A 144,179-nucleotide genomic window follows, 5' to 3' on the forward strand; every position below is an offset into this window, starting at 1 on the left:
AACAGCCTATAAATATCCCACTGCTGGCCTTAGGCCTGATCTTTCTTTGAGGAGAAGGATTGAACCATATTCAATCACGCTACTCCAATGTGGGTTGGTGGAGACTCATGTGGCCTAAACTAATTTCAACGAAGCACATGCTTTCCTCACTATGTTTTCCTTCACCACCTAGCACGAGATGAACTACAGACGTAAATTAAACACATAAAAACTCAGTGGTACTTGCCTGGCTTTGAACCCGTCATCATCGGTAAAGATACAGGCGTTCTAAACACTGGACCATCTCGGCTCAATTATTATAACATACTATTAAGTATACATTAGAACAGAATATAATGGTTCCCATTCTATTCTTTAATTTCGTTATAGATTTAAAACAGTTTTGAAGCCCGGTGCTGGAACTTTTTACCTTGCCAATACAATGTTACATTTGACTCAGGGGACATAAAATTTAACCTCCAACGGTTGGTGCATTCAAGTCATAAGGCAAGAACATAAAACCTAATTAATAATATAAAGTCTAGTTCAAACGACGATTTTATACAAAAGAAATATTATATGTAAAAAAGCTATATAATCAGCTTGCCAATATCTTTTGAAAGAGCGGAAACTTCTCCATGAATTCGCACGATGTAGACACCAGAGAGGCTTTCATACATAATTTATGTCTTAAACTGCGCTCTCATATTAAAAACATTCGGGAAAAATTTTCCGAGGCGTCGTTGAATTCGATTTAAGCTGCACCAAGATATTTATGTTCCTCGAAGAATTAGAAGACGTAACTTATGACGTAATTTTAAAGCCTCATAATCATTATTTATCTAACCTTCACAAGATTATACTAGATGAAATATGCTGACGGAAAATTGGAAATTGAAGCGTCACTTTCTTATAAACAGAAGCTTACATACACATTTCTATGTTTGAATCATCAGAAATGCTGTATCATCTAAATTTTATCAAATCTTATTTAACTACTTAAGAAGATTTAAATTTGATAGGAATCCAGGTTATATCCTGATATAGAACTCAATTTTGTGCGACGATAAGGAAAAGAGTTACTAAATGATCGACGCGCGAGATGGAATTTATGTCCAAGCTTGATGATGAGATCGATTGTTATAAGAATATACTTTAATTATGCGGTCAAACTGCTAATCTACCGCTTATTAGGGAAGAAATATATTTGGTAAATAGAACTGGCTTCGAAAATAATGCAACGTGTACTAAGATTTAAATCTTTGTATTGAAACGCTTTGTATGTTCCACAAAATTGCTTAAAGTAAGTGCCCCTCAATGAAATGTCAAGCCACATTGACACAATAGGTAATAGGATTTAACGTGATATCGTTTGTTCTCCGATCATTATTATTATTATAATTCTGTAATGCGCGATAAAGAATCGGTCTTATGCCAAATTATATCTTGTGAATATATTCGCAAAGTCTAAATTCTTTTCAGTTTCCAAAAAAATATACTTGACTTGACTTACTATTGTCCAGTGTCTGAAACGCAATGTAAAATTAAATAATATTATACAATTTCATCGGGTACCGAGTGTTAAGTAATTAGTCAGCTTGTTGAATCTGACTTTGACAAGAGTTTGAGAACCCTACGTGAGATTACGATTAATCATTAAAATAACAATTATTTTATGGAATTTTTTGGAAACGTTTTATGGAGCTAAATTTTATTAAAAAGAAAATATTGAGTATAGGCAATAATATAGGCAGTATGTTAGTATTGTATATATCAAATGATCGGTTAATATTTTTAAATAATATACATACGTCAAAACTACTACAATTTTTATATAAACAGTCATATATGTATATTACGTATTGATCAATTTTTTTACAGAATAAACATAATTTTCGAAACGATTATTAGAATTAAGACGTTAACTAAATAAAGACGTTACTAAATATGTATAATTTAGGATAAAAATATAGTTACTATACAGATAATGACCGCATAAAATGGTGGCAAGAATGCTATCTACATTTCCTAGTTGAATCGCAATTCTTATTTGTACATATACTAAAACAACTTTTTTCAATTTTGTTGTCTGTTTATTTGGTTCCTCTAATCTCTGGAACGGATCGACCAATTTTGACTTGGATTTCACTGGTAGATAGCTGATGTAATGAGGAGCTACACCAATATTTCTTTTATTGAATTCAAACGTAACCATTAAGGAGAGATCGTGGGCATTTCAAATGAATCGTTGAATCTTCTATTTGTTGTAAATGTGTGATATGATAATAATCATTATATTTTTCATCTCGCATCTCGATATGAAACTGAAACGTAATATTTTCAAGGTGTTCTCAAATGGTACAATTACGGTCGGTTGAAGGTAATATTTCATTCTCTCAACCGACGCGGTGAGTAAAGATATTAACTTTTTTTTATCAATGAAATCAGGGCACAGCGGTCATTAACACTCGAATAGAGCTATTTCTATTGAGATTTTATACATTTGTTATTTACTCATGTATTTTTTATGTTTATTTTTCTTGTATTTTATATTGCTGCTTATACAGAATACTGAGTTGTAATAAATACATCACTAGCGGCCTGTTCCGGTTCCGTATAGGTGAACATAAGTTTTTTTTTTTTAATTAATATTAATATTAATATAATTTAAATTTTAAGTTTCGTCTAAAAATGACTTGTATATGTCATATAATTTTTACAAAAAGTTGACACATAATAAAATAAGGATCCAAAATAATTGCAAGAATAAAATATGTACACTTAATATTTTAATATTAATTTAAAATGTGAAGAATTTACTAACATAGAGAAGACATGATTACATATCATGATATCGTTGACTTCCGAAATAAAATTATTAATCTAGAATTAAATCATGAAATTATTTGACACAAAAAAAGACAAGTGTCATGATAAGTCGTGTTCCTTATTCAACCCTCACCACTGCTCTTATATTGTCTTACTGCTGCATTACATTCCAAACAAAAGTCCAATAAATCGCAAATACGTTATTAGTAACACATGTAAACAATGTTTGTAACAACGCGCTGTATCGTATTAAGCAGCTTAAGAGATTGTTACATCCAGCGCAAATAAATTCGTATATCGCTTTAAGCGCTCAAGTTATAAAAGGTAATTCGAACAGGATCATGTTCTCGAATGATGCTCGGAATACTCAATTATTTTCAATCAACGCGATATTTTGATAGATTAAAGCTATATCAAATTTAATTGGTATTATTAAATTGAAACATTTTTGGTTGTTAACGATTATTTATCAACGAAAATATATTACAGTGAGTTTAAAGTGAAATTTTAAACACTGTTGCAAAATTAATAATTGCTCCGTGAAATTTATCAGTACGTAATACAAATTCCTCATCGATTTGCCATTCGGTTATTTCAATACACATATTCATAATTACTAAACGGATATTAATTGTATTTGTTGATGAAAATGTGCATTAGAATATTATGAAATACTAAAAACATGCCATAATACATTTTTTTCATTGGCATAAGTAAATGAACCACCTGATATGTATAAATGCATTTTTATAAATATATATTAAATTACCTAACTTATTTATGTACATAAATAATTTAAAATAAACAAACCGGCTTCAAAATTAATAAAAAAATTAGTGACCTAAAACAAAAAAATATATTTATGAAACTACCAGACCGATTTTAATGATGATCCTTACACTTTTCCCTAGATTGACTTACTCAGATTAAAAATGATCGTCTCAATACGACCTTTAAGTTTTTGAGAAATTCGTAGACAAACATACAGTTACGAAATTAAGCACACGTGCTTGGAAGCCATCATACTCAAATATGAGTAAATTCTAACAATGTTACATACGTATGTAACATTGTTAGAATTGTTACATGTCACTGTTAACCTCTTTTTTTGAAAGTCGGGTAAAAATACGTATAATCTTCGTCATAATACAAATTGAAATTGTTGTACAATATTTCAAGTAAATAATGAAGATATGAAGAAATACGAGAGCTAAGAAGGCCCAGTGGTCAGAACGCGTGCATCTTAACTGATGATTTAGGGGTCAAACCCAGACAAGCACCACTGTAATATATGTGCTTAATTTGTGTTTCTAATTCATTTCGTTCTCAGTGAAGGAAAACATTGTGAGGAAACTTGCATGTGTCTAATTTCACCGAAATTCTGCCACATGTACATGAATTCGATCAAGCCACTTTGGAACATCGTAGTGGAATATGTTTCAAATCCTCTCCTTAATGGGAGAGGAGGCCTTAGCCCAGCAGTGGGAAATTTACAGGCTGTTACTGTGTGAAGAAATATATGAAGTTATTTGTGTAACATATATTGGAACACTAAGTTGAAGAGGTGTGAAACGGTATCAATTAAAGAATAAGAAATAAGAGGTAGGCGGTACGATGAATGATTAATTATAACGTAATTACCCTTTTGGAACTTTGGTTTGAATATTTAGATATTCTCTAGGCAACATTATTTTTAACTTTTTTTGATATGAAACTTTTAGTGTAACTTTTTAAAATAAAAATGAAATGAGTTATTGTTCTTTTTTTATTTTAAGAATATTTGATGAGCTTAACAATAATTTAATGACGTTTTTAAGCAAACGCAAGTGCTGAGTTGTTTATACTTTTACTCCAAGAATTCAGTAATGTTTAAAATATCATAGTATAATGAGCCTGTTATATTTAAAGTCGGGTATTATGTGGTAGTAAAAATATTTTATAAGCGTAAATGGTTATTTCGTAGAATATCATAGAATATAAAACTCTTAGAAATGACATCGAATACGAAAATTCACTGTACCAATATTCTGATTTAAATTATATGATTCATTCCATCTATACATTTATAATGATGATGATGTGATGATAGATTTTATAAGATGTACAATTTTTATCTATCTGATTTGCAATTTTTTTATACCATCACATTGAAACCTCTAATTTAATCGAGTCGAGATGGCCCAGTGGTTAGAACGTATGCATCTTAACCCATGTGACATTGAATGACATTCAAGCACCGCTGATTCACGTGCTTAATTTGTCTTTATAATTCGTCTCGTGCTCAACGGTGAAGGAAAACATCGTGAGGAAACCTGCATGTGACAAATTTCATAGAAATTCTGCCACATGGGTATTCCACCAACCCGCAATGGAACAGCAGTGGAATATGTTCCAAATCTTCTCCTCAAAAGGAGTCCAGTTTAGCCCAGCAGTGGAAATTTACAGGCTGTTGTTGTTGTTTTTGTTGAAACCTCTAAAATTATCAGCGTTATACTAAAATATATTGCATTTCTTATCACAGCAACACAGCAATAACCGTTGCGTAATTTTAAAGATCTAAGCATCCATAACAATAGACAGATAGCGGAAAAACAACTTGATTTTATTCTATGTGGTGATAGTGATACGCCTTTCCATAAAATCTTCTATTCTGTGAAACGTGTTATCATGCAAAACTATGCACTATTACATAGTCATAAAGATCATAACTATATGAACTTGCCTCGACCGTAACGCCCGAAGCTGGCATTTTATGTAAAAATCCTTGAATATTATAACTACTCGTGTTTGTTTAAAGAAACGTTCGTGGGGATTACGCAGTGCGTATGAATTTTAAACCAAGTTAATTTCAATAACAAAACATGATGCCGCGAGTAGTCTGCGCTATGAATATTAAGCTTTTCACTTTTACCTCGCAGCTTGAATTCTCGTGGAAATAATAAGCTATTTGCCGTACACGATGTAAATGGACGGTTTGTATGCATTTCATTTAAAAACGTACAAAATATTTGTTCCTTTAAAACGGTTCAGTGAAAAAATTTAAATCAAGAATCATCTCTTAGCTCGGTAGTTGTAGTACATATTTTACAAGATAAATATTCATGTTCACATTTTATAAATATTTCGTATTGGGGGTATTCGTAGATAATGTATGAACTTAATAGGGCCTTTCTTCTCGTGCACTAAGGAATCAATCAAAATTTTTTTGTACAATGTCGAGTAGTAATGTGTTTTAATTATTTCTTCGTGATTTCGAAGATACGATTATGATTTAATCAAACGGAATTTCCGTAGTCTTTCCATTGCGACGGTGTGACAGCCACTGAGTAACGAACAGTCACGAAATCGAAAAAATGTAGTATGTGTCAAATATTATTCGGAATGAACTTAAGCCAAAGAGGTTTACAAAAATTTGCTAATTTCAGCAATAGACTATTTGTACATACTATATATATTTGTCCAACTTTTTGTAATGTACAACACTTAAAAAATAAATAAAATACTTCATGTATTTTATACAGAGAAATTTACTTGTGGTTAAAGTGTTTGAATCGATTCAACCCTGAAATTGTTCTTTTACAATACAAATAATCGTCGCGTGTGGCTTTGTTCGCGTTTCAGGGATCCTCAGTTGTTAAATAGATTGTATTCTTCCTTGGGATTAAACTTGCTTTATGCCAAATTTCATCAAATTGGTTTCAGTGGTTTGGCCTTGACAGTGTAACACTATCTACCTGAAATCTAATATTTCTTAACATCTGAGATTTGATAGAAATCAGTTTCATAATAATCATCCGTTTAAATTATTCTAAGCACCTGTAATTCGCTGAAGAAGAGCATAAATTGCTGAACGCAAGGAAATTTATGCAAAACCTCCGCGAGGCTGTCAGTTTTAATCAATGTATTGCAAGGAAGGGACGCTGAAATTAAGGTTATAATTTTACGCGAAATGAAAATAATAAATTTGATCAAAACAAATCCTCGAAAAAAAGGTCAAATTAGTGTAATGAGAAGTTATTAGATAGGACGTTGAAATCATATTTTAAATAAAAATAGGTCGAACGGGGGATCGGTGGATATATGTATATTACTGGTTCAAGCCGAAATATTGCGCAAGGTTTCTCCCGCCTGATTTTTCAAGTAAGGGTTACTTTTTATGGTATAAGTTGGCGGACGAGCATATAGGCCACCTCATAGTAAGTGGTCACCATCACCCATAGACAATGAAGCTGTAAGAAATATTAACTATTCTTTACGTCGTCCATGTGCCACCAACCTTGGGAACTAAGATGTTATGTCCCTTGTGCCTGTAGTTACACTGGTTAACTAACCCTTCAAACCAGAACACAACAATACTGAGTACTGTTATTTGGCGGTAGAATAACTAATGAGCGAGGTGGCACCTACCCAGACGGGCTTGCACAAAGCCCTACCATCAAGTAGTAAAAGTACTTTAATTTATTTCTCATTTGGTAGCTTCTACTTCTATTATCACAGAGTAAAAGGTTATTAAAAACATAGATTGGAAAAGTAATTTATGATATTTCTATAATAGTAAAAGATCTGAGACAAAACTCTTAACACAGAAGAGTGACTTTATTAAGAATATAATTTGATATACATGAAATTATAACTCTGTTAACATAAATAATAAATAAATAAATAAATATGGGACAACATCACATAAATTAATCTGATCCCAATGTAAGTAGCTAAAGCACTTGTGTTATGGAAATCAGAAGTAAAGACGGTACCACAAACACCCAGACCCAAGACAACATAGAACAAACTAATGGTTATCTACATCGACTCGGCCGGGAATCGAACCCAGGATCTCAGAGTGGCGTACCCATGAAAATCGGTGTACATACCACTCAACCACGGAGGTCGTCAAACAAGAAATTATTCTCAAGTTCTAATTTCGGTATTTAATAAACAAGAAAGCTTCAACCAGTATTTTTAATAGTATGATGTTAAACACACTTCGAACCGTTTATTCAACTATTTTGTTCAATCAGCAATATTTTGGTCGTTTACACTATTATACATAGATTTAAGTTTTGTTGGTTTGTATGTAAGGTAATCGGGAAAGAATGATACAATTCCAATATTTTTACAATTCTGGATATTATCCTTCAATTCCAGAATGCTATAATTATAATATACTTTTCATCATTATTGTATAATACCATTGTATATTAATGTAACTCTTAAAACTGTTTGCATTATATGCCAATAGTATTATAGATAAAATATTATATCTCGATATAAAATCGTATTCCCTATAACTACTAATGTTATTAGAAATGGAAGTTTTCGAGCTAATGTCTTTAATATCTACGTCTATAATGCAATGAGCTTAGTCATTAGCCTTGCTTATCGTATGTCGTTATAATAATCGTAACAAATATGTGGAAACATACGGATTTATATTTTTTCAAAATTATTTATATAAGTTCCATTTGCTGTCGAAACGCTTGGCCCTTGGAGTAGTGATGCAAAAAGCTTCATCAAAAGTATAACACCTCGCCTAATTGCCTCCTCTATTATAATTGCGGGTTCAATTTATATTTATAATTCATATCGAGCTGAAAATTATTCCGGTGAAAGAAATTATCACGCATGTGTCTAGTTTCAACGAAACTCTGCTACATATCTATGTCTACGAATCTACGTAATATCCATAGCCCAGCAGTGAAAATGTTTACAGGTTGTTACTTTTCTATATTTATAACATTGCCTATGTCTATAGATGGTTACCACTTACCAAGTTATCCATTTTCCCGTCGATGTACCTACTATATTAAAAAAATCCGAATACAACAACTACAATATTAATTAACTAGCTGAAGTGGTGTGTTCGTGCGCGTTTGAATTTATCATAAAAGTTGTTGTTGTAGTCTAAATTCCTTATATTCTAATTACACCAGCTTTCTGTTAATAAAAATCCCGTCAAAATCGGTCCAGCCGTTCTAGATATTAACGGGAACAAACAGACATAAAGACGCACCAAAAATTAAAAAAATGTTATTTTGCTACATGTAATGTGTAAAAATACATGTGCATTTAGTAAAAAGTGATTGTTTTAATATAAAAATGGTGGCTCAAATTTTATCACAGGTGTTAATTGAATGCAAAAATATAAAAATTAAAATAGCAATACTATTCTAAAAGAACTGAATTCTTATTTAACTCGTGAATGATGAAAACCGACTTACGATAATTATACAATATTTTATGTACGGATTCATTAAATGATTTAATTATTATAACAGTCAATATATTACCTTGCATTCTCATATTTCGTAACCGTATTCTGATTTGAGTATGTTCTTTGTTGTATATGTTGTATCATGTCACCAATGACCCATCAACCTTGGCAACTAAAAAATGATATCCGTTGAGTATGAAATACACCAGCCCACTCGTTTAAAAAACAATAACAACACGACCTCCATGGTCGAGTGGTGTGTACACCGGTTTTCATGGGTACGCCACTCTGAGGTCCCGGGTTCGATTCCCGGCCGAGTCGATGTAGATTATAATTAGTTTTCTATGTTGTCTTGGGTCTGGGTGTTTTTGGTACCGTCGTTACTTCTGATTTCCATAACACAAGTGCTTCAGCTACTTACATTGGGATCAGAGTAATGTATGTGATGTTGTCTCATATTTATTTATTTATTTATAACAGCCTCTAAATTTCCCACTGCCGAGATATGACCCAACTCCTCCTCCTCCTCGAAGGTTTGAAACATATTCCTCCACACTGTTCCAATGCGGGTTGGAACAGGTTAAAAAACCGCAATACGATACTACTAAGCATTTCTGTTTGGCGGTAGAACCTTAGGTGAGAGATGTATATCAACAAGGCATGCCAAAAGCTATACTACCCAGATTAGAGTTTTTGTGTCAAATACGTCGGCTGATAGAAAAACGGGCTTGACTTCCACCTTGTCTCCCTCTCAAGCTCTCTCTGTCGCTTTTTCCCGACCAAACCGCTGAACCAAATTTTATGCAATTTTGTATGAAGCAAAAGTGAATTCTATGAAAGGACATAGGCCACGTTTTTCCCAGGGAGTATAACCGTGGGTGACTTTAAGTAGTATATTTACAAATTAAATATGTGAAACATCTAAGCGCACTTTGTCAATCATGGAATAAAATATCTGAAAAGATCTTTCCTTTAATTTATTATAAGGCATGCGTTTGCACGACATTTCCCTTACGTGTGTTTGTTATTGTGAACTAAGACTGGCTCGGAATGCAGCAGCCTGAGATAAGACGATGCGGTACAAACAGATGCAAATGGTACCTTTGTTGATTACTCAGATTAGAATTTTATATCACAATAATCAAACGAAATTTAAGTTTTATTTTTTAGCATCTTTTGACTTTACCTGTTAGTATAATTTATAAATAATATTTTATAATATACAGTAATTTATAATATTTTATTAATACTGCAATTTTCTTGGTTAAATGAATGAATATCAAGAGTTTGAATACAGAGTGGTTGTGCGAGGCAGAAAATGTCTTAGAAATCGCGCTGTTTATTTTATATTATATTATATATATGTTTCTAAATGAGTTAAAATTATTAAGTTTCAAAGCAATGTAGCTTAAGTTCGTCTTGAAATACAGAATTAAAAAATTGATATTAGGGTATGAGTCGGGTGAGAATTTTTTGTGTAAACTTACTATATGGTGTTATAATATACTAACAGACAAAACTAATCATTTATAATATTAGGAAGACGATATATTTAGTTTCAATTGTCCCTTTAAATCTAAGGAAATAAAGGAAAACCATATGTCATTGTTATTTCTAAAAACGTATAGACTGTTAAAAATACTCAGCTTTAAGATTTTCTTTGTTAATACAATAGCGGTTACATTCAATAGCACAGAAGACATTATTAGCTAGTAAATAGTACATAAAGTACTGTTCTGTGGCCGAATTAATCCCCGTTCCACTACTTAGTCCTCAGTTGCTCCGAGCTTGTCTCAAGACGTAGAGATACCATACTTTCCATATTCAAAAACAGATATGCAATAATTAGTAAATTATTATTAAGAATTAAATACCGAATCACGGTATGGTTGGTATACATCTTGTATATATAAATAAAAGATACATATTATAAAATTGGAGTGTCTGTCTTATATTAAAATACCCGCTTTTTACGAAATGTATAAGTATATTTACACGGTACGTATATAATAATAAATATTTTTTGCTAACTTGCCTGTCTGTCTCTTTGTTCTAGCTAATCTCTGGAACAAATGGACCGATTTCGACGGAACTTTCACTGGCAGATAGAAGATTACATGTTTATAAGGGCACTTTGTAATAACTAGGAAATCAATATTGTTTCCAGACGTAGACTTCGACGTAATTTTGAAAACAATTTTAAAGGTAAAAGGATACTGAAGTTATTTATCTCTTTATTTTTTCATTGTATCGTTCAAAATTGACTTTCTTTGAATTATCTGGTCTATATTAATATATGTATAGATATTAATATACACTGTTATTTTAACTACTCGTTTACTTTAGGCAACAGTAGGTTGAACGAATAAGAGCACCTTTACTTCGCTGTGATCATAATTATTATAGCTATATGTGTATATACCTTACGCCCGTTTAAGATTAGTAATTATCTTATCTTACTTATTGCTGTTGAATAATTTTGTTCAGATCAAATCAGAAAATCAGAGGACTTTAAGAAAGTGAATTTTTCCTGTGTTCTGGTAATAATTATTAATTTAGTTGGCTTTTGATAATATATTTTTTGGCATTTATTTTTTATGAAAGAAAATAAATGACTAATTAACATCAATTAACGAAAACATTTAACTATAAACTTTGTTATTGTTTACTTAAAGCGCTATAAAACTTGTTTTCCGATTTTCTAGCCCTTTATAAATATTATTCTGATAGAACTATTTGGCAATCACTGATCAAACAATAACTCACATAGCAATACAAACCTTATCCGTATAATTTAAGGTCGAACCGAGTTGGTTCACTAAAAACTTAACCGGGTTCTGAAAAATAACTCATCTCTAGCTCAGTATAATTACGTGAGAATGTTTATTTATGAATAACCTACATTTAAAATTGAAAGGGGAAAGGAACCCATTAAATATCCTAGCCTAGGGAGGTATATTGGGCTACCTTGCTATTTATGTTTTTTTTCCTCTCAAATATGACCATATATTATCCCCGAAAACTAAAATCCATGGTCACTCTACGACAACAAAGCATCAATAAGATTAAACTAAATTGTACTTAGTAGTTTTTAGAGCGTCGTAGAGTATTACAAAGTATCTTTGCCAAGTTTGTTTAATGTGAAGCGATGGTCGAAGTTTTAACCGCAGCAGCCGTAATTAGCAACCGGACAGAGAAGCCGGTCTCGAGATAAATTAGACTTTTTAAAAGGATCGTGGATTATGGGCTTGTTGAAATAGTAATATAAAGTTTCTCTTTAACACTGGCTTTGTGGAGCTAACATATGAAGTACGTGTTGCTTTACTTTGTTGTGGGGCTTTGTGCAAGCCTGGGTAGGTACCAGCCTCTGATTAACTATTCTACCGCTAAAAAGTAATTATTTTTATTCATGACGTGTTCTAGTTTATAAGTTGAATAAACCGGCATGCAGGCTACAAAGGATATTATTAACAGCTCAGATCCCATGTTGTGTGTGTTTTGAAACTAATAAAATTTCTTATTCCGTTATTGTCTATGGTGGTAATAACCGTTGATTGATAGGTTCATTTATTACGCTTCAAAAATACATCATTTTTTGCAAGCATTTCATACATAGAATTAAAAAAATTCTACTGAAATTTCCTTGAAACTATTATCAAAATAAAAGTCACTTCTGAAAATCATATCCGAAGTTTGTAAAGAAATGAAAATATCATATAAAAAAATGCAGAAGTGGATGACTACTATACATATACTACCATGAGGTAACCAGATGTTATGTCGTTAACCGTGGACGCATTTTAACGAGCTACCTCTCTTTATATAAATTATTAATTTATGCGAGTATTATATAATAATTATTGTTAGAGCGGAAAATAGTACCCAAGAACCTAATATTATTGAAAAGTCAGTTAAATATCGTTGACAAAAATAGAACATTGATGAATAAACAAAATACTATTTAAAACAAAATTCTTTCTCGTCCATAAATAAAACGTACAACACAGGACATTTGAAATGGAGCGTTCAATAAACATTAAACATTTTTACGCGTATTGTTGGACTTTTATTTATGAAACAACAACGCGTTGTAGTGTGAAATATTAAAACAAATTGTATGGCCTTGATAGCAATTTTCGAAACGACCTACGTACAATAGCGGTGACGCGTTGAACGCACTCCATCACGGGTTGCAATCGTAAACGCGATGCAAACCGTTGCGATACCGTGACAAAAATGCCACATTCGAATTCCTTTAAACGTTTGTTTTGAAATGAATAATTTTGAGTATTTGTTTGTGGAACGCGGTCTTAGACTGTGTATGTGCGGTCAGAGACTCTTCAGACTTAATTAAACGTAGACGTAGCACGTAAATAATTGTGTAAACTACACGACGAATTTGCACAATAATATTCACAGTATTTTATTTTGCAATGTTCATTTTATTATTAAATTATCAATTACACTTATCACAAAAATATTTTTTATTAAGGTTTTTCAAATTATTACTACATTATTGTTTTTTATATTAACTGCATACAATTGAAAATATATCAATACACGAACCTTTCCTTCGTGCTTTGTCATATTTATCATCATGTTATTGATTATTTGTAGCGTACGAACAAATCATTTTTCTGGCCCATTGCTCAACAAGACTGAGTAAATATCTATTTACCTTCCCATAATCCCATTTATCGTCCTTAACAGGAAGACAGCTTCACAGTATATGTGATACAAAAGTTAGACAATTGTTAATAATACTTGATTAGTATATTCGTTTTTTTTTTCTAGTTCCTTAAATAACACTAAAGATATTTCTTGTTCTTTTGCAAGAATGAATCGTCTGGTGTATTCCAAATTTTAAGAAGGTCGTAAGTAAAACTTTTTGTCTCAAAGTAATAATGCTTACAGGAATAATTTATTGATATTTAAGATAAATATTATTTTGATAAGATCAACGACAGTCATTACTTAAACACGGGAGGTAAATGTTAACTTACAAACCAAGTTTCGAACTTCGCAAACTCGATACGTCCTTCCTGGGACAAGGTAGTTCCTATAACAAGATTCCTCAGGTATGTTTATCTTTTTCCATTAAACAATATCAATACATGTAATACGATACGATATAAAGAGTTTATATATGTATGACTTCCAGGCAGGATATATTAATTTAAATAATTTTATTAACTAACAAGACTGTATTTTTTTAAATTTTGAAAGAGAGTAACTACTGAGTTTCTTGCCGGTTCTTCCCGGTAGAATCTACTTTCCGAACCGGTGGTAGCTTCACTTAATTGTTAAATGTCGATTCAAAAGTGCTTGTAAAAGCCCACTTGAATAAAGTTTATTTTGATTTTGACTTTTTGATTTTATGTAACAATTAATGAATAAATTAATATAATACAAAGAGTTTGTATCGTTTCTATTACAATGTTTTTTTTTTCAAGATTGATTGTAAATCTTTCATGAGTTCAATAAATTAAGAGGAAACGACGACTGACACTACATTCTTTATAAAATGTGAGGTGCACTAATATTTTGTATGAATTGAGGTCATAGTTGTTATATTATTAAAAAGAAAATATATATATGGCAAACATAAATATCTTTTTTAAAAAATATATATAAACTCCTAAAAAAAATGATGTTTATGTCTATGGAAAATATATGAGACCAATTGAAGCCATATTTTAATAAAATAAAGTTTCTGCCGATTCCATACAACCGTTTTCGATTACTTTGTGGAAGTATAACTTCGTTATCCATTTAAGGATTTTACCATCGTAACATTTAAAATCAATACCAACAAATAAGTCCAACCTTTTCAGTCAGATATAAAATTAAAATAGCTAGAAAACCTGTGCAAATCCTTTACTTCTTTTGAGGATAAAGTTGGGATATAATTTGGGCATTAGTGTTCACTATTTCACTCCAAAGCAGGTTGGTGGATTGCAATGTCATGGACGAGATCAATATTATTATAAACACAAAAAACACATTCATAATCAGTTGTTAATCTCCGATTAAAATCCAAATAGAGCCGAGATGGCCGAGTGGTTAGAACGCGTGCATCTTAACCGATGATTACGAGTTCAAACCCAGACAAGCACCACTGAATATTCATGTGCTTTGTGTAATTGTAAATGTGCTTGTGTTTAATTTGTGTTTAAAATTCATCTCGTGCTTGGCGGTGAAGGAAAACATCGTGAGGAAAACTGCATGTGTCTAATTTCATAGAAATTCTGCCACATGTGTATTCCACCGCATTGGAAGAACGTGGTAGAATATGTTCCAAACCTTCTCCTAAAAGGAGAGGAGGCCTTAGCCCAGCAGTGGGAAATTTACAGGCTGTTGTTGTTGATTAATTTCACTCCATCCATCTTCAACCATCTAGGCTTAATATACACGTAGGGATAATATACATGTACTCATAGTTTGTAAATTACAACAGCGAGCAAAAAAGTGCTAAATCTTGATTATCCGTAATTCAATACGCTAAACGACCTAAATCGGGTATTCAGCATACATAATACACAAGTAAGTGTACCGCGATGTGATTTACTCGCCCCTTCCTCCAGATTTATGGTAATTGTTAGAAAAGTTATGATTTAAACGGCACGCACCTCACACGAAAACATCTTTAACGATGTTTTTCGCGACCGCAATTTCTCTGAATTCTTGAAGCTGTACTTGAAAGTTCGCGTATTGTGGAAATAGTATCTAAACTATTTGGTTAGGTTGCTTTTTATAAAACAATTTGTATCCTTCATTGGTCACGGGAATTTTGTTCAGAAATCTGGTTTATTACGAACTAGTAGTCGCCCGCGGCTTCGCTCAGGGGTGCTAGTTGTCATAAGTTAGGCAAAAAGTAGCCTTAAAAAAGTATGTCCTTTCTGGGAGTTCAAGTTTGCTTAAAAACAAATTTCATCAAATTTGGTTCAGCAGTTTGGTTGTAAAAGATCGACAGACAGACAGACGGACAAAGTTATTTTCACATTTATAATATTAATAAAATGAACAGCTGGATCGTATCCAGCGGTTAATATCTATGGCTCATAAACATCACCGTGTTCAAAAATTAAATTAAATTTGACAAAATCGACGAGAATTTCTAGTTCCAATCTTTAAATAGAACATATTGAGTCTGTCGGCGAATTTGTCGGCAACTTTGCCATCATTATTCAAGATCTTTTAGTCTGTGGATTCGAATATTGGCACCTATTAATGATCTCTGGAGAAGAGCACAAAGTTTTGTAATAAGATTACGTGCGTTAACACGAAACAGGAAACTTGACACCGAAAGAGGTGAACAGGGTAATCAATTTTCCCATTTCTAAGTAAATATATGAAAAAGGTCCAATATCCAATAAATGAATTACTTATTAAATTGACTTACATTATTAAAAGTGAAAGAAGTCTGTTTTTGACGTTTTGTTTTTTATGGAAGAAGTAGGCGACCAAGAATTTTGGCCACCTGATGGTAAGCGGTCACCATTACACATAGACAATGACGCTGTAAGGAATATTAACTATTCCTTACATTCGTCAATACGCCACCAACCTTGGGAACTAAGGTGCTATGACTCTTGTGCCTGTAGTTACACTGGCTCACTCACCCTTCAAACCGGAATACAACAATACTGCGTACTGTTGTTTAGCGGTAGAATATCTGATGAGTGGGTAGTACCTACCCAGGCGGGCTTGCACAAAGCCTACTTGGTAGTAGCCAAGTAAATTTGAAACATTTGCACCTAATAAAGAGATTTAACTGATTAATTATCAATAAACTTTGCATAGACGGTTTTATAGGTACAGAAATAGACTAGATCTCTTGGTCTCTGAGGTCTTAACAATACTACGGGCAAAAATAGTTTCATACAAAGTATTTCCTTTCTTTGCTAATATTGAATCTAATAACGGTTTATACTTTTCCTAAATGTGCTTTAACCTTAGACCATGTGTGGAATAGTGAACTCGTCAGACCACCGAACAATACTCTGAAACAATCTAGATTAAATCGTTACATAGAAAATGTTCTTATCATCTACGTTGCACTTGTGGTACTATAGCAAAGCATTTAAAGAGTAAATTTTACAGCATATTGTTCTCATTTTTTCCATTGAATAACTAACCAGTAAGGCATGTTAGAATAAAATATGTAGTAAGTGGTTACCACCTCCAAAAAACGCCATACCCTACGCCACTACCATCACTACATAGTGATAAATAAAGTTGCATTCTCTGTCCCTATGCGATATAGGATATTTGTATGCTTAAATCTTAAAAACTACCCTATGGATTTTGATGCGGTTTTTTTAAATGGATAGTGTGATTCGAGAGGAAGGTTTTTGTTTATAATACATGGACAATATAGTAAAGAAACGCTGATCATTTTAGAAGTTTCAAATATGACGTCGTAAATAAACAAATGCTGTATTATATTTTGTATCAATATTACACCCGTGCGAAGCCGGAGCGGGTTGCTAGTTTTGAAATAAAATGTAATGTCCCTAGCGCCTGTTGTTACATTTGCTTACTCACCTTAAAACTGGATATGTAATGTCATATCGCTCTTGGCGGTACGATATTACCATGCCGCTAGAGTTATATTAGCATATTCCGGATTCCGTAATTTTTTTGTGTAGATATATTTCTTTATTATACAAGTTGGTATGGAAAGGGAAGGGCGAGCATATGGGACACCCGAGTAAGTGGTCACCACCGCTCACAGACAATGGCGCTGTAAATATAAATCTTTTTTCACAATTCTGGTGCACCACCAACCTTGAAAACTAAAAACACCCTTGATCCCGTACTTTAACTGACTCACTCCAACTGGAATAAAACAATGGATACTATTGTTTGGCGGTAGAATCTGACGAGTGGGTGGTACCTACCAACCTACCCAGACGGGCTGACATAAATCCATACCTTGAAGTTTCAGCAATTGGACGCTAAGATTTATATATATTTGAGTTTTTTTATCTTATTATGATGGTCTTCATTTTAAAAATGATTGAATTATCTCAGTAAAGCAAAAACGGAGTTTTCAGCTTTATAATTCTTTTTCATGTAAACATGAAATAAATACATGTAATTGAATATAGTTTAAAAACACTTTATTCGGTAGTAAACATCATTAATGCAAGGATGAAAGAGTTTGTATTTTCATTACATTTTATTAACGGTCACCACGAGAAATCAACATGATAATAATTATTATTTAACGAAAACGTTAATGTTCTTTTTAATTTGATAAACATATAATTTACAGAAAAATTTAAATATGTTTTTTTATTTTCCTACAACTCATCAACTATAATACAAGGTGTCTCAAAAGAAATTTTATATTTAGTGGATCGATTAAAAAAAAGTAAGCTGTATATAGAAAAAATGTTTATTAATTATTGAAATACACTTTTTGGGGATTTATTTCTTAAAAATGATATCGTCTAAATGTAGACCCTCGCGTTCTCGGCACTCATTTAATCGAACGGTAAAATTACTTATGACGGCTCGGCAGGTGGATTTAGGGATGGCTGCCATTTCGTGACAGATATTTTCTTTCAAATGGGCCAGTGAAGTCGGTTTATTGGCGTAAACTTTAGATTTAAGATAACCCCATAAGAAAAAGTCCATAGGGGTTAAATCTGCGTGGAGGCCAATTTATGTCACCTCTCCGGGAGATCAATTTGCCTGAGAAAAATTCACGCACACGATGCAGAGACATATTGGACGTGTGTGAAGTTGCTCCATCCTGTTGGAACCATGTTCTTTGGTTATAGCCAGGAAAGTTTTGCAGTTCAGGTACCACGAAGTTGTCTAACATCTCCACATAACGCTCTGAATTCACTGTAACTGCACGCCCCCTTTCAAAAAAGTAAGGGCCGATAATTCCTCCCGCCGACATCGCAGCCCATACGGTCACTTTAGGCGAATGTAGGGGTTTCTGATGTTTGCGTTTTGGATTCGTTGCACTCCATTAGCGGCAGTTCTGATTATTTACGTGGCCATTAAGATGAAAATGAGCTTCATCCGAAAACAAAATGTTGGTAAACGTTGAAAATCGCTCAATCATCTGATTTACGAAATGAAGCCTCTGACTGGCATCTTCGGGCTTTAATTCTTGCACCAATTGAATTTTGTAGGGGTGCAGCTTTAGGTCTTTGTGCATGATGCGATGTAATGATGATCTATGCACATTTAAAGCACTTGCGCGCTTCCGAATTGAAAGGTTCGGGTCGTCACGAACAGACTGATTAACATTCTCCACGTTTTCTACCGTTCTTGATGACTTAGGTCGCCCGAATTTTGATTTATCTAGCGTTGTACCGGTCTCTTCAAACTTTTTAACACAATGTCGAATGAGAGGAATACTTGGCGCATCATTTAAGTGGCGAAAACCTCGAATACTGCAGAATTTTCTACGCGCTACAGTCGCCGAATCACCGTTTTTGTAAAACTCTCGCACGCACAACGCGCGGTCTGCTCCCGAGAAACGCTCCATAGCGATTGAATTCCCAAGAGCCAGGCTACCGATTGACATAGCCCCCGCGCCCCACGGATACGTTGCGCTCACGCAGTAAGCTAAATAAATATAAAATTTCTTTTGAGACACCTTGTACATGTTATACGATATGTTTCTCTCTTTAATCAATTTGATCTATACTCATGATCGCGGTCCATTTGGTGCAGGCTCATAATTTGACGTTATCGAATCTGTCAGTAGTAATAATTGTGAAGTTGCAGAATACTCTTGATTTACAGCTACTGAGCTGGTATAGCCATCCCGTTAACGCTCTTTTTACTTTTTAAATAAATTAAATAAGAAGGAATTTATCAATTCGTCTGTATTTTTTTATGTTTGTTACCTCATAACTTTCGACTGGATTAACCGATTTTGACATTTTTTTTATTTTAAATACAACAATAATTGTAACTACAAGATAGAATCGTAAATCAAATTTCAAGTAAGCTAAAATTTTTCACTTCATTTTACTTAGGAGAACTTTAAAAATTTTGGAATACGTAATAAAAAAAAAACTTTTTAATGCATATTAATTTGTTCTGAAATAGTGTTATGTTTGAAGTTGGTTTTCCTTTTTGTTAAAATATTTATTTATTTAATTGTGAATTACCAGAATAAAGTTTTATATTTTATTTCCTTCATTTAGTTTTAAGCTCATATTGATACACACTGTAAAGCCATCGATATCCACTACTGCCTATCAGCATCTACTATTATTTCGCCAAAAAAAAATTTAAATATATAAAAAATACAATAGATGTCTATCCAGAAAAGCATAAACATTTTCTTTGATGGATTTGTGTTAACAATCATAACAATTTAATTGGATATACACTTTTAAATAAAAACAAAACAGACGGGTATCAAAAACAAAACAAGTAAATTATAATTAACTAAAAAGAGAGTTATTGTATTTTTAATAACACAGTGTGACGTCACAAACAGAATAGTCACTCCGCTTATCTGGGCCACCTTATAAAAGCCTCGTTGGGCTATAGTTGCCATCCTGTAGTACTTAACGTCTGCGAAAAACAAAAGGAGTTCACAGTAAAGGAAAAAAAAATCAATACATACAATGACTATGTATGTAATGTGGTCACAGTTGAGAACTATATGTTCTGTTTATCTTGCCTTGAAAATTACCGAATACATGTAATAAGGACAGGTACAAATGTTAACGTTATGCCTTACTAGTAGACGCCCGCGACTTCGTTCGCTTTTTGGGTTGTTGGTTGTCATGTGTTAGGCAAAAAGAGTAGCCTATGTACTTTCTGTAGTTCATGTTTGCTTCATACCAACAACAACAACAACAGCCTGTAAATTCCCACTGCTGGGCTAAAGGCCTCTTCTCTCTTTGAGGAGAAGGTTTGGAATATTTTCCACCACGTTGTTGCAATGCGGGTTGGTGAAATACACATGTGGCAGAATTTCTATGAAATTTGTCACATGCAGGCTTCCTCACGATGTTTTCCTTCACCGCTGAGCATGAGATGAATTATAAAGGCAAATTAAGCACATGAATAAGCGGTGCTTGTCTGGGTTTGAACCCGCAATCATCGGTTAAGATGCACGCGTTCTAACCACTGGGCCATCTCGACTCGCTTCATATCAAATTTCATGAAAATTCGGTTCAGCGGTTTGGTCGTGAAAGAGCGAAAGAAAGACTGACTATCACATTTATAATATTAGCATAGATATTCTTACTAAAAATCTCATGATATAACAATTAAAAAAACTTATCGAACATACCTACATAAGTTTATTAATTTCATTACATGTTTAGGAGGCTTCGTTATTGTTAGTTCACCGTTATTGGTTCCCGCGACCGCTCAATCAATTCGTCGACCTTCGCAAATAAAGGTAATAGCTATTAGACCTGGATTGGGAATTATGTTCGTATTTGTCCGACCCGCCTGTTTATTTTCTATTAAATTTTGCCCCAATCGTTCGTGCAATTTAAATTTAACCGAGATTTCATTTAAATATACAGTTCTGCGTTGTTCTATTATTGAATTGTTAATAGTAAGTTTACTCATTACGTTATTGAATTTAAACTGTTTCTGTAATTATTTATTAAATGAATGTAGTTTTGCATTTGACTAAAATGGAGTGTGATGGTTTCATCTTGATCTTTTTCGGCTAAGGCAGCCAATATCGAGGCAGACCTGTCAAATAGTTTAGAAAAGTCCTTAACTAGCAGTTAAGGACTTTAAAAGTGTACAAGTATGTACGCAAAGACAGGTATATTCTCTAGTTCCTTAATCTCACAATCTAGAGTTCATATACAAAATAGACTTTCAGTACTTCCCAATGCACGAGTGCACTAACTTCACAACAGGAAAACCTAAAAACATTTTATCAATCCGACCTTAGATCTGAACCTGTCCTGGGTTTTTCTCGGAATTTTTAGTTTTACTCTAGGAACTAGATGAGTTAGAATACTATGTATATAGAAGTAATTCAATTATTTGTTGTTTTCAAACAAAAAGTTTTAAGTCTAGAGTAGAGTAATTAGTTCTTACAAAGTGATTAATGTTATTTACGTTAATCGGCATACAATGCGATATTATATGAAAAAAAAAACTATAAAACATTTCGATATTTTTTTTTAGGTTAGGTGGACGAGAAAATTATTTACTTGATGGTTAGTGGTCATCATAGTCATCATTAGTCTACCCATAGGTAACAGTGCTGTAAGAAATATTAACCATCCCTTACATTGCCAATGAATGCAATGTATCCATACGCAAAAGAACATCATAATGAAAAAAAAAATTGATTAAAAAAAACAGCGTTATCCTTAATGAAATAATATCTTATACATCTTTATGAAAGTTAATATTGTAATGAAGTCGACAGATTGAAGATTTATTGCAGGTCCCGAATTTGAAATTAGAACCGAGCTGGCACTAATAGTTTGAACACAGAAATGTTAATCGCAGATTTCAGGTAAGATTTCGTCTGTTCAATATGACTGTGGAAGTTCAGCATATTATGGAAATGAAATGATGCCATAAATTACCTACATCAAATTTGTTTTATTCGAGTAAACTTTACAATAAAGAACAAAAAAAATGTTGAATCGTCAATATTTAAACACTACAAATTTTTCGGAAAATTTACGAGACAAAATTCTAAGAAACTCGTTTAGTTGGTTCTAAAAATAAATAAATTTACAATTCAAATTTTTCAAATTATTTTTCAATCAGTCCTGTTATAGAACATGACCCAAAATTCAAGTGTTATTTCCGAATAGTTTCATTTCAATGAATGAATGAAATTGTTTATTGAACAAACTCTACCATAGTAAGTGGAATGTATGGGTTACAAATTTATTTTTATTTCTTGCATTAATATTGTAAATAGTCAGAATATGTCTCTTCTGCATACCATGCAATTTCCAGGCCTGATCATCATCATTATCCATTAAACCTTTTCAAAAAGAAAAAGCAGCTATTACGGTTGTAAGTACCTAAAGATTAGTGAGACGTTTATATCTCATGCGAAAAGACCAACAGACCACCTCCAAAAGCTAACCAAACACCAGTGATGGAAATCAGGCGACGAGGCTGTCGCATTTGAACATGAAATTGCGAGATGAACAAACCACAAATAGCAAACGCAAGCAGCCTAATGGACAGCCGCTATCATTACCACGTTTCAGATTAGAAGCGTTGGAATTTGCCAATTTTCTGTCTTCATTTATCTTAGCCACATATCTCATACGAATTTTGAATTGGAATTCATTTGGGTAGTTTTTTTTTTAATCTGAAATTGTTTGGCGGTCAACAACTATATTATTAAATATAATATGATAAATAAACTCCAACTGAATCACTGGTTTATTGGCTAGATTTAAGACAGAACTCGTTCCTAAGTTCAAACCTATGGTCAGTCCGATAAAGGTATTGGGTTTTTCTTTCGCAAGAATAAGAGCTCGGAGTCTGAGAGTGGGAACCGTGTACGCTCCAGTACCTCGGAAAACGCATGAAGCCGTCGTCGTTTTCACCGAAAACTGATTGGAGTCTAGAAATGGAAAGCGTGTAACTCATGCCTCGGAAAGCCGTTAGACCTGCGTCTGAACTCTTTCCTGTTGCGTTGAATTTTCGCATCTGAGCGTAATCGTTGAGGGTTAGATAGTGTAACTGAGTTGGCGGGCACATTTAAGCATTATATTATGTCCTGCGCAGTTGGCTGATCTTCCTTGAGATAGGCCGCCACCGACTAATATGTATGATACCACCGATTAATATGAAATGTAAGAAATATTAACCGTCACTTTCCTTTGCGCCACCAACCTAGGGAACTATAATGTTTTGAGTTATCTTACAACAATGACATCAAGAATTATTGATGTTTGGTCGTAGAATGCATGATGTGTCGTTAGAATAAGTTTACCACAGGCTAGTTAGATACACATCTAGGTAACCAAACAATTACTAAGTAAAAATTTTACAATAGTAGCTGTCTTTTAATAAAATACATATGTCATTTTTGATGCTCATAAAATAAAAAACTCAACCCGATTTCCTTCGGTCATTCCCTAACTTAGGAACTACTTTAGCGATTACCTACGTCGTTTTCTTAAGTTTTCTAATACTTTGTAGTTTGTTGTTCCTACGAAAAGAAAAATTAAGAAAAATGTTGGGAATATTGGTAATTTTCAGAAAAGTTATGAGCGTTTATGCCGTATTAGCATTTTATACGGGTTTTCTAATTCTGACTCTAAGCACATAAAAAGATATAAAATTGTACCTATGCGAAGGCCGGTCAGCTGTTTGGTAGCTGGTTTACTAGTACTAATATCGTTGAATGTAAGAAGACAGACAGACAAGAAAAAAAAGAAAAAAAGATCATTTAGTGTATGATATCTTGCCTTATTGCCTATAATGGTGACAGGAGGGCTGATTCATTTCTTTCCCAGAGGATCGGAATTACGATTTAACGAGACATGCTGCTAGCATTCTTGCCACAATTCCACAAGGTTAATGTACGACACGTAAATTTTTTAATTTAAATTTTAATTCAGGCTGCCTATAAAAGATTTTTAGTTATCCTTTTTTTTTAATTTAAATAAAAGTTATTTTTAATATGAAAAAATAAGACACATTTATTGAATAATCGAATAGGAATATTAAATCAGGACTTCATAAAATTTACCCTTAAGCAAACATGTGTGGCATAGTTTGACGACATAATTTTCTTCAGCCAAAGTACTTGAGAGTTGGCACAAGTACTTAACAGTACGTACAAATAATCTAATTTACAATGTAGTGTGTAATATGCATCACTTTGTTTTAGTATGTAATAAAAATAATAGATAGCGCTGTTTTGTTAATAAAATAAATGAACAAAAGCTTACAACTAAGACATGATTATTTATTACACAATCTGTAGTTTAAAACTACGATTACATTGTATAACGGCTATCAAATATCAAATTTGATTTAGGGTTAAGCTTGCGATACAATTTTTGTAAAATATTTTAAATTAATCTTCTTTATAATGTACGTGTCATACACACATCGAAACACAGAAGAAAAATAGTCGAGATGACCCAGTGCTTCAGTCAAGCACAACTGAATATTCATGTGTTTAATTTGTGTTTATAATTCATCTCGTGCTCGGCGATGAAGGATAACATCGTGGGAAAAAATTGTCTAATTTCATCGAAATTCTGCTACATGTATATGCCATCAACCCGCATTTGAACAGCGTGGTGGAATATATTTCAAACCCATCCCGTAATGGGAAAAGAGGCCTTATACCAGCAGTGGGAATTTTACAGGCTGTTACTGTTACGCTTTTTACACCAATTGTATAGGATCGACCCTTTCCAGCTCCATAATCTCCTACCAGATCATGAAAGTCTCAAAGTAAGAAGCTACGGCCATCTACGCCAATCCGCGGAGCAAGGTACGTAGCGCTCTCGGGATAAGATTTTGTGCAATCTCGCAGGCCGAAATCTGCTTTTTAACGATCCACACAGAGAATCTCTCTGACGGATTCTCCTGTAGCTAGCCACAAAACCAAGGAAGTAGTCACCGTCTTCCAATGCCACTAGATAATGGCAGGCATATTCATACATCTCCAAAGCCTAAAATGGTTTCGAAAGGATGTAAGTACTTTCATTACGAAACGAAGGAGCCGGGTCACAAATCTTCATTCAATCAAAGTCACTAATTTACTAGATATATATATAATATCTCACAAATTCAAAAGGGACATTCTCAATGACAAATGCAGGATTGAAATTGACTTCACGTTTAATATCTCGAGGAATTTAATGCTTAAACAATGCAATACTGGGAATACAAATACATAACATAAAAGGACGTGCATATATGCTTGGAACACAAATGCATTACACAATATTATTCAATAAACAGATTTTTTAAATAATTAAAAACAATTACCGAAAAATGATACTCAAAATTACATAAATTGAAGTACATTATTCGCTTATTGCTAAAACAATAATAAAATATTTATATTTGATTAAATGAAAAATAATATGCTCTCAAAGAATGTTGTATTATTTAAAATAAATTAATTTTAAAATAAATGAAAACCTTTGTCTCTTCATGAAACTAAAAGTATGCCTAATCTTTACATATTATAAAACAAAGTCACTTTTTCTGTCCCTATGTCCCTTTGTACGATTTAATCTTTTAAACTACGCAACGGATTTTAAGGTGTTTTTTTTTTAATAGATAGAGTGCTTCAAGAGGAAGGTTTTTATATATAATACATAGACAATATAGTTAAGTAACACTGATAATTCAAAAGTTTCTCATGTAATGTCGTAATTTTTATAATTTTTTTGCGTTTTCATTGTAAACGCTGGCTAAACCCTACTAGATAGATCAAAATAATGTACCACCACAAAAATGTCTACAAAAAAGTCCGCGATGGTATATGTCTATCTCTTAAAGATAACCCATAATAAAAAAAAATTTATCTTTTATTTTTACGTGGAAAAATGGCTTATTTTCGAAGTGATTTTGAGCAATATAGCATTAATCCTTATCCAATTAGGTACCTTAAATAAATTGTGCATTCAATATAGATCAATACTGCCCTTTACAGCATGTAATTTAAATGAATATTTTCGAAGATATTACAGTTTTAAAACGCACGGACATAGCGGTTTGTATTTCCTAATGAGTGAAAAATGTGTACATATTACCTATTTGTTATCACTACATCGTATAAAACAAAATTGATTCTCGCTGACTGTCTTTTCCTGTCTATGCTTAAATCTTTAAAACTATGCAACGGATTTTGATGCGGTTTTTTTAATAGATAGAGTGATTCGAGAGGAAGGTTTTTATATATAATACATAGACAATATATTTAAGTAACACTGATAATTCAAAAGTTTCTCATGTAATGTCGTAAATTTTTTAATTTTTTTTGCGCTTTCATTGTAAACGCTGGCTAAACCCTACTAGATAGATCAAAATAATGTACTACAGAATTGTACACCTCAAAAATGTCTACAAAAAAGTCTGCGATGGTATGTGTCTATCTCTTAAAGATAACCCACAATAAACATTTTTTTATCTTTTATTTTTAAGAGAATAAAATGGCTTATTTTCGAAGCGATTTTAAGCAATATAGCATTAATCCTTATCCAATTAGGTACATTAAATAAATTGTGTATTCAATAAAGACCAATGCGGCCCTTTACAGCATGTAATTTAAATGAATATTTTCGAAGATATTACAGTTTTAAAACGCACGGACAAAGTGGTTTGTATTTCCTATGGAGTGACAACTGTATATATTGTACCTATTCGTTATCACTGCATAGCATGAGTGAGTGAGTGATTTAAAGAGAATGCCTTTGTAGTGGTTTCTAATGTGATGTCGTAAAAAGACACATTTTTTGCGCATATATTGCAAACGCTGGCTAAATACTACGAGATATATCAAAATAATGTTCTACAGAACTGTACACCTCGAAAATGTCTACAAAATACTCCGCGATGGTATGTGTCTATCTGTTAGTTATGACCCACAATAAAAAAAAAATTGGCATTTATTTTTTACCATATTGGCTAATTTTCATAGCACTTTGAATTTAGTGGCAATCGGACGCGGTTATTATCGGAGCTCTCTAGCGAGGGAAATAACAATAGTTAATAAATAAATAAAAATTTTATCAAAAAGAAAAAGAGACTTCAAAGAAAAATATGCACTAAAATGTAATAAAAATTTTTAGAGTCCTGCTAAGTAAAATAAAATGAAAAATATTAGACTACTTAAAAGTCGATCTACGATTATATACTGTACTTATAATTATTGCTATATTTGGAGCCGGTGTTAGCCACGGACATGAGGGCACGAGCCCCTTGATTGAGCCCCTATATATAATCCTATAAAAGTTAGTCTGTAAGAAACATATATCTTAAAGTACATCGTATTGTTTTTGATAGACATACTATTGGGTTTTCTTGGCTGAAGTTTTTTCTGCGTTTTTTTATAGATAGTGTGATTCAAGGGGAAGGTTTGGGTATATTATACATGAACAATATAGTAAAGTTTGCAATGTGATGTCGCAAATAAACAAATTCTGTAGTATATTTAGTATCAGTATTGCACCCGTGCGAAGCCGGGGCGGGTCGCTAGTTTAAAATAAAATAATAAATATAATATGTTTATTGATTACTCGTATAATTAATTTTAAGGATATTATTATTTAAAGATCCCTATATTAGTACCCGTTTTTTGGGTTTTACAAAATACATACACCCCAACAATAATATAGAAATACAGCTGTAATGTAACCTTAATATTAAAAAAGTTGATTCTTACTTTTATATCATACGACATACTAAAAACAGTGGCAAGTCATTCATTACTCTGATTAAAGTACGAAATCCCGACATTTAGTTCACTATTTCGTAGTTTTTAATGTTCAAATATGAAATACTTTGAACTATTTGAATGAATATATAGAAATAAAAATTAAAAATCCTTACCGTTCGTTTGTTCATCTCATCTTTCATAACTCTATTTTAATGATTACGAAATTCTGAGTAACAATAAATTACAATTTAACAGTTCCATAAATATTTACATTTATGCTTCAACTGAAGAATAATAATGCTACTAACTTGTTCTATCTCATAGTTATTAATAAAATATATTTTTAGATATAATATCTAGTAGTAAGTGCCGTTGTCTGGTCTCGTGCAGATATTTTCTAAGGGCCATAAAATGTTTTTTTTTGGTCTAACTAATTGTTTTTATGTCATTCCCTTTTTGTTTTATAATCACTTAAGAGTGCATATAAAACTATTTAAATCAATCTTTAATCAATGATGCAAATCTAGGAAAAATCATGAAAGATTTGAGCGGAAGGGAATAACAATATGGTTGTCAAACGTAGTCAGATAATGCCAATTAGAGACCGATAGCTTTATTAATAAATCTCATTGTGATACATAATTAAAAACAAAAGATAGTCAAGAATTCTTGTTAAAATAAAAATTTAGTAGTAATTTAATATTAATATTAATATTCTTGACTACATTATAATATATTTAGCACTGTTAATTTTGAGAAATCTGATCTAGCTCGTCTACTAAAAGCCGTGCTCGCCATTTACGATACTTAAAGACTGAAAGATATTCTCTTACAACCTAACACCAATATTATAGCGAAATAAATGAAATATTTATATATCAACTTTCATACCAATTTGATCCTTATGTCTTTGTAATTATAATTATATTTGATTGAGATTCGATTCACGGAAAGGTTTGGCCCAAGCTATGTACACACATTAACTATGTCAGCGCGAACAGTAAGCTAAATATCATCAATCACCAACATCGTTGTACACTCGTCGGCTCTGAATTTTGTAATTTTAATAGTTATAGCCCTTATTGCTTTTGGAATAAGATTCATTAATGTTTGCTTATTTTGCAGGGTGTATGCAAACAGTTGCATCTCATCGCTTTTGATGCTGTTTAGAACGTGTTGCAAGTTGGAAGTCGTTAACGTTACTTAATCAATGAATTCACGCTAAGTTTCTGATTTATCCGTTTGGATTAATATACATAACGTCTAGACAATTGTAATCGAATACGTCACATACATTCAATTGAAACAGCTGTATATTAGTAACAACTTATTTAAATACTAGTGGCCCGGCCCGCCATCGCACGGGTGGATATAAATTTAATTTATTTGCTTTTATTTATTTATTTTTTGTTTTTTTTTTCGACTTTGATTATTAATATATTGATTTATTAGTAATTATCGATTTTTTTTTGTTCCAACACATGCTATATCAGCTTTATCACGCTATGTATTACTAAATAAAAATGAAAATAATAATGATTTTTTGAAATATTTCAAGTATCTGTACAATTTAGTCATAAAATTAACAACTTGAAATCAAAATAATTCTGTAAATTTGTTTTTATGTCTTACATTTAAAAATGCTATAAAGAGACGACTGCACCTTTCTTGAAGGCCGGCAACGCATCTGTAAGGACCCCGATAATGCCATGTTCATGGGAGGTGATAGTTTACTTGATGGTAGGGCTTTGTGCAAGCCCGTCTGGGTAGGTACCAACCACTCATCAGTTATTCTACCGCCAAATAACAGTACTCAGTATTGCTGTGTTCCGGTTTGAAGGGTGAGTGAGCCAGTGTAACTGCATACATAGTACATATGTATGCAGTTACACTGGCTCACTCACATACATACATGGACATAGACATAGTTCCCAAGGTTGATTTCACATTGGCGATGTAAGGAATAGTTAATATTTCTTACAGCGTCATTGTCTATGGGTAATGGTAACCACTTACCATCAGGTGGCCCATATGTTCGTCTGTCAACCTATACCATAAAAAAGTCACTCTTCATCGAGTGAGCTTCCTGCTCGTTTGCCACCTATTCTATAAACAGTAGAGTGAAAGAAGAAAAAGGGATGGATAATTAGCTATATAATAACGGTTTTTACTTAGTTAAACTGAGGTTAAATTGATATTTCTGATTGGGTAAGTCAGTTCAATGTACGTTTTATGACAAGGGTCATAAGATCTAAATTTGAAAATTCCAAAGCTGTTATCGCAATGGCAATGTTTGTATACTTTTGAATATTTCTTACAGGGCCATTGTATATGTATATACATATAATATTTCTTATAGGGCCAAATTATTTACTTTTCAGTGGTGACCATTTACAATGAAGCAAATTTGTCAATCAATATATTTATATAAATAACAGTAACAAAAAAGCTGCTGCTTAATTTAGTCGCTGGCTTTTACGACTACTAGATTCTGAACCCCAGAGTCTAAATCCCGGCTGTAGTCAATAAAACGTAAATGGGTTTTTCTTTCTGGTTTCTTTAGTAGCAACTCAGAATCGCCGCTTTGTTCGAAATTAATTCACGAGATGATATTTATTATATTTTTACTAGTAATATTATGGAATTTCGTTTGAAAGTAAAGTAACAGCCTGTAAATTTCTCAGTTGGGATAAGGCATCCTCTTCCATTAAGGACGGGGCTTGGAACATATTCCACCAAGCTGTTCTAATGCGGGTTGGTGGAATGCACATGTAGCAGAATTTCGATGAAATTAGTCACATGAAGGTTTCCTCACGATGTTTTCCTTTAAAGCCGAGCACGAGATGAATTATTAACACAAGGAAGTAACGTGGTGAAGGAAAACATCGTTAGGAAACCTGCATGTGTCTAATTTTATAGAAATTCGGCCACATGTGTATTGCACCAACCCGCATTGGAACAGCGTGGTGGAATATGTTCCAAACCTACTCAAAGGGAGAGGAGGCCTAAGCCCAGCAGTGGGAAATTTCGTTGGCTGTTCATGTATTAGTATGTGCTATCACTGATGGACTAGCTTTGTTCAACCCTACCCTACTTACCTACCCTACTTTGGTGCTACCCTAGACCGCGGTTTGGCAACTTAAGGTTCTATAGATTATAGATATAGATTTAGCTATACAAACGGTAATTTTGGCGTAAGTTTAGCAAGAAAGGTCTAGTCATTATCTTGGATAGTATTAATGATTAATTAATGCAAAAATATACTACGTTAACCTTAAGCTTATGTAAAGCAATGTAATGTATTTGATACTTAGTTAAACAAATATAAAGAGATATTATGATGTTCTTTTAACGTGCGTGCTTATCTTATCATTAAATTTACTGACGCATTTCGGGCGGTTAGACAGCCTGGTACGAAACTGATTCCATAATGTAATTTTGCTTATCTCAATATTACAAAAAAAAAAGTGTAATTTATTATTTCACCCGTACAAAATCATGAAATTTTGACTTGTAATGACAATATTAATTAGTCATCCCGGTTGATATTCAATGTGATCTATATTAATATTATATTTGACATTAGTTCTGTTTGTCTGTCAATCGCTCTTTCACGATTAGATCGCTAAGCCGAATTTGATGAAATTTAATATGAAGCAAACTTGAACTCCAAAACAAGGACTTTTTTGCATAACACAAGACAGCCAACACCGGGTGACTACTAGTATTCAATATGCTAATAAAACATTCGATAACAATTATTTATGAACTTAAAATTATATTATTTTTTAAGGAACTTTTACCATAAATACTGCTATTTCATTTCTTGATTATACATGAACAGTAATAGTATTATATATAAAATTGTCTATCGTATAAAAATGTTAGAGCAACTTTCATACTCAGAGAACATACTACTTGTATTTCAAATGGGAAACAGCGTTAGAGATATCAGAAGGAAATCGCGTACAAGTTTGTTGATAAACGGCGCATGCGCGGAGGATTTGCTCCTAAAAGCCAAAGTTCCCTCGAACAGTTGCAAATAGGACGTTGGCGAGATATATTACCGTCATCTTGAATGCGATCGCTTCCTATCGCGGGATTCGTAACTAATTCAAAATATAATCAAACATTTGTACAAATGTAATATGGTTTTTTTAGTGACTTTATAGATGTGAAACGTGGTTTGTGATGATGTGGCCATCTTTTCATAAAGTTATAATACTTTTGGGAATTACAGTGTTGTTTCGTTGTACGGACTCTGTCGGTAAGAATTATTTATTTATTATTAATAAATTACTGTTTTAAGTTATCAATGATATATAAAAATAAATTTATTGAGTGTTATTTTATTGTGAAGATATTTAATTATGATTAAATAAAAATGGGTAATATAGTTTTTAAGCTTTAGAAGTTAAACTTTTAACGGTTAGGTATTATAAGAGAAGATTTTTCTTTTTTAATTTTGTTTTAAATCTTTTTTTAATTAAGTTTTATATGTACAGAATACATATTTTAGTCAAAGTTTAATATATTTATGGTAAGTATATTCCCTACAGATAATTGTTTTTGTTAAGTTTCTACACAACATTTTTTTTATTTCTTGGTACTGTTACTATTTAAAGCACCTGTGATGAGAACATCCGTGACGTTATGGAGCATAGAGATCGTGGGATTAAGATTAAAATTGGAATTTATCTCAGACGCAATAAAAATATTAAAAAAAAAAAATTTAAAACTCGAAACGTGTGAACATCGCAATGGTTAGTATTCAACGAATATTTGAAAGATAGTTCATTATAATACTTTAAAACAATTAAATAATAAATTATGAAATACACATACCATATTTAGATTTGTGTAAGTAAATTTGATTATTAGAAATAATTGTTTAGTAATAAATACGGATTAAGTTTAACAAATGTCTTACTATGCTACAATTTAGACGAATAAATAGGAGATAGCTGTACACATATCACTATTCTTTATAGCTTAATCGTCTTGCAGCTTTATTTGTCTGTACATTTATTTCGTTAGCCGATAATTAAATTTAGTTTTAATATATTATGTTCAAAAAGTTTAACGACACTGTTTTATTCTTTATACAATAAAGAATGTTATGAAAAAAGTTATTTTTACTACCGGTAATTATATGTAAGTTCAATAAAAAACAGTTTTCTAATATTTTTTTTAGATTATTTACTTACTAATGATTCACATGACTCACTTGGGCATTGAAACGAAGTACGTGTAAACACATAAACATAAAAAATGTTTGCGCCGGTCCACTTCAGCTTTCAAAGTCGCAAGTAATTGCGTAACTCCATGTAGGCGGTCCTTTTTTGTGGTATAAATTTTTATGTACAGTAAAGACGTTTATGCAATATGCAAAATTTAAGTCGAGAAAATTCAGCTTAACACAAAATGTGCAGCGGATTTGCAAAAGCCTTAAACTTTCATAAAGGCCTTTGTGGAAGGGCGATATAAGAAAGCAGAATTAAAAATTGGCTAGACACGGCACAAAAGAATGAATTAAGTGTATAGTTATAAGTAAATCTTGAGATATAGATTATAGAAACTATCACAACTTTTAATTAATTATTATTCTTCTTTAAAATATTTTGATTCGAATTTAAATTTGAGTTTGCTTAGTTACCTACTGAAAAATTGTAACATATTTTGTAAACGGTAATTGCTAGATATTATGGTCTGGTATGATGCAGCTACCGTCTTTGCTTCTATGTCGTATATTCTTAAATATATGACGGTACATTATTTTGTTCTTGTACGTACGAACGTTGGTATCTTTTTTTATTATTTTTTTTAAATGTATGTACCTAAAGCACTTGTGCTATGGAAAATCAGAAGTATCGACGGTACCAAAAACACCAAAACTAACGAACTTTTCCAGTACGACTCAGCCAGGAATCGAACCAATGACCTAGACCAGTACAAGAAAATAATCTAAATGTAATAGCAATATGATATTATATATATATTTATATATACTATATGACTTGACCAATGGAACTTTATTTTTATTTGTACGCATGTAGGTACATACGAACGTTGGTATTTTTTTATTACTATTTTTTTAAATATAAGTGCCTAAAGCACTTGTGTTATGGAAAGTCAGAAGTAACGACTGTACCATAAACATGACCACATACCAATAACATGACCTAGACCATTACTAGAAAATAATCTAAATGTAATAGAAATTTGATATTTTTTCTATATCTATATATTATTTATATATATGTATATACAGATATACTTGACCAATGAAACTTAAGTCAAATATAACTTAGAAATTATTTAGACTAACGTGTGAACATGATTACTAAACTAAATATACTAAAAATATATTTCATATTATTAATAGTTAACAATATGATTTCATTTAATAAGTTCACTTGATAGTGTTAATAAAAGAATAGAAATTAAAGTGAGCATAAATATAAGACTTGTTAAAGAGCTCTCTAAAGAACCACATAACTTTTCTCTTAAGTCTAAACCAATAAACCGTGAGGGCTGTTTGAAGATCATGTCAAAAATTTCCATTTTATAAGGCTATATACTAAATATCGAACAAATTTTATAAAGGACATAAGACTGCACTTATTTTACATAAAGTACGTCGCTCTTATGAGGCTCTTATTTTATATACGTGTTTTATACTTACAGCAAAATTCTTAGCTCAGAATCTAAGGAAAATTATAGTTATCATTGCTTACACGAATTTATTCCTGATTGATCCCAATTATTATAAAATAAATCGATACAATTCGATAAATAAAATATTATCAATTTCATATTCTACCAATTACTTGAGCCCTCTTTATGGGGTAAGACTAAAATAATATTGATATTTTTTGATAATAATAATGAGATACATACCAATATCAAACGGATGGAACTATCTTTAATGTTCTACTTCAATACACAAAATCATAATAAAGGTTTCTTAAAATAAATATGATATGTCAAATAAATTATGCTGAAAAATGTTTTATTCTTTATATTTCTACATAAAAGTAGTTTTCGTATCTTTATAGTTATATAAGCTAGATGGCGATGTACATCATTTATCATAACTAAGTCAGATTTTTTTAAATTTTATGTTTAAATTTTAAAAGGTAATTTTTTTTAAAAATAGTTTAGGTTTCATTAGTTTTTTTTTTTGTAAAAATAAATAAAATAAGTTGATAAACAGCATTATTTTCTGTAAATCAACTGTATCGATAATCTACATTCTGGCTACGTTACTTTTTTTTGTAAATAAATATACTCCACTACCCATATTAGATTAGTAATCAAAAAAATAAAAAATAATAATGAAACTTTCATTATTTATATACTTCTATATAATATTTATAGCATTTTAATCTGAACTAATGCACAATTATATTTATTACTTATATACAAAAATATTAAATAAAAAGAGCATTATGTACTGTATGTTTTTACTGTTCATAGCTTTCGATTACTATTGACTAAAATTTAAACCATTTCAGTTGAAATAATTAAAATTGTAAATTAATTTGAAAATCAATTTTTGTCTACTACATATTGAGTATACGATTAGTAGCATTTAATTTTAAACTTTGAGATTAAATTTTTTTTTTTTTTTTTTTTTTTTTTTTTATTTATTTATTTATTTATTTATTAGGGAAACATACAGCATATCGTATATTACAACTTAATATAATAATCATATTTTAACACTTATGCCAGTTAAGTTTCCACTACTGTTTTAACAGGGAAGTGGACTAATTTTGATGTTACATAAAATATAACTATTTATGACAAAGAAAAATTTTAACGTGATGAAATATGGTTATGGTTAATTACTAATAAGTATTTTTCACAAGATTATATAATTCACTTAAACTATTTTTAAACAGATCAATGTGGTTGTATTTTCTATTATGACTATTACAAGATCTTAGGATAAAGGAAAAGAATTTTTGAAATAATTAGTTTTACAAATAGGTATTGAAAAAGTATCCTGAGAGCGAGCGTTAAAACGAGGACATTTAAATAAAATCTTACTGAGCAGATATGAAGAATCAATTAAATTATTTAATATTTTGTAAAGAAACATTTGGTCTCTTTGTTCTCTACGTTCTTCAAGTGGCAAAAAGACAGAGTCAGGAAAAGTAAATTTGTATCGCAACCTCCTGATAAATTTGTTTTGTGTATTTTCAATTAAGTTGACGTATTTTGCATATTGTGGATTCCAAACAGTTGACGCATACTCTAAATGTGATCTAACGAAAGCATTGTACAAAATTACAAAGGTTTGAATATTTTTAAAATCTGCCCCTTGCCGAAAGATAAATCCGAGCATTTTATACGACTTCATCACTATTTTCTCAATATGCTTATCGAATATGAGTTTGTTGTCTAGTTGTACCCCAAGGTCTCTCACCTCGGTTACCCTTTTTAATTTAGTATTAAATATGGAGTAGTCAAAAATTATTTGTTCTTTTTTTCTCGAAAATGTAATTACACAACACTTATCAACATTAAGCTGCAAATTATTAGCAATGCAATATTGTCCTAATTTATTTAAATCCTCTTGTAAATGAAAACAGTCTTGATTATTTTTTATTATTTTAAAAATTTTAGTGTCATCAGCGTATAATAAAACTTGAGAATTTTTGAAACAATTAGTTACGTCATTAATACAAATGTTAAAAAGTAAAGGGCCAAGGTGAGAACCTTGCGGTACACCCGATGTTACAGGAATAAAACTAGACGTATATCCTTTAATAGCAACGGCTTGAGATCTTTCGCGGAGATAAGATGTAAGCCAACGTAGAAGGTCACCATGTATACCGATGTTGTTAAGTTTTTGTAATAACAAGTTGTGCGATATCTTATCAAATGCTTTCGAGTAATCAGTGTATACGACATCTACCTGGAAACCAGCTTCCATAGCACTCAATACTGTATGCAAGAACTCACACAGATTGGACTCAGTGGATCGCTTATTAATAAAACCATGTTGGTTACAGGTAAGTAGGGGCCTTAATAATGGAAATATCGTATCATAGACAATCTTTTCAAAAAGTTTTGGAATAACTGACAATTTAGAAATACCGCGATAGTTTTTTATATCGTTTTTATTTCCAGACTTATAAATCGGCTTAATTAAAGATTTTTTCCAAATAGTTGGTAATAATCCAGTGTCCAAAGATTTTTTGAAAAGCATGGTTAAAGGCACACATAACACTTTACTGCAGTTTTTTAAGAAAATGGGATGTATTCCATCTGGACCATAACCCTTGGATGTGTCTATGTTCGATAAATATCGTTCTACTTTTTTGTCAACAATCTCGATGGAGCTGATAATAGTCTGATTTGCGCTAGTAGTATAGTGATCCATTGCTTGATTTCCACTATTATCTTCAAAAACTGAATGAAAATAAGAATTAAACATATTTGCTATATCGTGTCCATTGAATCCAACTTGACAGTAAAAATACATTACATTAGGTACAGATGTATGATCTTTTTTAGTCTTTATATAGGACCAAAACTGTTTTGAGCTAAAACGAATATTATTCTCTGCTCGTTCCAAAAACTCATTATAACACGTTCCTTCTAAGTTTTTTGATTGTAGTCTCAATTCAGAGAACTTGTTATAATCGCTTTGTTGGCCATAAATTTTCCATTTTTTGTGGAATTTTAATTTTTTATTAATTAATTTTATCAAGGGTCGCGTAAACCAGCGTGGATATTTATTGCTCTCATTTATACACTTAGACGGGACAAATGTCTCTATAATGTGATTTACGATGAGATAGAACGTATCAACTGCCTGATTAACATCTTTGTTTTTAAATTCGTGTTGCCAGTTAACTTTTGCTAATTCAGAATTAATTTTATCATAATCAGCGCTGTGAAAGCGACGTACAACTCGAATAGCTGGATTTAAATTTCGCTCAATGGTATTCATATCAACTTCAATACAAAGGGAAGGATGATGTTCATCTTCAGGTTCTGATAAAGGGTCCACACGAGATATGTTACAATTCAGATTGGAAAGTACTAAGTCTAAGAGCCTGTTATTTAAGTTAAGAATATAATTTAATTGTTTTAATCCAGTAAAATTCATAAAAACAAATATGTTATGTACAAGGAGACATTCCGAGGGATTTAAAATATAAATTGAATTATTATTATTTAATGACCAAACAGCATCTCGTATATTAAAATCGCCTGTAATAATTATATCATCTTGTGAATTTTCTATAGTCAAATCAGATATAAATTCAAAAAAATTAAGCTGTGAATCCATTTGAGAAATATTCTGTGGAAAGTAACAACAAAAAAGATGCAAAATTTTCCTAATAATACCGTGTTTAGTTATAATTTTTATATAAGTGACTTCAGCACTAGAAAAATTAGGCAACTGAACATTTCTCACATCAACATCAATTTCGCGACGGACCGCTATCAGAGTACCACCTCCCTTTGTCATTTCTAACTGCTCGTAATCTCGGTCGTTACGATAAACATTATATCGAGCATCAAATAATTCACTGTCAAAGATTCCAGGTAAAAGCCAAGTTTCTGTTAGGCATATAATGTCATAATCGCAATTAAGCACATTTTTATAAAATTGATTAGTTTTAGTCCGTAAACCTCGGACGTTTTGATAAAAAATATTTAAGAACATGTTGAATACTTAAAACACAAATAATAATTGTATATATTACATATCTGTAATAAAAATTCCTTCATAGTTTCTATTTCTAATAAGTCATAAATAAATGATTCCCGCAATGAACGCTGCTCAGATAAAACGAATAAAATCATAAAAGAAAATACAACACTAACAATAAAATAATAACTAAAAAAGTCATGAAAATGGACATTAACTAAAAAAGTAAAGTTATGAAAAAATACTAACAAAATAAAATTAGACACTTGAAACTTATGTTTTAAATAAAACAATTTCGCACTTATACGATTTTTTTTAAACAATCTTGAGAAGTGATGTGTAGGACAGGCGAGCTTTCTGTGCGTCTAACCATAATCGTGCAGTTACGTACCCAACAAAACAAATAACCCTTCTCCCTCGACTTTCGCTTTGCCTCATTGAATAAACTTTTATTGCGAGTAGAAAGGTGATCATTAACGTAAATTTGATTTTGCATTCCTGAGAATCCTATATCGAAAGCTCTTATAGTTTTTAATTTTCGAAGCGATGACAAAAAATCGTCTTTTTTGTAACGAGCTTGCATTTTTAAAATAATTGGTTTAGGCCTGATGTCATTGGATACTCTCGTGATAAAGTCAATGTCAGTAAGCGGGTCCAAAGGGAAATTGCACTTATCAGCGAGCACCTTTATTAACTGTATAAGGTTTTCGCCTTTCTTTTGGGGAACTCCACTAATTTGGATATTTGAACGTCGAACCCATTGTTCATTCTTGTAATGGCTATCTTTTAAATCTTTCATAGAATTCTTTAGCTCATTTAACTCCAATTCGATGTTATGTATTTTTGTAACTTCCTTGTCAAAATTATTAACTTGATCCATGACCATATCAATTGATGATTCAACGAGCTTAATTTTTTTTGTCCATTCGTTTACAGTTTCGGTAACTTTTTTAAACTCATTGGTTATGAAACTTTTAAATGATTCAATAGATGAATTTAAATGAGTGAAACGTTCATCAAAGTGGTCTATTATAGATTTAGTATTCAAGTTCAAATAGGGCTGTGCAAGATCTAAATTGGTTTCGTTGGCGACATTAGGTGTAATGGGACTTATATTATTATTTTTTTTGGTCTGTTTACAACTTGGACATTTCCATTTAGCTTTATTCATTGGTAGAATCTTTTTAAAGTCCGCAAGCGAAATTCCCACGCAGCCATGATGATATATATTTAAGCAAGCAGTACATTTAATAGATTCTTCAACTTTCAATAAGCATGAGCAATGTTTACACTCCATTCTATTCAATTTTAAATAAATGTAGGTAAGCTTTAATAAGTTAACACAGCGTATTCAATTTACCTTGTTCTTCGATAAAAGCTCGCGCCCAAAAAGTCGTAAGCGCCGCGTATATCGCGTACTTACGCGTTCTCTTCAAATAGTATGCACTTCAATGTAATTACTGTGATTGTTTTAGTATTTTAAATATTTTTTATTATACTGTGTCTTTGTATATTATTAAAAACAAGCACAATTATACTCTAATACTTATTAAACAACATGAAATAAAAAAGTCACTTCCAATAACACTTTTATAAGGAATTAGGGATTATTTTATATAGCACAAACGATATAGCACCGTACGTGGATTGTGCGTCTAATTTGTGTCTATAGACATTATAGACATTAAACAAGTTTCGCAAATCAGACTAAAAATGTTCTCAATTATAAGTGATAAATTATTGATAAATGTGTATTATCATTACATAAAATAAAATGAAGTCGCTTACCGCCGTCTGTCGCTATGTATGATTAGATCTTTCAAATAACGCATCTGATTTTAATGCGGTGTTTCTAATAGATAGAGTGATCGAGAGAAAGGTTTTTGTAATTATTAAATGTATACAATATAGTAAAGAAAGAAGAAAAATCTGTAGTATACTAAGTATGCTGATACTAAGTCTTAGTATCAGAATTTCACTCGTGCAAAGCTCGAGTCGCTAGTTTAAAAATAATCTATTTTTTTTCTCTGTCTATTCTTTGCACGGGGAACTCACGATAACGATTCGAATTTATAAAATCCTATGTATTTACATAATAACTGCAGAGGATATATTTTTTATCTGTACCTTTTTTAAAATGATATAGATTTTTGTTGGTATTTTTGTAATACTATAAGACTAGCGTCGTAATTTAAAAAAAAAAATACGCACTCATTATTTCATTTATTTTTCGATGGTTGTTCCTGTAAAGTATTCTCCGTGTCTTTTTATCCTTTCTATGATTTGGACATACATTATATTAAAATTCCTGTCTTATATTATAAGATTTTTTTTTTATATTGACGATAATACTCATATTCAAATGCATCTTGTTGCATGCTATGACGTTGATTTATTCATTGAGTGAGAATATTGTGGCCGGCACACAAAAAGTTGATTATCATCAAGTTGTTTTTTTTTTCTATTTTTTTACAAATATATAAGCCAAATATACAAGCCAGCCAGCCTATTGAATCAGTTATATAGTCAATGTGCAGTTTTATAATAGCTGAATTTTGTAATTAAGAACTACGGGAACAAAGCTACGGGAACAAATCCCAATCTATCCGCATACTACAGACTAATATTATAAATGTGAAAGTAGCTCTGTCTGTCTATCACTCTCTCACTGCCAAACTAATGAACCGAATTTAATGAAATTTGTTATGAAGGAAACTTGAACTCCAAGAAAGGCTACTTTTCTTGCCTAACTCGTGACCAATCCCGAAAACGCGAGCAAAGTCGCAGGCAACAACTAGTGTAGATATATACTACACACACACACACACACACACACACACACACATATAAATAAATATTTTTTGCAACATACTCGTAAATATGATGGTAAAGTGAATCGAACAAATTAATTGTTGAGTTAAAGAAAAAAAAAACTTATGAAAAGCTTAGCCAAGGTTGTGAGAAGTCGCTAATATTTCTCGTGTATATGTCTATTATATAATGTCGACCACATACCACCAGGAGGCACAATTTCCCGTCCGTCTACTTATTTTTTTTATTGTAACAAAAATAACTTTGATAAGTAATTTTGATATTTTTGCCATCCATTTTAGATTCCATTTTTAAACATATCTTTGAAGTTTTAAAAATTAAAAGATTTACTTTAATAATTAGGTCATTATTTCCGCTTCAATCAACCTAGTTGATTAGTTACTTAGTTCAAAGTCATTACATAAAAGGAAATAATTTAAATTTTTATTCATCTATCAAAAGTAAAAATACGTTTAATATTGACATAATTAAACAAACAAATATTACGTTCAAATGATTTTAAATCGTTACTTAAATATAAAGATGATGATGATGATTAAATATGTCTAAAAATATTTATACATTTTTTTATTACAAAAAAATAAGTAATTAAATAAAATCTGCTGCTACCGCTGGGCTAAGATCTCCTTTTACGTTTTAAAGGGAAGGTTTGAAAGAAGGTTCATTAATGCGGGCGGGTAGATAAGTTTGTGGTAAATTTTCATTCGACAACTTTCAAGGAATATTTTCCTTAATCGCTTAGAACGAGACAAATAATAATTATTTAATTAATTATTAATTTTGATCAACAAGCACTAATTGTCACTATAGATTGGGTAAATTGAAAAAAAAAAATAACATGTATTACATGGTTCTGGCACTCTATTAATTATTCATAAAATTACGAATAAATCTTTTTATTCTGTGCAAATTAAAATAAGCTATTATTTTACTATTTAGAAATAAAAGTTTTCATTGAATTAATCCACAAAGCCTTATTATATATAGATGAATAAAAAATAAGTTTCAATAAAAATCGAAGCACAATTTACTAATTTACTGATCAAATTATTAGTTTCCAATTCTAGTAATTTCTTTAGAAAAAAATATTAAAGAATTATTTGAATAAAGTAAAATTAAAAAGGCTAATTAGTATTAAACACAACTCAGTACAATGCTTGAAGTTAAGTTTATTATAGCTGTTCTCAAACTACAGCAAACTTAGAATAAGAACCGAACAGTCCACGATAGGACCTCTTAAAGATAGACCGCTCTCAACCAAAGCCATTGTCCTTTATGCTTCCAATTAAACTAATAAATTTGAACTTGGGACCAGTTCATATTGTTTGGTCACTAGATTAGAATGTTATAATGGAGTTTGCACTGAACAGTCATAATTTGATAGGTATGGGTATCCAGATGAGTCCAAACTTAACCAGACTACGAATTTGACTTTATGAGATGCAGGGCTATGAATTTTGCAATTCAAGTTCAAAAACAAACATTTTGTTTGAATAAATTCAAAATGAAACATTTTCGGTAACGAGAATTTATTTGTGGTTCGCATGAGCGAAAATAAACGCCTGTTCGCGTTGAACACTAAACTAACTCACATTGAAAGTAACTGAAACATAAACACACGTATTCGACGCTTCACTCACCCTGAAAAATTATAATAAAAATACTATAAATGTACTAGTGGTTTCGAACGCAGCACCTACTAAGAAAGCCGTCTATAAAAAAAATTCATACGCATTTTTCATTTAAGTTAACGCCTAATTGAACTTGGAAAATACAATATTACACATATTTTGAGGACCGCCTAAGCGAGTCCTATGTACCTGGGTGCACTCGACGTCCAAGGCACCAATGAGTCCCACATACCTCCCACTTTCACGTGAGGAAATATGTAACGCGATTTATATACCACCCACTTTTCTAGTATTCTGCCGCCAAATAGCGTTGCATTGTTGTGTTTCCATTTGAAAGGTGAGTTAGCTAGTGTAACTACAGAATTGAGGAAAATAACATCTGAGATCTCAAGGTTGGTGGATTATTGGCGATGTAAACCTGCCTATTGCGTAAAAAAGACTGACGTGAAAGGACCTGCTTACCAATTTATCGCTAGAAATTGAATCTTATACCAAATATAGCCATACAATATTAGTAGGTACAGAAAACCGTGCCGTTTCGTCCGTTCTAGAAATTATCAGATATTTGTATTCCTAGACCTAGTCCCGAAGACGTAAGATATAAAAACTGAAATCAGATCGAATATGCCTTACAGTATTAGTTGCTTTACAGAACACTGACTGTTTGTTAACCCATTTATCCATTTATCAATGGACTAAGTGTTATTGACAATGATGGCATTATCAACCATAATTAAAAAAGAAAATTATCTGACATTCAATGTTGAGACGATAAATTTCGAACGGAAAAGCACTTTTAACAAAGAAAAGACTACTTGATCAAGTAAGGGATCAGATGAGAGAACGGGCAATTAGGTAATAATTAGTTTAACGAACCGCCGGAGTGAACAATTGATGTGGTTAGCCGTAGGCGGAGGATATTGGATACGCTTTTTGGGAGATATATTTCTTTACTGGATCGATATGTGTTTAGCCGAATTCCGTTTCATTTCTTCGTTCCTGCTCGTTTTATTTAAGGTCTTGTATTGGAATATTCTGTTATTCGATTTTTAAATAGCAACTGTTTTTGTTGTATTGTAAAAATATGGTAAATTTCACGTGAGAATAACGTAAGAAATGTATGTATGTATTTTGGTATGTATATGCCTCAAATTTCATCTTAGTTCGTAGTCTACTTTTTAAATATTAATATTAACAAATAGATCAAAATTAGCGATTGGTTTAGACTAGTTAAATCGATATAAAGTATTATTTTTTTAACATTTTATTTGATAAATACTGCATTATACATTTTCTAATTTGTATCAGATTGTGTTGCTATGTAAGGAGATATTAAAATAAATAATAACGCGTTAAACATACATCAGTTGTTTTGTGTTTAAGCACAGCAATAAAAATATTAGAAAATCAAAACGAATGGAGTCATATAATCTACTACAAATTCATCATACTAGTATCATATGTATAAAAATTTAAATTTAGATCAACTTAAAATTATAATAACAATTAATTGTTTTTGAAATCTTTGATCGTAAGGCATATGAATCACTTCTGTGTAAATTTTGGTGCCAATTTAACAAAACACAATCACATACTTTTATGAAAAAGAATCTAGATTATAACAAAAACTTCCATTGAAAATGATTTACATTCTTTTGACTCTTTGTAAATACGGATCTGTTTTAATAAATTCCAAGCCATAAAAAAGACCTAGAATATATTTCAATATTTTAAGACATTGTATTTCCAGCTTTCATCGATAATCTATATGCGTAAAATTATTCCTTAAGCTGTGTCCAGAGACCCTATTTATTTTTCTATAAGAAACGTTTATACAAATAAGATTTTGGAATGTCCCCTATGGGTCAAAGGGAGAGTATAATTTGGTCCATTGTCCACGTATTCAATAACGCCGGTCACGCGACTGTGCGATTACATCACGGACCCTTCATCCTGAGCCCTTATTGCTCCCATTTCTTTTATTTGTAAGCGCTTATGATTATTATAATGCATAAATGTTTTATTATTTCATACACATGCGGCCTCGTCTTAAGTTAAATATTTTTTCATTGTATGGAATTGTTTAACTGCCACCTAAGGTGTTTTTCATACGAGCGAACATGCTTTGTGTTTATTCGTTCTGGTGTGAATTCTGAGATAGTATTACTATAATATAATACCAATGCTACTGTGTTCTGTATTTTTTTCTTATATTTAGGATTTAATATTAGTTTTATTATTGAAACTGGACATTCTATATTTTTGAGGTGAACATGTATTATTATAATATTCTTTTAGTGGTATTAATTCCCCTTGAAATAATTTAGTTTGTTTTTAATTTTGTTGTAATGAAATATCACACAACTTGCCTTTAAAGAAATTGCCCTTGAAAAAAATATTGAGATGCCAAATTAATATATAGTATAATACTTTAAATGTTAAAGATATAAATAACAAAGTGAAATCGAATCTTGTCTTCAAATATCGGTAATCCTCAATTTCCTGAAAAATATTTACGTATTCATTACATCAGAATAAAAATAATATCAAATCAAAGCAATGAGTATTCAATGCTTTGACAATTGTGTCGAAAATTTTGGCCAAAGTCTGATACATAAAAGATTATTTTAAATTGAAATTCAAAGGATGGCCACGATCTTTCATCGAAAAACTAGAAATGGTTCTTTACAGCCAAATAAAGGTTTCCTTTAAGAAATATTCGAAATACTAACAAATACTCGGAAGAAAAGATGGCCCAAAAAAAATTACTTACAAAACATTCAGAGAGGCGTATTTAACGGCAATTTTATACGAAAAAGATCACGGCCTTTCAATATTTTCATAACAAAAATGGTCATACGAAATGACGAAATCTATTCATGAATATTAATGGTCATTTCAAATACCCCCAAGAAAATATCCATTCAAAATTGCTTCTGTGATTTATTATAAAATGACGTTTAATTAAGCTACAGGATATCTACCATTTCTTGTCTGATTTATGAAGTTATAATGTTAACTTTAATTTTATTGAAGCCTCCCTGAGTTGAACAAGCGAGTTGTTTTAATCAATCTTTTTCTGTTCTTAATAAAGTTTGCCAGCGTAAAAATGTTCTCATTCATTTTTCTTTTGAACTATGAATAATAAGGAAGCTGTTACGAAGTGAATAATTTTAGCCTTCTCGTTAAGGTCGAGAAGATATAAATTAATAAGCGTTCGGAAAAAGAAATATTATAGAGACTCGTTGAATATGTTTGTATGTATAATGTAACGGGATTAACTGAGCATTTCATTTGGGTTTTGAGCAAGCATATCTGGGTACATACTACCTCTTCATCATATATTCTACCGCATAGCAGCAATACTTTGATTTTTTTGTGTTTCGGTTTGAAGAGTTAGAAAAACCAGATTAACTTCAGGCACAAGGGAAAAAAACATCGCTCCCAAAGTTTATTAAAATGAATAAATTTTCTTAAAGTACCTATGTCTATAGGTGGTGGTGACTACATACGATTAAGTGACCCATTTGCCAGTTCATCTGTTTATTTTGTAAATAATAAAAAAAAAAACATATGTTCAGTGGTAAAACTGTTACTAATACTATTTTCTGATTAAATTTCGTGCAAGTTTTTGATTTAGTACCTTTGCTGCTTGGTTTATATAATACTAGCGGTCGCCCGCGGCTTCGCCCGCGTTCATAACGGTTCATAATCAGTTTTCTAATATCCCTACTGCTGAGGCACGGTCACATTTGAAGAATTACTGCAACCGGCGCTTGGATCTATTGTGATAAACCTCAAATTCATGATCACAACACCTCAGCCAGACCAACATCAGCCACGAATCTGATGAGGTTCTTGGGGTTGGAGGCCATTATGCCCTCTAAGGACCGAAGTGGCCGTTCTAGGTGTTTGGAGTGGCCGTTCTAGGTGTTTGGAGTGGCCGTTCTAGGTGTTTGGAGTGCCTCTTAAACACAACAGGGCAATCGAGCATGTGGATGTTATAGTTATTATACTATTTTTCAGCTAGCATGGGTTCGGTGACAGCTGTCAACCACGTATTCTTTTTCATTATCTCTCTTCACTCATGTTGATTTAATGTTATTCCATCCTGCTGTCACCGAATCCATACTTGCTGAAAAAGAGTGTAATGATGACAATATTTAAATGTAATTAAGTACTAAGTTTTTACTTCTTCCGGTAGTCTCGGAGTGCAACCCGTTGTTTAAGAATAGATTAAAAGCGATAATTGTAGAGCTTCTCTATAAACAACGTTTGACGTTAAATTATTTTCAGGTAACAAAATATTTTGATGGTCTGGAGCCCCGACCCGTAATAGGGCAACATAAAGTTGCCCGTGCGTAAAACATTCTTTTCGTAAATCGATCCCTACTAATTTAAACGTTTGACCCTGTGAATTGTTTATAGTTAACGCAAAAGAAATTTTCACTGGGAATTGTAGCCTTTTGAATGATATTGGCAAATCAGTGGGGATCATTGGTATTCTTGGTATATGAGCTAATTCAACAGCTGCAGGACCGGTGATAATCTTCGCTACTATTAAATTATCTTTTAGCTCCTTTATAAGAAGTCTCGTGCCATTACACATGTTGGGGGAACTTAAATTTCTGAGAAGCATTATCGGCGTGCCAACTTTTAACGACAGTTCATAGGGTGGTAGCCCAGCGGGGTTCAGAGAATTTAAAAATTCCTGCGGGTAGTGACAGCGCACTACTAGATGTTAGTGACGGTGTCTATGGATTTATAGCACTTAACTTCACCCGGTACTTTCTGCATAATTAAATTGTTTATTTCGTAGACTGTTTCATTCCTGGGAGAAACTATTGCTCTACAACACAGCCAACTAAAATTATATTGATGTAAGTTTTCGATGTCAGGATATATATCATCTATCAGACTATCTAAATTATGGACCATTAGGCCTAAAGACTCATCCAAAGTAACCGCATAATCGATACCCAAATTTAAAGATGGAAAATTTCCTTCTCCAAGGTTCAATAGCTGTTGTGGAAAATTGCTATGCGTATGTCCATGTAGATGAGCTCGCATGTTGGTGCGCTACTTCAAATGTTGAACAGATGTCCATAGGTGAGACGATTTTAAACATGCCTTCATAATATCTGCTCGCGTACCTCTGTTGACGACTGGAAGAGTTTGTCGGAAATCTCCAGCAAATACAAAAGTGATACCACCCATGACATCACCAGAGCTTCGATGGTCTTTTAAAGTACGGTCTACGGCCGCCACAGGAGCTCTATGACTCATGGTGCATTCATCCCATATTACCAACGACGCGTCTTGCACTAACTTTCCAAGAGGCCCATTTTTCCGAATAGAACACGTAGACTGTTCTAAAGATACGGAGAGCGGGAGTTTAAACGTAAAGTGAGCAGTTTTTCCATCGTTCAAGAGAGTTGCAGCAATTCCTGACGAAGCAACTGCAATCGCTATCTTCCCTGATTGCCGTGTCTTAGCAAGTATCAAATTTGCGAGAAAAGTTTTTCCGGTGCCTCCTGGTGCGTCCAAAAAAAATAATCTCCCTTTGTTATTGTTCACGCTGTCCACAATAGTCTCATAAACATGTCTTTGATCTGGTAATAATTTCGGCTCATTATCATCAACAAACGCTATTAGATTATGTTTGTTATACTGTTGTTCCAATGTGTCAATAGTATGGTCACGAACAGGAGAAGGTAATCCAAAATCACTTAAATTTTTGTCGTTTAATCTCAGAAGTTTGTTTTCTATTACAATTAATCCTTCATTGTAAATGCCTTCAGTAAAGGGTAAACTGTTATCTTGATTTTGTTGTCTGATACGGTGTCTAATATCTTCACAGAAGTGATCTTTGAAAGTATCCCATAACTTCAATGGTTCCGATGGTTGACAAAATAAAAGTATGATTACGAACAACTCCTCTAGTTTTTGTGGACAATGTGATTCTCTTTCGCGCAAATGAGAGGTCTCTTTGCAACGGGACGTCCGTGCAGCAGAATAATATTTTAAATTCACCATAACTTAAAAACCAAACGTCCAATTTTAATCATTCAAAGACCAAATATTGTCTACATAAACTTTTCTTAGTGATGAAATAATTTATTTTGATAAGGATTAGTAGCATGAGTAAAATAAACGCGTTTTAATGAAGCCCAAAAATAATTCAATTTTTTTAAATAAAAAAATGGTTGTTGTGCTTCACCCGACATAGATAGGTATAGTGTGTCACGGACTTTTTTGTAGATATTAATGTGATCTACACTTAATTAGAACATTTTATAGTTCTATCTTTTATAGTTTAGGCATCATATGCAAAAAATCAACTTTTCTGGTAGTTTTTTTTCCTTTTTTGTCCGAAAAACCCAAAATATCTTACGGAACCCTATTTTTTTTTCAAAATAAAATTTAGCCTATGTCCAGTAGTTTTTGAGCCTATTCATTACAACCAAACAAACAAAGTTTTCCTCTTTATAATATTAGTGTAGATTGCCGATATCAAAGTCTCTAAATTTAATGATCGAAATCTCCAGGAAATCTCTATTTTTAAATCTGTTTGTTAAATAGTTATTTTATGAAAGCAGTATCATCATCCATTTCTGTTGAAAGGAAGGACTGAGCTTAATCCATTATAAGGATTGGTGGCTATGGTAACGTTTTTATTCCTCGCAGGACGACGAAAAATATTTTAAAAAGGAAAATATAAATACATTGAAAAATAACAGGTGACGTTTTTAAACACCAAAAATTCTTTATAAAAACATTCTCTGTATGTATATTACGGAGAGAGTAAACGAAAGTTATCAAATTATTTTCTTCCGATGTGAATTACACAGAATTTTAATCAATTCAATTATTAAAATAGAGGGTCTATTCAAGATTCACTAAGCTTTCCTAGGTCAATATTACAATGGAATGGCTTTTTACCCAATCTATTGTCGTCGGTTTCATAATGATAATTTTATCCAATGAGTTAATTAACATTTTACTTGGAACTTTGAGCAAGTCGGCTTGGGTAGTTACCGACCACTCATCAGATATTCTATCGTCAATCAGGATTTCTTGGTATTTTTGTGTTCTCGTTTATAGGGTAAGTGAAACAATGACATGCCCGAAGGACATAATATGTTTGTTGCCAAGGTTGGTTCCAAAGGTGGCACATTGGCAATGTAAGGTGTGAATGGTATTTTCTGAAACACCAATGTGTATGGGGTTTGGTGACCACTCACTATTAGTTAGCGCATTTGTACATTACTTTTAATAATAATAATGGCCAAATATAATTATCTGTTTCATCTAAACTTAATAACATAGATTTCTCTTTCGTCCTTAGTTAAAAAAAAATTCTATACATAATAAAAAATATAGCATATTATATGCTGAATTGATCAAAAGTCTGAATAGTTCAATTTAAGAATACATTTATATCAGCAGGATGAGATTTTGTCGAAAATGGCACAAAGAAATAAAATATTAATTTTTTTATCATCAATCGCTTATTTATACACCGGCTATTTCCAGGTCCATGATGAAATATATAAGATATAAGATGACATTTTAATCCTGTGAGAAAAAATACTACTTGGAGAAGAAGTAAAATAATTCATTTTTTATTATACACTTACATCTATAGCAGAATTGACGTTAAATTAAAATGCATGCTGATAGTACGGATGTGTTTCGAAATTTTCGACCTGACACATTTCAGCAAATCGCCATTAATCGTGCTAGAACTGAATCTCGCTCCACAATAGCTATTAATTTGGGAGACACGCTTTACGTATCTGATACACGACGGCTTATATTTAACTTATCATTGGGCGCTGGAAACGGTTCAAAGTTAGAACTGGTGCAAGTGTTGAAAGGTTTAAACGAAGGAATATCGTATAAAACAAAGTTGATTAGCCGGAACAAACAGATAGACAGAGCGAAAAAAATCCTAAAAAATAATATTTTGGTATATGTACCGTGTATTATAAAATATGGGCTATAAAAAAGGGTTATTTTAATATTACAAACAGACAATACAATGTTATTATATGTATGTATAGATAATGGGGAAATAAATAAAATTGTGATAAATGCTAAGTGAAAGCCACTTTGTTTAAGAAATATTTTATCACTTTTGAGCTTCTTACGCCCTCAGAAGTGACAGAATTACACACGTCACTAAGATGTTCTTCACCGCTGAGCTTGAGATTAATAATTTAAACGTAAATTGAGAATAAAGAGTCAGCCACAGTTGGTTTAAAGGTATCATTAAAATTCCTGTAATTTAAGTAAAAGCAACCATTTACCAGACAGAAAGATTGTATGTTTATTTAATTAAACTCGAATATTTTTAAAATTAAAGAACTGAATTCCATTTTCCAAAGTCTAAATTTTCATAGTTAAGTATTTTTCTAATGGTGTTTAAATTTGATGATTCTGTCTAAATATTTCAGGTATGTTAGGTATGGTAGACCATCACATACAAATCAGAAAATATTCTGATCGTTTTATTCATAAAATCCGGTTTTCCAAAGTATAATTTTCGTAATCAGATATTTCTCTAATATCTTTGACATTTGTTAAATCTGTTAAAATATATTCAGTGTGCCAATCGCAGGCCATCACATACAAATTGGAAAATATTTTGTTCGTTTTATTCATAAAAAAGATATATATGTAAAACTGGCTTAAAATATATATTTTCTCATAAACGAAATTAACATTTGGACCAGCGGTCGAGACTGATTGCCTGTCGTAGTAACCGGCTAACGGTCCGTTCGTTCTGGCGGAATTGATTGCTGCCATTTTGAAATTGATGCCTACTCAGCTTACCACTGCTTTATAATGCTACTCATTCGGAATTAATTTACTCCGAAGGGATACGATTTAAAAAAAGGCAAGGGTTAATCAAGATATCCATAAAAAATACCATTAACTTAGATTCGGATAAACTTCATTTATTACTAAAGCTGATATGAAATATAGACGTGTATAGTTAAACCCTTATCCAACCAAAATTGTTATCCCCGCCAAACTATTCCACATTTCTCTATAATTCAGCAGATGTCTTGGCGTAGCAGACAATTTTTCGCACAAATACACCCATTCGTCATCCGTCAGTCTCAGAGGATGAAGTCAGTGGCCAAATAAACACTCGCAATATTTATCAAAAGAACCCGCTCATTGTTGTTGTACAAGGACCATTCATATGGAGTCGGGAGACACGAAATCGCATACAAAGACATGGTTTTAGATACATTGTGAGTACTTTCACATTTATTCGCGTTGAAATTGACTAAAGTTTTATTAGCTTCATACATTTCTTAAGATTATCTATTCTACAATTTATAGTCACTAATAAAAATTCTACTAATATTATAAGTGCGAAAGTTTGTGAGGATGTATGTTTGTTACTCTTTTACAAAAAAAATAATGAATGGATTCGGATGTTTTTTTTTTAACGGCCACCTGATAGTAAGTGGTCACCATCACCCATAGACAATGACGCTGTAAGAAATATTAATTCGTCAATGTGCCACCAACCTTGGGAACTAAGATGTTAGGTCCCTTGTGTCCGTAGTTACACTGGCTCACCCACCCTTCAAACCGGAACACAACAATACTCAGTACTGTTATTTGGCGGTAGAATAACTGATGAGTGGGTGGTACCTACCCCGTCGGGCTTGCACAAAGCCCTACCACCAAGTAAATAAATTTTACACTAATATAATTTATACATCAGAATAATAGGCTACAATTTATAGTGATTTTATGTAATTTGGTCATAATATACCAATACATATGAAGTACTCGTGCGAAGCCGGGTTGGTCGCTAGTACCTTTATAGTTTAACAAGAAAAAACTTGGAACATCAAACTTTCCGCCTATGTGTGCGATGTGGCTGTGTACGGTTATTTATTGAATATTTTATTAGCTGTACTCGTTGCTAGTTATATCATCGTTGTTGCTGGAAAAATTGATGGTTACGCCGACAAAACTGTATCACACCAACGAAAAATTTGTATGAGAATATCGTAGTATCTCAAATACTTTTAAGGTAAATTATTTTATAGTAACCACGTAAATTTATCTTTCACCATAAGTCATAACTCATTTTCAAGATTATAAAATTGTTTATTATGTCTAAAGTCTTTTGTCTCTGAATACAAACTTTACGCATGTTATAAATTCGATCAAAGTACACTTATATTTTAATCAATATTTAAGAGATTAAATTTAAATTAGATATTTTGTTCCTTTGGAAATATGAAATGGAGATATGTCAGGTAATTCAGAACAATAGCAAGCTAATAAATATTTTAATCTGATATTGATATTGATGAATGAATCGTAATAATTTTATCAAACAAATGAATCGAAACCTACGATCTTCTAATGAAATATAATAACACATAACACATTTCGTGTTCTACCTTATTGTCGTACAATTTTAGGCATTAAATGCTATGATTTACGAAATGATTCTAGGTAATACATGTAATTTTTTTTTCGCTCAAGTCGACCCTTTCCCTGTTCTCTAAATAACCAGACATTTCGCGGTTTATGGAAAAATTTTCGCCGTCTTCCGAATGCTGAACAGTGTTTGGGACGTGACAATTTGAATCGAACTATTACGATTGCAAAGACCGGCCGCCGTTTGAATTGGAATTCCTGTAGGGATTTTCGCAATTTTCACGTTGACGACATTGTAGCTTATGTTTGAACATTTTATTGCTTGTATTTACACTGTTTTATTTGTTTTCATTATTTCACTGATACAATAGGTTTATTTACATATATGATATGATGAAACAACTTTCAAAAATTGTTTTCTTAGTAAAATATTTTACGGAATAAAATTCATATTTGTATTTACATTATTGTGTAATATACAATGTCACTTGGAATTTGTAAGATCGTATTTATGCATGATAGGTTAAGTTACTTTCTAAATTCGAGGTTTTTGATAACTCATTCGATATTTAAAAAATCGCAATGGGGCATATTTTGGTTCTATTCGACTGTTATAAATCCCAATAAAACATCACATCGTCATTTCTATAGAGTGATCCAGTAATTGGTGTGTTTTACATTTTTAATCTATACATTACATGTATAGATAATGATAAATATTAAAATAGCCCTTTTTTACTCAATGCATATGTATACACGATACATATACCAAAACAACATTTTTTTTACAATTTTGGTCTGTCTGTCTATTTATTCCGGCTAATCTCTGGAACTGCTGGACCGATTTTGACGTGACTTTCACTGGCAGATAACTGATATAATAAGAAGTAACTGAGTCTACAATTTTTTTTTTGTTAATTTCAAACGCGTACAAATTCGCGGGCACAGCTAGTAAAACAGTAATAAGAACTTATACGTAAAAAGCAGTTTACCTACAGCGAATAAATGTCAACAGTGTGCGTGAAATTATGCCGCATACCTTATAAACTCAAAGATTTGTAAGAGTTGCGCCACCGCTCGCCGCTGGTGACACGGTATCACGATTCGTCGCGTGCATGAAAGACCGTGTACAAATTCAAAAGCCTTTATAAAAGCGGCTGTTTACACACGGCGCCACTTCTTTTGCATTAGGCCGTACTGAATAAGGCTTCTTAGACACCGCACCGTGTATAAATAGCCTAATTCAGTCGTTCTAAAATATTACATTTACAGAACATTACGAATTCTATTATGAAGTTCAAAAGTAAATTTCTGTTTTGTGACGCGATGGTTCGGAATAAAACGCGAAGGCTGGTGTTACGAGTCTTGACACGGTCGCTTATCGCTAATGTTTCTACACGAACGCCTACAGGTTGGAAGTTGCGTAGGCACTATTCACAAAAATAATCATTTATTTTTATAAAATGTAGTTACTTTAGATAATATGTCTGAAAGTAAGCTACGACACTCTTTCTAAATTTAAATATTTTCTTTTAAGATTTAGTTGATATTTTATATAAATAGCAGTGGAATTTTACGAATGATGTTAGTTTTGACGTAACATATCCGTTTATCAGATGTAAGTGGTACTGAAAGGAGGCAGCCTGCCACCTCCATATCACCCCGCCCTTCTTAGTCATATTTATTCAGGTGGAAAAGTTCTCAACTACAACAGTCAAGGCGTGGTTAATTGATGTACACACTTTGCGAAAAATATCTTAGTCTTCTTTTACCAAGCGAGCGTAAACGTACGTGCCGATATCCATACCCTGAATTATACTATAGAGCTACACATATAGCAACGTTATACAAAATACGAACGTATTACAGCGTCACGTATCACGAACATTGCAACAACTCAGCTTTAGGGGCTCAGGAGGGGAACATAAATACGAGAAAATGCAGCTCTACTTGCAAGCCGTTGAACAATTTCTAGCACTTCCAAAGCGTTCCGCTTTACACTTGAATTGCATTGCAATCTTTAGATCTAACCTAGTCTCTTTGATTAAACTGTTTCAAGAAAAGTTGGATTTTTATTCAAACTATATATAATATATTATAATATTTCATAACTGATCTTTTCATATTATATAAATATCGTGAAAAATATTTCAGTATAATAATCATATTTATAATAGAAGCTTGTTCGCTTTATATATTATTCTTTACTGTTATCGTTCCTACTTATTTGTACTTCACCTTATCGTATGTTGTTGCTTCAGTAGGAATAAAATATCACTTGATTTAAAAATAAAGTATCTTTGTACTAAAATTATAAATACCGAAAAAACTCTTTCTCCGTCTGTCGGTCTCTTGAACTGAATTTGGTGAAATTTCGTATAAAATAAATGGGACTTTTTTACGCCGACATGCAGACCATCCTCTAGAAAACAAGCAAAGCCATGGGCGATAACCACTGGACTAAAAATGCATACACACATGCATATGCGTTAGATTCAAAAATGAAAAAACGAAAATATTTCGATTGCTAGCTAAAAATTCGCGATAAACTAAGAAACTTAAAAAAATGGTTAAATTGAAAAACAAACCTTGGAATAATTTACATTTGGCATTTTTAACTATGAGTAAAATGTGATCTTTCAATTTATAAAGAAAACTGTCATGGATAGCTTCCAATTGTACATAACTGTAGAGTAGTATTTTATTAATAAAATTATTCCATTTTATAACGAAATATCAACTTATTTTGATTTAATTCGTAAAATTTAAAATCTATGACAATTTAGAAGCTGTATTCTTGTACTTTATTCGATGGTTACGATTCCTTACATGAATTCCTTACACAAAACATGAATTCCTTACACTCTGGGTTTAGTGGGTTTAGTTCTCAACTTTATCAATCGATTTGATTTCACCATAGCCGTTTTGTCTTTGTTTGCAATAAAGATTTTCGCACAAAAATGATAAAATAATATATTAATTCAATATAAATTGATACACAATTGCTACAGCTATATATGTTACCAATTCAGATTATGTTGTAAAGCCTCGTCTTCCTTTTCGGAGAAGTTTTGGAACATATTCCACGCTATACCAATGCGGGTTGGTCACGGGTTTCCTCACGATGTTTTCCTTCACCGCCTAACGAGATGAATTATAAACACAAATTAAGCACATTAAATTCCGTTGTACTGATCTGGGTTTGAACCTGCAATCTGGTTAAGATGCACCCGTTCTAAAGACGCAGCCGTTCTACCGACTTGATCATAAAAACGAATATAGAAAATAAACATACACACACACATAATAAGTTCCATAACAATTCCTTGAAACAAACAAAACTTACCTCTTTAAATTACACGTATATTAATATTCTACGATTTTATAAGAATAAATAAGTTAATATTATGCTATATTTTACCTCGTCTAGATTTAAATAGTTACCTTAAAGCGCTTCAAAATCTGAAGATAGATTGCAATCTTGCTTGGGTAAAGTTATTCCAGAAACTAATAACCTAAGAGTCCATTATTATACATAGCAAGGTATTAAGAGCGCCGGTATTTTCTTTGGTATTTGATCTTTGATAGTGAAATAATTATTAGTGCACATTTTAGTTTTTATTATAAACCTAAAAACATACGTAAACACTTACATAGCTGATGTAAAGGACACTGAGATTCTTAATTTCAAATTTTCTACTTCGTGTTAGCCTAGTTAGCGTGGTTGATCTGTGAAAGTATGATATCAGAGGCGCGTGAGAAGAGTGTCCACAAAATTGGCTCCGATAAAAAAGACCGGGGAGAAGGCGCTAGGCGTACTTTCTCGCCCCAATGTAAGCGTCGCCGGAAGTAGAGGGTTCTCTGTACCCAGGGAACTCCTGTCGCTTAAAGGCCGTTGGGGCGTCACGGTAGCATGCGTACCGCGACACCCAACCTTAAAGATGGCGCTGTCAGTGGCGGCGAGCTCGAAACACTATTCACGTGAGGGAAACGCGTAAGAAAGATATCCAGAATGAAAAAAAAGTTAGCGTGATTATGGTGCAAAATGTATCATAATGTGATAGTTTTTGTACGACAATATTACAAATGAAAAAAAAAAAAGAATGAGCATTACGTCGTCGATTATATATGTAATATGTGACTTTTCATTTAGTAATGAACAATATTATAGTACTTTTCGGAAAATGGGTTGGTTTGGCGACGCAATAATATTATGAAGGTAACGCCATCTTAACCATTCCAGGGTCTTTAATGATTGGGTATTTTTATAAAAACAATTTAAATATGTATTATACGTATAAAGTCACTTTAAATACGATATTGATATTATTTTCGTTTTTTACAAAAATATTTTATTAAATATGCAGTTGTAATGTTAACTGAAGTCAACATATCCAATACGAGATTTTAAAATCTAGCCCCGCGCTCTCATTGGTTAATTCAATAAGCGCGCGAGTTACAAACTTCCGTTTCTACGCCAATTATCACTCCAACCTATACGGTAAAACAAACGAAAGGATTACAGCATCGTGTACGTTATAAAAGTGACATTTCATACATAAACATCTTATATTTCTCACCTCATTTCTGTTAACGTCAAATCTTTCTTCTTTATTAATGTAATGACATGTAATTAAATTTTTATTTGTCATTTATAAAGCTTTCGACATCAGCCAATCGTCTTCTACTACTGGATAGGTCTCTCCCGATGGTAAATAAAAGCTGTTGCATTAAGTCAGTTCTTACCTTCTTCTTCTCTCTTTATTTGAGAAGTTTTAAAAATAAAAAGGAGTAAAAATTGAATATTATAGGTCAGACTCGCAAGTACCATTTAATCTTCTTGTGCTTAACTTATTCTCATAATTTACCTTTTATATATTATGTGTAACGACAAAACCGCCTTGAATGATGGTGGAGTGTCCTCCAAACCTTCTATTAAATGAGAGAGATGATTCTCTCACCACAGGAACATTTAAAAGCTGTGATTTTAGTTTATATATAATGTCTATATGTATGTCTGTAATATAAGTATATATAAACTATTTATTCATTTGACCTTTTCGCAAAACTGTTTTAGTTAGGAACTCTTCTTTGTCTAAAATTTTAAACGAACACAGTTCTCATTGTATCATTTCGGAGTATAACTAGTTATTCGAATTTCAGGAGAAAATTTTATCAAAACTACTTTCATGCTTAATAATAGTTTTATTTTACTGTTCATTCTGAGCTTAATTTTTGTTTTTTCTGATGCAACAAAAATAATTTATATCACAATTAAAAGGAGCATCTAATAATATTAATGAAATTAAACATACAACAATTTTTAGTGCAGGCTCTTAAGAAGTGAACGAAAACAGATACACAACAAAAATACATTTTATCTGGTCTCAAAATCATATCTTTTAAGGATTCACAATCAAAGTTATTTGTTCAATAAAGAAGAAATATAGGATCTTTATTCACACTTCCGACCTGAGAAGAACCAATGAAATTAACTCAACAGAATTTCTTTTTTAATGTCATATCTTATAATTATTTTCTTATTCAATTATTTTAAATTTTACAACTGAATATTTTTCTGATATAAATTGTGATGTGTTTAGTTAAACAGTTTTACCGTCTGATAGAAGAGATTTAATACCAGGAACTTACCATTAGTTGGATCCATAGTGTCACGTTATAGATTACATCATTATACATATTATACATCAACAATCATAAATAAACCAACTATAATGAGCTAATACATATTAAATACATATTAATTGAGATACTATTTATTATTAAGAATAATATAATGAGAACACAAGATTACTTTTATGTATATTTATTATTCATTGGTAAAATAAATGAAGTAAAGTAATAGCCCGTTGATATACTTGGGGAAAAACGATATCTGTTCCGTTAAAGAGACGCTTAGTATAACTGTAATGTATATCGTAACATATACATTGGTTTTCTATTTTCCTGGTTATAATCCAAAGAAACTAGTTATATCATTTTCTGTTTGCTTTTATGCATAATAGATACCTTGCTACGATAAGCCACTGGATGCGAATAGCGCAAGACTGGCTTTTAAAGAGTCATTTAAGACCTTTGACCAGCATTGGACATCGTTGGCTGAAATGATGATAAAGCACGACTATGTCTGCGACGTATAATATGGTTTAAGATATTTTCCTTCAAGGTCAAGTATGCGATCTATGATTATTGTACTTTATAAGTATAATTAGTGTTTTTTTTTGTTTCACCTTTCAGTTAAGATAAATGTTGACAAATAATGTATGAATTTTTGTGTATGAAAATTAACCGCATTTTTTAAATTATGTTTTAAAATTTATTTTACTTGAATAACCAACAATTTTTTTAATATAAAAATTAAAATAGCCTTTGGATTTAAATGTACATATTCATTAATTATACATTTTATATTATAGGTAGATAATATAGAGAGACTTTAATTAAAAATAATTTATTAATTTCAATCTTTTTTAACCAAAAATAATAAATTTTATATAGATAGCCATGTCGCCTAAACCATTCAGGGAGTTAGTCAAGTAAAAACAAAATAACATAGGTCTAACAGCTTAGGTGGAGTAAGGAAATTATACGACACAACTTATATGTATTACATTAGTAACACATTCGAATGAAGTGCGTCGCCAAAATCAACAATATTTATTATTTAAGGTATAAAAGGTTATATGACATATGTAATGACATATAAACAAATACAATCGCCAAATCGACTATTGATTTTTTTTGTCGTTGCTACATTTTAATTGTGTCGTACTACATACATAATATTTCTATAAATAAACATAATATTATTAGAATCATCCTTTAGATAAGTCTCAATTAGTTTAGAATTTTGGGTTAAAAATTAAATAATTGTTACAAATGCTTGGTTTAAATATAATAAACTGTAGTCAACCAATAAGAATGTATATTTAAAAAAACAAAACGCAGAATAACCAATCAGAATCCGTATCGCCAAACCTGAAGTAAATAGAAAATAGGACTAAAAAGCAAACTCGTACAAACGTTTGGTCACGTACGTCAGCTTTCGTTACATTCGTGAAATTCTAACTTTAACTGAATTGAAATAACTACCAGTTGGGAGAATGTGAATACGCGAAAATGGTTTAAAAGAGCAATTTTGATATTCGATTTTTTTTGCGGTTTCGACTGAAATTAATAAAAACACACAATCAAAATAACAACTATAACAAACGTTAAATCAGAACTCGACCATTTTCGAATAGAGTTGTTAATTAAAAATTAGAGTTCCATTTTTAAATTACAAAAATCTGTTTAAATATTTTTAGTCAATTTTATTTTTGTTATTTTTACCGTTCACACTGAATCCACTCAAATTAGGTACAAAAACTATAAAAAAAGTTAATCTTCAAAATTCCCATAGAATAGTCGGCGATAGCAGCTCTGATAGCCTAAATAGTGAGTTCAATTACTAGAAATACAATTATCTGGTATGTAGCGGGTGATAGAATGAATAGTCATAGTTCTTATAGATCAACTTTAAGGACTGGCAACTGGAAAAATAAAATAGCAATTTCATATTATACGTGATTCCTGGTAACATTAGTATATGTTAGTTGAAACAGATTACAATACTAATTTACGTTATAACATATTTTGTTAATATGCATTTAAATCTTGATTAAAAATAATTTATCAAGGAGGATTAATTGTATATTTTTATTCATTACTTTGTTCTATATTTAAACAAAATGAAATCGTATACCTAAATGTTGAAGGTGCATTTAAGCATAATCCCATTGATAGAATGATTTATCATTTATGATCATAGTGTATTAAAAAAACGCTATGAAAACTTTACCAAAATCACATTAAAACATAAAAGGTATAAAGCTTGGATTTTATAAATATTTAATCAATCAACCTTGACGCACGGAAAAATGATAAAAAAAAACGTTTTTAAAATTCATTTCATATGCGCAGATTTTACCGTCGACTCTGGCTAACAAGCTGTGAAATCGGGTTTGAATGCACGGCCACTTGACCGGCTTACTTCATATTGGTAGTAATTAAATTTGGTTTTATGAATTTGAATAAAATAGAAAATGAATTTGAATTTCATTCGAATAAGCTTGTCAATTTGTATTCAAGTAATTCAATTTGGTAAATTCGATTGAAAGGGCTTCGAGTTCTATTGAACCTTCTGAACTTTAAACCTTACAACCTTAAAAATCGTATTTCATTTTGCAAATTAAATCAATTATAGACAATACAAATATATATTTTATGTGTATCCAGAGATTGCTTGATATTAAAATGTATAAAACGTTATTGCTTTCGTTATTTCTTAATGTTTTCATTAAATTGACTCAAGATTTATGTTTCATATTATATTTATTTTACAATGTTAATATTTTTAGAAAAGCCGGAGTTTTATTATTCCTAGAATCTTAACTTTAGATCGTGTGCTCAAAGTTCGATTAAACAATTGTTTACTATATATAAATGCATGTATAATATAAATAAAATTTTAACAAAAAGAAAAACCGACTTCAAACAAAACACTGTTTTAAAACAAATGAATATGCACGAAAAAGTAATAAAAATAATTGCGTATTCAACATATTTTCTAGAGTCTTCCTAAGTTAAATGAAATGAAAAATATTAGACTACTTAAAAGTCGATTAACGATTATATCATGTAGTTATAGTTATTGGTATATTTGGAGCCGGTGTCAGCCACGCTGCCCTTGCCCCAACAATCAAGAGAAAGAAGCGGTACGAGCCCCTTGATTGATCCAGTATATTATTGTGTAAAAGGTGATTTGTAAAAAACATATTTGTTAAAGTATTCTCGTATTGTTTTTTGATAGATATACTGTAGGGTTTTATTGGCTGACACCGACTCCAAATATAACAATAATTATAACTACATGATATAATCGTTAATCGACTTTTAAGTAGTCCAATATTTTTCATTTCATTTAACTTAGGAAGACTCTAGAAAATATGTTGAATACGCAATTATTTTTATTACTTTTTCGTGCATATTCATTTGTTTTAAAACAGTGATTTGTTTGAAGTCGGTTTTTCTTTTTGTTAAAATTTTATTTATTTTTTGATTTTGAGTGAAGCTGATGTTGACTAACTATTTTTTTTAATATAGATAGATTAAGCGTTCCGTTTATATGAGTCAGAAACTACTTCGAGGACAATTTCAAAGGAAACTTGCGAATAAAGCAAAAATAGACTTTCGAAAATGCGGATTTAATACGTCACGTGGCGTAAACTACAAGGATCCCTCGAAAGAGCTGTAATCGAACTCAGCAAAAAAACTTTGAAAAAGACCAACTATATTTCGTACATCATATGACATCACATCACATACACAAAATTTGATAAAAGATAGTAAGAAATTCTGCCCCATATCGCACCCTAACTGCGAGCCGTATAGGAGTTCCATCACTACATAGTATAAAACAAAGTCGCTTTCTCTGTACCTATATCTTTAAATCTACGCAACGGATTTTGATGCGGTTTTTTTTAAAAGATAGTGTGATTCAAGGGGAAGGTTTGTGTATATAATACATGAACAATATAGTAAAGAAACACTGATAAGTTTGCGATGTGATGTCGTATATAAACAAATTCTGTAGTATATTTAGTATCAGTATTGCACCCGTGCGAAGCCGGGGTGGGTAGCTAGTTGATTATAATATTCGACTATGATAATTACATAAACATAACCACATTACGGAAGGCGACTCAAATATCCAAATAACCTATAAATAAAAGATTCGACCGAGTATCGCTAACGTGCTCCTCAGAATTGTTCCGTTCCCTTCCGTTCCGTTATTTTTCATGGATCCTGTGCTCAGAACCTTACCAAACTTTCACCAAATTACCCTAGAAGTATATATTTTATAATAAAAAAAGAATTATCAAAATTGATTAACGCGATTTTCAGTTATTCACCTATTTGTCGCGCATATACATAAGGCAAATTTAAGACTTATGTCGTTTTCACATGGATACCATCATCGGGAAAAAAAATAAAAAAAATGAGACCCCACGGGAAGCACTACCTTTCAAACAAAAAAAAAAATTATCAAAATCGGTCCACCCAGTGAAAAGTTATGAGGTAACAAAAATAAAAAAATAAAAAAAAAAAAAAATACAGACGAATTGATAACCTCCTCCTTTTGGAAGTCGGTTGAAAATTGGAATGTCTTGACTCTATGACTGTACTTTAAACGTTGAAAGAGAGTAGCTACTGACAGTAGTTTCTTGCTGGTCCCTCTCGCTTGAATCTACTTTCCGAACCGGTGGTGGCTTCACTTAATTGTTAAATGACGATTTAAAAATGCTTGTAAAAGTCTACTTGAAAAAAGTTTATTTTGATTTTGAATATTGAAATAACTGCTTTTTAGTAAATACATCCATATATGTATGTACTAATCTCTGGAATGGCTGGACTGATGCTACCGGAAGTTTTACTGGCTGACGTAACAAAAAGTAACTTAGGCTACAACAATAACATTTTTGTTAAGATCAAACGTGCATGTAGTCGCGGGTATAGCTAGTAAATTATGAAAACTGTATCAGATACATGTTTTAATTTCCAATCAACGCCGTAATAATAATGTACTAAATAATGACAATTTAGGCTTCGCGATCCCACAGTGCCTTAAGACGAAAGTCTTCCACCAGTGCGTCCTACCCGTCATGACATACGGAGCCGAAACGTGGACACTCACGGCAAGGCTGGTCCACCAGTTTCAAGTCGCTCAGCGTGCTATGGAAAGGGCTATGCTCGGCGTTTCTCTGCGAGATCGCATCAGAAATGAGGCGATCCGCCAGAGAACCAAAGTCATCGACATAGCCCACCGGATTAGTAAGCTGAAGTGGCAGTGGGCTGGCCATATCTGCCGCAGAACCGATAACCGCTGGGGGAAACGTCTTCTGGAGTGGAGACCGCGTCTCGGCAAACGTAGTGTAGGACGTCCTCGGGCACGGTGGAGTGACGACTTACGCAAGACGGCTGGCAGGAGCTGGATGCAAGTAGCCCAAGAACGATCTCAGTGGCGTGCAATTGGAGAGGCCTATGTCCAGCAGTGGACGGAAATGGGCTGATGGACGGACGGACGGACGGAAGGCTTCGTGAATATATTTGCCTAAAGTAGTATATAATATAACACAAGGTAAGGCTTTGTGCAAGTAACTCTTTAGATATTCTACCGCCAAACGGCAATATATAGCATTATTGTGTTCCGATTTGACGATTGGGCGAGACAGCTAGCCAACTCAAAAGTTGAATATTATATGTATGTAAATTAGGAAGAGGGTGAATATTGCTTATAGAACCAATATCTATGGGCACTAGTAACCACTTACCATAAGGATCGTTTGCTCATCCGCCTATCTTTGTTATAAAAGGGTAACAAATAATAAATAAAGAAGCATTACACTGCGATTATTAAGATGATCGTTTTCAATTTGAACTCAACAAAGTTACGCGTTGCTCGCAACTTGTGAAATATTGAATGCGCTATTTTTATGCAAAATCAAAATATACTTTATTCAGGTAGCCTTTTACAAGCACTTTTGAATCTTCACTTAACAACTATATGTATTTAATGAAGCTACCACCGATTCGGAAAGTAGAGTCTACCAAAAATAACTAGCAAGAAACTCAGTAGTTCCTTTTTTTCAACATTTAAAAATATGTTAGTTTAGTACAATTGTATATTTATGAAATATATCCTGGCTGTAAGTCAACAAGTATTAATTTAATTCAATTAATCCAAAAATTATGTTATGTATTCTATTAACATTGATATTATTACTTTAATAAAAACAAATTATTATAATTAATGAAGTATAAGCACTTGACCATATATGTTCCACTAAAATATCTATATATTAACAAGTAGGTAATCATCATGTTAATTTAATAAACTAATCCTAACATAAGATCAGAAGGAATGACCTAAATTTACAGCAGCTAACTACTTAGAAACTATGCTCAAATTAAGTGTTAAGCTCTTAGTAGCGCTAAGCTAATCGATGAATTTCGATCCACTTACAAGTGATACTTCACATATGCAAAATTTTCAAGCAATAGCTTTCAAATTAGAATGAATATTAATTAAGTACTTGTTCCATTTGGTGTCGATCAACGGTATTACATCACAGAACTCCGGAGATAACTTACTAGAGATTTTTATGCAAAACTTTATGTCTCTGAATACGAGTACAATGAAATACATCTTTATAATTCCTTTGCGCAATTCGAGCACTGAAAGACAAAAAAATTTAATAAAAGAACTGTAGAGGTCGTTGAACCTTTAGGTTTGCTATTATTCTCAAATGACCCATTTTCATCAAAGTCATCATTTCTATCACTTTGGCTTCGTTTAAATGTTAAAATTAGATCAATTAAACATGTTAGCAAGGTAAGAATTTTTTGCAAGTACAGCCAGCAGAAAACTTGCGTATCTAATCTTAATGTTTTGGTTTTAGAGAATATGCTCATTTAATATACTCGTTTTCATTTATATATTGTCTTTGAAATTAGATAAATCATTGTCTCATCTACAATATACATAGATAGTAGAATACCGCTTATAATAGATAAAAAATTGTATTGTAATGCTGGTAAAAATATTCGATAAGATTTTTATGTTGCAAGAGAACATAACGGAAGTGTCTACTTTAATTGTACAGTTGGGGTAAGAATGCTCAGTATTAGCGAAAATCTGCTTTACCGATTGAGAATGACATATTGCGTCGCAATGCTTTGATGTTCAGATTCCAGAGGTAATAATAGTTTAAGACTTGACAAAGGAATTAATTTGAAAACTGACGAATGTTTTCTCACTGTACAAAGTTTAACTGAATCGAACGCCCACAGAACACTATTATACATTAATTTTATTTGTACATATATTATATACTACTAAGCTGCATACACATAAAGCCTAGTCGACGAATCAATCAAACTTTTAAAATGTATCTAAAAACGTTTGAATATAAAACAATTTGTAACGAAAAAAGCGTCGAAATAGGTTTTAAATCCCTATTCATTAACGCTTATAAACGAGTTCGTTTTTGCAACACGTCCGCTTGTAATTGGTTAAATTTGGTGAACCAGACAAACCGAAGCCTTCGCTCAAACTGTCAAAGGACTTGATGAATGCGTGTAGGGGTTTAATTAATCAAGCGACCATTTAAATACAGATTTTTGTGTGTGTTCACAAAATGATCGTTTCCGTGTCTTAAACACTGCACGTGTTTTGTATGTACCTAGTTATTTACCTGAGATAAAAACTGTTTAAGTTGTTTTGTTGCTTGCTATTTGCAAAGATTTTAACATATAATAATTTTTTTTTTATCTATAGCCTAATAGTGATCCGAGATGGCTTAGATATTAAAACCAACTTGCAATATTAACAGATGATCGAGTCTCCAAACTTTCTTTCCGGTCCTTACCAGTAGAACCTATTTTCCAAATCGGTTGTAGCTTCAATTAATATAGTTCGATAATGTCGATTCAAAATTTCTTGCTATATCTTACTTGAAAAAAGTATATTCTAATTTTGATACTTTTGATTTTAACACACAGACAAACTGTGCTCAATTTCCATATGCTATATAAAAGCAGTTGAAGAAAAAACATCACAAAAAATCTGCATCAAAATTATATAAACTTCATTTTTATGTATTTTTCATTGTCATGAAAGCTATTCAAATAAAAGTGATAATTATACGAAATATATCATTGCGCGAACTTAATATTTTGCATTACCCAGTAATACCCGGAAGAAGTTTCACTTATGATGTCATTAGTTGGCTGGCTGGATTCTTTTTAACTCACTTAAAAATTTAAACGTATATTTTATCTGTAAAAATATATTCATTACTTACTGTTATTTTAATCTAAACATTATCTTTTTTATTTTCATAAAAATTATAAAATACTTATATGTTTAATTAAAAAGATAATAATAAAAATGATCTAAGCAGACATAAAATAAAAATTAAGGTAAATAATATATACGATGATAAAGATTGTCTAGTGGCGTTATAACCAGGTCATTGACACTATCGCCACTCTGGACTGTTTAGTTAGTGACATCTTATAGTTCATAAGACGACAACAAAGATTCAAATTTTAATTTGAATGAAATACACGTTTGTAACTTGCAAATTAAATAAAATCAACAACAACAACAACAGCCTGTAAATTCCCACTGCTGGGCTAAAAGCCTCCTGTCTCTTTGAGGAGGAGGTTTGGAACAGATACCATAAAATCATTTCGAAAAAATTGTTTTAAAAGTGACCTAATAAATTCTATAAAATAATATGAATCTAACCTCAAAATATGCTGCATTTCATTTATTTTTCTAGTTTAAACATTTTAATATGAACACCTTTTAAAATTCACATATATTTTTAGGCATTTTCATTTTATATGACGTTATTTGTTTTTGTTATATTCGATATAATGAAAAAAGACTGTGACGATTGAAATAGTTATGAAAGTTCTCGTTACATTTTAAACTATATTATAACACTAAAAAGAATATGTTATTATATTGTTGCATTTAAAATATTACTGAAGAACATATTTATTAAATATGTCTTAAAGAAATGCCTTTATGTATAAATACGAATATTTTGTAATCATATATCTTGCAGATTTAATAATTTATTTTACTTATTGCAATTAAATATTTATTTGCTGACAGTTAAAAGTATTTACCTTCAATATTACATATAAAAATGTGTATTTGTCAATGTTGTGGTAAATAATAATATCGTTTTATTTTATGAATTAGCATGTCAATAATAAATTTAAAGCATATTAATAACGAATTCCTAGTAGACGGACGTCAAATGAGTCACCTCATAGTATATATGTGATATTCCGCCCATAAATATTAGCCTAGTTACAAATACTAACCATTCCCTATATAGCCATAGCAAAACCAACCTTAAGAGCTATGTTATAGCCCTACTGCCTTTAGTTACACTGATCCTCGAAACCGGAATACAACAATATTAAGTATTGCTGTTTGATAGTCGAATATCTGATCAGTGGGTACCGACTCAGACGGACTTACACAAAGCGTTACTTGTGAATTCAATTTCATGTTATAGATATTAAAACATTTATTATAATTTTTAATTATATATAACGCAATATGTAGTAAAGAAAAGAGAATATTTAATAAAGAGAATTTATAGCGACGTGTTTGATATATACGAAAATGTCAAAAGTCGAATAAAAAACTACGAAACGGAGACAATTTTGCAGGAAAAGGATGCCAAGAATTTTCAGCAATGTATTCTTCAATAAAAAATGACGTCACAAAGTGTTGAATGTTTCTAAAAAACCAAATAGGTATGAAGTGTTTCATAATGTCTCTTTTATGTGAAACGATGATTGCGCGTCTTGGAGTAAAAGCGACTCGTATGCCGTGACCGCAACCGGGATGACACCGTTTCATACCGCTTGTGCCCTCTTCGCCACACCATTTATATATGACAACAATAACAATATTTGTTGTATTTACAAAATTTTTAGTCACTATTTATTTCACCCCCATATATTGATTAGTTTTCTTTAATTGATAATGAATGATAATAATAATATGTTCATTTGTATTATGACATTGACAGCACAATTTTACAGTTGTTTTGTGAACTTAGTCAATAGCAAATGTGGATCAGATCAGATCTTTTGTTGTTAATATCCAATATAAAAAGAAATACCGTTCATTTCTTTAATACACATCTTATGTCCTAGTATCAAGTTACGCCAGATATATGTCCGTATATCACCTTAAATTATTTTTAAAGCGAATTATAAGGGAAATTAAATACGAAATTTAATAAAAAAATATTAGTCTTCAAACTCTGACCGTAACTTTGAATTTGATAAATTCTCCAATAAGATGTCAAAAGGAAATATAATTGTGCCCAAAGTTGAAGTATCATTTTGCATATTTGAAGTATCATTTTATGGACAATGGCAAAATTTTAGTAGGTATATATAAACCCTTCCCTTCCCAGTAAAGCTTTGTGTCATGTCTTGGTGGGTACTATAGAATATTTTGTTTAAAATAATACATATTGTTCGCAAAATATTCTTCTTCTATTCATAAATTTTACTATCATACAAATAAAGCGATTACTCTTATTTTATTTACATTATATATAATGCAACAAACAACTCAGAATATAATATATATTCTATTCAGGAGCGTACTAGGGTATGAGATTATTTAATAGTTATATATAAAAAAAGAAACACTACTAGTATGCTATCAAATTTTTTTATGAAATAGGTAGGCAGACGTACGAATGGTTTGATGATATGTGGTCACCAATGCCCATGGGCGCCATTCGTTGGCACTATAAGGAATATTAATCATTCTGCACCACCAACCTTCAGAATTGATATATTATGTCCCTTGTGACTGGTTATACTGGCTCTCTTTCCTTAAAACAAACCGAAACATAAAAATACAAATTATTAATGCTTAGTTATAGAATATATGATGAATAGTTGTTAGCTATCGAGGCAGGTATGCACAAAGTCCTATAACCAAATAAACCTTTTTTTAATGCCAATGTATACACATTGGTAGAAGTGCCTATTTAAGATACTAGCTGAACCCCACCTTGGACAACGAGCCTTTTTCTTCCTTACCTACACTATAAAAAATCAACAGTGTCAAGCAACAAAAAATACCTGCAAACACAAATATCACACAATTTGGACAGGAAAAATATAGCCAACATAAGCCGTGCAAAATTTCACTAACACAACTCTGTTTATAAAATATTACCGAAAATTTATTTTAGCGTTGACTCGACCGTGATGCGTGGGCTCATTCCAGATGATGTTTTGTATCTAATTATTACGTGGAACAAAATGTGTAAAGACAATAAAAATGTAGGTTCCACGTGTTTAACGAAGGTTGCGTGTTTTATCTGAAATATTTCCACGTATGACCGCATTTGACCCTCGGCACTGTTTACTGTTATTATTCTAATTTTGAATACATTCGTTAGTGATGATGATGATATGTCGTCCTTTGGTCACGGCATTTAATCTCTAGGGAAACGTGTAATGTTTGCGTAAACAGAGGTGTACTCACTATTATCATTCTTTCATAAGCTGATGGAACATAGATACGACCGGAAAGGGTTCAGGTGCTGGGCCAACATTTTTAAGTATTTTCTGAGGCACGGGAAGTATACATAATTGTGATTTACAGACTTCGGGCTATTGCTGAGAATTTCTCGACAAAAACCATATAAGTTTATTTGTCTGATCTAGGTTTCGAGCTCAGTTCCTTGTTATCTGTGGCTTTATATCTAGACATTAGACCAACAAGGCAATTAACAGTTAGTGGTGCCAATTCATCATGCTTGCCCTTATCCCAATTTTATTTGGGGTCGGCATGTCTTCTCTTTCTATTCTTCTCTATCGGACGTCATCTCACCAGTAACATTCTTTCTAACCATATCTTCTTTCACATAATCTATCCATCGTTTCTTTGGTCGTCCTCTTAGCAGCATGGATAGTAGTGCCAATATCTAGTTAAATTATGTAAATATTTTAATTTACTATCTGTATATCTAGAATTATAAACATAAAGACGGACGTAACAAAGAAAGGATCGAGGACACTTTAAGCCAGAATGTGACAGTGTTTATAGACTGTTGTTACTCAAACAGAATAAAGAACAAAGCATTAAAATGTTGAAGAAAGTTTGGAGATTTTTACAATCTTCACCATAATAGCTGGTAATTTGTCAGTTTTCTATTCAATATAAGAGGTTTCTACGATGCTAAACCGCGGAGCACGAAATGAATAACTATAGACATATATTAATCACATGCTAATTGTTTGTGGCCTGGGCTTAAACCCATGATCTCCGGTTAAAGTTTCTAATTACTGGACTATCTTTACTCTGCTCGTCTCGGTGGTTTTATCACAAATGGATAACATTAAAATTATAATTTCGTTTTGCTGTGACATCATAATAATTAATATAACTCGCTGAACCAGCAAAGTATTCAGTGTGACGTAAATTCTCCTAAATCTGCTATCGTGCAAATTTTAAATTTATTTGTAGTTGTTTTGGATAATTTGTTTGATATATTCCAAAAAAATCGCACTGTACCATTATGCATAATTTTGCGTACCGTTAGATATTTGGATAAACAAAACATAACCGATAATTACTTCGAACATATTGTTAAATTTTCCAATATAAAATTTTGTTATAACGTTTAGACTTTATATTACATTATATGTGTGAAGACTTTTATCTCTCTTATATAAGAGAGATTAATAACAAAAATATAAAAGTGTATCAGTTATTTTTGTACTATTCGAGAAATAGTATTGCATTATATTTCACTAATTGGCGTCTCAATCAGGAAATTCCTCAATAAATCCAGCTGTGCAATAACAATCAAATATCGCGACAAAGGTTAAATTCTGACTAACAAATTCGTTATTTATTTGAAAACACTGAAATATGAAATGATATTTGCAGCAAATAAATTATTATACATATCACTAAAGAGACTTGTTTTATTGTTGTGCTTAATACTTTGCAGACTTTACTTTGGAAATTTATTCAATTTGGACGATGATACTTTCGGGCATGTTTTTATATTGTTCTACGTAGTGGAAGAGAATTTTGAAAATCCGTTTTTGTAGATAACGCATACTCATCATTTATTTTTGAGTATTACTGAGGATTGTTATGTTCTGTTTTAAAGGATCATGGAGCTAGAGTAACATCTTAAGGGACAATATCTTGGCGCCCAAAATTTGTGGCGTATTATAGGTACAGTAGGTGCTTAAAACGGGGCTTACTTGGAAAGTCTTCCGGTAGTTTTGAAAATTATTGATATATAGCACGTGTAACTGACACTACTAGTTAAGTAGTGTCAGTTACACGTGCTTTTTGTTTTATTACAATTAGGTCTAAGTACAAAATTTTGGCCATTCTCCTTCGCTTCGCCATTCTTGATTCAAAATCTGGTCCGTTTTGAAAGTTTATCGTCATCGTTACTAAGCTGAATGTGACTAATAGAATTTTCTTGAATATCATCTGCGATGGAATCGTCAGCTCATCGTCAGCATTGTTTCTATCCTTTTCTTCCTCATTTTTATCAAACGCTTACCCATGCAGACTCTTTTTCTTACTATTTGTATACCAGGTGGAAAAGTAAGCAAATATTTCAAGAATTCGAGAAAACCATTTATAAAATTATTAATTTCCAAAACTTTTCATTTAAAATGACCAAATTACTCGATTATTGGCGTGATTTAAAGAATCATTGCTTACATCGCCAGCCACTATGGGTAATGATAACATTCATCATCACAATGGGTAACGATTCATCCTTATCAGGTGATCCATTTGCCAATCCACCTATTACATAAAACTGTGTATATATTTATAGCGATACTAATATACTACTACTTCTTTGATTGATTTTTCAAATTTTTGACGCTCATAATTTTTATCTACCACAATTGGATTGAAAGGTTTTTAGCCTTTGGTAGCCAATTTTTGGGTCAAGGTATTGGCTATCTACCATAACACATCTACGAAACAGCTAATCACAAACATTACTCTTATGACGTCCTATTATAATCGAATCAAAGTGATTGTATTTAAAATATAAAGCGGGCGATAATTTAAATTGATAACTATTCTCTAATATATATATATTATTTAAAAACGTTTGAATATAAAACAATTTGTAACGAAAAAAGCGTCGAAATAGGTTTTAAATCCCTATTCATTAACGCTTATAAACGAGTTCGTTTTTGCAACACGTCCGCTTGTAATTGGTTAAATTTGGTGAACCAGACAAACCGAAGCCTTCGCTCAAACTGTCAAAGGACTTGATGAATGCGTGTAGGGGTTTAATTAATCAAGCGACCATTTAAATACAGATTTTTGTGTGTGTTCACAAAATGATCGTTTCCGTGTCTTAAACACTGCACGTGTTTTGTATGTACCTAGTTATTTACCTGAGATAAAAACTGTTTAAGTTGTTTTGTTGCTTGCTATTTGCAAAGATTTTAACATATAATAATTTTTTTTTTATCTATAGCCTAATAGTGATCCGAGATGGCTTAGATATTAAAACCAACTTGCAATATTAACAGATGATCGAGTCTCCAAACTTTCTTTCCGGTCCTTACCAGTAGAACCTATTTTCCAAATCGGTTGTAGCTTCAATTAATATAGTTCGATAATGTCGATTCAAAATTTCTTGCTATATCTTACTTGAAAAAAGTATATTCTAATTTTGATACTTTTGATTTTAACACCCAGACAAACTGTGCTCAATTTCCATATGCTATATAAAAGCAGTTGAAGAAAAAACATCACAAAAAATCTGCATCAAAATTATATAAACTTCATTTTTATGTATTTTTCATTGTCATGAAAGCTATTCAAATAAAAGTGATAATTATACGAAATATATCATTGCGCGAACTTAATATTTTGCATTACCCAGTAATACCCGGAAGAAGTTTCACTTATGATGTCATTAGTTGGCTGGCTGGATTCTTTTTAACTCACTTAAAAATTTAAACGTATATTTTATCTGTAAAAATATATTCATTACTTACTGTTATTTTAATCTAAACATTATCTTTTTTATTTTCATAAAAATTATAAAATACTTATATGTTTAATTAAAAAGATAATAATAAAAATGATCTAAGCAGACATAAAATAAAAATTAAGGTAAATAATATATACGATGATAAAGATTGTCTAGTGGCGTTATAACCAGGTCATTGACACTATCGCCACTCTGGACTGTTTAGTTAGTGACATCTTATAGTTCATAAGACGACAACAAAGATTCAAATTTTAATTTGAATGAAATACACGTTTGTAACTTGCAAATTAAATAAAATCAACAACAACAACAACAGCCTGTAAATTCCCACTGCTGGGCTAAAAGCCTCCTGTCTCTTTGAGGAGGAGGTTTGGAACAGATACCATAAAATCATTTCGAAAAAATTGTTTTAAAAGTGACCTAATAAATTCTATAAAATAATATGAATCTAACCTCAAAATATGCTGCATTTCATTTATTTTTCTAGTTTAAACATTTTAATATGAACACCTTTTAAAATTCACATATATTTTTAGGCATTTTCATTTTATATGACGTTATTTGTTTTTGTTATATTCGATATAATGAAAAAAGACTGTGACGATTGAAATAGTTATGAAAGTTCTCGTTACATTTTAAACTATATTATAACACTAAAAAGAATATGTTATTATATTGTTGCATTTAAAATATTACTGAAGAACATATTTATTAAATATGTCTTAAAGAAATGCCTTTATGTATAAATACGAATATTTTGTAATCATATATCTTGCAGATTTAATAATTTATTTTACTTATTGCAATTAAATATTTATTTGCTGACAGTTAAAAGTATTTACCTTCAATATTACATATAAAAATGTGTATTTGTCAATGTTGTGGTAAATAATAATATCGTTTTATTTTATGAATTAGCATGTCAATAATAAATTTAAAGCATATTAATAACGAATTCCTAGTAGACGGACGTCAAATGAGTCACCTCATAGTATATATGTGATATTCCGCCCATAAATATTAGCCTAGTTACAAATACTAACCATTCCCTATATAGCCATAGCAAAACCAACCTTAAGAGCTATGTTATAGCCCTACTGCCTTTAGTTACACTGATCCTCGAAACCGGAATACAACAATATTAAGTATTGCTGTTTGATAGTCGAATATCTGATCAGTGGGTACCGACTCAGACGGACTTACACAAAGCGTTACTTGTGAATTCAATTTCATGTTATAGATATTAAAACATTTATTATAATTTTTAATTATATATAACGCAATATGTAGTAAAGAAAAGAGAATATTTAATAAAGAGAATTTATAGCGACGTGTTTGATATATACGAAAATGTCAAAAGTCGAATAAAAAACTACGAAACGGAGACAATTTTGCAGGAAAAGGATGCCAAGAATTTTCAGCAATGTATTCTTCAATAAAAAATGACGTCACAAAGTGTTGAATGTTTCTAAAAAACCAAATAGGTATGAAGTGTTTCATAATGTCTCTTTTATGTGAAACGATGATTGCGCGTCTTGGAGTAAAAGCGACTCGTATGCCGTGACCGCAACCGGGATGACACCGTTTCATACCGCTTGTGCCCTCTTCGCCACACCATTTATATATGACAACAATAACAATATTTGTTGTATTTACAAAATTTTTAGTCACTATTTATTTCACCCCCATATATTGATTAGTTTTCTTTAATTGATAATGAATGATAATAATAATATGTTCATTTGTATTATGACATTGACAGCACAATTTTACAGTTGTTTTGTGAACTTAGTCAATAGCAAATGTGGATCAGATCAGATCTTTTGTTGTTAATATCCAATATAAAAAGAAATACCGTTCATTTCTTTAATACACATCTTATGTCCTAGTATCAAGTTACGCCAGATATATGTCCGTATATCACCTTAAATTATTTTTAAAGCGAATTATAAGGGAAATTAAATACGAAATTTAATAAAAAAATATTAGTCTTCAAACTCTGACCGTAACTTTGAATTTGATAAATTCTCCAATAAGATGTCAAAAGGAAATATAATTGTGCCCAAAGTTGAAGTATCATTTTGCATATTTGAAGTATCATTTTATGGACAATGGCAAAATTTTAGTAGGTATATATAAACCCTTCCCTTCCCAGTAAAGCTTTGTGTCATGTCTTGGTGGGTACTATAGAATATTTTGTTTAAAATAATACATATTGTTCGCAAAATATTCTTCTTCTATTCATAAATTTTACTATCATACAAATAAAGCGATTACTCTTATTTTATTTACATTATATATAATGCAACAAACAACTCAGAATATAATATATATTCTATTCAGGAGCGTACTAGGGTATGAGATTATTTAATAGTTATATATAAAAAAAGAAACACTACTAGTATGCTATCAAATTTTTTTATGAAATAGGTAGGCAGACGTACGAATGGTTTGATGATATGTGGTCACCAATGCCCATGGGCGCCATTCGTTGGCACTATAAGGAATATTAATCATTCTGCACCACCAACCTTCAGAATTGATATATTATGTCCCTTGTGACTGGTTATACTGGCTCTCTTTCCTTAAAACAAACCGAAACATAAAAATACAAATTATTAATGCTTAGTTATAGAATATATGATGAATAGTTGTTAGCTATCGAGGCAGGTATGCACAAAGTCCTATAACCAAATAAACCTTTTTTTAATGCCAATGTATACACATTGGTAGAAGTGCCTATTTAAGATACTAGCTGAACCCCACCTTGGACAACGAGCCTTTTTCTTCCTTACCTACACTATAAAAAATCAACAGTGTCAAGCAACAAAAAATACCTGCAAACACAAATATCACACAATTTGGACAGGAAAAATATAGCCAACATAAGCCGTGCAAAATTTCACTAACACAACTCTGTTTATAAAATATTACCGAAAATTTATTTTAGCGTTGACTCGACCGTGATGCGTGGGCTCATTCCAGATGATGTTTTGTATCTAATTATTACGTGGAACAAAATGTGTAAAGACAATAAAAATGTAGGTTCCACGTGTTTAACGAAGGTTGCGTGTTTTATCTGAAATATTTCCACGTATGACCGCATTTGACCCTCGGCACTGTTTACTGTTATTATTCTAATTTTGAATACATTCGTTAGTGATGATGATGATATGTCGTCCTTTGGTCACGGCATTTAATCTCTAGGGAAACGTGTAATGTTTGCGTAAACAGAGGTGTACTCACTATTATCATTCTTTCATAAGCTGATGGAACATAGATACGACCGGAAAGGGTTCAGGTGCTGGGCCAACATTTTTAAGTATTTTCTGAGGCACGGGAAGTATACATAATTGTGATTTACAGACTTCGGGCTATTGCTGAGAATTTCTCGACAAAAACCATATAAGTTTATTTGTCTGATCTAGGTTTCGAGCTCAGTTCCTTGTTATCTGTGGCTTTATATCTAGACATTAGACCAACAAGGCAATTAACAGTTAGTGGTGCCAATTCATCATGCTTGCCCTTATCCCAATTTTATTTGGGGTCGGCATGTCTTCTCTTTCTATTCTTCTCTATCGGACGTCATCTCACCAGTAACATTCTTTCTAACCATATCTTCTTTCACATAATCTATCCATCGTTTCTTTGGTCGTCCTCTTAGCCTATACTAACTATTAAATAATCTCATACCCTAGTACGCTCCTGAATAGAATATATATTATATTCTGAGTTGTTTGTTGCATTATATATAATGTAAATAAAATAAGAGTAATCGCTTTATTTGTATGATAGTAAAATTTATGAATAGAAGAAGAATATTTTGCGAACAATATGTATTATTTTAAACAAAATATTCTATAGTACCCACCAAGACATGACACAAAGCTTTACTGGGAAGGGAAGGGTTTATATATACCTACTAAAATTTTGCCATTGTCCATAAAATGATACTTCAAATATGCAAAATGATACTTCAACTTTGGGCACAATTATATTTCCTTTTGACATCTTATTGGAGAATTTATCAAATTCAAAGTTACGGTCAGAGTTTGAAGACTAATATTTTTTTATTAAATTTCGTATTTAATTTCCCTTATAATTCGCTTTAAAAATAATTTAAGGTGATATACGGACATATATCTGGCGTAACTTGATACTAGGACATAAGATGTGTATTAAAGAAATGAACGGTATTTCTTTTTATATTGGATATTAACAACAAAAGATCTGATCTGATCCACATTTGCTATTGACTAAGTTCACAAAACAACTGTAAAATTGCGCTGTCAATGTCATAATACAAATGAACATATTATTATTATCATTCATTATCAATTAAAGAAAACTAATCAATATATGGGGGTGAAATAAATAGTGACTAAAAATTTTGTAAATACAACAAATATTGTTATTGTTGTCATATATAAATGGTGTGGCGAAGAGGGCACAAGCGGTATGAAACGGTGTCATCCCGGTTGCGGTCACGGCATACGAGTCGCTTTTACTCCAAGACGCGCAATCATCGTTTCACATAAAAGAGACATTATGAAACACTTCATACCTATTTGGTTTTTTAGAAACATTCAACACTTTGTGACGTCATTTTTTATTGAAGAATACATTGCTGAAAATTCTTGGCATCCTTTTCCTGCAAAATTGTCTCCGTTTCGTAGTTTTTTATTCGACTTTTGACATTTTCGTATATATCAAACACGTCGCTATAAATTCTCTTTATTAAATATTCTCTTTTCTTTACTACATATTGCGTTATATATAATTAAAAATTATAATAAATGTTTTAATATCTATAACATGAAATTGAATTCACAAGTAACGCTTTGTGTAAGTCCGTCTGAGTCGGTACCCACTGATCAGATATTCGACTATCAAACAGCAATACTTAATATTGTTGTATTCCGGTTTCGAGGATCAGTGTAACTAAAGGCAGTAGGGCTATAACATAGCTCTTAAGGTTGGTTTTGCTATGGCTATATAGGGAATGGTTAGTATTTGTAACTAGGCTAATATTTATGGGCGGAATATCACATATATACTATGAGGTGACTCATTTGACGTCCGTCTACTAGGAATTCGTTATTAATATGCTTTAAATTTATTATTGACATGCTAATTCATAAAATAAAACGATATTATTATTTACCACAACATTGACAAATACACATTTTTATATGTAATATTGAAGGTAAATACTTTTAACTGTCAGCAAATAAATATTTAATTGCAATAAGTAAAATAAATTATTAAATCTGCAAGATATATGATTACAAAATATTCGTATTTATACATAAAGGCATTTCTTTAAGACATATTTAATAAATATGTTCTTCAGTAATATTTTAAATGCAACAATATAATAACATATTCTTTTTAGTGTTATAATATAGTTTAAAATGTAACGAGAACTTTCATAACTATTTCAATCGTCACAGTCTTTTTTCATTATATCGAATATAACAAAAACAAATAACGTCATATAAAATGAAAATGCCTAAAAATATATGTGAATTTTAAAAGGTGTTCATATTAAAATGTTTAAACTAGAAAAATAAATGAAATGCAGCATATTTTGAGGTTAGATTCATATTATTTTATAGAATTTATTAGGTCACTTTTAAAACAATTTTTTCGAAATGATTTTATGGTATCTGTTCCAAACCTCCTCCTCAAAGAGACAGGAGGCTTTTAGCCCAGCAGTGGGAATTTACAGGCTGTTGTTGTTGTTGTTGATTTTATTTAATTTGCAAGTTACAAACGTGTATTTCATTCAAATTAAAATTTGAATCTTTGTTGTCGTCTTATGAACTATAAGATGTCACTAACTAAACAGTCCAGAGTGGCGATAGTGTCAATGACCTGGTTATAACGCCACTAGACAATCTTTATCATCGTATATATTATTTACCTTAATTTTTATTTTATGTCTGCTTAGATCATTTTTATTATTATCTTTTTAATTAAACATATAAGTATTTTATAATTTTTATGAAAATAAAAAAGATAATGTTTAGATTAAAATAACAGTAAGTAATGAATATATTTTTACAGATAAAATATACGTTTAAATTTTTAAGTGAGTTAAAAAGAATCCAGCCAGCCAACTAATGACATCATAAGTGAAACTTCTTCCGGGTATTACTGGGTAATGCAAAATATTAAGTTCGCGCAATGATATATTTCGTATAATTATCACTTTTATTTGAATAGCTTTCATGACAATGAAAAATACATAAAAATGAAGTTTATATAATTTTGATGCAGATTTTTTGTGATGTTTTTTCTTCAACTGCTTTTATATAGCATATGGAAATTGAGCACAGTTTGTCTGGGTGTTAAAATCAAAAGTATCAAAATTAGAATATACTTTTTTCAAGTAAGATATAGCAAGAAATTTTGAATCGACATTATCGAACTATATTAATTGAAGCTACAACCGATTTGGAAAATAGGTTCTACTGGTAAGGACCGGAAAGAAAGTTTGGAGACTCGATCATCTGTTAATATTGCAAGTTGGTTTTAATATCTAAGCCATCTCGGATCACTATTAGGCTATAGATAAAAAAAAAATTATTATATGTTAAAATCTTTGCAAATAGCAAGCAACAAAACAACTTAAACAGTTTTTATCTCAGGTAAATAACTAGGTACATACAAAACACGTGCAGTGTTTAAGACACGGAAACGATCATAATTCTCCAGGTTTGACTGGAACGTTTCAGATCCCGCAATGGGTTGGAGCAGCTTTGGTCGGAGCGTGGACTTCATCAGACGGACGCGCTCGGCCCTAAAATCGATATTCAGAGAGCCTCGGACAAGTCGGTGATCACTACCGGTATTGAACCTGTTGATCACAGAGACGTCTCTGAATATGTGCCTCTTGTCTGTCATGATGAAGTCTATCTCATTTTTGGTCATAGTGTCGGGGCTTTGCCACGTCCACTTCCTTTGGGGCTGTTTCTTGAAGAAGGAGTTCATCAAGAAGAGCCCCTCCCATTCGAGGAAGTTGACAAGCATTTGCCCCCTATGATTCCTACTTCCAAATCCATGGGGTCCTACTACCGATTCGCTGCAATTCTGTACTCCCACTTTAGCGTTAAAGTCCCCCATGACAACGTTGTAGTGGGTTTTCGTGGTGAAGTGGAGGGCCCTCGATATATCATCGAACAATTCTTCCACTTCATCGTCCGAGTGTGTCGAGGTCGGTGCGTACGCTTGCACTACCTTGAGGCTGTACCTCTCGGTGAGCTTTATTATGAGGTACGCAACCCTGTTCGACACACTGGAGATTTCCACAACGTTGTCAGCTAGGGACTTATTTACCAGAAACCCAACGCCACCTTGGGATTGTTGGTCTCCCTCTCGGAAGTACATTAGGTGGCCCGAATCGAGGGTTACGGTGTCCTCTCCCTCTCTCCGGACTTCACATAGCCCTAATATGTGCCACCTAATTTTCCCAAGTTCTACCTCAAGTTGCGCTAGATGCGAGTCAAGCCGTAGCGTGCGTCCGTTGTACGTCGCAAGGGTCAGTCGGTTGTGGTGGCGTCCCGTAGCCCGGTGATTCTTAGCACCTCCCGTCCCGCCGTTACCATCATCGCCACCATGACGAGGAATAGCGGGGCTGCCGGGAACTGGGGGCCGTGGCTTGTGTGAGTGCTGCATTTAGAGGATATTGCCCATAATCGCCACGCTGGGCAGGCGTGTTGGCGATCGCAGAACGTAGCTACTCGCACCGGTGACGCTGCTGCCCGTCATCGGCCTGTGGTATTTAGCTACGTTTATTTTGATGGTTATACCGCCATCATTCGGTCGTCAGAGCCTCGTTTGCTAGTTGGCAGGATGCACCACGGGCAGGTGAGGTTGGCTTGGGGCGCTAAGATGTAATTTGCGCCCCCTTACATCCCTTAATTAAACAAATAAATCAAATCAAATCAAATCAAATCAATTTTATTCAAGTAAACTTCATAATGAAGCGTTTTTGAATCGTCAATAATCAAATACTACCACCGTTTCGGAAAGCAGCTTCTAGCGAGAAGAAACGGCAAGAAACTCGCATAGTTGCTCTTTTCAAATAAACACATTTACAATGCTGTTATTGACAGTAATTAGCGTCCTATGATGGAACCCGAGCCTAACTCCAGGCGTTTCTTTCTAAAAAGTACTCTTTTAATGAATAGTATGATTTATTTATTAATTTAGTCTTAATAATATTTTTAAATTTTGAAAATGGTAAATTGATTATATTTTCCGGTATCTTATTATATATGCGTATACCATTGCCCAAAAACGTTCTATTTACCGTATGCAAACGGAAACTGGGGGTTACAAGTTTATTCTTATTTCTTGTATTAATAGTATGTACATCAGCATTGATAGAATAATTTTTAATATTCTTTTGTATAAAGATTATATTATCATAAATATATTGTGAAACAGCCGTTAATACACCTATTTCTTTAAATTTTTCGCGTAATGATGTCCTGGAGCTAATATTGTAAATAGATCGGATAGCTCTTTTCTGTAGAATAAAAACAACTTCAATCTCTGCTGCATTACCCCATAACAACCTTCCATATGACATAATACTGTGAAAATTACTAAAATAAACTAGTCTAGCAGTACTTATGTCCGTAAGTTTTCTAATTATTTTTATTGCATAAATGGCACTACTTAGTTTTCTTGCCAGGGCATACAAATGGGTGCCCCACTGCAGTTTGGAGTCAAGGGTTATCCCTAAAAAGACCGTCGACTCAACAAACTCAAGCCTTTCATTTTTCAAAGTTATTGCAGAAGGATTTGATTTGACATTTGGCAAGGAAAACAAAACACATTGTCTTTTTAGCATTTAGTACTAAATTATTTATGTCAAACCAACCAAGAACCCGCGACAGGGCACTGCTTACAACGTCATAGTTGTTTATTTTTCTATCAAGTTTAAAAATTAGGGATGTATCATCTGCAAACAGTACAATATCGCAAGTATTTTTTACGAAATAAGGTAAATCATTTATATATATTAAGAACAAGAGAGGTCCCAAAATTGAACCCTGTGGTACACCCATTTGCGCCACAGCGCCATTTGATTTTGCACCATTAACCACAACCTTCAAAACTCTTTCACTAAGGTAGGAGGAAATTAATTTCAATGCAGGGCCCCTGATACCATAATATTTAAGCTTTTCTAGGAGAATATCATGCCTAACGCAATCGAAAGCTTTTGATAAATCACAAAAAACTCCAATAGCGTTTTGCGACTTTTCCCATGCATCATAAATGTGCTTAACAAATGCTACACCCGCATCAGCAGTCGAGCGACCCTTAGTAAAACCAAACTGTTGAGAATGCAATAGCTTATTCGAGTTAAAGTATAATAGCAATTGATTAAGCATGACTTTCTCAAAAATTTTACTTAATACTGGCAAAATAGAGATCGGTCTGTAATTGTTTGGATCATTTTTATCACCGGACTTAAATAATGGGATTACTTTACTTAATTTCAACATATCAGGAAAAATACAGGATTGTACGCATTTATTAAAGATTATAGCTAAATAAGGAGCCAAGTCAACAATTACATTGTTAATAATTGTGACTGATAAATCCCATAATAAAATTAAAAATATAGTCTTGGGTGTCTCCGTAGATATTTCGGTTTCACTAATTGCAGCTAAATCGATATTATTGCGAGATAATCGTCTTGCTATGAGCATTTTTTCTCACTCTTGGCACAAGTTTCGGCCATTGTGCAAAGGAATCGTAGATTTATGTTGTAGGACTTAATGATTGGTTTTTATGTATAGCGTTATATTATTTTAAGTAAATGTTTCATGTTCAAGCGATCACAGCATGTATTGCCTCAAATGTCCATTTTTTACATATTCATCATCCTTTTTAAATCAGATACTAGTCTTGTTTTTGTTCTGGTTATATAGAATCTTACTCATTTGAACTGTCTTTATTGAAAATAAATTATAAATATTAATTTTAATTATTATAATATGCTATAATTAATTTGATTTGATTGTGTTATATTTCGTTTCGTAATTAATCAAATATTAATTAAATTATATATTCATTATTTGTAAATGATCACAAATTGACAATTAAAAAAACGGTTCTTCTCTGTGTACAATATCACAATCAATATGTAAAATGATTCTATACTTAATAAATGAATTTTATTTGTATATTTTATGTACCAAAGAGTCCAATTTTTTATAATTTTTGAGAACAGTAGACTACATTCCTCTTTGTTTAAAGCTTCATTTTGGTCCCACCAATTACTTCGGGAGTTAACAATTGCACTGCATCGACTAATTACTCGAACCAGATTTCATAATTATGAAATTTGTTTCATCAGTATGATAAGAAAATATCATTGTATAACCGCTAATTAAGTTAAACCGATTATTTTCATAATAAGTCCATAATCAATGAATATATATGCAACTTTATTTAAATTCTTCCATTGTATATCTCTAGGGTATAATCGTTCATTTGCCCTGACGTAAAGAGGTAACGTATTGCACTCCAGCGGCCGAAAAATGATTATATCGTTTATTTGACTGACGATTCACAACTAATTAGTGAACGGACGCGTTCATAAGAGTGACAATTCAATGTGTCGCTTGTTATTGATGGTAGGTTTTATAGATATTGTATTTATATTTCTTGTTTTTATATATATATATATAATATTATGTATCTCGACAGGCTATCTTTCATTAGGGCGTATTGTTAAAATTTATGAGACTCATCACACAGGTCAAAATACAGAGAAACAGACTCTTACAGGATAAAATCTACGTTTAGTGAGGAGCAGTGTTTTTATGTACTAGTCATAATAGAATAAAGTAGATATAATATATGTATGTAATAGTAGTGAAAATGAATACAATAAAATTATATGATAAGGAATGTATTTTTAAAGAGTACTCTTAATAAGAAAATATTGAGTAGGTATATATTATTTTATAATGTTTTATTTGTAGAACGGTTTTATTTATGTGTGCGAAAATTGTTTTTTTTTTTTGGATTCAACGATTAACTAACAAAATATATGATATATACAAAACTTTTTCGTTAATCGCTCTTTATTATTTGTTTAGAAGAAATAATCGGAGACACAAACACAGGCAAATAGCAATTTCGCTTAAATCTATTTATAGATAACTGCTATTAATATATAGAGTGGGATAGGATTAATGTTTTACTTATAATTTAAATTGATCGACTCATATCTGTTCTTACTTTATATTTAAACCTTTAATGTATTTTAAGAAGACTTACGAGAAAATATGAAAGAGCTTATGACTAATATATTTTTCCTTTGTTATATAAAGGCTTATGGAACTGTTAGATACGTACTGATGATGACGATGATGATGTCGCCCTGAAGGATTTTAGCCACGGCGAATGATCACAAGGAAGACCAATTACATACGTAGAAGATATTATATTGCCAAAATTGTTTCCGCTAATAAAAGTTAGCTCTCTATTTTCTTATTATCCGATGTATTCGAAATGATCAAAATTATTCAGACACAAAACCGATGGTTTATGTGCTGTACGAGGCACGAGAGTGATCACACGGTTGTTTTTTTCGAACGAAAATCTAATAAATTTTTGGATCGACCTTGGGTTTGAATTCAGTACGAGATCTTCGGCCTTATATCTTGTCTAGTCACTCAACCAAAGACCGACAAGCGCTATCAATACCATGCCAACCATAAGCTTTAAGACGTCAGAACCCCTTGCATCTGTAATTACACCACATTGTCCATTCGTGTATGAACGCAGAATAACTAATGAATGACTGACGTATGCACAAAGCCTTACCAAAGATATTGAGAGCTCAAAAGCCAAACAATAACCAGAGCGTCCAGAGATTAAAGTAACAGATTTGATTTCAACTAGTGAAAGGAAATCATGCGAAAATAGTTTCTCAATTCGAATTAATGCGGCAAATATCAAAGGCTAACTGCCAAGGATGTATAACGTACAAGTGTAGGCGCAGAAATGTACAGACTTTATTTTATCTTCTATCTCGCTCTTCCCGACATCTGCTGGGACGTAAATAGAGGGAAGAGTTCAGTCACAACTTTGGCTATCGTACTTTCCAGAGTACGAGGTTTAAAACTGCCAATTTTTCAAACACCTAGGTGCGACTGAGAAATTTGTTACCGAAAATATTATTTGACTTGGCTAAGGAAATCAATCTCGGACCTATGAAAGCCTTATCTAATATCCACTTAACCATGAGGGTTCGATACAAATGTGAAACTCAATGATACAGAAATAGTACGAACGGGAAATTGATTACAATTCAATTCATTTTATAATTAATTATAGTCGGACAAAAATATACACTTTAGTTTGAGGTTAAACGGACTATTCAGTATTTTTAACGTTGAAGATTATTTTTTTAATATGTATTTATAAAAAACAAACTTTAATTTTTATTTCAATTTTACTGACTTTAGTTTAAATTCTTTCGTTACTGAACTTAACTTATCTGGGGTCGGATTTAAGGATAAAGCTACGGCGAAACAATGTTCGATGCTCGGATTTATGTTATAAATATATTTTTAAAGTTTGGATTGAATTTTATAGACAAAAGTTAGAACCTTATCGCAGCAAGGAATATCTTACAAAATATTCATATTGTATAACTATTCCAATCGTATTTCAAGTATTAATGAAGTGAGCTATTAACTGGGATTTGTTTTTATTTTAAACTTCTTTATATTAATCTCACTCATCAAATATTCTTCCGTTATGGCAATATTAATTGTTAGTATTATTGTTTTCCGGTTATAAGTTTGAGGTGACTAGTGTAACCAGCCATGAGGGACATAAAATCTTAGTTCCCATCGTTGGTGGATTATGAAAGGACAAATCTAAAATTGCCAAAAATTACTTATTTCATCAGTGTCTACGAGCCGTCTTGACCTCTTACCTTCAGTACGCCCATTTGCCCATCCATATACAGATGTTATAATACACTTATTATTACTCACACTTGTTATTTTGGTGTAAAAATTAGTTTTAAATTTTCCTTCAGATCGATGCTATAATTATGGACATATTCAAGAATATTTTTATATATATCTAATTATCCTACCGAATTCGTATGAGAAATTAAATATTTTATCCTATATATATTTGCCAAACAGTGACATATGTAAGCATTCGCTTGCCGACCCATTCACCCGTGAGGCGCTAATGCATCACCGCAAACAACACGGATCGCGTATTTTCGACGCGTATAAATATCTCGTAATACTAAAACTATCGATTCGAATTGTAAAGGCACTAATTATGTATCTTCAGAAAATGATTTTAATGAATATGCTAATAAATACTTATACTATAAATGCGACAGTTACGTTGCTTGTTAACTCGTTCGACTCAAACCGAATTTAATGCTTCGAAGGACATAAGCTACTTTTTTAATAATTCATCCCTCGAGGTAGTAAAATGGAGGGTAACGGTAAGCTAACTGTAGGCAGAGTTTTATAAATTCAAGCTGCGGTTTGACCGAAATCTTTAAAAAAATATAATACATCCTAAATTTTCTTAAGCTTAACTTCTTTATCTATTACAGACAGATATTCAATGTTACTGATTTCCCTGTACATATTTTTTTAATCTCTTATATTATCAATTAATATTAAATATTAGAAAACATCATATACATTACTCTGATCCCAATGCAAGTAGCTAAAGCACTTAATGTGTAAGTAATTGAAAATCAGAATTATCAGAATATCACTTGGTAGTAGGGCTTTGTGCTAGCCCGTCTGGATAGGTACCACCCACTCATCAGTTATTCTTCCGCCACATAACAATATTGTTGTTTTCCGGTTTGAGCCAGTGTACAAGGGACATGACATCTCAGTTCCCAAAGTTGGTGGCACATTGACGATGTAAAGAATAGTTAATATTTCTTTTAGCGTCATTGTCTATGGGTGATGGTGACCACTTACCATCAGGTGGCCCATATGCTCGTCCGCCAACCTATACCATAAAAAAACGACGCTACTATAAACACCCAAACCCAAGACAATATACAAAATTAATGAACTTTTTCTACATCGACTCGACCGAGAATCGAACCCGGGACGTCGGAGTGGCGTACCCATGAAAACTGGTGTAATCACTACTGGACCATGTAGGTCGTCAATCTCTTATATAATGTTATACCTCTTGTAATTTAGGCAGCGTATACTTTAGCTTTTATTATTATTATTTATTTTTTTACTTTTATAATGCTCTCCTTTTGTCCAGGTTTCATTTTCTGTTTTTGCGGGATTTTGTCCAAACAAAAACGGTTTGGATTACTTTGGACTAATCATTAGATAATAAACCTGAGTTTTTCAACGTTGGCCATACTTGTAATTAAAAAAAAAACAACATATTAACTTATCATACAACCTTTGTCTGACCTGAAACTATAAATTATATGAAAGTTCCATTTTACCTTTTCAAAATATAAGTGCGATATTTATTTCTGTCGAAGCTGAATTGATACAAACGTAAGCGATGTTATTCTAAAAATATTTGAACCGGAATCTTCATAATTCCAAATACAAGTTACTGAGGGCTAGTAAAAACCACTGAATTTGAAAAATGCTTTCGATTCCACACCAACGTATCCTTTAAAACGAACCTTATGCCGTATGATATAAGAGTGATAATGGAAACATCTCCGGTCATGTTTTCTCGCGTTAGCCGTCTGGGGAGCGATTGTCGTTTCGCGCTCCTCGCGAAGTGTCCGTTTCTTGGAAATATTGTTGGTTTCCTCTCGGGAGTTTTGGGTACATTTGAAAAATGGTATATCATTGTAAGGGTTCCTGAGGTCAATTTGCGTAGGTAAGTGAGAGACCGTGTAATTTTACCTTTACCGTCATTTGGTTAACTGCTATTTTTTTTTCATTTAACATTCAAAGGCTCGGTGATTAGGGTTTTCTTGTAACATTTTACCTGAAATATTCAGGAGAGTTTATACATTAATGCTTGAACATATTTTACCTTTAAGGATTTGACAGTATACTTTAACTGATGAGTTGACCTTATCCTAGCAAGCTTAGCGATTGACTTATATTATTTTAGTGGTATATAATACGTCCAAATTCGTATCTTGTGTTAATTTATTTTATATTTCCTCATTAGCACATATTATATCAAAGTATATTCAAAACTCAAGATCAAAATAAAAATAAACTTTATTCAAGTGGGCTTTTGAATCGTCATTTAACAATTAAGTGAAACTACCATCTCGGAAAGTAGATTATACCGAGAATAACCGGCAAGAAACTCACTAGTTACTCTTTTTAAACATTTAAAAATATTCTATACAAATTAGAAGTGTAGCTAACTTATAACATTATCTCTAGATTGTAAGAAATATTAACCATCCCTGACACAGCTACTCCGACACTGTTCGTTTATATCGTAAGATGTTACATTACATTGTAATGATACAGCCTTAGTTTTAGATCTATAAAAGAGGATCATACGAATACAATATGGCACCTAAATGACTTAAACCGATATGAGAATTTTCCTAGTTTTATATAATATATTTAATTATTTTTACATTATGAAACCAGTAAAATAAAAATTATAATTGAATCATATATAAAAATCAAACAATCTTTATAACATAAGTATTAATCAAATAATAAATTAATATTAAAAATACCAGTTTTTAACGTTTGCTTGAAATATACAGACGAATGTTTTCCATAATAAAATATGCAGTATATTTATAATCTTTCGTGTTAATCGATCAAATGGAAATAAACCTTAGTAGAATCAAAAATATATACACCAATTACTATACATAATATACATACAAGATAATCGTCCGGTTTTCAATGAATGAATGCTCACGAATCGTATAAATATAAAACTTTTGTATTGTCCTTTTTAACTTTACCATTGAGAAATTTACGACGCCTTTCAGTGACGTAGGAACCAGTGGAATAAATTATGACTTTAAAAATTTTAGATATAAATTATAACTGAAAATTTTTAGCAGAGCTCGGTCGCGGAGAGAAAGTTTTCCAATATTTTACACCCAGGTATAGTACGCCAAAGCTTAGATATAGCATCGGCAAATGAAATAAAACCGATTACTGCCGATTTATACAACCGATAGAAATAGCTTCCTTTTCGTTGCAGGCAAGCATGTAAATCGAAGTGACGAATATATTAGGTCATATGATAATACAAGTTACTACGTTTGTGTAAAGATCATATATAAGAAGAAAATAAAATATTGATAATTCGGCATAGCGTACTTAATTCGGATGTGATCGGTTTTACGAATTTTACCGATGCTACATCTAAGTTGTGTCGTACTATACGATTGTGTTTATTCACGCCCTGTACAAAGTTCGAATTATTCAATTATCGTCAGTATTAGTCAAGTAAATATTTGTATCTAAATTCTATAGCGCTTGTTTCATATGAATTCGACATCGTTGTTTTGTACCATCAATTCAAATCCGTGATATTTGGAATTCATGAACCGGGAAAAGCAAAGAATTTATGCGTTTAAATTGAAAGTGTTTTATTTTTAATCTAGATTTGAATTGGATTGATTCATCACAGATCAAAAACTAAAATGAGTATTTGTATGTGTTCAGAACAATTCATATTTGCGAGTCACTTTTTATTACAATATGTTTTTAATTTGTACGAAGGAAGGTTGAACATTGAAAACGGACGCACAGTCAGAGTAAGAAAACCTTCGTCAGTTTTCAAATTAATTCCTGTATAAAGTTTTTAACTCTTAGTATTTTTTGAATCTAAATATTAATGCATTGCGACGCTATGTAATTCTTACCGATAACGCAGAGTATCGCTCACACTGAGCACACGAAAATAGATCTTAAGGTGACGAACCTTTTCTTACCCCGACTGTACAAAGTCTAAATTATATCAACGTTTGAGTAACATTTTATTTATTCCTACAATTTCGTGAAGCATTATCGTTTTAAAATGTAAACGAACGAGGTGAAACCGTACTATCAGTTAGTGTTTACAATATGTTACGATGATATTTTTAATTTAACTGTTATATGAAGATATTAAACATTTTTATTTTGTTACAGATTTGCCACGATTTGTGGGCCCAGGATCAAATGTGACGGTGGCAGTAGGCCGAGACGCGGCTCTTACTTGTACAGTTGACAATTTACAAACGTTTAAGGTAAGTTTCAATATACGGAAGATCAAGTAGCAGACAGTAAATGTGTGGCATAGAAAAAGGTTTAGAACTTGTTTTACCACTCTACTCTAAAGTGGATTGGTACACTGATGATACACCATTTTCCCGTCATAGCTAAGCATGATATTATTTTTAATTATATATAAAACATAAATTTTCAGTATCAAGTAGCATACATTAAATAAATTAGAATTAGAGTTAATAATTTACTTTCATTTTAATTTATGACGTTATTGGATTTGATACATTGTGCTCATTAAAAATAATATTTATATATGTGTGGGTACATTGATGTAAAAAAACAACATTGTAGAATATGACGTCACGATCATCCGTCAATCCACACATGATCTGTATAAATTCTGTAAGATAATGGATCAGGGATTTGAAACTCACCGGAGAACACGATCGTGAAATGTCAGAATGTGATAAGCGACACTGACTATAATTCGAAAGAGTTCTCTTCGCGATAATTCACTTTATAACTATTTGTGAAATATTGACAACTGACTTACGGTGATACGTCATTTTGATACGTGTAGTATCTAGCTTATAAAGCTAATAATCACTTTAATCAATTCTGTAAATTTCAGATTGTGAATCTGACATTTCACGATCGTGTTCTGCTATGACTTTCGAGTTTCTTGTTACAGAATAATACTACATTAGTTCTAGTCTGTAAGTTTCCCCTCACGAATTGTCGAGAACCGATTTCGAATACGCTATTTATGCTTTAAATTTATGACAGTCAATGAATGAAATTTAACGATGACATTCTGCGGTGTTTCACGTTTATTCTTACAAAAGAGTTCTGCAGCACGTATTAAGCTACATATCAATCTTCTTGACGGAATAAGGAAAACGTCCCTCCTTTAAACATTTACGGTCTGTTGTTTATTTATTTCATTAATCTGTCTTAAAAACAACTACAAGACTTTATAGTAAACTCTTCGCAAGTAAAAAATCAATCTCAAAATATCGGGTACTATGTTATGATATTTTTTTTTATTATTCGTGTATTTTTCTTACGTACTCGATAACAAATTTGATTTATTGGAAACTATTTGGAAACACATATATTTAATGAAATTTATTTGTACTTAAATTATTGTAAATTTAATAAATAATTCAATTTATAGCAAGGCTTTGAGAGTTGAAAAAATAACTTATTATTATGAATAAAAATAAAACATAGCTATTAAAAATGTGAAAATTTTGCGTTTGCAAAAATAACGCATTATGTTCACGCATAACGCGATAAGCGTTATATTCATAAAAGACAAAAACAAAGTGAATTATGATATACTCACATTGTTATGTTTAGCGCTACGTTGTGTTATTGTATAATATAGCACATTTAAAGAATATTCGCATAACATACGTATTATAACAACCTAGTCAAAAACAAAGTCTGCCTGCCAGCTTCTTTCCTCGTCATTAAACAGACTGACAAAATGGGTAGAAATATATTTATAATATGCGTATGGTAGAAAAAGGACGATACTTTCAAATTTCCTAGCTGAGAAAGCACGAGATTTTTTCTTTTTATATTGGTTTTTCAATATCGAAGTTGTATATAGAACCTTTTTGTACCCGTGTAAAGCCGGGACGGGCAGGGAGTGTATATAATAAATCATAATGCCGACTAGAAAGTGGTGACTCAGCATATATCATGAAAGAAATGAAAGCAGATATGGAATAGGATAGGAGATATGGTATCTTGTTAGTTCTGCAACGGCCCAAAATATATTTTTTTGGCAATAGAAATTATAGAGTCTATAGCGGTAATTTCAAATAAATAAATATTACTACTGTTCCACAACAGAATCATAGAATCAAACTATTACACTAGTGTTTGACTTGGAAATTTACACATACTTACGTTTTTTTTTAATTTAAATTTAATTTACTATATGACTTTTAAAACACGGTACACTTTAAAAGTTATTGTTATTATGATTTGATGAACTTAATAAATTATTATTATTGACGACCTCCATGGTCGAGTGGTGTGTACACCGGTTTTCATGGGTACGCCTTTCCGAGGTCCGATTTTGAGGGTTCGATTCCCGGCCGAGTCGATGTAGATTACCATTTTAGTTTTCTATGTTGTCTTCGGTCTGGGTGTTTGTGGTACCTTCGTTACTTCTGATTTCCATAACACAAGTGCTTCAGCTACATCAGAGTAATGTATGTGATGTTGTCTCATATTATTATTATTTTGTAAAGTATTGTCATAAGTATTTTTATAAACATTTGAATAATAATAATTTATGCATTAGGTCGCGTGGCTACGCGTGGACACGCAAACCATCCTCACAATAGCGGGTCACGTGATCACGAAAAATCATCGAATCAGCGTCCAGCATGGAGACGGGGCATGGACGCTTGGCCTACGTGACGTCAGCGCGACAGACGGCGGGAGATACATGTGTCAAGTGAACACGGAGCCGATGATGAGTCAGACACATCTATTGCAAGTTGTTGGTGAGTATTTATATAAATCAATTAATATTTGAAAAAGGTTTACCGACACATAACCTATCGGCTAAACCAATAGATCTAAGGGAGTGAAAAATTGCATAAGAATTATTTATGAATAGGTGAACAGAGGGTTCTTTATAAATTAGTTTTCAGCTAGGGTTAAATGGAGGAATAAAATTCGTATAGTATTTATACATTAGGCTTACGTTTATGAGTCAAAGATAGTTTAAACTTTCTTGAAAATGTTGAGTGAGGTAACTAGGATCAAAGTTAAATAAATATGAAAATAGTAGAAATCAGCGTTTAGACTTCTTTTTATGATAAAAAGATTATCTGAATGGTATTTTTTGGAGTTTGTCCTTAACGGGATGTTATATTCATCGACTTAAGTCCTATGCAGCGACGTAAATTCTTCTTATAGGGGAAGGACCATGATAACAGACTAAAAAAAAAGCAACTCTGTCAATTTGTATATACTTCATCACCGAACCAGAGAGCTAATAAAAATACAATTTGATATAGGCTACTTGCCTTAAATCGGGATAAGCACATCGATCAAGCTTATCGGGTTTTACGGACAAAATTCGCTTGTTTTTATTTCCTATCATACTTTAAGATCAGGTATGGGTCATCTCCAAATTAGAGAGGAAAACCTTGTAAACGTCTCAACAACAACAACAACAGTCTGTAAATTCCAACTGCTGGGCTAAAAGCCTCCTCTCCCTTTGAGGAGAAGGTTTGGAACATATTCCACCACGCTGTTCCAATGCGGGTTGGTAGAACGTCTCACTGTTGAGCAATTGCCTTCTTTTCGTCCAAGGTAAAAAATTTGGAGCTAATTCAACTATATGAGATAATAATATAACTAAATGAGACACATGCAGGTATCTTCACGATGTCCTTCAATAGTAAATCATCAGTTAAGATCGCTCACTAGGCAACCTCCTCCTCCTACCTCCAAGAACCTATTTTATCAATATTTAGAAGAAACAACAAAACCTACAACTTCGATACTGAACTTATGATGTCGATGATAAACATTCTGAGAACTATTCCCTCGGAAGATATTACGAAGGATGGGGAAATGGGACGTCTAAAACAAACTTACGGAAACTCTTTCCAACTACTCGTAGCTTACTTTATCAGGAACCAAATGTCTTTTACGCTTCTTGACTGGGAAAACGTCGGTTCTCGGTTAGGGTTCAAATTGTAGAACTCTCTACAAATTTGATATTTTAATTTATAATTGGTGTTCACTTGGTGTTAGGTTCATATAAGTCCATCTGGGTTGGTACCCATCAGTGTAGAATATCGCAGCGTAGTATTGTTGTGTTCGTTTTACTGATTCAGTGTGATTAAGTTCCCAAGGTTCGTGGCGCATTATCGGTCTAAGGATTGATTATTTTTCTTGCATCTCCAATGTCTATAGTCCATACTGACCAATTAACCTAATCAGCCACTAAATTTACAAACTTTTTACAATTATATTATAAGCAGTTGTATTATTAAAGATATATAAATAGTCAGTTAGTAGAGCTCCTTAAAAATGCTCACAGTCTACACTTATATTATAAATGCGAAAGTAAGCTTATTATCTCTTCACGCTAAAACCGCTGTGCCGATTTAAATGAAATTAAGCGAGTAGATGGTTTGTGTACCAATGTGGATACCCCTTTTGGATGTTTTAAAGTTTTATATTTTTCATGCGGACGCCACAGGTTCGTCTAGCTTATTCAAAATCAAAGCTGTGTAACTTTAAATCGTAATCGTAAATGTAGGTGATGAACTATTTAGATATTCTAATTATGTTTTATACGACTGTGTAAGGTAGCAGATAGATAACGTATAAAAGGCTATAATGTAGATTTTGTATAGTCCTCGTAAATAAAAGATTTCTCATAATACGTCAAAGTTCTTTCTGATTTGATTTAATCGGAAGAGCGTAAAAGTCAAATGAAGATTTATATTTACTAGTATTATTTAACGAGACTTAAGACTTGGACTGTGTGAAAGACGATATAGTTAGAAAGAATATTACTTGTGAGATGACGTCTGACAAAGAAGTATGGCAGGAGAAGACATGCTGCGCCGATCCCAAATAAAATTAGGAAAAGGGGGATGATGATGACTTAAGACTACAAAGGTTCCATTATATATACATATATTACTTATGGTTTATATAGATATATATGGTTTTTATAGATACATACAGTTAGGATAATTATCTATAAGTACATAAAAGTATAATTTTATTCTTTCCGTAACTTATTTGTACTAAATATCTGAACATATCCGGATATCGGAACCAAAATTTATAGGAATACCTTAATTCGAATGGATTTTCGAAGCTATTTTGTGTCACCATTACATACATATTAATTTAATAGAATCGATAGGATAGGATCTTTTATTTCCGCTTGATAGATAAATATTGTGCCCTCTGTGAAAAGACGATATCCAACACAATAAATAGTAAAAAAATAAACAAATAGAATTCGACGCAATACAGATAGTGCTGCGGTTTTCTAGTGTCTAAAGGCGGAAGAAAATGCTCGATACGATACGATCGTTGGAATATTAATTTCAATGCATTTGCTTATTTCATTGTGAAAAATTAAATCTAAAAGCATTGTCCAAGAAATAAAAAAAAAATATCTGAATAACCTTATTAAAACGTCGTATATAGTACAAACAAATATTTAAAAAAAAGAACAAAATTAAACTGACTATGTGTTAATATTACGTTTTTTTTTTATGGAATGCGTTAGCCGACGAGTAAGAAATATTAACTATTCCTTACGTCGTCAATGCTCCATCAACCTTGGGAACTAAGATGTTATGTCCCTTGTGCCTGTAGTTACACTGGCTCACTTACCCTTCAAACCGTAACACAACAATACTGAGCACTACTGTTTGGCGGTAGAATAACTGCTAAGTGGGTGGTACCTACCCAGACGGGCTTGCACAAAGCCCTACCACCAATGAAAATATACTATATCCAATATAAAAAAAATTGGCAGAAGCAAATCATCATAACATCCAAGATATCATTGCCTCGAATAAGAATTTATGTCAAATATATGCATAAAAGAATAAAGATAAGAGTGTGTATTATCGTTAAGTATATTTAAAGATAAAAGTATCGTAAAGTGTTATGGAACGAAATTAACAGCTATGCTTATATAAAAGCATTTTCTGGGTCAAGTGCTGTAGAAGTATCAAAGATTACACCGATGGCATATTGTGATTTCTCCCAAGCAAACGATTCCTGTACATATTTAACTGATAAGATATTTATCCAATTCATGTATTATTTGTAATTCATTGCTATATCAGGTGCGAAACTGTCAAAAATTATATTAAATATAACTGTCGTGTTTGAAAATTGAGGTTTACGTTACGACTCATGGGAACATATCCATATCGATTTGAATCTTATTACATATCGATTAAAATTTTATTAAAAAATAATATTCATTTTAGAATAGACAAATCACCACAGAAATATATTAGTACGCACTACCAACAAATTACATTAATAATTTTATTTTTGATACATTTTTGGAATAGGAATTTTTTGGGTATCTTTGTAACATATTACTTGAAAGCGATATTTTCATCAAATATCAGATCAGTTTAAAACAAAGTTCCAAAATGCAAATAAACAGTGTCCTCGTATTTCCCAACGACTTTCAATATTAGAAAATGGATCACATCTGTCAAATTTGCAGTCTGAAGATTTTATAAGGTTTCAAAACAAGAATTTTGCAACAATATGACAAAATATTTTCCAGTAGATCTTAACACTTACCTGTTCAATCAAATAAACAAACTCTCCTGCCTTATAATATTAGTATGGATATGATATTAACCTTCCCGCAAAGTATCAATGTTATTTTTTTGCAGTTCCCCCTGATATAGACGACGAAGCGAGTAGCGGTGAAGTGCTAGTTAAGGAAGGGGAAAGTGCGGCCTTGAGATGTGTCGCCTCAGGCGTCCCGCCACCCAACGTTATGTGGAGGAGAGAAGATTCGAGGCACTTTAAGATTGACAATCAAACGCTTGGTGAGCTATAAACTATTTTTCGAATTCCTTATTATTGTTTACGTAAGAATTTATTATATAGAATACTTCTTTACATAGAATCATTATAAATAAAGTTAGGAAATCATGCCGACGTAACTATTACATAGTTGGAAATATGTTTAATTCTAATATTTAATTATGTAAGTATATAAGAGACAGCGAAAATAATCGTAACCGATCGTTATAAAACCACCCACAACCAACAACTACTGTATCTCCAAACCGAAATTTAGCTATTCAAAGTAAACAGTTAGCAAGTTGTACTACGAGTAAAACCTGTTTACTTCTTGTACTCGATTTGAGTTAATTCTAATCAATATCTAACAGAGTTTTAAGGATAAATTGTTACTAACATTAGTATAATATACGAAAAAAAATGTTTTTATATTCACTTTTGTTGTCCGAAATAAAATGATTATTATTACACATATTACATAATCTTCTATTGTATATTTAATTGTGGGTACATTAAGTATTTCTTCTTGTTCTACTTATTCGAGTAAATCACTGACTAATGACTTAGACTATGATTAATGTGTATCCAATACAAAAAAAGGGTTTATTATTATTTATCTAGAGCTAAATATAAAGGAAGCAAGATAACAAAAACGTTGCCCTTTAAAAAAATACAAATACATACAATTAATATAACATTTCTATGATTGAAAATACTCATACTATATTCAATGCCGTCGATGTAAATAATTCTATACAAAAAAAAATCCATTTAGTTGAAAAGAAAATCTTTTGTACATCCGCCGAAGTGGATTGAAAGGTAATCCGACAAGCGCTCCATTACAATTCAGCATTAAGATTATCGCATGATACGTACTCACGAAAAAGAAACTGTTTGTTTCGATACATTTTCCCTTTTTTAAAGAAATGTTAAGTAAAATTGCTTTTTAATAAAATGGTATACGAATTTATGTTAAAATAATTTGAACAGCTGACTTTTCTCTGTAGACTTATTTTTACTTTAATCAGAACGCTTATTGGTTGTCTGTGATATCATCGGCTGCCAATGATTATTGACTAAGTAAAAGACTTGTAGCTAAGCCAAGATCGTATCTTTTTAAGACTATTAAAATGCGGCCAGTTTTTACGTGACGCATACATTGCATGGTTTTTTCACGATGTTTTCTTTTGACGCTGAACATAAAATGAATTGTAAACAAAACAATCATTTGCTGTCATATATAAATACGTAGTTGTTTTTAAATTGAGATATGACTGTTGAATTAAATCCTCAATCCTCGCGGTTCGAATATATAATATAAACATATAATAATCCAACCGTAAAGTAAGATCGGCTGGATAAAAATTTAGTGGTAGCTGCAACAAATTCGTAGAGGTAAATTCATACAGAAGTTTACCTTGCAGTTTAAATTTTATTAAAGCATTAAGTCACATCGCAAAAGGAGTAACTAAGTTAAAATTTTAAGTCTTATAGTTTCTAAGATTTCGAAATAAGTGACATTTCTCTACCTTATTTTAAAGACCTTTAAAGTGTCAAAAAAGTTAAAAAATAGAAGAATTGAAACTAAGTCTATTACTCCACAACTTAGATGTAGCATCGGCAAATTCAATAAAACCGATTACTGCCGATGTATACAACCAATAGAAATATCTCCCTATCGCGCCATTCGACGCTATTCGTCGCTATAGATTCTCGCCTCAGTTCAACCCGAGAAAGCAAGTGCATGTAAATCGACGTCAAAATGACGAAAGTATTAGGACATATGATATTACCAGTTATAACTTTCGTGTAAAGATCATATTCGTATAAAAAATAAATTTACGTCATTCTCAAGTTATGGCGTTACCATGACGACGAGCACCATTTTTACATCTACAGATAGATGTCATCGGATTAAAACTTGTCATCATTATTTACAATCTACGCTCCTTAAACACCGTCGCCCTCACGCAGTCATGTCTTGACACACTTTGTCCGCTCACTAATGAGATATTCGATGTTACAAAAAAAAATAGCACTAACACAAACTAAAACTTCAATTTGTCACGTGATAAAAAATATACATTCGAGTTTCATTCGAGCGCTGGATAAATTCATAGTAAAAACACTACATAAAATTAAGTTGTTTTAATGAAACATATTCCACAATGTGGTCTAAAAGTAGATACATACTATAGTTTTATCCATAAACTTTAGTTGGAAATCCTAGTTATCTGTTTGTATGCAATAGAATCGTCGTCTCTTCGTGGGATAGCAGTCTCTATAGAATTGTAATAAGGTAGTTATTTGTGTGGTTATTTGGGATGGTGATAAATATAATGTGATACTGTACAAAAACATTCGCATTGTATAGGTAGAAACAGAACAAGCAGCGGTTAGTGTAGCTAAACAAAGGAAACTTTGCCGCCTGCGGCTGCAAATTGAATGTAAACTAGACTAATTTGCATTCCAGCTCAAATATACTTTACGGATTGTCACTTTCAGAAGTTTTCTACGTTTGCAATGTATAAAATTTTGAACTTTAGTTTCTACGAACTCGTTGTATTGCGTTTTTTTTTTGTATATTTTAAAAATAAAGTCAAAGTTAATTCTTTATTTTTTAAGTTAATTTTCCTATTGACCGCCAAAGGTTTTTGCAGTGTTCAGATATAATAAGTTTGACGATGATGAAATATGTAATTTTATAAAACGCTGTAATTTTGCCAATGTCCTAATTGAAACCAAATAATAAGAAATGTGCAGAACTCAATTATAACTTTCAAAAATACATAGTCCATAATTTATCTATCGAGAGAACAATTTAATTTATAATGATTTCATTTGCAAAGACAATGTTTCTACTTATATTTTAAGGTATATACTTTGTACAATCGCATATAAATCATAAGTATTATTTTACGGATCACCCAATTCAAAACAGTATCTGAATCAATATTAAGAATATATTTCCTTCAATAGAAGTGTATGGATATAGAGATACACCCAATGTCTTACTCAAAGTAGACCTCAAGTACTCACGCATCATCGGATAAAAAAGTCAAGATTAATCATTTTGGTAGAAAATATATTTGTTTCACATACTATATGAAAACAATTGTACATTAAGCCATACCTACATATCGTAACCAGATATTATTATGACGATTTAGCAATAAATAAAACTTCAATTAATGCACGATTCCTTCAACGGTACATACTTGTAAGAAGAAACAAATGGTTCTTAGGATTTGGTACATACAGTATGGTATATTAGATGCTATTAGTATAATATATTACATCCATATTATATGTTATTGCGTGGAATATCCGTTAATTTAAAGCTATCCTTGTGCTATTGGAGAGGCCTATATCCAGTAGTGGACAAGTAGCAAGGCAAGATTGTGCGTTAAACAAAAACCTTATAGACAATTTTAAATGTAAAAAATTACTTACATTACTAGGTTACCAGTACTAATTATATTACGGAAACCATTTCAACAATCATAATTTTCTCAATCGCTGCCAAAGTTTCAACAACAAACTCCGAATAAGTTTTCCGTTGAACAGTTTACCCTCAATCAAGATTCGTCTTGAACTTGATCTGAAACAATCGCTTCTTCGATCAGAATATTCCTGCTATTTTTCGATCAATTGCAGTCGATAAAATAAATATCTAACAATCATTTTATAATTGAAAATAAATAAATTGGAATCAGTTTTATTCCAATGAATTCAAACACGATACGTCTACTGTAAGATGGTCAGAAAATACAATAAGAAAGATAGGATACCTCCTAATTTTAGATGTTGTTGAAACATCAGGTCAGACCTAGCCATAGACAACTTAATAAATACATAAATCATAGACCACAGACATTGGCGCTGTAAAATCCCCCGTATTTCCGTAGTAACACTCGCTCACTCACCAAATTAAATGTATTTTGTTATACTCATTTTTCAATCAAATTACAGTGATTAATAAAAGTTAAAAAAGCGAGTGGAACCCATTATGATTTTTTTTAAACATTTGGTTAACATTTGAGCGACGTTAAAACGTTGACAGCAGACTATTGAGGAAAACGTCTCTCTCTTGATGGTTTCAGATACATGAGACCTTTTTTTACCAATTTTTTTTCGTTTCGACTTTCCCTTCGAGTTATCGCTCTTCAGAAAGTAATTTTTGATGAAGTATATCTATTTTATGTAAGAAATTTTATTTCTTATACACTTGACGTTCATAGAGTATCATCAAGATACGATTATAACCGGTTAAGCCTATACTTACATTATATTATGTCAGTATTAATTCGATTTCAAATAAAAAAATTCAGATGTAGTCGTTTCACTATTACATATAACGTCTTGTAATGAAATTAAAATAGATTTATATATTTTTTCATTTATTTGCCAACTTTCAAAGATAGTGGTATTCTGAGTTACACATTTTGATTTATACACATTAATATATTACTACTAACAACATATTAATGTCCTAATATTAGGCTAAGCCCATTTACTTTTGTGCAGAAAATCGGAAGTTTATTCCACTACTCTGATCCAATGTTGTCTTATTGGGCACATATGCCAGATTTGTGATTGATCCGAAATACACATCACACTATCATGAAATATATATGAATATGAGATATGTGTTTTGATTGTGAATTATCAAAATTCCACTACTGGTTTGAACTGGTTTTCAACATGTTCTACATGTGTACCTATATTTGCTCGTACTGACTGTTCTCTAGTAAATTTATCGAATAATCTCAAACATATCTCGTATTCATAATTTTTTGTATACATAATAATTTTGCAATATTTAATTTTAAACGAAATCATTTCACGATATGGTATTTCAACACTGACAGTCCGTCTGTCTTCAATAGATTTCGTTAAGACTAATGAAGGTATTTTTTCAGTGTCAAAATACAGCGGAGAATGGCTGAATCTTACGGAGGTTGAACGAGTTACATCAGGCGCTTACCTCTGTATAGCAACTAACGGGGTCCCACCCTCCGTGAGCAAGAGGATACAAATAAACGTCATGTGTGAGTCCAATCAATAGCCACATCGCAAAATTAAATTGTGTGGCTTAACTTCATCCAATATTGGAGGGAATGTTCGAAATGAAATTGCGACTGACAAGTTGAAAATGACGCGCGCTCTATTGGCTTAGACGCGTTGGATGGATAGACCAACGTACTGACGAGACTAGAATACGAGGGAACGTTTGAGATGTTTGGACAGAGTACTGGCTCTTTGTGATGCATTTATGAATGAGACCAATATCCATCTTTTATTCACGAAATGTTTTTAAATTTCAAATTTACTTGACTTGAATTTATTTGCATTACATTAACATCGTTGAACTTCATTTGTTATTCTCTTCCGATTTTTATTAACACGACAATTTGCATACTATATTTATTAAATACTACAAAAAGCACAAGATTTTTGTAAATGTAATATCTTTTGGAACAGTTACGCCATCAGTTTGGGCTGGACGAGTTGCGATCCGAGCACTTGCAGGCACCGCTGTCACTCTGACGTGTACAGCTGAAGCATATCCTACACCACAAGTTTACTGGATATTAAACAGCGAACAGAGACTCGTTAATGGTAAGCACATTTCATTATTTCAGTCGAAGCCTTTTCTATATCTCTGAACTCGAATATTAGAGAATCATAACTATTAATGTCGCATCATTTGTCTCGGACAAGTGTCGTTGTTAAAAGAAAACGTTTAAGTATTTCCTTGACAAAATATCCGGAATATTTTAAAATGTCTCTCGCTGGATAATCACCCCACTCATTTATCATTTCACTCGTTGTCATGTCTAAGTCTTGGCCACTCGCCAAAATGTCCAGGAGTGCTTCGTGTAACTGATGATTGATTTCGCTGCTAAGAGCCAACTCGTTATTTACAAATTTCTGTATCAAAACTTCATTTGTATATCATTCACTGAATACAAATTATTCAAGATATATGTCTATGGGAAGCGATTTATATGCTTTGTTACATTGTGTTTATAATAATGACAAGGACATATTAGATGAAACACAATCCCCGTGAAATCAGACCACTTATGTTTTCGTGTAATTGGGGAACACTAGCCGTGTGTACTTCGGAATGTACACTGGCTACAACAATAGCTAGTTAAGTGTTCGTTCGGTAAACAAAGGACTTACAAATAAAACACTTGCAATCGTGTGTTGTTCATTGTGTTTTGTTTAATGCTCCATTAAGTGTTCACAACGATGAGTGAATTAACTAATGTTATTTAAAAGCTAAAGAAATTTATAAAATTTAGTCATTTCATGGATATTTTTTTTCTTTACCAGTTTCTTCCGCTTACGCCTAAGACTATCAATCATTTTTACAATTTATCACAAGTTTATGTCATCGCTTTTATTCGCTGAGACTATTAATATAGAATAAATTTATCATTCATATATCATTGGGATTTAGTTAGGTATTAAATATTATTTTACAGTTTGTTGAAAGAAATCTGTAGTATAGTAGTATGTGTATAAGTTATCTTATTGCTATCAGTATTTGTGTAGATTATTAAATTATGTTTCGCTTAGATATTATTTATATAAATAAGCCTTTTTAAATAATTCAGGTAAAAAATCTTTTAAACAATATATTGGCAATAATTTATGTATATCCAAGAATTAAAAATATATTTTTCTTTCATAGGTTCCAAGTATAGAATAAATAAGCTGTCCAGAGGTTATCGGCACACACTGACGCTGCAAGTGGCTGAAATGTCAAGAGACGATGCTGGGGCGTATCGATGCCATGTTGAAAATAACTTAGGGAAGGCACAGGCGGAAGTTTTCTTACATAGTAAGATTATCAATTGAATTTTATATGACGTAGGCATGTTCACGTTAAGTAATTCTAATGTGGATATTTCAAAATTCTACCACTATATTGGAAATTAAAAAGAAAACATGATACATTTTTGTTTTTTAAAAAAATTTAAGCATTTGTATCAATTTTTTTAATGATTGCCCACGGTTAATAAAACAAAAATAATTACTGAACTGTTTTATCTTCACTTATTTTTATTTAAATACCCAAGTGCATTTTTTTTTAAATAAGTGCAAACTCGCAATGTATACATTTTAAAACCTACCCAATAAGAGGAAGAATGGATTTAGGTATTAAAACATTGTTTTCCAAAAATAATCTATGAAATGTTTTAGTGTTAACAACAACAACTACGACAACAACAACTACAACAACGACAACAACGACGACTACAACAACACCTCCCCCTACAACTACATTGCCACCGGGTGAGTATAATACAATTATTACTTTATCAAATCTCTTCCCGATTTAAGTCTGCAGATGGCAACTAAGATTTAATATGTTCAAAATATATGTATACATAATATATAAAGATATATTTATCTACTATAAAAAATAATATTAATTCCTGGTACAAAGTAAAATATGAATTATTTTAGTGTCCATTGTATTTCATTTTGCAATTTTTAGCCAGAGAGAAGTTAATAGTATTATAAGCTATCATCTTATCTCTATAATTATAATTAATAAATATATAAGTGTATAAGTGTGTCTATCAAAACAAATTGTGTCAGGCTATATAGCCTGATACATTATATATCATATGATATTTATCACAGTAAACAATTTAATAGGCAATATCAACTATAAGATATGTAGGTATTATATAGTTATTTCAACCATAGATAAAAAATATACTTTTCTCTTTTTTTATGTTCTGTTGAAAACCACAGTCAAAGTGTACATTTAAAAATATCGTAGGTTGAATAAAATGAAAAGTTTTCCATCATATCTCGAATAAGTTCCGCAATCAGCACGTATATCTCTGAATGAATTCATTAACTAACCTTCAGTATTTCATTTTCGTTTAAACAGAAAACATAAATTGTGACCCGTTGGGACGAGGAAAACATGTTTATCGTCCCTCGGGTAGAAGATCTTTTTGTAATAGACAGTATTAGATGTATACGTCTCGACTTATTTATTTTATATTCATTCCTTTCATAAAAAAATATTTTGAAAAGAATAATACACAATAAAATAAAAAATAAACGTAATGAATCTTAAATATCCAACTGTGAAATATTAAAAGCTTTTTTTTGGATGTATATGTATAATATATATGTATATAATATGTAGTAGGTTGACTTTGGATTTCGTCATGGCCGCATTATCCCTTCACTCTCACGATTAGATGTGACAGCTAATCCAATAAGACCGGTAAAAGTTTAGATGCAGGGCCAACGCTTTACATTATTAAGGGTAGAGTAAACACAGCCATTGTTGACCGAAAAACATGATTTTTTTTTTGTGTTTTAATCCCGAGTTTGAACTCATAATCTCAAGATCTTATACGCCTTATACATTTGATCAACGCAGTAAAATATATTCTGTAATACATTTGGCAAGCGTCTAATCACCAATTTGCTGCCAACTATGGTTACCAATATTCAACGTATACTATCCGTAATTAAGATAGCAGCCTTAACTAAGTCTCTCAGTATAATACAAGTTTCAATATGTTTCCTTGGGTTTGATGTTGTGCCAAGTGCATATTTTTTTTTAATGATGAAATTGGTAGACAGACGCTTAAATAGACGATCTGATAAATGCTCAACAATGAACTCAATAGAAATTTAGCTATTTCTTATATCAATAAGCCACGATTTTTGAGATGTGCTCAACTTGTGTCTGTTACACTGGCTCACTCACCCTTCAAACTGCAACAAAACTACCTATAGAATGTATTGTTGTTATTAGTATCATATATTTATATGATATGTAAAAACTGGATGGGTATAACAAAGACAAGAACTGCATTTAAAATTTTACCATGGCTTCTAATACAATGTTATAGATATTTATTCACATTCACATCACGTTCGATAAATCGCTACTTAATAGCTCTTAAGCATTATATAACCTCTTTAAAACACGTTATATGAACTTATCACTGCTATCTTACCACGCTAGCAACATAAAAAGTGTAATAGAAGGAAAATTAGATCATGCTACTATAAATAGAACAAAAAGAGAAAAAATACACATATAAATTTAAAGTGATTTCTCTCTCTTACAAACTCATAATATGGTGACGTTAATTTTGACATTTTATGTACCTAAAATTAATTAAAAATTTGAGAGAAAAACTATCAAAAGACAAAACTTAATATTTATCTTAAATGCAATACACTCAACTATCCAATATTTAATTTAACATATGCCTGAATTAAAAAACGCTCTTAAATATAAAAACAACTGCGTTAAAACTATAACATCAAAAACTAGTCGTGTATTTTTAAAACTTTTAAAACGTTTATACCGCACGTATGAATGTATATTATATACTTACACGAAGTGATGCATTACGCGCTGACCTACTTGCTCGAGAGTAAACCGCTGGCAAGGAACGTCAGTTTAACGTCGAAAGAGTCAAAATGACATGTAATAGATTTATGGTCTATGCTCAAGAAGCGTGTAAATGTGATCATGTGAGGAACACGATGGATATCATGTCAGTTTGAAATTATGTAGATTATTACACATACAAATGCTTTTCTTTCACTAGTTAATCGCATTATGATAATTGATAAATATAATGAATATATAACATATGACCTTTTAATATTGAAGTCTTTGGACGTTGGTTAATTTACTGGCAAGTTAAAATTTTGTTAATATAATATTATTTGTTGAATATTTTAAACAAGGGCTTATAGTCAAAATAAATAAACGTTTTTAAGTCACAGAAAAAAAATCGCTATTGAGTCTCAATTTATCAATTCAAGAGAAAATATATAACTAATAATAAAGGATATAATATAAATAAACTTTTTATTCCATATCGTATAGTGTCTTATCTTATAATGTATTCGTACTAATAGAATCAAAATATTCCTTATTCAAGTACGCTCATATAGGACTGACGGACCTGTGTTAGACAAAAGTCCCAAAATAAAATAAGATTAAAAAAAATAAAAAATAAAGTACGCTCATAGAAGACTTATTTGTCAACTATTTTATTTTTTATTTTAAGAGCTTTGTATTTATCAACTATTCTTTCGTTAAAAAATATCAGTGTAATTTTATTTTGGAAACGAATGCCCAAAGCAAGATATATTGACTGTGAGTAGTGGTAAATTAAGATTCTCTTCCGGTTTTTCCTCCTGGTTTCTATACTCTATAAATGCGATATAAATAACAATTCCTGTTGTTATATATATTTTTTATGTAATATAATAGTTGTAAGTTGTCAAAAACTATAAATATTGACTAAGTAATTCAAACAATACTATAGCAGTGTTTGACTTTTTGGCGTATGCACTTAACCCATCAAGATAGTAAAATATATAAGCTGTCTAAGATAATATTACTTTTTGCAATCGTTCGGACTGTGCGGACTTAATGTTGAGTCTATGCAATTTAATTTTAGCTTAATTTATAAGTTGACAGTTTAAGAATCATAAAACATGCATTTTACTTTTTAAATCGTGATAGTTTTAAGACAGACTGAATTATTTTAGAATTATATTATGAAGTACAGGATATTGACTATAAAATAGGTTACGTTTTGCTTCCTCATTTCTCGTTCGCACAGCCAAGGAATGTCCTTCCGGCGTCTGTGTAGAACGATATTTGTAAACTCAATTGGGTCTGTGTTTCGAGAGTGTCTGGCTTTTTCTAGGCAAGTGCACTCTATCAGATTGCCTGTACCATCTAGGATTATGGTATGACCAACATATACCACATGAATAAAAGAAAGAAAATAGGGAACAATAAAAGTGTTTGAAATAAAACTAGTTTTTAACGGATTTTAATCGCGTATATTAATTATTTTTAACATCCCGACGTTTCGAGCACTTTACAGCGTTCGTGGTCACGGGTAGACTAAGGTGAGATATGTTTATTTAAAGTACAAAAGAAATATAATTTACAACTACCGCCAACGATTTCTTATTAAGAAGTTAAGCCGGGATGTTAAAAATAATTAATATACGCGATTAAAATCCGTTAAAAACTAGCTTAACTTAGATTTCTCCTTCATTATGGGAAGTTACCCTTCATGATATATATTATGCATGTTGCCTCAGATCATAGTGGAAAAATTTAATAAGTATCCAAAGATGAAAATATACACATATTGTATAAAGTGTTTTACCTGGCTTATATTCATAATATCCTCGATTACTGATAAGAATTTTTTAATCATGTTATATTTTACAGATGACGTTGAAAGACACTTGGAACAGCTACATAGAGGTGTGATGGAAGATCCTGCTCTCGAAAATTCCTACATTGTACTTAGTCAACATCAAATGCAAAATCTTGGTAACAAAACAAATTATTATGTCTATCTAAATGTGAATAACATTTACACTAATGCAGGATAAATTTAAGGGCTTAATAACTTTAAATGAACTTATAGAAATCAAAATAAGAAAAAAATACATGCCCCAAAAATCTTGACCTCGTCGCATGATGGCAGTATTCCATCGTTGAATCGCAATTCCGATTCGTTGGGTGTTGGACGCTGTAAGAAATATTAACTATTCCTTACATCGTCAATGCGCCACCAACCTTGGGAACTAAGATGCTATGTCCCTTGTGCCCGTAGTTACACTGGCTCACTCACCCTTTCAAACCGGAACACAACAATACTGCGTACTGTTGTTTAGCGGTATAATATCTGATGAGTGGGTGGTACCTACCCAGGTGGGCTTGCACTAAGCCCTAGCACCTAGAAAATGAATGTAATGAAACTTCACCAGTGAAGGAAATAGGGGGTTTTATATTTTACCACAATCCAAGTATTTTAACTCCAAATAGAACGATGATAATTAAGGGTATCTTATAAAAAAACTTTCTTAAATTTCGATAGAATATTATCAATTACAAGCGAGATAGTATGTAATATATTATGATAAGATTTCACTCATGGGTATGAGTCGTAGACCTAACGTAAGAATTCAGAAGGGTGTCTAAGTTTACATGTTAGCCGAATTACCAGATACAACTTAATTTGCAAATTAGTAAAGTAGTAAAGTAACAGCCTGTAAATTTCCCACTGTTGGGTTAAGGCCTCCTCTCCCAGTAAGGAGAGGGTTTGAAACTTATGCCACCAACTTGATCCAATGCGGGTTGGTGGAATGCACATGTGACAGAATTTCGATGAAATTAGACAAATGCAGGTTTCTTCACGATGTTTTTCCTTCATCGCCGCGCACGAGATGTATTTATAAACACAAATTAAACACATATTTATTGTGGTGCTTGAGTAGGTTTGAACCCGAAATCATCGGTTAAGATGCACGCGTTCTAACCACTGGGCCATCTCAGCTCATTTGCAAATTAACAACACGTCAAATCGTTAACTAACGAATAAGATTACATTTTACATCAGGTAACTTAAAATTAACCTTTAAATAAAATTCATAAATTATTAATCTCATTAGTCCAAAACTTTCCCTTTAATATAAAACCGTGAAGGGATCATAAAATCCCAAGTGAAGTAAAACTTGTCTCATTATCACTAAATTGTTGAACGACCTTTGTAAAGTCAATTTGGTCTTTAATTTTTACGCTCTAACGCCCTTCTAAACCCTTATATAAACTTTTTAAACATACAATTACATAGACATCAATTCACACGATAATAGTGTTCGAAATATAAAAGTCAAACAAATTATCATTGATTGAATTAATTGGCTTCATTTGACAGAAATGGTGACGACGATGTGACCGGAGCTGAGGGGCCAGGGCGAGTCCCCGTGGGGCGAGAGTTGGCCCCTCCCCGACGCGGCCCCCTCCCATCTATCCCGGCTTTGGATCATAACGGCGGTTGTGTTACTCGCGTGACCTCGCTTGCTGACATAAGACGCTTAAACTGAGAACTCGTTATAATGAAGTTAAAACTTAAAGTGTTGCGTTTATTGCTACAGCTGTTTATTGCTACAGGAATTTATAATTTGAATATTCATCGCAATTATTCTAGCGTAAATCTTATCTTACTTTAATATCTATAATAAACGGCCATGTATTTGTTTAAGCTATATATTGTTTGTAACGTACCTACACGTTTTTGAAAAGAGAATTTTGTTGTACACGTAATAAAATATTCGATGTATTATATAGTAAAAAAAAAATATTATAAAATAGTTTTTAAGAAGTTAAGGTATCGCTGTAAATAATTTTGCACGAACTAGTCATATCATATAAATCACGCCGAAACAAAATTGTAAGCAAGTCGATTATATAGCGAAGTATTTTGTATTGAACGCTTTATAATGAAAATTTTCTTTTACGTAATAAAATGTTAATTTCATAAGACAAGGATTCAATTAAAAAAAATCTATATGTGAGTATGTAATCACTATTAATGTGACTGTACATATGTATATGTTAAAATAAATAATTCAAAATAATTATCATAATTAGTCTTATTGTAAGCGAGTTGTTAAAACTCATATAAAATTACGAAGAAAAATGTGGATTATTAAATATTTATAATATGGCTATAAAAGAGTGAGACTATTATGAGAACATTGTGTTCTCTGGAATTAATTTAATTTAATTTATTATTTGTATAATTTAATTCTAATATGGATACACGAGAAGTTGATTTTAAGATTACGATACTCTTTGAAAATGTAATTCAATAAATTGATTTTCAATTGTTTTCATCGTTACATGTAAATGCTAGTTAAATGTATAAAAACTAATGTATCGATCTGTTCCGTTGTGAGAAATAAATTTTTGGAAATAAAATTGTCTTTTGTAATAATTGAGGATTGGAAAAGTGAAACCAAATGAACCCTCGTCAATCGAATCCCTCTAATAGAACTTCTGACCGTATACGATTGGGGAAGAAAAACAAAGGGTTCGATATAAAAAAATGGTAAAATTGAAGGACCTATTTACATAATAATATGTATTTTTATTCATTGTAGGATAACAAGTGATCGCCTTTGACAAGAGAAAATTGTATTGTTTTAAGTATTGCTTTGATTTACAGTGCGTTGTTTTGTGATCTAATTTGTTATTGAATTGAAATAAGACAAATAAATTCCAGTACGATATATCACTATCTAGTAAATACGTAAAATAAAGATAGAAAGTGAAACCTTTTTGATTTGTTTTTGTGCGTGGCATAATTGCGTCTACAAAAGACCTATTTCCTCGAGATTTCAGGAACACGTGGGATATAATTATTTAATTGAAATTTAAACTAAATAGTCGTCGATCAGAACTGATTTTGCGATCACGTACATAATTTAACCTTAGCATTACTTTTCGACTTTATTATATTATTTTTTGAAAAATGATTATAACACACTGGGGAAGTAACATCATTGCAAAAATATAAGATTATTTTAATGTTACTACATGAATTAAACAATAATATTATTATAAGCGATGACTCCGTCATACTATGGAAAAAGGGTTATTTAGCAGTTTAAAAAAACGAATATCAAAGCTTAACTTTTTAAAAGTTCATTGACATTTTCATGTATCGTTAAATAGGTTTCAAATAATGATTGTAATTCTATTTATCACACAAAAACATTAAGAAATTAAAATCAAAACATATCAATATTAAATACTCGATTTACAACTTTGACGAAAAAGGTTGTTTTATAAATAAATAAATAACAAGAAATCAATTTAAAAAAGAAACATTTTCATAAATAAATTTAACCTCTTGACCAAATAAGAATCTTATATCTTATCACCTCTTATGAATTCGAAATGAGTATTGGACGGAAATTGAACCCGATATTTCAGTACCATGTGTAAAAATATAAACTATAATAATAAATTGAGAGTAATATAACGCCTTTATATTTTTATTTTACAAGACGTCACAACAACTGGAAAGTTCGTTTTTATTATTTCTCAGTAGCAATTACACTGAAATTGATAATTAAGAAAAAGCAATAAAAATATTGAAGGAATAAAGTTAGAATTATTACCGTTAACTACAACAGTGCAACAATAAAGCGCTTTGTACAGTTTGAAAGCGGATTAGTTGTATTAACCTGCTTTTAAAATGTGTGTTTACTTATTGTACTAATTACGAAAATTTAATTTATAATTTTATATTTACAGCATTTGTTGTACAATAGGTTCTTACGCACATACAAACACACTCATACACAGACGCGCGCGACAGCGCGCGCGCTTGCACAGTTTGTGCAACCAATCTCGCAAGCCAGTTGTAATTTCACTGGTTCACCCAAACGGGAACACAATAAAACCCAGTACTACTTTTGACAGAAGAATATGAAGTGAGTAACCGGCGAGGCAGGCACAAAGCCCACCTGGCTATAACGATAAATTGTATCACAGTGAAAATATTATCTGAGTTTGATCTTAGCAGCTACTATAATATTAAAGATAAGGTCATGAAACTTAGACAAATGAAAATTATGGCATATACTTAAGCTGTATATATGTATATCACTAGTTGTTGCCCAAGGTTTCGCTCGCTAAGTAGCAAAATTTATTCAAATTCGGTTAATTGGTTTGGCTGGTAAAGAAAGACAGACAAACAGACAGAGTCACGTTTATTAATAGAAATAACGCAGTAAAAAAAATTAAATATTCTATACATAGACTGGGAAAAACAAGTTGTAATGATGATTATAATGATTTTTGTTTTCAATTATTTTTTAAAATTACTATCAAGAGCGCAAACTTCAATACGTACAAACTTTTGACGATATAAAAAAACATACTCTTTATTTTTATTTAAATACTAAACGTGATTTTAAAAGAAAGGTCAATTTGTGTTGAAGAACCAGAATTGTGTTTGTTATAGGTGACCTTTAGGAATTTTGACTAAGAATAAAAATTTTCGTCTGGGGATCGAAAGCTGAGTTCCTATATGATTTTTCGTTTTAATATTTTGTAAGTAACGTCTTATTACGTGAAAACTCAATTTTCACGGCAGGTGAAATTTTTGCGACAAAATAATATTTTTATAAAATTAAATTTCGAACGTTCTTTGCTTAAATAAGATTTATGATTTTACTCGAGTCTAAATCATTATTACAGTTGACTAAAAACCACATAAATATTTTACTGTATCGGAATTATTAATCACCAATTATTTATTTAAACATTTAAGTTTAATAGTCAATAGACGGATAATATAATCACATCCAAATTTTGGATTGGTGGTCAATTTTTGAGAGTTGCCAAACTGAATTAAACTCCAAAAGTTTTGTTTATCAAAATAAAAATCATTTTTGTATAAGTTATAGATAAAAACAATCGTTTTCGCTTATATAGACATCGATGACCACAATATATTTGTACAACAAGTTTCAGTATCAAAGATTTTTTTATCCATTTTACGACTATTGATAGAACGAAGAAATTCTGACGTTGCAGAGTTCAAATATAATCAGCTATTGGTTCAATATAAGGGTGAATAGCGTGAAATTGATCAGGTTTGTTCCCAACAAAGACTCGATCCTATTGTGTTTGTACGATTTATAAAACTCAAGGAATACTATCGATTGTATATTGTTTGATGGATATTTTATACACTGCTTTGAATATTGATAGTATGGCTACAAATAAAAATAAAAATACATCTTGTAAACTTTCCAATGTTGGCCTAAGAACGAACCCTAAAGCGAATTGGTGAATTGGTGAAGGCATTGGACACTTTCATCCAACGTATGCAGATTTCATTTGGATGTTATTCTCCACCCCAAAGCACAAAATAAAATATAACAGAATTCTTATGCAAAATTACATTTACATAAATTGAACGCAGATTAAAGATCGATCGATTACAATATACGAGTACGTGACAATTACAAACATTTTTGTGATACGTGTGGTATTTATTTATTTATTTATTTATTTATTCGGGTTTAACAAACAGCGTCACAATAGGTCTAAATACTAAGCTTAGATTTAAAAATACATAATTGTGAAACCAACACCGTTAACCACAGATTACTACTAAAGTTATTGAGAGATAGACGATACAATTTTTATATATTTTTCTTAATTTGTATGTATAAATAATTTATTTATTTAACTGAGGAACAAAAAAAAAATAAAGAGAAATAACAAATTTTAAAGTAGACAGAATAAATTAAAGTATAGTAAATAAATAGAAGAATAACAATTTTGGTAGCTCAAAAAAAAACAGAAAAAAATAAACAGAAAATAAAATAAAAAAGAAAAATAAAGTGGATTAATTACTTATTAGTTAAAAGTTGTTTCTAACTAGGAACTTACATAAGTTTATTTGACTTCTGTTATAACAGTGCATTAAAATCTTGCAACTTATCCAGAATAGATTTTTTATAACAACCAGGGGTGTTCATAAAGATATCTACATCATTGAACTTTTTATTGTATATTTCGATCAGGCGATACATGGGCGAGCGTTTACCAGTATTAGTACGAGTTTTTGGTAAAGAAAAAAGCGATGCAGTGCGGCATGCTCTTATGTGTGGTCTGATCGGTACTTGGTAGCAAATTTTATTTATAATATTAATACAGTCGTACTTGTTATGGCATAAGTCATACAATAACATCGCTTGTAATTGTAATCTTCTAGATACTAATCGCGTTAACTTGTATTTTTCTAAAAGTATGGAATAGGGAAGGCGGCTGTGGTAGCACTTAAAATGAAGGTATCGTAGGAATTTCCTTTGCACTCTTTCAATTCTCTCAGCATATGTGTTATAAAATGGATCCCATGCAGCAACTGCGTATTCTAGTTGAGAACGTACCAACATTTTGAAAAGATGGACAAGTGTGGTCGGGCGTTTAAAATCACTACAGGCACGAACAATAAAAGCGTAAATTTTGTACGCTTTATCACAAATATTGTCAACGTGTAGGTCAAGTGTTAGCTTACTATCCAAAATTACTCCAAGGTCTTTAATATTCTGAACCCTTTCAAGAGTAGTATCACATATTGAATAATCGTATATACTAACCTTTCTTTTCTTAGTAAAAGTTATAATTTTACATTTACCTGAATTGAGTTTGAGTTTATTTTTGTTACAGTATTCGTTAAGTCTAATTAAATCTTCCTGAAATTTGTCGTGATCAGAACTGTCAGTAATAGTACGATATAATTTAAGGTCGTCAGCATATAACAAATAATTACAATTAATGAAACAGTCACTAATATCATTAATAAAGAGAATGAATAGTAGTGGTCCAAGAATAGATCCCTGAGGGACGCCCGAGGTAATTGTAACAGTACCCGACTCATATCCATCTATAACAACTTTCTGAGTTCTATTTGTAATGTAAGATTTGAACCACCTCCAGAGATTACCTCGAATACCGTTAAAGGCTATTTTATCTAGTAGTATTTTATGATCTACACTGTCAAATGCTTTCCTAAAGTCCGTATATATACTGTCTGTTTGTACGTTGTCATCCAGATTCTCAAATAATTCAGTTGTATAGACTAAAAGATTTGTAGTAGTGGAACGTCTACAGACAAATCCATGTTGTTGCGGAATTATGCTGTTATGAAGTAGTGGATAAATGCTACTGTGTATAAGTTTTTCAAATAGCTTCATTACGGCAGCATTATTGTATGTGGATGTTATATTAATTTTACCCAATTAGTAGTTGCCCGCGTCTTCGCTCGTTTAAGGGTGCTAGTTGTCATGTGTTAAAAAAACGCCTATGTCCTTTCTTAGAGTTTAAGTTTGCTTCATACCGAACATCAAAAATTTGGTTCAACGGTTTGGTCGTGAAAGAGCGATAGCGGATATAGTTACTTTCACATTTATAATATTGTTGAACGAAAATGAAGTGACGTCACCGGACATACGACGAAACGTTAGAGAAGATATCTGACAGGCGGGCAGGCGACGGCCATATTAGTTTAGACAGAGGATAAAAAGATTGATTTCAGTTGCATGTTTAAAGTATTGTTTTATGTTGTTGTTATTTTTATTAAATATAATTGTGTTTGTTTGTTAATAGTATTTTTGTGAATAGTAGATTATAATATAAATATAGATTGTGGTGTAGCATGTAACAGATACAACCTACAAGTGAACATGCTTAGTCTATTTATAGTCAACTGGTATCCAACCACAAGTATCCGAAACTAAGCTCGACGTGCTTAGGCGAACATCAACTTTCTCACTTGACTCAGTATCAGATTAATTACAAGCTGTATGTCAAAGTTAAGTACATGGCCTTGTTCTCAGATGTCCCTGAAACTTGGGCCTAATAATAACCAAATCAAAATCCTTTACTCAATATAACCCTATTAAACTCACTTATTAATTTTCAAATTAAAATTTACCACCGTCTACGGAAAGGAAAATAACCGGAGAAGAACCGGGGAAAGACACCCAACGGTTAGTTTTTTGACAATTCTTGCTTGTTTATGTTATATCGAAAATAACTAGCCAGGAGGCAATTGTTTCTTAAGGTGGACAAACAACCATGAACTCACTAATTTTGTATCTTGTATGCCTTTGCACTAGAGACATTTCGATCGCTTTCTGTGATTCTATTGTAAAACCGTATACGTTGCCCCAAAAAACAGGTGTTGACATTTGAATGGTAGGAGTAATATGAATGAATTTATCACTTGTATCGATGTTATAATTATAAAATTTGCACACGTAGTAACATTAAATACATGAAATTTAATAATTATCCAAATATATACTAATTTTAGTGCATTTTTGGGTTATTATAACATTTACGTATAATATTCGGTTTCATTGTATAAATTATTGCTGTTTCGAAACTATAAAAAACAAACGAATTGATTGATTCAAATATTAAAATTTGTAATCTACAATATTAAAATTCATTTATGTAATACATATTCCTTAAATATAAAGGTACTAATGTCAAACCACTGGTAACACATTATATTATAAGTTTCATAATAGTTGTTACCTAGTTGACAACAAAATATTTGTTCCAATACCAAATATCCCTTGATAATAGAACTGTTGTGTGACTACACGTACAAACTTTGACATATTATTTGAGTTTCAATTTGAATTTCTGATTATTTTTTCGTCAATAGTTCAACTAAGTATAAGGCTGTACACTCTTATTATAAATTTGAAAATAGAATATGATTTTAAATATCGATGTATATATAAATTGGCAAAGATAGAACAGTTCATTAATTTTTTCATCATATTCTCTTCTTGTTTGGGGTATAATAGCTGAAATGTTACCAATAAAATTGGAAAAAAGATCTCCTTATTAAATATGAAACTCTATTAGTTAACCATTTACTTCAGTTGTTTTCATTGTTTGATCGAACATGAGTAGTATTTCTCACGATTAGATAAATATAGGAATTGGTATAACGTTTACTCTCCAACTATGTAATGCTGCATAGGAAAAATAATAAAAAGATAAATGACAAATATAACAATGATGTTAATATTTTTTTAATGATAAAATTAACTTACAAGCAAGTTTAACGGTAAATGAAATTAACAGACCTTTTCATTTCCATGTAATTAATATGAAATTAAAACCTAAATATAATATCATCTTCTTTTTTCTTTACTTCTCTTGTTTAAAAAAAGACTATCGCTGATTCAATTAAATTGTAAATTGACAATCAAATAATACGATCACAATATAAATGCTAAACATCTCACGAACCGCGAATGGATAAACACCTACCAAAATAAGTAATTTTATCTAAATCTTTTCAATGCGCTGTCAATTGTCTTTTAGTGATTGCCTCTCCCAATTTTATTTGACGTTTTTTTTTTATTCTAGTCACGTCTTAAGCTGATGAAGGGACGGCAAATCCACCAGACAATCGTTTCGATCCTTGTCCGCAGGATACCCATACTATTGACTAGTTCGTGTAACAAGATAAGTGGTTATTGGAATTGGTATATACGTCATATTGTAAATAAATAAAATATAAAGTCAAATTAATTTAAATATTTTTTATCTATTTGTTATCTATTATATTAAATGTAAAATTTTAGACAGTTAGACCAGAAAATGGGCAACAAACCATCCGTCAAACCGTCCATAGACATTGATTCTATAAAAAATATGACTTAGGATAAGTATATTTTCATTGCTCCACCAAACTTGGAGTTAAGATTTTATATCAGATGTGCCTATTACACTACATCACTTACACTTCAAACCATAAGACAGCACTAAGGTTTGCTATTTGGCGGCAGAATTACTAATGGGGGGTGGTCCCTACATGTACGGACTTGCCTAAAGCTCAATCACCAAGTAAAAGTTATTATAGTCCTTGAAAAAAAAATTATAATATTATTGACTTTTTGACGCACATTTTGTGTAAGTTTATTAAGTAGGATCATCATCATACTCCAAGAGTTTTAAATATATTAAAAATATTTTTTTAAAACTAAATTTCACGATGAAATTTATAAAATTTTATAAATTTTAAAGCGACTTTGCAACTAAAGTTACCAGTATCTGAAACAAACGACGGTAAAGATATCAAAATCGCCGCTTGATTTTTTTACTTCTACTTATAACATTCTTGTTGTCAAGCAAATACATAATCGTATCTATGTTGTATGCTTTTTGACTTATAACGCGTATTCTGGCAAGAGTAAAGTGAAAAGGGCCGCAGTAATCCAATTCCTTGGATGAAAAAAGCCTACCATTTTTAATCTGCTATATCTGCCAACATAGGTAGTGAAAAGGCTTTTGGTCGCGTTTTAAAGCAAGCTCAAATGTGAATATACGCGTCATGTCAGTAAAATAAAAGCCGATAAAGTTAACAATATTACATAATATGGATATGAATTTAATACTTATAATAATAGATATCACGTGATCTGGATAATCATCCAGATCGTATTATAAAATACTGTTGAATTATGATGGTAGTTTACATCTGGTAGAAATCGTCACATATGACGTTGTCTATCTCTTTCTATTTCTGTCTGTCTCTTTTTTTATGCGGTTTTATAATCTAATTAATTTAAAATTTGATTTTAGAACGAAGTTCTTTTTCGTGGTATAGTACAGTGGTAGTGTGCATCTGGTAGAAATCATCACGAGGACGTTGTCTATCTCTTTCTAATTCTGTCTGTCTCTTTTTTATAAGGTTGTATAATCTAATTATTTTAAATTTTGATTTTAGAACGAAGTTCTTTTTCGTGGTATTGTGCAATGGTAGTGTACATCTGGTAGAAATCATCACGTATGGCGTTGTCTATATCTTTCTATTTCTGTGTGTCTCTTATTTATACAGTTTTCTAAGTTAATTATTTTAAATACGGGATTTAAATATTATTTTCATTATGTTTTCTATTTAAAATATAATTCAACTTAGTTCCAACCAGTTGTGCAAAGACATTTTACGTTCTTTAATTGAATTTGTTAATATTTAAGCAACATTTGGTTATATGTAAAATATTTTATATACACGTATAAAATATTAATTCATTTAATGTATTCACTAGTACCTCAAAGTATAAACAGTAAACAATGCTACAACATAATTCATTTGTTATTTTATTATTTGGTAAGTTAGTTTTTTTTTTTAAATATTCCCTCTCGTAACTAAAGTTAACGAAACGGTATTAAGGCAAATATAATGTATTGTGTATTAAATGTATAGCTTCGAAGTTTAATCTTGAAATAATTTTTCCTTTTTATTTCTCAAGAAAAATAACACATTTTTAACTATAAATAGAAATTTAATAATTAAAACCAAATAAATTCAAATGGAGCTGGCCAAATAGAAACCTATTAAATACATACTTGAAATGATCAAAAATGTGCAGGCGGGTTACACGGGGTTCTTTTCAAGAATCTTTAGGGATTCTATGCAGGGATGCAGTGAAAACTGGATGCTAATAATGATTTATTTATTCAAGTAACAAACTCAATTACAAAAGGGCTCATGTTAGTGGAAATAATAAACTAAGATTGCAATGTACTGCCTCAGTCACGGCTTATAACCAACAGTCTAGTCTGCTAGCGATCAAGTTAAGGATTTTATTGGAGCCGGCTCGTATCTTACGGACAAAGGATACGCATCTTTATCACATTGTGCGCTAATTGTGTTTCATGTCTCGGATTTTCTTTTTTTATAATATCCCGTTAGGCATATGACTCCACTCCTCCCGATGGTAAGTGGAAATGGAATCCAAACGCGAAGACGGCTAGTACGCACAGCAATGAGCTGTATTAGTCACCCTCGCCATGCCAGCCTCACGCCTCGTTTGAAGGCACCCAGGTTATAAGATGAGGGGAACACATGTGCTGGTATTCTCGGGTTTTATAAGAGTAATATAAAATTTAAAAACGAAGTTGCTATAAGAAGCTCTCTGTTTGATCTCGTGTTATTCATTGACTAATCTATTTTTTCTCAAAATCAACATTGCAATATTAGTATTAATTACTAAAAAACAAAAATATGAATCCAATTTTTTTTTATTACCTTGACAAAAATCGGACCTAAACTTTTGAATTAGAGTCGAGTAAGCAATCTATGTATTCTAGATCAATTTCAAATATGGAACAATTTACGAGTCTATTGGAATATTCGACTAATTACTTGGAACGATTCACTGAAATTCACCTACGGGTACATTGTTATTGCCCATCAATTGAGATTATTTGTATCTAAGTAAACTAAGCATGATGATGGCTGTAACTATTATAATCCTTCATCTGGTGTGAATGGATTTGCTATGAGATGCCCATTACTCAATTGCAAAGTAGCCTGAATACATACATATTTTATGTTTACCGTTTTATGTCTGCTTTCTTGTATGTAATTTATTGTTTGTATTTTTTATGGCATAGGTTGACGGATAAATATATACGGGCCACCTGATGGTGAGCAGTCACCACCGCCCATAGAAAATGGCGCTGTAAGAAATATTAACCATTCCTTGCTTCACCAATGCGCCATCAACCCTGGGAACTAAGATGTTATGTCTCTTGTGCCTGTAGTTGCACTGGCTCAACCAACATCAGAACTGGAACTCAACAATAGTGAATACAGTTATTTGGCGGTAGAATATCTTATGAGTGGGTGATACATATCCAGGTGAGCTTGCACAAAACCCTACCATATAAATCATGCTGTACTTTAATTAAAACACCCATGGTCTAAGCCATAGATGTCATGTTTTCAATTTTGTAGGTTAGTGTTATTAGAAATCTGATAAGCACAGTTTTGCTTAATAATACTGAAATATTGCGTTATAATATAAGATATATTAACATAACAATTTGCGACTTCAAACGTTTTGAACGCGATGGCTATGATAGTCGAAGTTGGTATCGGTCGGCCCAAATTAATTTCAAACTCAGCTTGTACAGTTCAAGATACAAACTTTCAAACGATGGTTTCCTTTAAATATTCGAAGCATACTAAATTGAGAGTCTTTTATAAATAATTTGGTTTGAATTTTAAGGCAGTTGTTAGCATTTACTTTCATTGGAACTTTGTTATATAACAGTAACAGTCTGTAAATTTCTCACTGCTGGGCTAAGACCTCCTCTCCCATTAGGCTAAGATGGCAGTGGTTAGAACGCGTGCATCTTAACCAATGATTTCAGGTTCAAACTCAGGCAAGCACCACTATATATATGTGATCAATTTGTGATTATAATTCATCTGGTGCTCGGCGGTGAAGGGAAACACCGTCAGGAAACCTACATGTCAAATTTCATCGAAATTCTGCCACATGTGCATGCCATCAAACCGCATTGGAACAACGTAGTGGAATATGTTCCAAACCCTCTCTTTAATGGGAGAAAAGGCCTTTTGTTATATAATTGTACTTATACCTTTTACTGGGCCTGTCTACACTAATCCTATTTAACGTCGAGATAGCTTGGGATGTTTTACATTACGTTGCTCCAGAGTTGGTATTAACATACGAATATTAACATATATTAAATAGCTTTCACCCATGCCGTATCACAGATAGCCCATAGCAGTACTGTTACCCTTCAAATCTGGATTTGAAGTGTAACGGCGCGGAGGTGGGAAGCGATTTCAAATTTCTATTGTGAAGCTGCTGATGATTCATGTGTCATATATCCAGCCGTCAAAGGCGTGCATTTTATGCCCATAAAATAACAAAACCAAGTTACGTTCTACCAAAAAATTCACATAGCCTTTGACGAACAACGTATAGTAACTGGAGCGGTGACACGGTGACATTTCAACGACACGAACATATCTTTTAATTAGTAAAGACTTTTTTCATTGTAAACACAATTTAATTACATCATTCATCAAGCTGCATAAAATAATTTATGACTGCTTTGTATACATTACACTTGACATTGTTTTATTCTTCTTATTGTTTTTTTTTGTATGTAAATAAGATGTAACTTTGAATAAATAAAAACAAACTTAAATATTCTGAGCAGAAGAAAGGTTTTTTTTTTTTAAGAATATAAGGTGACCTTAAATATGATAATATTATTTTCCTTTTACCAAAGAATACAGATAAGTATTATAACTTTCTTATGTTTAAAAATATCTTCACTTCTATTTGGACATATTTAATAAGATATTTGTATGGCATAGGTTGGTTCACAAGCATATGACTCATTTGATGGTAAGTGGTCAATGCCAGGCAGGTCATAGGCAATGGCGCTCTAAGAAATATTGATCATTTCTTACATCGCCAATGCGCCAATACCTTGGGAACTAAGATGGCCTTTTAAATCGATACACAATAATGAGTAGTGTTGTTTGGTGGTAGAATATCTGTTTAGTGAATGGTATCTACCCAGACGGGCTAGCACAAAGCCCTACTACCAAGTAGCCAGAGGATATGGTAGGTAAAAGGATCCCTGTGTTAGTTAAGTCGGGGAATAAGCTGTCTCGGTACCCAATATCATCCAAATCCGTTCTATAAACATTCAGATATTCACATTTATAATATTACTTAGTAGCATCGATCGATTTATAAGTGAAATGAACTTCTCATTTTATAAACATTCGATCGCTATACCAAATCTGAACAAGATATGGCAAAACATTATTGAAAGAGTATTTTTATGCCTTTTGGTCAATAAGGGAATATTTTAATTTACTTATTATTCGATATTGCGCGTGTTTCTTTAAGATGCTATTATTTTATTTTATTTTAATTTATATTAATTAGTACGCGGGAATGATCCGAAATAACCGAGTGGTGGGGGTTTAATTTTAAGTTGAATTTACGGGACTTTTGTCCAGAAAATCGGGCATCAATAACAACGATTTATTTATTCAAGTTACAGCATTGCATTTCAACTAGAAAACGGGTTCGTGCTTGTAACAATAATAAACTACTACTATATTATACTGCTCCAGCCGGAACGTTACTGTAAAGACTTATAAACGTAAAGTGTAGTCTACTAAGAATCACGCCAAGAGCATTATTTGAGATGGGTTCAAGCTCAGGCAACTTACATTGAATTTTCATTTGCCTCATTTGGGTTTAAAATACACTGGGCAGGGGTCTGCATGTGTTTATTTTCTGTGACTTTTTATGTATTTATATCCACCAAGCCACATTGGAGCAGTGTGATGGAGTAAGCTCCAAACTGTTTCCTCAAAGAAGGAGGAGTTTCCTCCGGCAATGGAATATTTACTAAAAATTTCTTTTAGACCTCCTCGTTGCTCTAGATCTTTAATATAAAGCCATTAATTCCGAGGTCCTGGGTTCAAACCCCAAGTTGAGGCGATAACAAGTTTTATTCTCGAAAAATTTTCAGTAACAACCCGGAGTACGAAAGTTGAAACAGTCTTCGGATAGCGTGAAGTCCAGAACCGGACTCTTTCCGGTCGTGTTAGATTAATTATAGAACGCATTTATATTTTTGTGGACACCCTTATATACATTATATATCCTGCGAAGTTCGCTGGTCACATTTAAGATTGGCCACCGTGACTGAATTCGTCAAAACAATATCATCATCAAGAAACCTTAACCGTCGTTTACATTGCCATGTAAGCCTTTGGTCAATACAAACGAACGAATAACAACATTTATATTTTCTTTAAATAGTAGCTAAAAGAATTCCTCCTTGAAAATCTTATTACGGGATCTAATTTTGATTCTCCAAACCAATATGGAACGCGTTTTGTTGAATTTTACTTAGGCACGTAATACGATCCGAACCCATACTGCCTATTGAAACGGTACAATTGAACGTTCAGGTGGCTTTATTTAATATCGGAATAAGCCTGGAATTGGTTCAGAATCTTTTGGTTTTGATTAGATTATATGAATGAGACCACCGACCGTCGGACGTATCGTTTGTTAACGATAATCAAGAATTTGACCTCGTTGACTTAACGTGGCCGCTTGTGATAGAAGTGAATAAAAATAAATTGAAAAAGAATGTCAAATTAAGATGTACATTGGAAATTAAATTTCTTATAGAAATATAGAATCATTTTCTTTTTTCTCCATTATATTGAAGGAGCACTTTATGCTTAACTTAATGGATGTATTGTATTCCAAGAAGTCATCGTTCTCTTTGAGATCATTTTCCTATTTCCGTTTAATTTCCCCATTCTACAACCCGTATCAGATAATATGTGACTTACAAATCTAAATACAAAAGCATTATAAATATAAAAATCACTGAAAAAACAAAGACACATAAAGGGTTAGAGGTTTCCAATTATTATGGCCAGAGTGCATTTCTAATTGTTGCGATCTCATTAAAAGTTACAATGCAAACGTTCCTTTCGTAAATTAATTACTAACTTATTCTTAAAAGTAGGGGTATGCTAATGGAACTCGATAAAACATTTACCACCTAACGGATACACTCTCAAAAGGAAGTTGAGCAAGTCAGTGTTTTGCGTTAATTTGGGTGTATTATTTATCTCGTATGTCTGTGTGCGTGCGACAAAACCACCATAAGTGGAACTTTTGTATTTTACAATTTTAGAACTTAAGGCATTCAAGGGACTTGTGGTAAGCCCATTGCTAGCAACATTATGTTCTATAGAAATGTTCCACTGTAAGGAATACATTCTCTAAATTATCAATGCGCTTCCTACCATGTAATCTACGATGTTACACTGATTGTACCAGTAATTGCATTGGTTCACTCGTCCTTGAAAGCATAACATAGCTACAGAAAATTATTGTTTAACATTGAAATAATAAAATCGGTAAATTGTGCCTTTAGAGAAATAAATGGAAAACTATAGATGACAAGAAGTACTGCTTCCTATACTTATCTATTTCATACTAGCAATAAAGTAGCGTAGTCAAATATGGTCTCAAGAGTAGATGCCCTAGCCAGTATTGAAAAGTTCACAAACCAACAAATCTTTAGCAACAATTATGCGATGAAAATAGATATTTGTAAAAATTTACATTATAAACTAAAAGTATTTTTAAGTGTGGAACATATACATTTATTTACATACGAGTTGTTTATATTAAGTCCTTAAATATACACAAATATAAATTCAAAATACATACAAACAAATACAATATATCAACACTTCCAATAATTCACATAAGAAAAATAGGAAATAAATGAAATAGAAAAACTACTTACGCAATCCTTCACTTAATTTCGTATAGCCATTTGAAATACGAGTATATGAGTTTGTCCAACCCAGTCACGTCGCGAGCTGATGAGGGACGCCTAAACCCCGTTTACGATCAAGGCCCAGGAAATACTTAAATAATTGTCTCGTTATAATATATTATTATTAGGAAATGTTAATGTGTTATTTTATACAAAATACGGTGCATTCATTTCTTTAAATGTTTGCAGCAAATTTATTATTGCGTTTTTTTTTTTGGAAAAATACTTCGTTTTTTGTTTTGTGATATCATCTCTTGCTCTGTTGTTATTCTCTTATTTTTTCACGTGACGTCCCTAATCCTTCCTTCTTTTTCCTTCCTCATCCCGTGTAGATCTATTCTATTCATTAACAATATAAGGATAATTTTCCTATATATACAGCAATTTATTTATAACAATATGGCGAATATTTTTACTGTCACATTTATCATACTGTTCTCATATAAGTAAATCTGTCTTGTTGAGAATAAATTCTGAAATCTAAATGATACTTGTAACAGAAGTTTACTTTTGCTTAAAAGTAACCTACACCTAACACAGTAGGTAATATGAGCCAGAAATAAGCCAGCGTTGTATAATATTTTTGATTTGTCTGACTTTTTATTGTAATTTCGTATTACAAAATTAAAGAAAAAAACCTGAATTCTGCGCATCTTTTCTTCATATCTCTTGTCTGTGTTGGAGCATTTAGTGAGTTTCCAATGTAAGGATTTAGTTCAACTGCAAAGTCAGAGCGAAGAACACGTTAAATTTAAAATGATAATGGAACGAAATTATTCAGAAAAGGCTCCCAATTTAGTATGCTTTAAATATTTACAGGAAACCATTGTTTCGAAGTTTGTATCTTGAACAGTAGAAGCTGAATTTGAAATTAATTTGAGCCGACCAATACCAAGTTCGGCTATCATGGCCATCGCTTTCAAACCATTTGCAGTCGCAAATTGTTATGTTAATTTGTCTTTTCCGTTATAACGAAAATTTTCAGAAGGTAATATATGAGCCAGAGTCACTGTTGATATGAAAAAAAATCTAATTTATTCGTACAATTAGGTATCAGTATCGTATCGAATGAAATTCTGCAAAATCAAATTTCGTAGTATTTTTGCCTTCGTTTATAAAGGAATACACGTTCGAATCTTAAATTTAAACAATTGATTACTTATATTTATTGGTAAAGTTTGTCTGAGATGTTAAAATAAATACAAAGTTTTATTTAAATACATTTTAATTGAAAGAGTTTGTTGATTAAATTTCCTTTAAAAAGTTCAATTTAAGGAAGGTGAAGCTGACTTCTGACAGCAGCTTGGATAGCTTCTTGCATAAAGATAACCCTACCGAGCAACGTGAAGATCAGAAAACATGGGGACGTGCCCATGCAAAATGTACCCAATATTTGAAATCAATCATCAGATAAAAATTACAGAGTCTTTAATCGATAAGAATACATATATATCATTACTAAAGCCCGATTCTTTCTAAAAATCTCCCTTACTGCAAAAAGTATTTATGTGATATTATATTATAATAATTAATGTAGATAGTAGGATATGGGTCATATTATTAGTCCGAGATGATTATTTTCGTAAAAAATATATAAAGAAACGTCTTTGAGACTGGAGAAACTTGAGGGGTGAAATCTCACAAATATAATGTACGTGTATCATCAATTCCGTTCACTAAATCTACGGTGCGTGTCCTTTCCAGCAAACTGAGATTAAAACAAATGGTTATAGCCGTTTGAGATTTTGAGATGTCACAAACGTAATGCGTTAAGCGACATTTTCAAACACGATCTGTAGCAATGAAGGCTTTAACAAAACATTAGTGGTTTCTGGCACTGCGAGCGCTATTAAACCCGCTTGAAATTCGATATTCCGTACGCTTAGCTTTTAGTCTGTGACTTTGAAAAGTGAGAAAATATAATACTGATCATATTCATGACGTCATCGAACATTCCAGTCCTGCTCTTCATACGATAGTCAGTCAAATTACGGAAGTCAAAACTTTGCAAACGCTTGAATTAAATTTAATGAAAATTAATCTCGTGTACGTTACGTATAATTTGTTTGTTATAATAAATTAAATTCCTAGAATTAATTAAGCGGAAATTATTTTGTTCATAAGTCGTTTTCTTTAAATATTATATATTTAAAATGGCCTGTAGCGATCGTTTCACTTGCAAGATATATTATTACAAAAAAAATAATTATTTTTATGCCCAATGCGTTCTGTAAGTTTCTTTATTCCGTTTTATATCTATAAGTCATACACATTGTCGTACAAAATTATTATTATTAACCAGGTAATATATATCTATATATATAATATCATTACCTTATTCAAGTGAACGCTCGTTACTGGTACTAATAGAATTTACGTCAAAATTTCTAGGAATAATAAAGAAGTGTGTTATGCGTATTAAAGTCAGTACAATATTAATATTCAATGCATAAAAAAGGTTAAATTGAAAAGAAGTTTGCAAGAATATGAATTAGGTTAGATTCTATGCAATTTGGGATTTTGGGGAATCTTTATAAATAAACTAATTACAAATAACAGTACTCAGTATTTTTGTGTTCCGGTTTGAAGGGTGAGTGAGCCAGTGTAACTGCAGGCACAAGTGACATAACATCTTAGTTGCCAAGGTTGGTGGCTCATTGACAACGTCATTGTCTATGGGTGATGGTGACCACTTACCATTAGGTGGCCCATATGCCCGTCCGCCAACCTATACCATAAAAAAATAAAATAAATAAAATAAAACGAACACCTAAATAATCTAAATTAAAATGTATAAAAATAAATTAAGAATTTATCGATCGTATCATAAATATACATAATTTAATTTATGTATAAACAACAAAGCTATATATATATATACATAAATATTGTACTGTAAAGTATCTGAACGGTCTAGACATGATAGCGTCTTACACATTACCGTAGGATAGTGAAGTCCCATTGAAAGGGTTAATATTATCCATTTAAGGGGCGTAAAGGCAAAATCCGCCTGAGACGGGTCAGGCTCTAGATATATGATAAGTTTAAATTTTGTCAAAGTTGACTTAATATAATGGGATTGCAGATCCTTCTTTTGATTACAAATAAATAGGCATTACTGTGAAAATGGTGTCGCTTCTGTCAAAATAAAGATCTTTATAAATTTATATACAAGCATCACACCTACTTTAGGTTGTCAAAAATCATCCTCATGGAATTATGTTTTATACCCGAGAAATTTGAAATTAAAACTGTTTTCTTAACAGTATACAATTATATATTGCTATTACAATAATAATTACAAGTCTATTGTCATTTGAAATACGAATCCTTTCCAATTTTATTTTTTAATGATAATAGGTTTTGAGCCTTTTATGGCTAAGCTAAATATACATATACATCGACTCAAAACATTATTAGATCAGTTAATGAGTTTATTACTGTTTTTCAATGTTTAAATATGTGAACTACACATTATTCGGATAAATTAAATATCATTACACAGAATAAAATAAATGCTTACTGCTGTCTTCTTTCTTTATCTTTTAAATTACGTAATGGATTTCGATGTGATTTTTAATGGGATAGATTGATTACAGAGGAAGGTTTTTGTATATAGCACATGAACGATATAAAGTAAAGTAAAGAAATACTGATAATTTTAGAAGTTTCTAATATTATGTCGTAACATCTTTTGTATTATATTATTTATATTTATTATTTATTTACACTCATATATTATTACATTTTTAAATATAAAATACAAAAATATAAAATATATTTAAAAATATAAGATACAGAGGCCAACCAGTGGCGGGAACAGGGTCCAAGCCACCGGTGGTCAGGGCTCCAGAGAGAGGAACTTCCTCACAATACGAGACGTGCCGAGGAGTACTGCCTTCTGCATCAGGCCCTTGACCCAGCTACCTAACGAGAGCCTCTTAAGGTGTTGGTCGAGGCTCTTGGCCATTAGGCCATTCGCTGAAACAACTATCGGCACAATAACTGCTGTATCCACATCCCACATGTCGACAACCTCGTGAGCTAAGTCAAGATATTTTATTTGTTTATCTTTCTCAGCCTTCACGAGATTCTCGTCATGAGGGATGGTGATGTCAACAATTATCGTGCGGCGCTCTGACCGATCTATCACCACTATATCAGGCTTGTTGGCGACAACAGTCCTGTCAGTGATTATAGATCGGTCCCAGTACAGTGTGATATGACCATTCTCGAGAACTGGGTCGGGCACATACCTGTAGTATGGTACCTCTGATACCACAAGACCGTATCGAAGTGCAAGTTGTTGATGGATAATCTTGGCCACTTGATTATGCCTGTGCAGATACTCTCCGTTAGCAAGACGAGAACAACCGGAAATAATATGTCTAAGGGATTCGCCCGGAGTGTGACACGCCCGACATATGTCCACCGTGCCATCCCTCACAATATACTTCCGGTAATTGTTCGTCATGATAACTTCGTCCATAATCGCACAGACAAAACCTTCGGTTTCACCAAATAGGTTACCGAACCGTAGCCAAGATACGGACGCCATAAAGTCCACATCGGGTCCATGAAGGGCCCGATAGAAGCGTCCGTGTAACTCCTTGCTCTTCCATACCTCCTTGCGGTTCTCAGTACTTAGTACTACAGGTTTGCGCCAGTTCTCTTTGCCTAAGGAGAGCGGAGTTAGTCCCTTGTCTATTGTAACTACATCTCGGTGCATATCCAAGTCAGTGTGGAGAAAATACTCCCTGAGTTTGTATACCTCACGGTTATGTAGGGTCTTGGCATTTAAAAAGCCACGGCCACCACATCTCCGTGGGATGTACAATCTCATCACCGAAGACCGAGGATGATGCATTCGATATGCAGTCAGCAGGACACGGACTCTCCTATCCAAGGCGTCTAGTTCTTTTTGAGTCCACTTGAGTATGCCGAAAGAGTACATCAAGACCGGCATGACCCAACCATTGAAGGCGCGAACCTTATTGCCACCTGATAAAAGACTTTTGAGTACCTTTTTCAGGCGACCAAAGAAACGCTCCTGCAATGATTGTTTCATGTCGGTCACATTGATGCCTAACGCTTCCGACATACCCAAGTATTTGTATGATTCGTTTGCGGACAGTGACTTAAAGTTTATGGAATCTGAAAGTTGTAATCCGTCAGATTCCACAATCTCTCCTCGCTTTACATGCATAACCGCGCATTTTTCAACTCCAAATTCCATTCCAATAGAATTACTAAAAGTTTCTGTTACCTTTAGTAACTCCACTAGTTGTGAATCTGAAGGTGCAAAGAGCTTTAGGTCATCCATGTAAAGTAGGTGGGATATTACTTTACCTCCTCTCCGCAAACGATAGCCCAGCCTTGAGCTCTCCAACAGAGTACTTAGAGGGTTCAAGGCTAAACAAAACCACAATGGACTCAAACTATCGCCCTGGAATATTCCCCGCTCAATCCTTATCGGTTCATCATTACTATGAATCGTTCGGCATCCTGGATAGCGAAGGACTGTCCGCCATTGTCCCATACATGATCTCAAGAAACTGCATAGAGTTGTATCTAATTTATACAACTCCAGCACCCTCAAGAGCCATGTATGCGGCACGGAATCATAGGCCTTCTTGTAATCTATCCAGCATGTCGACAGACTCTTTCGAGAACGACGAACCTGTTGGCTAATGGTCATATCAATGAGGAGTAGCTCCTTAGTGCCACGTGATCCACCCCTACATCCATTCTGAGAGACGAACAAAATATTATTATTTTCTATGTGACTATTAATTTTATCTCTCAGAATGGAGGTAAGGAGCTTATAGACCGTCGGTAAACAAGTAATCGGTCTATAATTTTTGGGATCTGTTGCACTACCTGACTTATGGAGCAGGTGGGTGACTCCGGTGGTAAGGAACTGTGGTAGCGACCCAGACTCTAGAGCTGACTGGAACTGAGATGCCAAGCATTCATGCGAGCTGCGCAGCCATTTTAGCCAAAAGCTATGAAGCCCGTCCGGTCCTGGAGACTTCCAGTTTGGAACGGACCGAACTGCAGCGGCTACATCTTCAGAAGCGATGGAAATTTCTCCCATCGCTTCCAAAGGCTCGCACGCTTGCCTGACTTCCCGCATCCAGTCACCTTCTATGTGGTCGACGGGTACCGACCAGATGTTGCGCCAAAATGTATTCGTGGCATCATCATCCGGGCGACACCCATCGCTCACACCCTGGTCGAGTCGCTCCCATGTTCTGTACACCCACCTTTGATCGCTCTGGAACATGCGATTCAAGTAATAACGGTCCACTCGCCGCCTGTACCGACGGATGCGGCTCGCCCATGCATAAACTTTTTGTTTTAGGAAGTCAATACGCTCCACGACATGGGACGGGTATTCTTGCGGACTGATACCAGTCCCCAAGAACGCCCGCTCCACAAAACGCATTACACGTGGACGCGTATTCCCTTCCTTAAAACAACATAGTTTTCCAATGAGCACTCTGGTTTCATTAATACGTTTCTCAATCCTGCTCTGCCAGGCCGGTGCAACAGTCTTTGGTCGTGTAGCTCGTTCGGTGTCTTCAAATGTAACACCAGCTACACGACATGCTGCAACAGCCGCACAAAACAGAATTGAGTGCGTATCCTCGAGATTTTCACTGCTCTCGAAATAATCTGAGAGCAGTGAATCCAGAGTGCACACTAGGTCCCTATTCCGTTTAGTCATGGGTAAACGTGGCAACCGTGGCCTAAGCTCAGCGGGAATGTTACGATACTCCCGAATCGCATCCTTCAGTGCGCTCCTCAGTTGATCACTGTACTTACTTGTTGCAATAGCCATGTCACCCTCGCCCTCATCATCATGATCTGGGCCCTGTGGTGTTGCAGGAAGTGGTCCCTGTACCACGGGCTGTGACGGAGCGGAAGTGACACCGCCATTACACTTTTCGGAGCGAATTCGATCAAGCACGGTGTCACTCAGCCTGTTGTTACGCAGAATGACCCGCACCTGATCCGACAGTCGTTGAGCCGAGACGTTGATAGCTGGTTCAAGCGCCTGAAACAGAGAGAGCATCCTAACACGGTACGCCGTGAGGTTAGTTCCCCCCTCTGTAGCCCCATAGTATGCGCGCATGACATTTTCATTAATGGATTGTGTCCATCGCATGCGCTGCACACCACCACCGGAAGCGGGGATCCCGTTCGAGACCGGTTGGCCTCTGGCTCCCAAGCCCGTCGGTGGCCGGCGTCTCCCCGCTCGACGTACAGGTGTTGGCGACGTCGGCGGGGAGAAGTACTCGTCGCTCGAGCTCGACGCAGTTGCAGACATCATATTATTTCCCTGTGCGGGGTCCTGTGCCTGTGAGACGGAGCTGAGCGGCGGGTCCGGAGATGGATTTTTGTGCGCTTGTTGTCTGGCTCTTGTCAACATGATCTTAGATTTTTACATTATTTATTGTGTTTTGACACTGTCATTTTGATTTTCTGCATATTGTAGTTATATATTTGTTCATACTGTTATATACGCATATTTTATTACTGTTTTATTTTATATACTGTCTGTATTTTACTTTTTTAGGTTTAAAAATTAGATTTAGATTATTTTAAATAAATTTATTTGAATAATTCTTTGACAGCTCAATTTTTTGCATGTTGACAATATATATTTATTATTATATTTATTATTAGTATATTACTCGTGCGAAGTCGGCGCAGGGCGCTAGTAAGCAACCAATTTGATGTTAATCAAAAACACATTTTAGCGTTAAATATAATTCAAAATATTTCAAATACATTATTTTTGGCCGAAATCAGAACAGATAATTTTACAAGGCATGCAATTATAAATGAGTTATTGCCTTTTCGTATATCATTAAATAACATAATTGGTTATAAGGTAGGTATAATATTAGTGTGTCATACTTGGAATTGGACGAATAGCTCAGCTTTGATTGTATGATATTAATAATGTACACGATAATTATAGATTTCACCTATGTAGGTATTATATGTTATGCTTATTTTATGTTATGTAGGGTTTTTGATTAAATATATAATATATCCTATAGACTTTTGTTACCGTTACTGGGATAGTGACGTAATCATATATCATTATTATATATATGTTATATAATTTGTAGCAGCAGAACTATTATATTGACATTATTTTTCAAATATTGATACTTGATAACGTTATTATCTCGAAAATGTTTTAATAACCATACATAATTCATTACATGGCATATAAGTCGTTTTGAAAAAATAATTATATTTTTCTATACTTAATAATAAATCTTAAAGAACCGATGACTCAGTGACTAAAACATAACTTTTTAAGACAAGCCCTGCTTCGTTTGTGTTCAGTATGACGGTATAATATTTCATCTTATCGTTTGGAAGCCAGTATGTGTTTGATGAGATTCTAGAACATATGTTTTTCACCAGCCCGCATTGGGACAGCGTTGGAAAAGTAAACAGTAAAGTAATATATTATAATAAATGTGAAAACCATAATACTATTATGCTAATAAATACTTATTTCAAATTTCAATAGAACAAACAAGGGATTAATTTTGCAAAAGAAATTATGAGAGGCGCTTTTAAATTTATTATTTTATTCTAATATGTATCTACTTAGTATTATTATTTATAAAATTATAGAAATTAATAAAAAAGTGGGTCGCACGTGAAACTCGCTTTTATTCAACAATTTTTTACAAATTTCAAAAGCTATAACATGTTTCGTTTTGATTTCACTTCATTGTGTTTTGTTCTATACCTAGACCGGGAGATAATGATGACAAAATATTTGATCATTTGTACCAGTATGGCGGTTCTTCAGGGGTCTAATTACGTAAAGGCAAAAAGGAAAATGATGGTCATAGCGCTCGCACCGGCGGCCCAATCGCGTGGGCTTTAATCGAACGCGTCGGAATAATATTATTTTTTATATATTATGTTTATATTATTTAAAAAAAAAAGCAGTGTGGGCCATGTCTACCCAGAAGACAAGGTTAGATCTGCTGATGTTTTGTATAAATAAAAAACACCAAAATGTAAAAAGGCACGGACAATCGCTGAGAGCCCGTGGATGTTTTAAACTAAATACAAAAGTCATCTTAGTTTCCAACATTGTAGATGCAAATAATAGTTAAAAAGTCATAACTACGTGAAACGATGATCATTTACTGTAATGCTCGTCAGCGATAACGTACTTAAATATTGGCATGTAAAATATCCTTATTTTATTTGCTGTCTACGTGATCTTTTGTGTCAGTTTACATCCCTTTTGATCCCTTACTCGGAAAGTTTCTGGCTATCTGAAACTTTCAGATCTTGTACATGTGATACCTTGTTAGTGTGTATTTGGATAAAGTTTACTTAAAGTCGTTAATAAAGTTGGTTAATTAACGCATAATACATGAACTCTCACATTTTAAACTTCGAATCAGTTTCTTTATACAAAATACAAAGTAATTAGAAAACGACGATGATGACACTCAAATAGATGGTGGTGATAATGGATATACTATTATTTTAATTTTAATCTATACATGTAATAAAATTGGAGTGTTTCTTTGTAATATTTAAATAACCGATTCTTACTAAATACTTATATGTACCAAAATAAGATTTTTACAATTTTTTATCTGTCTGTTTGTTAAGACTAATCTATGGAACGGTTGGCTCGATTTTGATGAAACTTCTACTGTCAGATAGCTGATGTGCTTTAATTTTAGAATAATACAGAAATTTTCATTTGCGCTCAAATTCGCGGACACAGGTTGTTTAATAATAAAAGATGTGTCGATGTTGTGTATTAAGGAACAGTCATAATGAAATAATTGAAACACTTCTGACAATAATTAAAAAACAAGGAAAAAACTATTAAAATAAAACCTTAGAATTAATACAATAACAAAAATTAAACTTAAAACATTGTCTTATAATATCGTATGTAACAGAAAGAAAGAAAAGATCGTTGGAAAGCCACCTTTCCTTTCTTTAACACTTCTTTTTGACATTACGATTACTGCCAGTTCTACTGAAAGCCTGGAGAACTTCGTTTCAAAATCTGCGAGTTTATCTTACCGGTATCAGTGTTGGAAAGTCAGAACTAAAAGGACAATTTACTTAATATAAATAAATCTAGGAGCTAGTTTCCTAATGGAATAAAGGAATAAAAATGAATTTCGATGTTTAATATATATTCTCTAACAATGATATCATATAAACGTTTCTAATTCCAACGAAATTCTGTAGGGCTTTGTGCAAGCTAGACTGGGTAGGTACCACCCACTCATCATTTATTCTACCACTAAATAACAGTATTCAGTATTGTTGTGTTCCGGTTTGAAGGGTGAGTGAGCCAGTGTAACTACAGGCACAAGGGACATAACATCTTAGTTCCCAAGGTTGCTGACACGTTGACGACGTAAGGAATAGTTAATATTTCTTACAGCTTCATTGTCTATGGATGATGGTGGCCACTTACCATCAGGTGGCCTATATTGAAATATGCACCAAATCTTTTCTTCAAAGATAGAGCAGGCCTTAAGTCAGCAAAAAGAAATTATAGGCCGTCACTGTTTGGGAGAGCGTGGTATAAACAGCTCCTACTCGAATGGAGGAGGAGCTTTAATTCAGAAATGCAACATTTTCGAGCAATTATATGTCGACTTATAGAAAGAAAGACAAATGAATAACCGTAACTGACCCAAATATAACCCAAGCTTTAGTTCTGACAAGTACTAAGTCATGGAGGTTTTTATATACTTAAATTGTAATTGCAATTTATTCTCTACAAACAAATCTTATGTTAACGTATTGCTAAGCATGAAAATTGACCTTCAATTTTATTTGAATTTAATACACTACTCGTATTGTTATTGTTATTTAATTAATGAAATATTTTGTAGTATAAGCAGAAGATAGTTCGCGGACTTTGCTGAAAAACCACTTTCCTTGTTTTATAGCTTCCTCGGTTAGGCGGATGCTGTGCGCGGTTGATTATATCTTAGTCACCTCTTTGATCTTGATATAACTGTCTCTGGTCTCGACTACTTAAAATAGTTCGGTTATACCGACTTGCCCGACCGATCGGTCAAAGTTTTTCTTACAAGCATCCGTGTAGGATTGTATGAGATGTAGAAAAAATGAGCCTTTACTAAGGTGCGGACTTACAAACATCCCTTAATGTCTATTTATATACACAAAACTAACATAGATATATTATATAATTTTACCAACCACTACTATCACCTAGAATGAGTAGGCCTTGCACAAAGCTCTACCACCAAGTGAATTTAAACTGAATATATTCGCCTTTCATCAGTTTCTTTATATCACACAGCACATAAATGATAACAGGTCGACACTTTTATAGACAACTTTTTCAGTTTTATAGAGCTATCTTTCATTCCTACTCCGATTTTTTCATATTGCTATTTATATATATAGGTTTTAAAATCTTTTAGTATCTAACCACAATATAACGACATTTATGAACACGAGAATTATCGTTGAACATTACAAAAACGGTTTTATACGTAAAAGCATTAAATAGATAATAAAAAAATTTCAATGACAAGCAAAAATATTAATCTATAAAACAAGTGGGACTTTTTATAGCTTCGCTGATAAAATAAATACTGTTTATTTCCCTGTAAATAATGTTGTATGAAATCTATTATGGCATCGAGTTAGGCTTGGGTATCAATATCGTTGTGTAATATATTGAAAAATGCGGCTTCCGGCTTACGCTGATAGTCTTTTAGGGTGCTTATGTATGATGGTGACACTGATAGCTTGTATTTGCGCTTCCATATATCCTTTCAATGTCAGAAAATGAAGGCAGCTACACTTCGGTAGTGATGTTGAGGAATTCTGTTCTTTTTATATTCTATAAAGGGTTGTAGTACGCATTCAAGAAACATGAAATTAATAAACATAATAATAAATTAATATCTGTAATCAAAGTCTTACTTATAGCTCAGTTTTATTTATTAGAAATTAACGGTTTTCAAAGACGTCAGCTATTTTTTTTAATATGAAAACTCTAAAGCAAGCGTTTTACACAAGTCATCCAAACGGTAACACATGATAATTCTAAGCAGGCTTGGTCGATTAAGCCAATGTTCGATCGTGAAGGCAGTAATAAGCCAACGTAAGCACGACTTCACTCCATTAATTTTAAATGTTGTGAACATTTCATATCATATGAATTGTAGGAAGTTGATTTTATAACGCAAATTAAATTTGTGTCATAGCTTATATTTTTATAAAATTAAACAATATTTTAAAGTTTCAAATAGTACAACAATTTGCCTTGAAAGTATCGAATTAATAATAGGTATCTTCTATACGATTTCAGCTCATGACGGCTTAGTAGGTTTGACAGAATATGTTGACACAACGCCGTGGGTGGATTCATGCCCTTGAAACGAAACTTATGGGAAACAGAGCAGCACCCATAACGTACAATTGCCGACTCTTTCTTTCACAAACTACCTATTGTCACTGTCATATGTAGTATTATTTCCCATAGTGTCCAATTTAATTTATAATCTTACATATTACTTTTTTTAACCTAGTGCTTTATTGTTCATGACAAGGGCCACGACAAAAATGTTTTTTTTTTTTTTATTTTAATTTAAAATTCTATGTATGGTAAAAGTAATATAACTTAGGAGTACTTTTAGAGTATTTTTTATAGTAGCTTTATGTAGAGTTTATAATAAAAATACATATGGATATTATCGTCTTAAAAACTGTTCGCTAATTATATGTAGGGCACATATTCTAAAAATGTCTTTATTTTACTCCACAGGAAGGACAAGGAGTTCTCGTTAAGTAATGTGCTGGTGAAGTTTCTGGTAAGCCCGTAGAATCTAACTATGTATAACCCACAACGTCGTACATAAGCTTACTCTGAACACAAGTTAAATAAGTACACTGAAATATTAATCCTTACATATACGTGAAAGTTTAAATATTATTACAAAAATATTTCTCCATCATTAATATTTACAATAATCCCGATTTTTTTAGTACAGCGACAACTATTATTTAAATAATAATTAAATATGTTATGAATTAGCTTAACTGAATACAATATTGTACTTTTCCATGTCTTTTTGCTTTTGTGAACTTAAATAAATTGCCTTTACGAAAAGAATGTACTCTTTTTTTAAAGCCTAGCAACTCACCTGCAAGCCTCCCGATGTTAAAGATATCTATAGGCGGTGAAAATCATTTTCCATCAGCTGAGCCTTCTACTCATTTTCCCCCTATGACATAAATAAATCTAATAACTTATACAAACTATAGGTAAGCAATGAAAAGTTGTAAGTGATATTATCTGGCATTTATCTTGATAGTACTTCTTCCTGTGAATAAACTTTGTGTAAACAGATCTAAAGTATCAATTAATTACAGCATTAGTTTCTTCAAGAATATCTTATATCAATCGAATTCAATGCGGATCCTATACCCTAAAGAGTGCCTTTTAACTTTCAGCATTGAAGTTTTTATTCAGACTCTTCAATCTTTTGCAAGAAAATCGGGATTCAATAAAATGTTCAAGTTTTATTGAAATCACCGGTAATACATAATTTTTGCTTAAGCCTTTTCATTAATTCTTACTCTTGAAGTTATGTATGATATATACTGAAATATTGATTAGTTGACAGAAAGGCTGATAAAATAAAAATCTAATCAACATTTAATACTGTCATATGCATCTAAATACGTGATCTTATTTCTATACAAGTTCTATCTATAATGATAATTAAAAACAATTACGATTATTTATTTTTTTCTTTTCACGCTCGATCACAATTATAACTATTAAACGTAGCTTAAAAATGTATAGGATCTAAATTGTAGAGCAAAAATTTAAATTCAATATTTTTCCAAGATGGCGGCGAACGTGCATACAATATATAGATGATATAGTAAATCGAAGTCGATAATTTAGCATTATCTACAATACATCCAAAAATCAGTCTTTTCGGCTAATTTGCATTTCTCGGCCATTGTCTGTATCGCGCGAAAAATAGAAAGAGTTTGAATGGGGAAGTGTTGCGTCAGGCATATAGTCCGGACGTTGCTCCAAATGATTACCGTTTGTTCCGATCACTGTGAAACTCTCTCAACAGTATAATACTGAATTCAAGAGAGAATTATGAAGATTACTAAGTAAAGTTTTTCGCAGAAAAATCTAAGAAATTCTATAATTATGGAATAATGGTTTTACCAGAAAAATGGCAAAAAGTTATCGATCAAGTCGCATTTGTATAAATGATTAGATATTGATATAAAAAAAATAATAATTTCGTTCTGAAAGTAATGAAAAAACCAAAATAACTTTTTACCCAACCTGATATCTTTCGCTGTTTGACGAAATTTATGAGGGCGCTATATTTTGTTTCTTTTTTTTCATATTGCTTTGTATTTCATTTGCTTCATTTGCTCGCTGATAACTCAAAAGCTAATGACCCGGTTACTCTGGGATTAAGTATACACAATAACAACGAGTCACTCAATTAGCGTCTACCTGGATGAGCAACCTCACTCCCGCTATCCCCGCCTCTCACGAACTCTTTGACGTCGTATAAATTGTGCAGAATTAAAATTTTGTTGTATCTTATTTTACCTTAACATAAAATTTGTGATATGGCCCAGTGTTTAGAAGGCGTATATCTTTACAGATGACTGCCAGTCGTGGGAAATTTACGGGCTGTTGTTGTTATTGTTGTTTATTGTTATAAAATTTGTAAAAATTATAACCAAAAGAATATGGATTGAGGAGATGAGGAAAGATAAAACACTCATGTGTTTTATACTTAATATCTCTGCTCTATATTTACTTTTATCTACGGAAAACATCTTCGAATAAGTAGGGAATCAAATACAACAAATCAAATAAAGACACATACACCTATATGAAGAATTTCTAGGTGGAGATTACTACATACATTATAATCAAATCTGACATCAAAGTGATATCTTAAATGTTTCCAAGTTGACTTATAGATACCTAATTACGATTTCCATTAATATTTATTATATCATTATTTTTAATTAACTGCTATGATTTGTTAAGATATTTTTATACTTTAAAAACACGTTAATTACAGATCCCGATACGGTAAAATGTCTTTTACGAAACATATCGTGAATTCCTCTTTAAATAATGTTAATAAAATCGACGCAGTTAATAAAAATAACCTTCATTTTTCTTTTTCGTTCTTATATAAATCTTCACAGACTTGTTTTGAGAGGCCTTACTTAATCTGCGCTATTTATATAATTTACGTCAATATTCAATTTACGTCAGTCGAAGCCACAATCTAAATTTGACGAACAATAATCTCTGTGAATAACATTTCATAATCAGTCGAAATCTTTAATGTATATAAATAACAAAATTGTCAATGTATTGGTTTTTTAAAGGGATCAATTTTTACAATACATTTGGTAATCACTCAGAACACAAAATGTAACGAGTGCAGAGGCAAGCGAGCGTCGAAAAGCCTCCTGCATAATGCATCTGTGTGACCTTTGAGCCTGGGCCGGATAATAAAACAGGGTTAATTTAATTTTTACTCGGATTTACAGTTCCTCTTTCTAGGTTATCATTAACATTTACAAGTAATTATTACACAGAGTGTTTGATACTATCGGAATATATATTTATTTCCAAACAATATATTTTTGACTACTCATCAAAATTACCAAGTGTCTAATGTATAATTTATAACATAATATGGAGCTTGATGGCCCAGTGGTTAGAACGCGTGCATCTTAACCGATGATTGCGGGTTCAAATCCTTGCAAGCACCACTATACATATATATCAGCTTAATTTGTGTTTATAATTCATCTCGTGCTCGGGGGTGAAGGAAATTTCATCGAAATTATGCCACATGTGCATTCCACCAACACGCATTGGAACAGCGTGGTGGAATATGTTCCATACCCTCTCCTTAATGGAAGAGGAGGCCTTATCCCAGCAGTGGGAAATTTACAGGCTGTTACTTTACTTTACTTTTTTTAATATATTTGTTTGCACAGTATCACTAAAATAATAACACAAGCTTGTGTACTATGATTTAGGTATATTTTAAAGACAGCTAGGAGATACGGTCATGTTTTTTTATTGTAGGTCATTTTAAGACTTAATATTTGTATATTAATCGAATATTTATGTAAGAGTTGTCATATATTTTGGACCACAATTGTAAATTAAGAGGTTTATATACGAGTTTTTATTTGACCTTGGTCGATGGGGCGTTACCGATGATACGTTACGCGCAGAACTCGCACCGACTGTGCCCTTTGTTTTGAGGTCATCAATTACCATAATTAAGCGCATAAATTTCCCGAAAAATCGTTATAATATCATGAAAGGCATATTGAAAAATTAAGCTGAACCTAATTAAGGATCTTTTGTGTGGTATCATAAAATATGCTAATGTTAATTAAACAATCTTATGTTTTATATAAATAAAGGAAAATTTATTTCTATTACATATTATGATTACTTTCTACCACTAAACAACAGTACATAGTGTATTATAACTACAGGCACAAGGGACATAGCATCTTAGTTCCTAAGGTTGGTGTAGCATTGACGATGTAAAGAATAGTTAATATTTCTTACAGCGTCATTGTCTATGGATGATGGTGACCAATTACCATCAGGTGGCCCATACGCTCGTCCGCCAACCTATTCCACAAAAAAAATACAACTGACAGTATATACGAAAACTCACATTTATAACTACTCCTTTAAGTTATATAATATATTTCTAAATAAATGAATTTTATTTATTTTAGCTTTTTCAAAGTAGATAAAGCCTTATGATCAAATGATGGCGAAACCCCTCTTAATCCGTCCATTGTGTAATATAATACATAAAATTTTAACAAAAAGAAAAACCGACTTCAAACAAAACACTATTTTAAAACAAATTAAAATGCACTGAAAAGTAATAAAAATAATTGCATATTTAACATATTTTTGAGAGTTCTCCTAGGTAAAATTAAATGAAAAATATTAGACTACTTAAAAGTCGATTTACGATTATATAACGCTAATTAACTGATGTTAATAATACTAAAATTTAGTGAATGTACAATAGCGATAACCATCTTTTATGCAGTCACCTAAAAATAGTTA

At 32.1% G+C, this 144,179-nt stretch overlaps 1 protein-coding gene across 1 annotated transcript; it reads left to right on the top strand.

Moving 5' to 3' along the window:
* The first annotated feature begins 32,428 nt into the window (after positions 1-32,428).
* LOC124532638 (lachesin-like) lies at positions 32,429-112,143 on the top strand. The gene is made up of 10 exons (XM_047107664.1): positions 32,429-32,634; positions 91,744-91,841; positions 94,142-94,346; positions 98,250-98,408; positions 103,308-103,436; positions 103,870-104,007; positions 105,092-105,241; positions 105,604-105,696; positions 109,655-109,759; positions 111,150-112,143. Exons 1-10 carry the CDS (start codon positions 32,559-32,561, stop codon positions 111,167-111,169), a joined length of 1,173 nt encoding a protein of 390 aa, XP_046963620.1. The 5' UTR covers positions 32,429-32,558; the 3' UTR covers positions 111,170-112,143.
* Positions 112,144-144,179: the final 32,036 nt, after the last annotated feature.

Source organism: Vanessa cardui, chromosome 9 (genome assembly GCF_905220365.1).
Source record: "Vanessa cardui chromosome 9, ilVanCard2.1, whole genome shotgun sequence".
Classification (NCBI taxonomy): domain Eukaryota; kingdom Metazoa; phylum Arthropoda; class Insecta; order Lepidoptera; family Nymphalidae; genus Vanessa; species Vanessa cardui.

Bases quoted from the DNA above. Each gene is read 5' to 3' on its own strand.
- LOC124532638 (XM_047107664.1), top strand. From the start codon at position 32,559: ATGATGTGGCCATCTTTTCATAAAGTTATAATACTTTTGGGAATTACA. The intron at 32,635-91,743 runs GTAAGAATTATT...ATTTTGTTACAG, and splicing joins TCGTTGTACGGACTCTGTCG to ATTTGCCACGATTTGTGGGC. The intron at 94,347-98,249 runs GTGAGTATTTAT...ATTTTTTTGCAG, and splicing joins ACATCTATTGCAAGTTGTTG to TTCCCCCTGATATAGACGAC.